This window comes from Notechis scutatus, chromosome Z (genome assembly GCF_049901735.1).
Source record: "Notechis scutatus isolate UNSWTSFEM ecotype Mainland chromosome Z, rNotScu1.2, whole genome shotgun sequence".
NCBI classification, from domain to species: Eukaryota; Metazoa; Chordata; class Lepidosauria; order Squamata; family Elapidae; genus Notechis; species Notechis scutatus.
In genome coordinates this window covers 135,117,098-135,235,289 of record NC_142025.1, presented here as the reverse complement: position 1 = coordinate 135,235,289, position 118,192 = coordinate 135,117,098, and the positions used below count along the sequence as shown (strand labels likewise).

Here is a 118,192-nt window from a genome sequence, read left to right as displayed (position 1 = left end):
TGTAACTTTGAATGGTCACTAAATAAATGGTTGTAAGTGGAGCACCACTTGTAAGGAGTCAGTATTGGTTAGATGTGGAGAGAAGAATGCTTAGCTAAATAGGCCATTAATTTGAACTAGCTGCGTTTCTTTCTTATGCGTAAACATACATTTTAAATATTTAAAGTTGACCTAAGTACTATAGTACATCACTTAAATAATATTTCAGTGTAAACTTTTAAAGTCCTGTTATTCTATAGCATGAGGCTGATTGGCTGAAATAAACCTATTTCAAGCTACAGTATTCCCTTTTGATATAGAGGCCATAAATCCCTAAATTCTGAGCTACAAAATTGCAGACTATGAGGCAACAGCAAACAGGATCTTTGCTCAATCTTGCAGCTGTCAGGACTGTATTTACTTTGTGTACAACAGCGATCAACATAGCCTTCTGCTCGTTAACACTGGAAAAATGGTAAAAACAGAACATAAAACCCATAAATTCAACAGAATGATACCCTTGATGATGCAGGCCCATCATTCTCCATATGGTCTCTGGGAGAGGTGTTTTCCTCAATTTCTGGGACGGTACTAACCTAGTCTCAAGAGGAATGCTATTCTATAAAATAAGGAGTAGAACATAAAAGTAAAATTTATAAGCTCCCAAAGGGGGACCACTCACATTTTTTTTTGTCCAGAAACACACTAGGTGGGTCAGTTCCACTAGGAGAAAGTGATAGTGAAACTGTAAACTGCCTCTGGAAATGTATTGGTGGTCAATTCAAGACCTGGGGCACAGGTGTTCCCTGGTTTATGATGTGGAAAGGGAATTTCACGAAGGCAGTCGTGTCACAAAAAACAGGAAAAGCCCAAGGGGAACATCAGGTCAGCCAGAAAACAAACTTACATAGGAAAAGGAATCAAATAAAAAGTATTAAAGAATCCCTATGGACAAAAGCCTAAGTAATTAAGAAAACTAGACAAATAGGAAAAAGAAACAAAAGATAATTTAGAAAACCCTTACAAACACAGGACATACCAAATAAGCAAAACAAACAGACAAAAGACACAAAATATAAATTACAAAAGGGACAGACAGGAGATTGCCACAGAACAAATATGAAAAACTATCTTAAAGCTAAAAGAGATTACAGAAAACCAATAATACAATCTGGCCACCCCGCGGAGTTTGCCCTCTGATGGAAATAAAGACAAACTCAAACAGGATTTGAAACATTAGGCATAAATACGAACACTCACACAAAATCAACTTACAAAGGGAGAAAAGGGTATAAAAAACTAGGGGCTTACCATAAGAAGCTAGCTAGCCCAGGAACGCAGACTTCTCGCTGTTCTCCGCCTTCCTGAAAAGTAAAAAGATCCAGCTTTCAAGCAGTTGTCCGTATCCTTGCGCCAGAGCTCTCCCAGCGGGAAAATCGAATCCTCGAAAGAAAGGCATTTTGACACCTTTCAACAGTGAGTTTTTGAAAGATTTTTTAAATTTCACCTTTATTTCTTTATAAGTAACTCAGGGCAATGAACATACTTAATCCTGTTTCTATTTTCCACACAACAACCCTCTGAGGTGAGTTGGGCTGAGATAGTGACTAGCTCAAAGTCACCCAGATGGTTTTTCATGACTAAGGCAGAACTAGAACTCACCATCTCTTGATTTCTAGGCCAGTACCTTAAGTGCTACAACAAACTGGCTTTTGATATTAAGACAATGTTTCCCAACTGTAGACATTTTAAGATATGTGGACTTCAATTCCCGAATACCCTAACTGTTAGAGATAACATTGTTTTACCCTAACTGTTTTGGGTAAAGATAATAAAATGATGAATCATGTTTTGTCAGATAAAGTGTATGTGACTTTAAGCTAAAGGAATGTAATTAAGGGTGCAGCTGTAAAAGTACTATATAAGCAGCAAGGCACTCTCTGGCTCTTACTGGCTGGCTTATTGAAGACTGCGTTCTTGCTGGATCGGGGAGGAGAAGAAGTGTTGGATTACTTTGAAGATATTTCTCAACGGAGAGAAGATAAGTTTTGGACAGATTTATTATATGTGTACTGACACTGGCTATTCAACACGGACTTTGCAATTACAGTATCCTCGACAAGACTTGACTGAATTTGGTATATGACTAATGGACCGTTACATTTGACTATGCTATAATTCTTAAATGGAATAAACAATATTTTTGATAGCACAAGCGTATCTGTATTTTTACTGCGTGTTAACTAGAAAACTTATCTCACACATTTACCTGTCTTCCTATCTGACTTCGCTGCACGTTCTGTTTAGTTTGTTTTCCTTAACACCTGTTGGGGAATCCAGGCTTAACACTAACCAGTAATGCTGGCTGGGGAATTCTGGGAATTGAAGTCCATCTTAAAATGGCTAGGGTATTCTGGGAGCTGAAGTTCACACATCTTAAACAACTCTGGGTGTTATGTGAATTTTGTTGTATGTGTGTACTATGTATATACATACAATGGTGATAAATAATAATAACAATAATAATAACAATAATAATAATAAAAACTACCCTACTTGGAACAGCTTAAATCCTCTGATGCTACCTGAACAGTTCCTAGGTCCTTGGTTAGGACTCGAGCTGTTGTTACCAACCAGCCCGAAGGCTGTGAATCTCACTAAAGATTGAATAATAATAATAATAATAATAATAATAATAATAATAATAATAATAATAATAATAATAATAATAATAATAAATCATCGTTGATCGGCTAATCGTAATTCAGTTCTCCTTGAGTCTGGATATTCTTGTTTCCATAACTTGTACATCCTTTTTTGGTAGCCTCGTTTTTCCGGTTCTGCTTTGTAGTAGCATTTCATTACAGTGCGGTTCTCTGACATGGTGTATTTCTGCCACTTCTGAGGTTGTTCAGCATCCAGTAGCCCTGCAGGCCCATGCCCTGGTTGCTCAGCTATGGGACCCGTGGCCTGTAGCCCACTTGTCGACGGATGCCCAGGTTCCCCAACACCCGATGCGGTCCTTGTTAACCCGGGCGATGACCGAGCCAGTATAGGCTTCGTTCGGTTGTGTTTTACTATGATTCATTGCACGGGTTGTTGGGTGCACTCAGTTCTGCTCCTCGGCCTAGACCTCTCTGACATGGTTGGACCTGCTGGTGGTTTGCACTACCGCCAGCACAGCTCTCAGCTTCATTGGAACAGTTAAGCCCTCAGTACGTCAAGGCGGCACCCCGTGGGGGGCATGGACAGTTCCTTGAAAAGATCCAAGGAAAAGTAGATAAGGAAAAGACCTGGTTATGGCTGACCAACGGAACACTGAAAAAAGAAACAGAAGGCCTGATTCTTGCAGCCCAAGAACAAGCCATCAGAACAAATGTAATCAAAGCCAGAATAGAAAAATCTGCTGATGACCCCCAAATGCAGACTCTGCAAAGAAGCGGATGAAACTATTGATCACATACTGAACTGTTGCAAGACAATAGCTCAGACTGACTACAAATAATGTGACAACACAGTCGCTCAGATGGTCCACTGGAACTTGTGTCACAACTACCATCTGCCTGTAGCAAAGAACTGGTGGGATCATAAGCCTGAAAAAGTGGTTGAAAATGAGCATGCAAAACTACTGTGGGACTTCTGAATACAGATTGACAAAGTTTTGGAACACAATACCCCAGATATCACAATTGTGGAGAAGAAAAAAGTGTGGATCGTCGACATTACCATACCTGGTGACAGAAGAATCGACAAGAAACAACTTGAAAAAGTCACCAGATATCAGGACTTGAGAATCGAACTGCAGAGACTCTGGCGTAAACCAGTGCAGGTGGTTCCATTGGTAATTGGCACACTGGGTGCTGTGCCTAAAGACCTAAGCAAGCACTTAAAAACAATTGGTGCTGATAAGATCACCACTGGTCAGCTACAGAAGGCCACTTTACTGGCATCTGCTTGCAAAATCTGCCGATACATCACGCAGTCCTAAACTCTTGGGAAGTGTTCGACTAGTGATTTGTGATACGAAACCCAGCATGGTTATCTTGTTTGCCGTGTATACTGTCATTTTTGTTAATAATAATAATGATAATAATAATAATAAATGGCTAAGGTTGGGAAACACTGCATTTAAAAAGACTGCTGCATGCTGGGTGATTTTCTAAGGTAGTTCCTGCAGAGTGCATTGCAGTAGTCCAACTGTGCAGTGAGAATGATTCCTGATGTCAAGTCTTCCCATTCCACTGCTGCAAGTAACATTAATCTAGCATGTAGGGAGAAATACTAAAGTGTGTTTTAAAAAGCAAACACCAGTCTTGGTGTCACAACCACAGAGATTTTTCAGCATTCAACAAGCATCATTCCCTATTTGAAGTGCGGTCAATCCATTCAATGATTTTCCAAACCTGGCCACTTTAACAAGTGTGGACTTCATTTCCCAGAATTCTCCAGTCAGTATGTGGCCGAGCTTGAAGAACACTGATCCACACCAATCAAATAGCAGGTGGGAATAAAGGCGAGCCAATGAGAACTCCGGATGAACAATCCCCGAGTTTGCGCAGGCAAACGTGAACGGAAGCGATGAAGCACGTACAGTACGGAGGCAACGGCCACGCCCCTAAATAGAACAAAGGGGCGGAGCTCGATAGTACTCGGGGAACAACGATTCAGGAAACGGAGTACATTTGTGGAGATTTTTAGCACGGTCATAAGCATCGGGGATGAACATTCTTCCCAAAAAGTCGTGGCACGTCCGCAACAAAGACAATGTGGCTCGCGTACGACGGGACGAAGCGGAGGCTGAAGTTCAGAGGCAAAAGAGGGAGGCCCGCGTCCTGTTAGCTGAACAGGAGGTAAATAGTCACGAAGGGGCATGCGCAAAGGGGGCCGTACTCTTAGGTTTGGAATTATTGCGCATGCGCTGTATCCCAAGTCGAGACAATCGTTTAAAAACATTCTACTGCGCATGCGGATTCGGTCCATCAGTTTTTCTGTGGAGGAAATGTCTCAGTTCTGGGGAGGGAATTGAACATCAAATTCATTGTGATAATACTTTGGTACATGCATCTAATCAAATCCATAAGAGTTAAGTGCTTCCGAATGGACAGATCTAACTCCCTAGTGTGGAAGTGAGGTCAAAACTGTTTCCAGAGACCTAGCTAACCTCCTGTTTGTCTACTCTTCAAAAAGAGTTGCAGTGCTAAAGCTGCATATGGGATCTAAACATTCTGCCTTGATTCTGTCTCCTTCTGCATTCTGCATACAGAATGACCCTTCATTCATCTTCCTGCATGGATTAATAAACAAAGCCAAACCCGGATTTTATCCAGACTTTTAGAAAAAATCTGAACAAGGTGGCAGACAGTTTGGTTTTGACAACAATTGTATTCCATTGTCAAAATCAAAGTGCCTGCCATCTTGTTCAGATTTTCTGTATTCTGTAACAACAAAAGCATCTTAAGTTTTAAAAAATGCATTTAAACAAATCAGAAAGATGGCTTGAGCCTCAAAGTTATCTTTGGGGTGTTCTTACATACTCCAAGAATGAGATTTCTTTACATTTCTGGGAGGAAGATATTCCAATGATGTGGGCCATGCATTGAAAAGGCTGATAAGAGTTTTATTGATCTAATGATTCGATTTATATACCTGCCCACCTCAACAATGATTCTGAATGGAGATCAATGATAAAAATGAAACAATACACATGCACACAAACCAAAATACACAGCAACTGAGAAAACCCAAGAGTTTTCACTGATGTAGGAGACTGATCACTTGGCGCATTCAGAGCTCCAGAATTGAACATAGTGCCAGATCTTTTAAGCGCTTTATGAAAGACAGCAATTGTATCCTAGGTTTTAATTGGCAGCTAATTTTAAATGTGAAACAGAATTCAATATCTGGGATTCTTCTGTACATCTGGTTTGAATAGATGAAACTTGAGAAAAGCCTGATTTAAGAATAGTCAATCTGAAAGGCCCTAGTTTGATTCTGCTTAATCTGGGATTTGATTGAAACCAGGATTTCTGCTGCTGTTATTAAATCAATGGAAAAATAGAAGAAAACTGGTAAGGTATCATAAGACTATTGTTATTCTTCTAAATGTTGAAATATTCTATTGTTATTTCCTTTAATCTGAAGCTTAATATGGAGGGAACCAATGAATGAGATGTAAAGCTCTGTATAATATATTAAAAGTGCTTTTTTCTAGACTTCTCCCACGCTTATATTCTAACATTCTTTTAATATTATTTTCTTTGCCTTTTCTGACACACTCTAAATATACTCTGAATTGAATAATTTATCTTTACAACGACAGGGTCAATTATCTTGCAAGAAATTAAATAGACCAATGTGAGAGATTAAAAAGTTGGAAAAGTGATTGGTGATACATAGAGAATGATACAAGATAAGGGAAATGTTCAAAATCAAGGATCTGCCATTATTTATGTTCTTGATTGTATTACTGTATTCCTATCATCTGAAGAAATCTGGTAAAGTCTAATTTAAAGGATAGCTGATTTATTTACATTCTATTTAAACACAATAATTAAATGTAGACTCTGGCCTGAAAGATTTTTTTATTATCTTCTTACTTGCTCTTGATTTGAAACACACAGAGGCTTCCATACTATTTAGGATGTTATCTAGAACAAATTGGGTTATTGACCTACATATGAGCCTTGGATAAATATCTGCCTTTGATTTTAGGCCCGGACTGAATTCTTACGGAAGAAAGCACGTCTGTCAGATGCAGGAGGTGATAAGAGTGATTTAGACCTTGTTTCTTTGGATTCAAAAAAGCCCTCAGGACACCTTAACCTCTTTCAGGGGTTGCAAGAGGGCGGCAACAAAGAATATGAGGAGGAGAAGAAGCAGGAAAAGGTAATGGTGGAAAACTAGGATTGGAGATTACCAAAATTCTAATTTCTCTAATTTACCTAAGTGGGCGCTGAAAGCCTTGGGATAGGCAGGTTTCTGTTTATGGGTTCTGAGAACAAAATATGGACAGTAGTATTAATATTTAGGTATAGATCTTTTAAATATATTAAATCTGCTTGTTGGTAAATAAAATCCTGATTTACCAGGATTTTTTTTTACACTAAATGCATTTTTCCTTCCTGGTACTCTAAATAACTTCAGGCTAATATGTCAATGAAAACTCTCAGTCATCCAGGCAAAAGTATCTGAAGGTTGAATCATGGCAACTGGATTCAACTTTCAGGTACTTTTGCCTGGATGATTTGAGTGTTTTCACTGACACATTGCAATGCATTTTGGAGAGGAAACGCATGAGGTTATGGCAAGAGTTGATACCCAAAGACACTCTCTTCCTAGCTTCTTTGCTCTGACTTTTAAAGCTGCCTGGAGGAGCAGCAAAACATCTCAAAATAAAAAAAAATGAAATCCTGTTGCCATGATTCAACCTTTAGATAGCTTCAGTTACTTTTTGCATTCTAAATACCATGTTCTTGTACTTTAAACCAGTGATCCCCAACCTTTTTTACGCCGCGGCCCGGTACCGGCATCAGCTGGGCGCCGCCATCTTTTTTTGATGAAAAAGTGCTTCCGGTGACCTCACCGGAAGCACGTTTTCATCAAAAAATGATAAGGCGGCGCCAACGCTTCGATGAGCTTTTCCGGGTAGAAATGGCTTTCTACCGGAAAAGCTCACGAGCGCTAGCGCTACCATCTTTTTGATGAAAGCGTGCTTCCGGTGAGCTTTCTACCCGAAAAAGCTCACCGGAAGCACTTTTTCATCAAAAAGATGGCGCGCCTAACAAGCCAGCGCCGGTAGGACTTGTTCCGCGGACGGTACGGTCTGCGGACCGATGGTTGGGGACCCCTGCTTTAAACCACAGTAACACAATGCCTGTTGGTTAATTAAATTAATTAAACCTGTCAGAAGGGTGGGGTTATAATCTGCTAGTGATATTCTGCATTGGGTCCCAGGGAGTTCACTGAATCCACAATAAGCAGTTTGCTTTAGGGAAGAAGAATAGGGAAATACTCCTTTGGATAGAATTATATACGCACTACAATGTGTGTGTGTGTGTGATGGATGGATGGATGGATAGCATGAGTAATTTCCTTGACTTTTTATTCCTTACAGGAGCGAAAGGAAAAAGCTCTAGGAATCCTAACTTACTTGGGCCAAAGTGCAGCGGAGTCTCAGACATCCGTTCCCTGGTACCAGGAGCTGCCAGATCGTAGCAAAGCCATTGCCAAGGATGAGAAACTTAAGGGAAGGCTGGACCCTCTGGCTGAGATGGGGAAACATTTATACAAGAAGAAGTGCTCTCATAAAAAGGAAGAAAAGAAAGAAAAAGGAAATCCGAAGCACAATGAAAGCGAAGGAAAACTCGCACTCAGGTGGGCATCCTTTTTGTTGTGCACCCAGGAAAATTGTCCAATATTGAGCAGCAAATGGCTCAACTACTCATTCTTTGCCAGGCAGCTTTGATTTTGGGAGACGAGACAGGGAGAAACTGACTTGTCGCTAAACTGAAGCTGTTACTTGATGTAGAGTATCAACCTGTAATTGAATGCTGCAAGAAACAAACTATGGTTAATATTTAGGGTATATGGAGTTGTTGTTTTTTTGCCAATATTGTTGGAAGAGATATCACTCTGGAAAGCAGAATGTAGGATGGTGGGCCTACTGGTATTTGAGGATTAGATCAGATTTTTTACATGGCTGCCAAGCTACCTTCGCCAGGCCAGTGTTTTAAGTGTTATTTTCGGATGCAAACTGGATTGCATCTTTTGCTTGTCTGGAATAAAGCCAGCTTATGTGTAGCTATTATAGAAACACAGGGCCAGTGGTGCTATTCAGCCCGTTCGCATTGGATCGGGAGAATCGAATTTGGCGTGGGTCGCTGAGCCGGTAGTAAGTTCTGGCTGGCCACGCCCCCCCCACCCCGGTTGCCCTCCCGCCCGATGCTCCCTTACCCGCCTGCCTGACATTGGCCTAAGGCATTTTTCCCCCCTCCCGACAATCAGCTGTAGATAAGATCACCTGTGCCGGGATTCCTCTTGCTGAGGCCCAGGAAGGCAAAAAATGGAGGGAGGAGCTCAGCCCCCGCCCCCCCCCGCTCCATTTTTTGCCTTCCTGAGCCCCAGAGGAGCCTTAGGGGAGCAAAAACACCCTCTCAGAGGCTCTTCTGAGGCTAGGAAGCTCCCAAAACAGAGCTTGGAGGAGTGCTGCGTGCCCCTCCCACGCTCTGTTCCTTTTCTTCCAGAGCCCCAGAGGAGCCTTAGGGGGCAACCCGCCCCCAGTGGCTCCTCTGTAGCTAAGAAGCTCCCAAAAACGGGTGGAGGCTGCAAAAAAAAAAAAAAAAGCCACGCCCACCCAGTCACATGGCCACGCCCACCAAGCCACGCCCACAGAACTGGTAGTAAAAGTTTTTGAATCTCATCACTGCACAGGGCATGTGCTGAAGGTACATGACAGTATCAGCCATGTTGGAGTTAAGCTAATTAAAAGAATAGCCCAGTGATGCCCAAAGCACACGTGCACGCACATCCCAAAATGGAATGTGCACAAGGCCCCCGCGCATGCACCCTGCCTCTGCATGCACCCCCTCCCCCCACATGCGTGACAGAGACCCAAAGACCAGTTGGCCAGCGGGAGGCATGCGTGGCAGAGCTGACCTGGGCGAGCCTTGGCTGCCCACAGAGAGGGTTGCGTGTGCCACCTCTGGAACACGTGCCATAGGTTCGCCATCACAGGAACAGCCCTTCTAATCCTACAGTAGTCAAGGTACATATGCTAGTTTTAACCGGGTCCTGAGAAGTAGAGCCAGATCTGTGCTGCTGTGCTGCTATACAGGTTAGTCCCTCCACTTACCACAACGGAGCCCAAAATTTCCATTGCTAAACAAGACAGCTGTTAAGTGAGTTGCGCTGCATTTTACAATCTTTTGGACCGCTGCTAAGCGAATCACTGCAGATGTTAAGTGAACTTGGCTTCCCGTTGACTTTGCTTGTCAGAAGCTAGCTGGAAAGGTTACAAATGGGGATCATGTAGCCTTGGGGCAGGGCAACTATCACAAATGCATGCCCCTTGTCAAGCGCCCAAATTTTGAACAAGTGGCCACTGGGGATACTGCAAGGATGGTAAGTGTAAATACCAGTCATGTCATTTTTTTCATTGGCATTGCAACTTCAAATGGTCACTAAATGAATGGTTGTATGTCAAGGACTAACACTTAGTGCTTTACAGCAATCTCTGAATGGTTTATAAATATTAGCATATTGCTGCCAACAATCTGGATCTTAATTTTACTGACCTTGGAAGAATGAAAGGCTGAGTCAAACTTGAGTGCTGTCAGGATCGAACTCCTGACTGTGGGCGGAATTAGCCTGCAATACTGCATTCTAACTACTGTACCACCACGGCTCCTACTACCTGTAATTCCCTAAAATTCAGTGCATGCTTGGAGAGCCCAAAACGCCTGATTAATGAGGAGACAGAATTCAGGAAACCGTATCTTTGCCTTCCCTCATGAATTGACGAACTTTCCTGGGTCCCATGCCTCTTCTCTTTCCTCCCTATTGCTTTCCTTTTTCCTCTACAGGCCTCCATCTTCTTCCCCATCATGCTCTCTGGAACAGCTCCGCCAGGAAAGGTTGCAGCGGGAAAGGGCAGAACGAGCTCGAACCGAATCTCTTCTTGCCCAGAGATCTGGAATGGGCCCACGCCAGGAGGAAGAACAGGAAATGGATGAAAGGAAACGTGGCTACAACTCACAGTTCAACCCTCAGTTGGCAAGACAGAGACCAGTGAAAGACAGTCGAATTGAGTGGGTATAAAGGAGGAAATCTGGTTGGTCAAACCCAATTTCTTCAGCTGAAAATGTTCAGTGCAAAATGCTTCATAGAATTCCTGGCCGTAAACCTGCAAAACCAGGCCATATGGCTTCAAAGATGACTTTTGCTCAATTATAATTATCACTCACTGAAACACAATATTGAGCAGGAAAATCAGCCAAGCAATTAATAAGTCTATTCTTGCTGTTTGTTCTGAATTGCCATAAAAGATAAAAAAAAGCTGGATTGATAAAGGATAGTTTCCCGATTCAGTAACTTATCTGCTTTATTCTTTATAGCCTTCCTGAATAAAAATTTAAAAATATTTTATGGGGCACCATATTGATGATTCTGAATTTAATTGTAAATGCAGCAACAGCAAACCTGGAGAACTGAGGCAGGGCCATATATATCTATCTCAAAATATTAGTTTACTGCCCTAAGAGATGGACCAAGGTACTAGTCAAAAGCACCAAATCTGGCATACACTGAGAAGACTTCAAGAATGAATAGTGGAAGATCCCGGAAGTGGTGAGGGGTCACTTTTTTGTATGTGGTCCAGTTGAGAAAATTAGTATTGCCAGTTTTCCTGCTTTTGTAATTCAGTGCTCATCTTTGTATGTGACTGTCTGCCATTAGAGGAATGAGCATGAGAAAGGTTTTGGCCCACTGTGAAGATTTAACCTTGTAATAAGAGCATTTCAGAGGCAGTAATTGTAATGTTCTATTTTTTAGATGTGAAAGACTGGAGCACTTCACGGTAATGCAGGCTAAGTGATGTAGAAAAGGTTATGATGTGTTAATTAGCCAAGTTATGTAAAAACAGGACTAGTTTTCCCAGAATTTGAGACTACAAAAACAATCTTAAAACAATTGTTATGTAGTTTTGCTTGGCTTGCTCTATTGCAAGAAACAGATTGGTTTGTAATGTGGGACTTAAAGCTTAGCATGCTATGTATTGTAGTTATGATTGTTTGTGACCAGACTATTGCAGGATTCTCTTGAGATTGGTTGTGAAATAAGTGGCCACAATTTGCTTCAAATGTTGCTTGATATGGCTTTTTCATTATTCAAATAAACATTTCCCTTTTTAATATATTCTTGTTCAGATGTTGTCCTGGTCAGCTCTAAGCTATGTTATTTTGGAATACTACAGTCACAAACTGTAGCAAATAGCCTTGTTCAAAGCCAAGGAAATTTACTTCTAGTCATACTTATAAAAATAAATGTTATTGCTTTAGGCTTCTAAGTAGGCTTTATAGTGTGACATTATTGCCACTACATGAATAGTTCATGTATAGTGAATGTGGCTTCCAGCCCTTAAATGGGTTCAAAAGGATAGCACTGGAGGCAATACAGGCAATCCTTGAATTACAACCGTTCATTTAGTGGCCATCTGAAGTTACAACAGCACTGAAAAAAGTGACTTACGACACTTTTTCACACATACAACCATTGCAGCATTACCATGGTCGATCAACATCCAAACATTTGACAACTGATTCATAGTTGCAGTGTCCCAGGATCATCTTTTGACAAGCAAAGTCAGTGGGAGACCCACTTAACAATCATGTTGTTAACTGAACAATTGCTGTGGCAAGGAAGGGTGTAAAATGGGGCAAAATTCACCTGTCTTGCTTAGCCACAGAAATTTTGGGCTCAATTCTGGTTGTTAGTCAAGGACTACCTGTATAATCCAGGGAGCCCTCAGACAGGACTTGAATATAATATGCGGACTCATTCTGACTCACAGCTCGTATCCCAAAAGATTACGGAGTCCTATCTCCCCCCCACCCCGCGCAAGGTTTGATAGTTTTTGTCTCCCTTCCCTGTACAACAGAAGAAGAACACTCATATAAAACTATTTATTCATAAATATTTTCCAAAATGAAAATAGGCTTACGAAAAAATATCTTAAGAGCGGCGTGGGCAGGATGCTCCAGTTCAGGGGGCTGGTTGAGAAAAGAGATCCGTTCCACCTCCCCCACCCCTCAAAAGTTTCCCCATATGTCTCCCTTCCCAATTAGGAATAAATTGCAAGTCTTACTGGGGGGGGTGGGGGGTGTCTTCCTGTGAGAGGAGCAGCGGATTAGATACAAGCTCTTATCAAATTTACGGTGGCAATATTTTGGAAGGTTGGAAAGGAGAAGCAGCAGTTGGGGGGGGGGGGAAGATGGGGGACAAGGTAGAATCCCTAAAATCATCGTTCCAGACACGACAGGGACTCTTTCAAATAAGGACGACTTAAAAGGCCATCTAAGGAGTTCTCCTTACAACTTGCAAAAAAAAAAAAAAAGTAAAAAATTATGGCAGCTAAAAACTGACGGGCCAATCCATCAGAATTTCTGTGGTCACCGGGAGCCTTTGTAACCTGAGGTTGATGCTTCCAAAATTTGCAAATCCTATTATTTTTTGCCAATTTGCCATTTCCAGCAGTGGCGGGTGGACGAGGGGGTCCGAGAGCAGTCACCACAAAAGGTTCGTGGGACCCAATATTGTCAAAATCATACTTGGGTATCTAACCAAACGTGGGATGGAGTTTGCACCCAAAAAAAGTTCGGGGAGGGCTGGCAAAAGGGCAATTGGGGTGTTCGTGTTTGCTGCAATAATTACGGGGCTGAAATGCTCTTAATTTAGAACACACACACACAAAATGGAGAACAGGGGAAGTCACTCTTTTGGTGGGATTCTCAAATTCTTTTTTTTCCCCCCTTTTAATCATTCTGACACCCAAACCTGGCATGCAGGAATGGCGTTTCCCGCCCCCCTCGTTTCTGACCTCTTCACAGGCAGAAGAGAGCAAAGAAAAGGCAGAGGAGAAACCTGCCGCTGCCGCTGCCCCTCCTCCGTCCTGCGGTCATTTTTAAAAATTGCATGCATTTTTTTTTTAAACGTGCGGCTTGCCCCCTCCCACCCCGGATGCGATCTGGGGAGGAAGATGAAGAGAGGTGAGGGGTAGGTGGGTCTTCCTTTGCTGCCGCCCTCAGCACGCTGCCACAGCTGTCTCTGGAAGGAAAACTTGGCACCCCCTGCTGGCTCCAGGGCATCACTGCAGGTCCCGGTCTTCCAGGTAGCGGTATTCAAAGGTGAAACCCTCCTTTTTGCGCTGGCCCCATTTCTCGTAATCAAAATAGATGTAAGTGCCCTGAGCAGAAACAGGAAAACACAACACAATTCGTGAGCTCTTGCCTGACTGAACACAATTACTGGTACTAAAGGAAATCCTGGGCTCTGTTGCCAAGATGATACCTGCTTTCCTATGTGAAAGCAGGAGTCCTGTGGCTTTAAGTAGGCTTGTAAGAGCATGACAGAATGTTACAAGTTTACACAAACTTGAAGTTTACAACTTTGGCAATTTGGGAAGAAGCAGTTCCTTCACACCTTCCCTTGTGTGAGGGTGAGGTACGGAAGAATCAAAAGCATCCTTTTTTCTGTTTTGGGCGATGGGAAAATGGCACGGTCAGTTTTTTGGGTGATGGACAACATCAGCCTCAAAAGGACCTCCATCTTGTCTTCTTTAAGGAATGAGATATGAGTAATTTAGCATATGGATAATTGACCACATTTACAAACATTCGTCCATGCAGCTGACTGCAGGAGAGAGAGAAGTGGGACCAACTCATTCGCCAACGTACACATGGCATCACCCTGGAACCTGCATAGCCTAGGTTCATTATATTATTACAAAGCAACTTCTAATTCTTATGGAAGAATAATTAATTTAAAAAAATCTGCAGAAGGCACCAGGTTTTTTCCAAACAGGAACCGGATTTAGTTAATTCTTCTGTTTTCCCTCTATTCTGCCCATGAAAGTTATAAGAAACATTACATTCTTAACCCTGATGAAGGCACAGCTACTATTTCAAGTGCAGAAAAGGTGACCATGATCTTAAACAGTGCCTCGTGCTCCGTAAGGGCATATTTGGAATAGTTATGACCTATCCCTGCTGTGCCAAGTAAGAATGGATAATGATTGTTTGGACTTCGATTTCAGATTAAAAGAAAAAGAATGACCCGTGTGGTAACTAAACTCTGCATTGCTGCAATAAATACAAGGTCATAGCTGTTGCTAATCTGAATAGAACTGGGTTTTTTTTCCCTTTTTAACTGTTTTTACAGATAGTTTTTGACTTACAACTGTTTGCTAGTGACCATTCAAATTTACAACGGGCCACCCCAGGCCTTCAACTCAGATTCAAAGTTCTGATGGCTCCTCCCCTGGCCACATGATTGCCTTTTAAGCACTCAGCAACCCCCCATATTTATGGCCGCTTGACATATCCTGCAATTAGGTGACTTACAATACTGGGGGAAAAAACACCCACTGTGAACAATGGATTCATCTAATGACTAGAGTGTTTGCTTAACGACCACTGCAAAAAAAAAAAAAGACTGTAAAGTCAAGTGTTGTCACAGGGTGACCTGCTTAATGACTGGCATGACTTTACAACTGTAATTCTGGGCTCAAGTCAAGGAATACCCGCATAAACAATTTACTGAGCGTTGAATAACAACAACAAAAAAATGACTAAGACTTGAGAATTGCTCAAAGTCCTTGGAACGAGCTTGTTCCCCTCACAAAATGCCATGTTGTGTGAAGCGCTCTGCTCAAAACGGACAAGCACATGCTCAGTTGTGTTCTTCCTATGAGGAACGGACCACCAGGTAAATACAGGTAGAATTGTATGGACGGGCCCGTCTTCCGCTACCTTCACCCTCACCTGCTCAAACTCATCAGTGATGGTCTTGGGTTCTTCGTGCCGCTGAAACCACATCATGTACTTTGTATGGAAGCGCCACGATTGCTTCTTCAGTGCCTTCGCTGCCAGGTATTGTGCCTTCGTACCCTGTGAAGTGAGAGAGGGAAAAGAAGATCAGAGCTGTGGGGTTTTAGGGGTTGAGGGAAGACGCACAAGGTAGTCCTTCACAGGCATGAGCCGGCGAGGAGAGGCAGCAGGATTCTTCTCCGACTACCCAAAGGGGATGTGGGGGGAGGAGGGGCTGCCAGTTACCTCCAGGTAGTAGAAGATGAAGAAAAGAGTCTCTGTGGAGAGGCGCTGGTAGAATTCCACCGTGTCGGAGTGTGGAGGAGGCATCTGGTGGTGGTAGGGAGGAGTCGGACAGGGATTCCGGGGCAGGTATTGCCTGTGGGATGGGGGGAGAACAAGAGCAGAAAAGACAGAAATAAGACTACGAGAGAAAATCAGGGAATTCACAAGATTTCTGTGAGTTCTCCCCTGCATAACAACACAGGCTCCTAAGTGTGGGGAATAATAATATCCAGCCTAAATCCTTCCTCAACTGATGGCCATCTGAAGTCTGGATCCTAAGGTGGTCAGGGTCCATTCCCTCCCTCTTCCCACTATAGCCTGAATTCTCATGCACAGCATTAGGAGCGAGTCCCAAAGGTTCTTTTTCAAGAGGCAACTGGACTTTTTTTGGAAGATATTTCACTCCTCATCCAAGAAGCTTCTTCAGCTCTTGAGAAGTAAAATATCTTCAAAGAAAAACCAGAAAGTCCAGTTGCCTCTTGAAAAAGCATCTTTGGGACAACCGTGACCTGGATGACGGAGAATCTCCATAGACATTAAGAGCAATTCTTCACAAACAGGCCAGCCCACCAGGGAGGGAGGGAGGGAGGGAGGGAGGAAGGAAGGAAAGAAGGAAGGAAGGAAGGAAGGAAGGAAGGAAAGGAAGGAAGAAAGAAAGAAAGAAAGAAAAAGAAAGAAAGAAAGAAAGAAAGAAAGAAAGAAAGAAAGAAAGAAAGAAAGAAAGAAAGAAAGAAAGAAAGAAAGAAAGAAAGAAAGAAAGAAAGAAAGAAAGAAAGAAAGAAAGAAAGAAAGAAAGAAAGAAAGAAAGAAAGAAAGGGACACTTTGTGGCCAGCTGAAGGAGTTCTCAAACTCTGGGTCATGACACTTAAGTGAGTGGGGAGGCAACACACATTTTTGTGGGATTGGAACAAGCAAAGCCAAGACTGCTACCAGAATTTGCTCCTTTTGGGGCCCTGACAAGCGTTTGTCAAGCATAGAGCATAAGTGTGGTCAGACAGAATCCAGCTACATTCAATCTATTTATTTACCCCAATGTCCAACGGACAGCACTTTTCTTTCACGACTGAAGGAAAACATATGCGTCCCAGGATAATGTTGCGGGATCCCATTTGGGCTGGTCACTAGGACCAGAGATTGTCTTCCAAACTTTTGGACTTGTGCTGGAGCCCATCTTCAGAGGACTTATCTGTGTGCTTGTGTGTGATATTTATATGATGCCTGTTGTGTGTAGCTTTTTAGATGTAGATTGGGGGTGTTGATGGCTGGCTATTATTGGCTGCTGTTTCCTTGTGCTGCCAAGTCCCTGTTTCCTAAGTGCTTGATAAGCTTGGAGTTAATCAGCACTCCTATTGATTGACTCTCTCCCAGGCTTCAATCACTTCCCAGCTGTTTTTGTTCTTGCTCACCCAACAACCTTTAGTAGCTGCAAAATTGTGTGTCCTTGTTTATTGCAATGTGAGGCTACTAAGGCGTTTGGGTCTCCTCGTCTTGACTGTTCCACTTGTGTTCTTGCAATCTGGCTGGTGGCCCTGCATGGATTGCCCCTGTGACCCATGTAGGACAGACGGGGAGGAAGCTAACCATCATATTCCAAATGATTTACCCCCAGCTTATCAAGTACTTATGAAGGGGAGGCTTTGCAGCATAAGGAGCCAACAGCCAACAGCAACCAATAATAGTCAACTTTCAACACCTCAATCTACATTGGAAAAGCTACACAATAGATGCTATATAAATACCACACATAGAACAGCCCAAAGCGCATAGAGAATTTTTCTGAGGATGGGCTCCAGCATGAGTCCAAAAGCTCGGAAGATAAAATCCCTGGTCCCTGTGACCAACTCAGATTGGATCCTGCAACAGTTTTCCTTGCCTCTCACATGTTATTTGCAACCTCTCCCTCTGCCAATCCCAGGGAAAAGTCTAGAAGGCAGCTTCTGCAGCTGTTGGCAGCCAGGAACGAATGGCAGCCAGGAACGACTAGCACGTATGTGCAGGGGAACCTTCACCTTTAATGGCAGCCGGGTTACAACAGGCATTGCTCTATGTCTGGTTTGTCTACCTGATGTGCTCATCAGCATTTCCTGACTGCATGAATGCACATGGCAACTGGATCAATTTTAGAAGCTGGCTGGGATGGTGAGAGGGTCACAGAAAATGAACAACTCAAGGACTGAATGCTCGAGCAAGGTCATAATTGGAAGGCCAGCCCTGATGCCTTACACACCACAACTACGATTGCTGTTAAGGGTTAGGGTTTCTTTCCCATTGGCTTGTCCAGGCAGTGCAATAACAAGTCCTGACAAGATTCCAATTCCATATTCACAATCCTCGTGGCCTGCAAATCTAAAGCTGAGTTGCTGCCAAAATTAGCTCCTGTGTTGCCCAGACAAGCCATTAGCAAAGTCAGGATCTTTTTTTAAATACAAATTTTGGGCTCAGTTGTGGTTGTATGTTGAGGACTAGAATAGAATAAAACTTTATTGTCGTTTTAAGGGTACACTAATCAGCATACATTAAAGGTTTTATTTAATAAAACTGTAAAGTTCTATCATGGTTTTACTTGATATTCAGACCCAATGTTAAGTTATTAAAATGGTGTATTTATTTCTTGCCTGACCCTACCCTCTATGAAAGCATTATTTTCTGTCAGGGGATGATACAGATGCATTTATTATTTTAGGGTGCTAGAAACCCTTGTCTTGGATGTATGCTTGCTGAATCCTCTCTTGCCATGAAAGTACCAACACTGGGTCTCCCATCATCCTCTGGGCTCTTTTGATCACATATGATCAAGACAACAGACACAATACAGCAGAGACATGCAACTATTCTTTGTCTAGCAGCTATATTAGACTTCTAAGCTGTGCTGGAGCCAGGTTCCAACAAATCATTAGATCAAAATGCTTAATATTTGAGTGTTACCCCGATTAAGGAATTGCCAAACAAGCTAACAGTAAGCAACAACCCAATAAAGGAACAACCAAGACCACTCTCACCACCACTGGCAGGGCAAGCCACTAGAATATAAAATGAAAGCAAACCCTACTCCCCCTTCTAGCACTGATGGTGTCATCTAGTTTGGTAATAAAATGTCTGCAAAAAAACAAAAAAACAAAAAACAACCAAGCTCAGGGAGTACCAGGGACCTCCCATTTCTACCCCCAGATACAAACATTCCCTCGATATTTCTCTTCGTGTAATCACCCCCAACATATTTGACTTCCCTTTGTCCATAAAAACAGCCTTTTTTAAAAGAAGGGCTCTGGTAGCCATTCCCAAGGTTTCTCTTGACCTCCTGGCTCTGCACTCTTGCGTCAATAGCCTTTAACCTATGTTATTATATTTGCTAAAAGAGATTTAGCTCCACAGGCAGTCTTTGACTTACAACCATTCATTTAATGACAGTTCAAAGTTATGACAACACTGGAAAAGTGATTTACCACCTGTTCTTGTGTTTACAACCATCCCAGCATCCCCCAAGGTCATGTGATCAAAACTGGGGCACTTGGCAACCTGCAAATACAATAGTTGTATTTGGCACTTGGCAACCCATTTACAATAGTTGTAGTGCCCTGGGTCACATGATCACCATTTGCAACCCTTCCAACTGGCTCCATTGACTGAAGTCAGATTTGCTTAGCGACCACGTTTCACTTAAGAATGGCAGCGTTTAGGAGACTTCTGGTTGCAAGGCTTCGGTGAGGGCAGGAATCCGCTTCTCTGCGGGTCCCTGCTGCGCTCGCCGCTGAGGTACCCCCGATCCAACTGGATTTGGGGGTTGTCGCTACCCCGGAGGGGCAGCGGAAGACAGAGGAGATCCGGGCAGGGGTCTGGGGATATCGCACCCCCTTTCCCCAGCCGGCTAGACTCCTTTTTCCTGAGGCGGTGGAGCGGCTGTCAGAAATGGCAGCCACAAAGGAAACTTCCGGTTTGTCGGCTTCGGCAGCGGCAGGGATTCGCGATCCTGCGCGATCCCTGTTGCGCTAGCCGTCTTGGTGCCTCCGATCCGGATGGGTTTGGAGGCTAAGGTTGCCCGTAGAGGCAGCCAAAGATAGGAGGAATCCGGACAGGGGTTGGGGTTTCGCAGACCCCTTCCCCACCCGGCTTAACCCTCTTTTCTCAAGGCGGTGGAGCGGCGGTCAGCAATGGCCGCCACAAAGAAGCTGACAGCTGGACAAGATTGTGCTGGAGGAAGAAGGAGAAAATGTTGAAGCGAAAGTTTTTTGGCTGAACTGGGACTATAAAATACAAGTATTATCCTGAAAATCCTGATTTTTGAAAGATACTTTGTTTCCAGAAGAGATTTACAAGCTGCGAGTGAAAGTGCTTAAAGAGAAAAGTTTACTCTCCTTCCACATGGATTTAACAAATGGATATTGAAAATCCTGCTATTTTACAGAAGGTAAAAATTTAAAGCTTTCTGTTATAAGTGGGAAGGGAGAGGACAAAAGGAAAATTTTTATTAAGATTTTGTTGGAGGAGATGCCTGGAAGATTTTGAGATTGGAAGTTAATTGCAATAAGACTTTAAAATACAGATTGGTTTTTTTTTTTCCCTTGCCAATTGATATTACCCCAGGAAGAAAAAGTGTGAAGAACTTTGTGCTCTGTTTGGATTGTTTGATGACTTTGGGATTTTGGGGAATTGTTTCAAGCTTTGAATTATCTTGGTTGTTTTAAGAAGAAGAAGAAGAGAAAAAAGAAGAAGAAAAGGTTTATAATGGCTTTATCTGTTGATGAACTGAGAGAGGAATATGGTAAAATAAAAAAAGAAGGTAAAGACGGTGTGAGAGAAATTTTTCGCTTTTTAGAAATGGCGCTTGCCACCTATCAACAAACACAGCAATTAATGGAGGAGGAGGAGGAGGAAGAAGAAGAAGAAGAAGAAGAAGAAGAAGAAGAAGAAGAAGAAGAAGAAGAAGAAGAAGAAGAAGAAGAAGAAGAAGAAGAAGAAGAAGAAGAAGAAGAAGAAGAAGAAGAAGAAGAAGAAGAAGAAGAAGAAGAAGAAGAAGAAGAAGAAGCCATTTTTAACGAGTTTACAAAGTTGATTAAAAAGGACATAAGACTTAAAAAAACATCCAAGAAAGAGAAAAATAAGATGCAAAATCAATACAATGTTAGAAAGCAAAAGAAAAGAGAAATACAACAGAGAGGGGAAGCTAAGGGGGGTAAAAAGACCAGAAGGGATAAGATAGGAAGGAAGAAGGGGAGAAAAGCCACAAAGGTATGAAACAAGATGTGGAAAAGAAATCTTTTTAGGGATAATGGGTAATGCATAACTTTGTTCCAAAATGTTTCTGCAAGGTACATGATAGTATTGTAGTATTTGTATTAGAAATAGAAAATTAGAATTTTATAAGATTTAAGTAAAGATTAAAACATTAAAGGTTTAATAATGATAGATTTTAAGATTTAATAAAATATTAAAAGGAATGTTTAAAATACTTAGTTTAAGTATAGAGTTTAATTGACTATTGTGTGGATGTGTGTATGAACTTATTATTATGGTATTTGTTTTTGAGATGGATAATTGGAATGCTATTAGATTTAATGTTTAATTATATATTTAATTACTTTATGGATTTACTATTTTAGTAAGTAGAATGTACTAAGCAGAATTAGATAGGGAACTAGGTGTTACCTTAAATGTTAATTTAGGGAGCGATGGAAAGGCATCATACTTCGATTAGTGATTTCAGGAGAATTTTTTTTTTCTAATATGAATGAGATAAATGGATAATTGGAAAAGAATGGACAAAAGATACAAATATAATGATTTAAATTAAGATGAAATAAATAAAATAGAATTAAGAAGAGTGGAAAGCGGGGAGAAGTTATAATGAAGATATAGAAGGGTAATAAGATAGGTAATGGCATATAAGTTGAACTTGAATTTAATTGAAGTCCATACAAAGAGAGGTAATCCGGGGCCAAGCTACTTTTTAAAAAGAAGTTTTATGTTTTTGTGTTTTGTGTGTGTATGTTTGATTGAGATTTAATAAAACCTTGGGAGAAAGCGAGAAGAATATTTGTAAACAAGGCAGAGGGAAATATGAATATGATGAGTATAAAATGGATAAATATAGAAGAAATGTAATTGAATAAGAGCAAAGAGAAATAATGAGAAATTTGCTAAAAAATATTTAAGTGGAAATGGGATATATTAGAATTATATTGTATAAAATAATGTTTTATCTGCCTTGTAAAAATTTATAATGGAAAGAGGTTTAATGTCTTTAATGTCTAATGATGCTTTGTTTGTCTTTAAAATTAATAAAATTTGTTTCAAAAAAAGAAAAAGAAATGGCAGCCACAAAGGAATCTTCAACCGGATAAGACTGTGCAGGAAGAAGAACCAGAAGGAGAAGTTTTCTTGGCTGAACCAGGCCATTAAGTTACTTTTAAAACACCCTGGAAACCTGACTTTTGGATTGATACATTTGTTTCCAAAAGAAGTTGCTACAGCGGCGAAAGTGCTGAAAGGAAAGTTCACTCCCCTTCCCTACGGAGAAAGCAAATGAGCACAGAAAAACCTGCTTCTTTAAGGTAAAAATAAGCTCTTTGTTATAAGTGGGAAGGAGAGGACTAAAAAAAATCTTTAAAAATTTATTGGAGGAGACGCCTTGAAGATTATAAGACCAGCAACTAACTGTAATACGGCTTTAAAATATATTTGGGATTTTGCCCCAGGAGGAAAAACTGCAAAGAGAAGAAGAGGAAATAATTTCTGTCTGTTTGGATTGTTTGATAACTTTGACATTTGGAAATTACTTTAAGATTAAAAACATCTGGGTTGTTCTTAAAAATTCACAATGGCACTACCTGTGGATGAATTAAAAATGGAATATGAAAAATTAAAAGAAAGAGAACAAAAAGGCAAGGATTCTTTGGGAGCTGTCTTCCACTTTTTAGAAATGGCAGTTTCTACATACCAGCAAATACTTGAGGAAGAAGGAGAAGAAGAAGAAAAGGAAGAAGCCATCTTTAATGGACAAAAAAGTTCAATTAAGAAAGAAAATAGGAAGAGAGGAAGGAAAAATGAGAATTTAAGACTCAATAAAACAACCAAGAAAAAGAAAAATAAGGTGAAAAAAAGGTACAATGTTAGAAAGCAACTGAAAAGAGAAATACAACAGAGAGGGGAAGTTAAAAAGGTGGAGGTTAGAAAGGGAGGGAAAAAGGGGAAAAAAGCCATGGTCTGAAACAAGATGCCAAAAAGCAGATTTTTTTTAGAGATAAAGGATAAAGGACAGAGTATAATTAAAGAAAGATTCTGCAAGAGTACATAAGATAGTATTTTAGTATTTGCATTTGAAATAGTCTATTGGAATATTAAAATATTAAAATGTTTAATAATGATAGATCTCAATATTTAATAAAATATTAAAGAGAATGTGTAAAATGATTAATGTTTAGTTATAGTTTAATTTGTTATTGTCTTAATCTTATTATAAATTCATTTTCTTATTTTAAAATAATGTATTAATTAGAATTAGAACTAGAATGGATATTATATACTTAACTATATTATAAATTTATTATTCTTTTATTTTAAAATGCAACATGTAGAATGTACTAAGCAGAATCAGGATGGAAATTGTGTATTATTTTAAGTGTTAATTTAGGGGAAAGATAGAAAGGCGTCACACTTTAAAAGTGATTACAGGGGAAATTTTTTGTTAAAGAGAAGAGATAAATAGACAATTGGAAAAGAACGGACAAAAGATACAAGCATAATGATTTTAAGGCGAGCATGAATTTGATTTACGTCTGTAAAAAAAGATGTAACCCGGGGCTAAGCCACTTTTCAAAAGAAGCTTTATGTTTTATGTTTTGTGTTTTGGTTAGCTATGTTTGATTGAGAATTAATAAAACCTTGGAGGAATAAAACTAAAGGGAGAGAAATTTGGAAAAGACATGTACAAATGATAATTAAGGAGGTTTTATCTTTTTATGTCTTGTTTTATGTTTTGTATTTTGTGTGTTTATGTTTGATTGAGAATTAATAAAACCTTGATAGAAATATAATTGAATAAAAGTGAAGGGAGAAACAATGAGAAATTTGGAAAAGATATATAGGTGTTTAAATAGAAATGAGATAATTTGGAACTATGCTGTATAAATGTTTATATTCGATTGAGAATTAATAAAACCTTGATAGAAAGAAATATAATTGAATAAAAGTGAAGGGAGAAATAATGAAAAATTTGGAAAAGATATATATGTGCTTAAATGGAAATGTGATAATGTGGAACTATGCCTTAAAAATAATGTTTTATTTGCCTTGTTAAAACTTATAAGTAATTTTTAGAAAGGAGGTTTTATGCTTTTATGTCCTATGTTTTGTTTGTCTTTAAAAAATCAAAAAAAAAATGTTAAAAAAAAAGAAAAGAAAAGAATGGCAGCATTTTGTTGAACAACCATGGCAAAAAAAAAAAGGATTATAAAATCAGGCATGCAACTCACTTAAGAACTGCCTCGCTTAGCAACAAAAATTCTGATCTGGGTTGTGGTTGTAAGTCAAGGACTACCTATATGTTCAGAAACCGTTACAAGGAGATGCTGAATGAATTTCAAAACTACATCAACAATATAAATTTCGGAGAACTCCGAAGTCTAGTCCTGCCGCCTCCCCCCATTTCTCAGAAGATATTGTTCCTCCAACGCCCTCATGTCCCCAGGCTTTTTCCCATGACCCCCCCTTACCGGATTCTTTCCGAATCAGAAGGATGAGGCATGTGGTGCCAGGCGGCCTCTTCCATGGCCTGTTGGTAGAGCTGCTCCTTAATGAGAGGCACGGGCCCCAGAGGGCACACCCCAAGGGAAAGGGGGATGTTCACCTCCGATAGCTGCATGGGAGGCTGGTTGGAGGCTGGCTGAGATGTTGTGCTAGTTATTAAGATGTCAGCTGTAGCAAACAAAGAAGGAAGAACCACTCAGAGATTGTACACTTAGGGTTGTAGTTATTTTGATAATCCCTACTCCTCTCTAAGATCCTAGCAATGTGAAGATTCATGGACTTCAAACTCCCAGAATTCTGGCTGGCTGGAAAATTCTAGGAGTTGGTCCACACATCTGAAAAGTTGCCAAGTTTGAAAAATGTTGTCCTGGATCCAACTAGAAAGATTTGCCCGGCAAAAAAACACTTAAGAGCAAAAATAGGGGAAAACATAAACCAGACTTCAGTGTCTATTCTGATTCTCGGTGTTTAACCTGGGAATGATTTCAGAAGCTTGCAAACCAACTCCTGCGGAGCCCGCCAGGGTGAAGGCTGCTGTGGAGGGAACAGCTTCTTCCCCCTTTTTCTGAAGATTTCCATTTTTTCCTTCCAGATCCCTTTCTCTTTAATTTCCCTGATCCGCGGTTTCACTGAGACTCTTTTTATTTTACTGTGCACAAAAAGTCAAATATTCTCTTTGGTTCTTACAATCCAATGGATAAAAATAAAATAGCAGTTGGCAAGTCACAGGCTAACTCCTGGCCCGAAGAGATTTGTTTTGATGGATATCCTGTTTTCCTTCCAAAGCAGAGGACTATTGATTCCAGAACTGCCAATATATTGGATGGCTGGAGCAAGAAGAATTGGGATTTCAGGAACAGGGAAGATGAGAAGAACTTGGGTCTGATGCTTTATTGGGGGCAGGTGTGTGTGTATGTGTGGGCATATGCACAGGGGTAAAATTTTGGTGGACAAGGCTATATTTAACTTTGCTGGGGATAGAAGGATCCAACTGCAAAGAATGGGACCAGATTATATATAGTAACTAAATTAGTAGACCACGAAATATATAGTGAATAAATTAGATCAACTAAATACTGCGGACATAATATACTTAGACTTCAGCACGGTATTTGACAAAGTAGACCACAACCTACTTCTTGGTAAACTAGAAAAAAGCAGGATAGATAGCATCACCACCAAATGAATTTGTAACTGGCTGACAAACCGTACTCAATGAGTAGTCTTTCATGGGTCTACATCTACATGGAGGGAAGTAAACAGTAGGGTTCCACAAGGTTCTGTCTTAGGCCCAATACTCTTGAATATCTTCATAAATGACTTATATGAGGGCATAAAGGGGGAACTTACCAAATTTACAGATGATATTAAGCTGGCAGGAATAGCTAATGCTCTAGAAGATAGGCTCAAGATCCTGACAGACTTGAACACTGCCCTCTATCTAACAAAATGGAATTCAATGTAGAGAAAAGTAAAGTCTTACACTGGTTTGGCCTTGTTCCTGACCCACAGCTTAAGGGAGGAGATGCCCTTTTTCTCACTTACCCCTTTCCGCCAAGTGAAGAGATGGCACCGGGTCTTCTATGCTAGAGCTGATCGCTGCCCTCTCAGCCATGGATTTCAATGTACTCAGAGGTTCAGGTGCCTACAGGGCAAAAGGTAATGAAGAAAGGAGGCGTGTTTAAGAACTCTGCTAAAAACAAAATGAATAAGCAAAGTTTCTGAGAGAGCTCAAGCCAATCGTGGTTTCTCTGGTTAGCAAACCTTACAGAGCTGTTGAAAGGCTAACATGGAACAAAACCAGCTCTGTGCACCAGCTCCAGTGGTTCTGTTCTAAAACAGTTAAAGCCATGCTGAATCACACCAAAGGCCTCTGCGGTGCCCGCCCAAGAACAAACCAAGACTTTTCTGAGAAATTCTCAGGCAGACAAATCGGAATGAAAGCATCCTCACGTTTCCCAGTAATTAACATCCTCAAATATTCTGCCCCTGGTTCTGAAGGAAATGTATTTGGTAACATGGCCAGCAGCCGCTGACATATTCACCTTTTCATTTAGCTTCTTTTAAAGCTACATTTTGTTACACTCAATTCCACTATGCACTGACTTAAAAAAATTATCCTGTGTCGCTTATCACTCAATTTCACCAGAAAGACATAGCCTTTAACATTATGGGAAATGGATAAAAACATTTTCCCTTTCTCTTTATTCCCATGTCTTGTGGAATTTTATACACCCCTACAGTGTCTTCCCTTCTCTTTTGTCTCTCTATGGTTTAAAACAACAATTTATTACATTTCTCCTTGGAAAACTGCTCCAACCCTTCTATTATTTTGATCATTTCCCTTTTCTACACTGCTCAAAAAAATAAAGGGAACACTTAAACAACACAATGTAACTCCAAGTAAATCACACTTCTGTGAAATCAAACTGTCCACTTAGGTAGCAACACTGATTGACAATCAATTTCACATGCTGTTGTGCAAATGGAATAGACAACAGGTGGAAAGCATAGGCAGTTGGCAAGACATCCCCAATAAAGGAGTGGTTCTGCAGGTGGTGACCACAGACCACTTCTCAGTTCCTATGCTTTCTGGCTGATGGTTTGGTCACTTTTGAATGCTGCTGGTGCTTTCACTCTAGTGGTAGCATGAGACGGAGTCTACAACCTACACAAGTGGCTCAGGTAGTGCAGCTCATCCAGGATGTCACATCAATGGGAGCTGTGGCAAGAAGGTTTACTGTGTCTGTCAGTGTAGTGTCCAGAGCATGGAGGCGCTACCAGAGACAGGCCAGTACATTGAGACATGGAGGAGGCCGTAGGAGGGCAACAACCCAGTATCAGGACCGCCACCTCCGCCTTTGTGCAAGGAGGGACAGGAGGAACACTGCCAGAGCCCTGCAAAATGACCTCCAGCAGGCCACAAATGTGCATGTAGCTGCTCAAACGGTCAGAAACAGACTCCATGAGGGTGGTATGAGGGCCCGACGTCCACAGGTGGGGGTTGTGCTTACAGCCCAACACTGTGAAGGACGTTTGGCATTTGCCAGAGAACACCAAGATTGGCAAATTCGCCACTGGTGCCCTGTGCTCTTCACAGATGAAAGCAGGTTCACACTGAGCACGTGACAGATGTGACAGGGTTTGGAGACGCCGTGGAGAACGTTCTGCTGCCTGCAACATCCTCCAGCATGACCGGTTTGGCAGTAATGGTGTGGGGTGGCATTTCTTTAGGGGGCCGCACAGTCCTCCATGTGCTCACCAGAGGTAGCCTGACTGCCATTAGGTACCGACATGAGATCCTCAGATCCTTTGTGAGACCATATGCTGGTGCGGTTGGCCCTGGGTTCCTCCTAATGCATGACAATGCTAGACCTCGTGTGCCTGGAGTGTGTCAGCAGTTCCTGCAAGACGAAGGCATTGATGCGATGGACTGGCCCGCCCGTTCTCCAGACCTGAATCCAATTGAGCACATCTGGGACATCATGTCTCGCTCCATCCACCAACGCCACGTTGTACCACAGACTGTCCAGGAATTGGGGGATGCTTTAATCCAGGTGTGGCAGGAGATCCCTCAGGAGACCATCCGCCACCTCATCAGGAGCATGCCCAGGCATTGTAGGGAGGTCATACAGGTACGTGGAGGCCACACACACTACTGAGCCTCATTTTGACTTGTTTTATGGGCATTACATCAAACTTGGATCAGCCTGAAGTGTTTTTTTCCAGTTTAATTTTGAGTGTAACTCCAAATCCAGACCTCCATGGGTTGCTAAATTTGATTTCCATTGATAATTTTTGAGTGATTTTGTTGTCAGCACATTCAACTATGTCATGAACAAAGTATTTAATAAGAATATTTCATTCATTCAGATCTAGGATGTCTTATTTTTGTGTTCCCTTTATTTATTTTTTGAGCAGTGTAGGATTGTGGTATCAATTTCAGCCCATAATGCTAAAAAAAAGAACATTATATTTCAAATCCAATCATACTAATCTCTAAGGTGCTTCATCAAGAGGCAATTGCACTTTCTAGTTTTTCTTCAAACCATTTTGTTCTTCAGCTGTGACTGGGGTGAGGAATTGGAAGATTTATACTCCTTGCAGAGAGTTGTTGGTCATTTGCATTCTTTTAGAGTAATTAAAGCCACCTGGAGGTTTATCAGGGTGACCTGAGTGGTGCAAATTAGTGTGGAGCCTTCTTGGAAGTGTTGAAAGGACTGTGTTGTAGACTGGAGATAGATGATGTTGTATCCCTTCCCCTCTGTTTATCTATCTCTGGTCTACAACACAGTCCTTTCAACATTTCCAAGAAGGTTCCACATCCATTTGGATCACTCAGTTGATCCTGAAGACACAGATAAACCTCCAGGTGGCTTTAATGACTTGCTAAAAGAATGCAAATGACCAGTTGTTTCCAGGGAGTATAAATCCTTCCATTTCCCACCATCCAATCAGAGGTGAAGTAGCTTCCTGAATGAGAAGTGAAAACGCCTTCAAAGAAAAACCAGAAAGTCCAGTTGCCTCTTGAAAAAGCACCTTTCAGACAACAATGATCTAGATGACTGAGAATCTCCATAGGTAATCATATCACAGATTTATTAAGGGGAATTAAGAAATTAACAGCTTAAGCACCTAATTTTATTCCTGCTGATGCTCAACAAGACATCTGGCCTTTTCACAATTTCACTCACAGCCAAAAAAAATCCTCACAGAATTGACAGTTTTATCTAGCCATGTATCGCAAATGCAATCTGCTTCCTAGCCAATCATCACCAGCTCATTTCCTGCCAATATGTACATGATTAGGATACTGTTTTCTTCAATTTAAAGTTTTAAATTCATTAAAATTTGTCATTTTATTGTCCCTGTCCTAAAGCTTGCTTTGGAAAGCTTGTGCTGTCCCAGTTTTGTTTCAGACACCTAAACAACTGAACACTTTTTTGTTCACCCTAACACCAACCCACTGATTAACAAGTTGGGAAACTCTGGTTCTAGCCCAGGTCAATTGGCGTGTCCCAGATTGCAATGTTCAGGTTCTGAAAATTCTCCCAGCTATCTCAGCCATCTTCCCCGCAAGTCACTGCAATGCTTTGAAACCATCTGCTGGAGGGAACCAGAGGGCTTCTAACCTTGATCTCAGGCGTGGAGCTGAACTGGGGCGGCCCATTGAGCAACGTCTGGGCAGATTTGCTGTCGGAGAAGCTGGGTGTGGGTGAGGCAGGCGGGTTGGCGGTCAGAGGCACCAGGAGGCTGGATCCAGTGCTGTTGCCGACACTCGATGGCTGAGGAACTGCACTGGGCTCTTTCCTATCGGAATGAAGCAAGACAAAGATGCCCCCATTTCTTTGGGAAAAGGAGTCAGAAGAGGCGTAAGGTTTTAAGGAAATAACGACAGCTGCCGATCAGAGGGGGTCCTCGACTTATGATTACAACGGGGAAAGAATGTTCCTTACTAAGCAAGACAGCCGCTAAGCACGCCCAATTTTGCGACTTTTTCCCCCGGCCACGGTTGTTAAAGTGAATCAGACAGCCGCTAAGTGAATCTGGCTTCCCTCTTAGCCTGTTGGAAGGTTGCAAACAGCAATCACACGACCCCAGGATGCTGCAGCTCTTGGAAATACGAGCCTGTCGCCAAGCGGCAGAATTTTGATCACGTGACGATATGGGGGGCTGCAGTGGTCTTAAGTATGAGGACTGATCATAAATCGTTTTCTCAGTGCTGTTGTAATTTTTGGATGGTGGCTAAACAACTGGTGGTAAGTCAGGATCTACCTACACTTCGCTAGCGTAGAGTTGGCAAAGGAACCGGACTGAACAACCTTCATTAAGCCAAGTCCCTCTCTTCTTAAAAAAACAAGCTATTATTTCTTTTCCCCAAGTTATTCATGTTCCAGGCTGTATGCATGCTACATCACCCCATGAAGGTGAAAATCCTGTATTTCTGAGGAATAGTTGGTATGTTGGCCTGATGCCTTTAGCAATCCAACACAGATAGAGGCTATTCAGTCAGTCTGCTATAGATTTTCTGCAGATGCTAACAGGAAGCAATTCCCAAATTTTAAGAGGACACTGTTAAAAAGCAAACTGCTTTTGAAAACCTATCTAGAATGGGAGTAGGAGGGTGTGGCACCCTGCAGATACAGGCATTCCTCGACTTACAACAGTTTATTTAGTGACCATCCAAAGTTATAACGGCACTGAAAAAAAGTGGCTTATGATCATTTTTCACGCTCATGTCCATTGCAGCATCCCCATGGGCACGTGATTTATATTTATGACGGTCGCAGTGTCCCGGGGGTCACGGGATCCTCTTTTGCGACCTCCTGACGAGCACAGTGAAAGGGGAAGCCAGATTCATTTAACAACCGTGTTACTGGTTTAACAGCTGCAAGGATCCACTTAACAAATGTGGCGAGAAAGGTCACAAAATGGAGCAAAACTCACTTTAACAAATTTCTCACCTAGCAACGGAAATTTTGGGCTTCATTGCGGTTGTTAAGTCGAAAATACCTGCAGTATTTTCAAACAGGAAAGAAGAAAGTAGCAAGATGTTCAAAGCTGTTTCTCAGTTCCTGAGGTTTTTTTTTAATTATTTAGGCCTCAGACTACTTAGAAAGCACGTTAAAACTTGATCTACACCTGGAAAGACATGAGGGTGCTGGTGAGACTGTGGTTACCCTGGGGCCCAGCTACCAGGCTTATAGGGGGAAAAAGTTATATTGAGAGGAAGGGAGGGAAGAGGAGCAAAAGGAGAAAAACCTGGGAAAGAAGATACTCACGTGGAAGCACTGGGTGGATTGTGTGACGTTATCTGGTTAGGCAACGATTGGCTGCCGCTGCTTAGTGTCGAATCTGAGCTGCTGTCGGCTACCACGGAGCTGTAACCTGGCAGGAGACATAAAGGCTAAAGGTCTCCCTGGCACAGACCCCTGGATCTCTCCTCTTGATTCCTTGCTTATCCCACGCCAGCTTTTGCCACAACTAGCTGCCCTCTGGATGAGTTGCACTTCAACTGACGGCCAAGCCTGACAGGATTTACGGGAACTGAATCCCACACATCAGGAGGACAGCAAGATGGCAGACGATTGTCCTTGGGTAAAACAATAGTCTACCTCAGGGGTGTCAAACTCAAGGCCAGGGTGCTTAGATCTGTCCCGTGGGGCCACTCTAGAAACAGCAAAGGATTGGCCTGCAGTGCCAAAATGGAGCTCAGGAGGGCCACATGCATCCCCCCCCCGAGCTCAGTTTTCACTGACAGAGGGTTGCAGAAAGTCGTCGCAGCTGAAAACGGAGCTCGGGAGCCCAATTTTGCTGGCAGAGTGCTTGGGCCCCGACAGGGACCCCCAACGCAAGTGATATCGAGCTGGCCACACCCACTCTGGCACCCACAAGTCAAACACAACCCTGATGCGGCCCTCAATGAAGTCAAATTTGACACCCCCGGTCTGCATGCAAGTAGTCCTCGGCTTTACGACTGGCCACTTAACAACAATTAGAAATTACAACAGACCTCCCCAGAGCAACTTATGAACATGTTTTCAGAGTTACAGTCACTATATACCCTGTGGTCACGTGATGTCATTTTGGGGGTTTGGCAGCCAGATCACCTTTATGTCTGTTTGCAGCATCCCACTGTCATATGACCCCAATTTATGTTTTCTGCTGGTTTCCAGCATTTATTTATTTTTTCCCATTAAAAAAAAAACCCCACTTGGGAAAAATGCTTAATGACAAGTGCTCACTTAGTGGCTGCAGTGATCATTTGGATGCCTCACATGGATGAATCGACCTAACACTGCAATGACCTACAACCGTTAATTCTGGGCTCAATTACAGTTGTAAGTTGAGGACCGCCTATACTGAGCTCACCGTGGGATTAACAGCAATGATATAAAGGTAGTCCTCGACTTACGACAGTTCATTCAGTGATCATTCAGAGTTACAATGGCAGCGAAAAAAGTGACTTATGACCATTTTTTTTACACTTACGACCATTATTGCATCCCTGTGGTCACATGATCAAAATTCAAATTCTTGGCAATTGACTCATATTATTTGACAGTTGCAGTGTCCCAGGGTCATGGGATCCCCTTTTGCGGCCATCAGAGTCAACGGGAAGGCCAGATTCACTTAACAACTGTGTGACCAACTTAACAAATGCGATGATTCCCTCAACAACTGTGGCAAAAGGGGCAAAAAACTCAGTTAACAAATGTTTTGCCTTGCCACACAAATTTTGGGCTCAATTGCGGCCATAACTTGAGGACTACCTGTATAAGCAAAAGCTCGCCTGTGTGTGCCAACGATGGCAAAAAGCTTCCTTTAAAGGCCGTGTTCTGCAGCAGGGCTGCGGGTTCCACACCCGAGAAAGCCCGAAAATCCGAAGAGCAGCCCCCCAGAAGCCCCCTCCTGCCCCACGGCAAACTCACTGGTTGCACCGTTCTGCTTGCTGGCGTTTTGCTGGGTGCTGGGAGGCCGGGGCTGGGAGGCGTTGGTGCTGGGAGGCGGGGGCGCCACAGCCTGTGCATAAGGGGTCGGGGTAGTTGGTGCGTGCCCTGCCGGAGGGTTAGCTTTGCTGCTTGCATTCCCGCTGCCAGCAATGGCCCCGTTGCTGTTGGAGCCAGGCCCATTGCCCAGAGAGGACGATGTGCTAGAGCTGCCGCCCATCGGGTAGCTGGGAGGGATGGTGGGAGGAGGCTGGTGGTGGTTGTTGTGGAGGCCTTTTGAACCGTTCTTTGCTGGGGACTAGGGCAGAACAGAGAACGGAAGGTTGGTTTTAGTTTGTCTTACCCCAAGAAATCCCACCTCTCTGGCCAAGAGGGAGACCCTCCAGGCCAACACAAATGGAAGAGATGAAAAACAAATCAATCGCAGGTAGTCCTCGTTTACTGACTGCTTGTTTGGCAACTGTTCAGTTACGGCGGTGATGAGCAAGGAGGTTGATGACTAATCCTAGAACCTGTGGCTATCACGGCATCCCTGTGGTCACTGAACAGAATGACAAGAGTTGAAAGGGACCCTTGGAGGTCTCCTAAATCTAGTCCAACCCCCTCCTCAAGCAGGAGGCCCTGTACCTGGGATGACCTATGAGCATGGTTAACTTATTTTCCAAACTTTTGACATTTTCTTATTTTCTACCTTTTTTCTTTGATTTTTTTTTTTTTAAAAATTTATGCTTTTTTAAAAGCAATGCTAATAAAGTATTGAAAAAGAAAATAGATTTAATGTATTGTATTTTGTATTTTTTGAGGGAGTGCTTGGTGACCAGCACACATTTACAAGTCGCAGTGTCCCAAGATCGTGATTGCCGCTTATGATTCTCAGCGTGGGCTTCTGACAAGCAAGGCCAACGGGTAAGACGCCAGGACGTTGCAAGTCACAGTTACATATCACACTTAATGACTGTGGGGATTCACTTAACAACCACAGTCAGAACTGCTGTCATAGGCTAGGCGGAGTTACATGATGTGTCACTTTATGACTCCAATGCTTAATGCCAGGGTCAGCTGTGGTTGGTGAGGATTACCAGAAAAAGACAAATAGGGTTGCAAAGTTTTTTTCCCCCATTACAAAGATAAAACTGTAGGGATTTCCTAATTCTGACTCCCTTGTCCTTTCTCATAAATAGCCAAATGAAGCATTTCAGACTTGTTGAAGTCAGTTCTCTTACAGAGCTACCTACATGGAATTGGTCAAGTGAAATGCATTCGTCCATTAATATGGCCTTGCTAGTAGGCCCAAGAGAGAAACGGTGCCTTAACACGCAGTATTTCTGCATGCAAAGAGATCTGAAATCGTTCGATTTCTCAAAGCGATTTATCTGGGGCAATTCGGGAATTGGCTCAAGCCATTAAAACTAGATTGTACCGTATCAGGAACAATGCATCTTAGTTAGTTCTAACCAACCAGTCCCAACACTTCTTCCTCCCCAAGAGAGTCCTAATGCCCTTCCTTCTCCTTAATCCAAACTTGATGGTTCCCAGCCTCTCCCACCCTGCCTTTACAAGGTGAAGGACCCCAGGCTTCAAACTCACTTGGCTGACTTCACTGTCTGTTGACCGGCCTCGTTTCTTATCATCTTCAGAGTTCTCCTAAAAAGGAAAAAGAAAGGTTGAGTATCTCAGCACAAAGCAGCCTCTAACCATCTGTCTAAGATGAGAAGCGAGTGTTCACCCCTGGTTCGCATTTGGAAGGGAGACCGTTTGGACATTTGAGAGGACTGGGCAGACTAGTTAAGCAGACTTACAGAAGGCGACAACGGAAAACTCATTTGTAACCTTTGCCATGTGAACTGGGTGGACGCACCTAGAGGGCCCCGAGTGCAAGGTGTTCCCCTGAGAGTAAGCCTGGGAGGTGACCTCCTGAAGCCCTCCTCAGAGCTCATGCATGGATGCTTCGTTTCCTCACCATCGTCACCAAGGATCCCCCCTTACCGTTGTGCAGTTTGCAGGGCTGGGGCGGGATTGGGGAGCTGGATGTGGTCGAGGTGGGTGTGCTGCTGGACTGGTTGAACATCTCATCTTCCATGTGGCTATGGCTGGGTGGGGAAGTGGCTACGAGTGCCTGTGCTGGAAGACCAAGAGCAAGAGAAGATGAAAGGAGACGTTTTTCTGCAACCAGGCAGAAACATTATGAGGCAAACACAGGAAACTTACTTGGTATATTTGAATTGTAGATCAGGAGTCCCCAATGCCAGAAACTGGGCCAGGCAAACAAGCAAAGCCCCATCCATGGGATGCAGGCATGTGAAACCAACCCCACCCGCCTCCAGTCCATGGAAAAACCTCTCTCCACAGAACCGTCCCTGGGGCCCAAGAGGTTGGGGGCCACTGTTCTAGATGCAAGAACCACGGTAGATTTTTGTAAATTAGAACAGTCTTTTTGCACCTTGCAGATTAACCAATGTCTCATGCAGAAGCTTTCAAGGATCACACTTACTCTTACGCAGGTGGTCCTCCGTTTACAACCATTTGTTTCGTGACCATTTAAAGTTACAACGGCATCGCAAAAAGGGACTTGTGACAGTTTTCACACTTACAACTCTTGCAGTATTCCCCAGGATCAAAATTTGGATGCTTGAAAACTGGTTCATATTTATGACGGTCACAGTGTTCCGGGGTCTCGTGGTCCCCTTTTGTTTGACTTCTGACAAGCAAAATTAATGGGGAAGCCAGATTCACTTAACAACCCTGTTACTAATTTAACAACTGCAGTGATTCACTTAACAACTGTGGCAAAAATAGGACAAGGCTCATTTAACAACTCTTGCTGAGTAAGAGAAATTTTGGGCTCAATTGTGGCCGTAAGTTGAGGACTACTTGTACATAAAAATGAAAGGAGAGCTAATAGCAAAAAACTATTTTTGTTTAAAGAAAATCCCATCATTATTTCTTGGAGGAAAAACAAATGAGTTCTGACAAATGAGTAAAAATTACAGCCGTGCCTTGTTTTGCAATTGCCTTAGTTGGTGACTATTTGCAAGTACAATGGTAGTAAACTGTATTAAAAATACATTTTCCTACTGGTGATGCCTGACAATAAAAGCCATCAGGATAAAACTGATTAAGAGTTGGTCAGTTTCAGGTTCTAATCAGCTAATTAAAGTCACAGAACTGAGACTGGTTAACTTGCAGTTAGCATGTTTTAGGGGAACTCTGGGAACCAAGGCAGTTCAGCAAGAAATCGCTTGTTTACACAATCTCTCCATTTTGTGAGGGGGCAAAGAAAGAGAATAAAACATCCAGACCCAGGACACTGTACAGAGAACTTTATCTGAAAGAGACGGCAGCTAAGAGTGATCTTTCCATCATCTTTCTCTCAAGTATTCATTTAGTGGCCATTTTGCTTAACAACCGTTGGAATGGAATGTGGTTGTTAAATGAGAACGTACAGTCATGACTGCAGTTCAAGAAGCAGAAGAAAATCTGCCAGGAACATTGAAAAAGAAAAATATAAGGGGCTCTGAAGGCAGATGCTGCCGTTACATTGAAAAGATCCTGGGTTTTATGGGGAGGAAAACTATGCTGATTTTATGGCAACCATTTCAACTGTAATCTCCTGCACGACAGTCTGCTGCCCAGAGGCGACACTTACGAATGTCTTCTAAGTCGAGGTCATCGTAGAGAAACTCATTCTCCTCAAAATCGGGGTCCTGCGAAGAATCTACGTAATACTCCACATCGTCCTTGATTTTGCGGATAGAGTCCACGTTGATGGAGTCATTGTCCAGCATGCGCAGGATTGTCTCCAGCATCCGGATGTGGTACCGATGTTTCTCAATGTGCCGCTTCAGGCCCTCGATCCGGTCTTGCTTCTGTTTCCCGTGGGAAGGACAGAAAGTTGGGTCACGCTAAGCCAGTGTTCCTCGACCTTGGCAACTTTTAAAATGCAGGCTGGGAATTATGGGAGTTGAAGTCCACACATCTTTAAAAGTTGCCAAAGTTGAGAAGAAGTGCCGCGGTGAGCTATAAGGTGGAGGGGGGGGGGGGTTGTTGGGTTCTGACTTAGTGAATTCCTAGTCTTTTGGGTTGGGATGGGCACGGGCACATTTTATAATGCACCATTTCCTGACCTGCAAATGCCCTCCAAATGTATTTGGTGTCGCAAAACTCCTGGAAAGGGGAATCCTGTCTCTCCAATCTTTGGAGACCACAACGATGGAAAAAGCTCTACAAATGTTACTGACTGCTCAAGCTTTTTGGAAAAAAGAAAGACAGATAAAACATGCCTCTGAAATAACTGCCAAGTTCAGATACGCTATGTTCTGAAAGGCCAAGTCCAACTCAGACATGAAACTTAGGCTATCCTCTTACGATGCAGTGACTGCCAATTTACCCTTCAGTTAACCTGTCTCTGATATTGGACTGATTCCAAGAAGACCCAGTTTCTAAACCATCCTCAGTCATGGAAGCTCCTTTGGGCCAGTTACTTTGTCTCTCTTCAGCCCAGCTCACCTCACAGGGATGTTGTGGTAAAAATAAGAAGTACCCAGTATACTGCCTTGAGCTCCTGAATGAAAAGAAGGATCGGATCTAATCAGTAAAAGACTTGACAAACTTTTAAATGCCTGGATTTTCAACCTTGGAACATCTTAATATATATGGAGCCACAGGACTACTCCATTCATTCATCCATCCCCAATGCGCTGTAGGCACAAGCTTCTAAAGAGATATTTCATCAACTCACATCCTTGTCTCCTTTCTTCTTGCGCGTCTGGACCGAGAGTGACTCTACTTCGCTCTCAAACTGATCCACCTGCATGTTCAAGGTGTCTATTGTATTCTGGGACGGAGGGAGGAGAGGAAGCAGGCAGACAGATCATTATCCAGTGAAATAGGCAAACATAGTTACAAGGTTATTTAGCTATGGAGGAAAAAGGAACTAACTAGGGTAATAATAAAAACTAACGGGAAATATAAAATAACGTTGTTAATGAAGCAGATTACTGCCGACCACCCAATGGGTAAAAAACCCCCACCAATCTACAGCCTGGAATTTCCAATGAAAAGTCCCAGAAATTCTGGGAAATGTGTGAAAGATTGAGACCATAAGGGGTCATACCTTGTACGCTGGCTGGATGTTTCACTTTCATTAGAATTGCAATTGTACTAACTTCCTGCCTATGGTCTATTTTCTAAAAAGTGTTTTGTCGATGTCATTTGCTGGGTAATTTAACATGCAATACACAGCATATAGCACATATTTGTACAATTGAAGTGTCTCTGGTGGCTCTCCTTAAAAAGACCATCCGATTTATTTTAAGAATAACATTTCCTGGGCCACAGTCCATAAATCTGATGAAATGCTATCTTGAATGGCAGAGGCTGTTTCCTGATGAGGCTTCTCCAGGGCACTGGGCTGCTCTGAATAGCAGTAACACGTTTGTTATTTCTGGTCTATTGTTTTTTACCACTTTTGCTTGTATGTACATACATGCATATGTGGGTATGAGGTGCTTTTTGTGTTTTCTTCATTTAATTTCCTCCTGATCTCAATGTTTCTCTTTCTTCTTTAAATATATGAAGAAAGTACAGATGGTGACAATTAGGTGTTACTAAAAGCAGCCAGCTCCCCATTTGTTTGTGACGGTATTCTTAACAAGCTATGTGCGTTAATTAGCTTGGCAATGCCAGGATCTCAAGAACTATAAACTACCATTTGGCCAACCTTGCAGCTCTTCCTTATCAGTGTCTTTCCCATTATCTATAGCCAGAAGGGTCTAACATCAACACTAACTGGAGATGCTGCTCTTGTTATCAGTCCTTGTTACCTATTCATTCCTCCTGAATCTAGTTTTATTTATTCTGCTCCATTAAATTCGGTAAGCTGTTTAGGGTCATGTGTGAGTTGTGTGATAAATGAGTAACTGTGCACATATGTGCACAAAGGCTGCATCCGTGCCACTCGAGATTGTTTTCCCTGCATTTGAGTAAAGATTTCCACAAGCTTGTGTTTAACTGACACTATTGTTTGTCTGGAACACACTAAAATGCTGAACACAAAGGTACATCCTGTAAAGACACCACTTTCACAGCCAAACATTTCAACTTTTCCCAATTTCCAAGCATGAACAGAAAACAGTCCTTGTAAATAGCTTCTTCGCTGTTAGAAAACCAGGCCAGGTTGTAATTCAAATCATTACCTTTCCTAAACTTTTTTTTTTAAATAAAAAATCAATGGGCCCCCACAATGGATGAACGGCTGCAGAAGTGGATGGGAGTTAGCAGAGATGGCCAAACTGATCGCTTTGATTAAGGACAAAAATAACAACTGCTTTTCTTTGTACTTGGAAACCGCTTCTGGACACTGTGCTCGAGGTGGGGAAAAAAATGAGACTTTGACTTTGGGTTTTATTGATTAGATAGGTTATAGAAATGGCTAGCTTATACTATTGTGTAAAAGTAAAAAATTGAGGTTTGATGTTATTTTATTCTACTGCAGTGAAGGAAGTTGGAAGTCAACACCTTTTTTTCTTCTTTTCTCCACACTTTTTCCTTCTCTATTTTTCCTACTATTTTCTTTTGTATTTCTGTATCTTATAGTATTGATACATAAATAAATAAAACTTCGGTTAGAAAAAAAAAATCAATGGGCCAAGAGATAGAAATGCACAACTTCTGTTAACAAACTGCCATTCTCCAACAGCATGGACACCCCGAACCTATTCCCCAAACTACATAAGGTCACGGATAACTGATATGAATTGAGTTGAAGAAACTCCCTGTGGGCTCAGAGGAGAAAAACAGATCCAGATGGACCTCCAAGGTCTTTTCCAGCCCTAGGATTAATCCTATGGCCAGCTTCAATCTCTGTTCTGCGTTCAACGAGTTCATTGAATACAGCTGCATTCTTCTCATCACGCAACTAACTGTCTGTTTAGCCGAGGGTCATCTTCATCACCAGAACTTTTCTCCCTTATTCAGGCAAGAGAATTTCTTTTCAGGTTGTCATGAGACTTTTTGCCACAGAACAACCAAAATATTCACAAGAGTCTCTTTCTTGGAAGACCAAAAATCCTGGCTTCATTCTCTTAGAGGAGGGGATGAGGAAAAGGGCTCTTTTAGATCTTAAGACCGTCAACTACAGCAAGATCACATAGTTTCAAGATGCTCTTTGTTCTATCTAGTAACTTCTGGTAAGTAACTTCTAATATGGACCCTTTTATATTTTCAGTCTAGTTCTGCTCCCTGCTTTCTCCAGAAGTTGCTTTGCTAATCCAAACCAGCCACATTTCCCCCAGTTCTCACCGTCAGCCACTGCCCAACTTCCTCTTTCTCCTTCTGGGCTGGGTCCACTTTCTGGGCCAGGCCCAGCCCCTCTTTGGAGTAGGCTTTTGTCTTGGTCTCACGTTCCACTACCTTGAACCGCTCCATTTGCTGGAAAGAGAGATTGCAATGTTTCCATGAGTTAAGGCAAACAGGAAACAGTTCCCAGGAGGGCTCAGAATCCAGCCCCTAGCAGGAGTTTTCTAACATTGGATCATTTGAAATGCACGTCTACGCTGCAATAAACTTTTTAAAAAATTAAGTGCCCTGATGAATATAATTTCAACCACCATTTTTGATCTGAAAGGAGGGTGGGAAAACCCCAAATGCTTATGATCAAATCACAGGGCTCCTGCCATATGTAAAATCTCTGCCGCTCTCAAATTTTCAGAAGTTGTGTGAACATATACAATGCCACTGTTTGTACTAGGCAGCAGAACCAATTAATTTATATTGGACTCCTGAGCTTGGATGTTTGCCTGCAGACATTTCATTGCCCATCTAGGCCATGAAGGCATCAACGGTGTTGTTATCTACAGTACTTGGGTGCTGAAACATCTGTAAATAAGCAAACAGCAAAGCTCAGAGAGCACCAAGGACCCCCCAATTCAATCCTGACTTACATATATTTTCTTCTATTGCAACTAACTTCTGGCTCTGCTTCAGGATAAGCAAAGTCACTACAAAGACAGGATGAATGAATCTGCAGAATAAATTCTGGAGTCTGAGGTGGTGATTGCGTCTCACTGCATGTCCCATAAATTCTACATCTTTGGGAAAGTTTAAGCCACAAAGATACTATTAAGCTGTCCTTTTCATTTTCTCTCCCTTCCCTCATGGTAACCAGTCTGGTGGCTTGAAAATCACTAAACAGGTGGGAAGAAATATTGGGATGTGGGGAGGGACACAGGATTAATTGGATGTGGATTTCTGCAGTCTCCCATCGGTTGGAGAGATTCTTAACCAGCTTAGGAGAACCTGAATGCTGCAAAAAGAAGCAGCAATTGGATTGCAGAGCAGATTAAAACCAATTGGAGATCTCAGACCATTTAAATACTCGTAGATTAGGTTTCAAAACCATCCTTAACCTGGTATTGATTGGAGGTGATGAATCTTGTCCAGAGATAAATTCTACTGCCTATCCTTGGACTCAGAATCTTAGTCCCCTAAATATTAGGGATTCACTATATTTCTTCCTATCCAGAAATCTTGGATAGGATCCTAAACTGTTGTGGTTACTTCCTTAATAAAATTCATAAGCTTGTTTTGTCTACAATGCTGAGTTATTCAAATAAGTAAGCCAACCCAAACTAGTGAATCTCATTAATATGGTGCTACTACCACAGGGGGATTGATTATTTTCCTAACTGAAAGTATCAAAAGAATGGTTTTGCCAGGCCCATCCAGATGCTACTAATACTCTCACTGTTGTGCCCTATTAGGTAAAACGATGTGTCATATGGCAACAATTTTTGAACCAAAGTATTTCAATGGGGCGAATTTACAGAATGTATCCAATATCTGGGATCCAGGACCCCCGAGGGAAGGAAATTTGGGGAAACTGAAGTTGCTTCAGTGCTACTGGCTGCTGCAGCACTCAAATGACCTACATTTTTAATGTTTCATGACAGTTTCCCAGCCAGCCTTGCAATCCCTCGCTCTTTCTCCCACCCAGGAGCAGTAGGGAAGGGAGAGGAGAAAGGAAGATTTCAGATGCTCCCCACCAAATTCCCACAAAGAAATTCAATCAGAAAAACAGCAGGAAGTCAGAAGTCACTCCTGCTTCTATAGCTTTTTTGGCTGCTCGCAGTCTTTCTGCTTCTCCATTTAGGAAAGGAAATATATCTGAAACAGTTCCCCAACAGGATGTGGGTTGTCTAATTCAAGTGTTTATTAATATGTTAATATTTAACTGCTTCTACAGAATACTGACACTATATATATATCACAAAAAGACATTTTCAGTCACAAAGTGAATAATGAGTATTGTCCACAAATACGCAGAGCAGTATCACATGGAGTCATGTAGCACAGAAAACCACCCCGAATCATGAACGATACAGCAAATATGCATTTTTGTTCCTGCAAACAGATACTAATGATCACCAACCATCAGTGTTTTAATCACAGTGCTTGGATTTGACACTAGAAAAATAAGACAAGGAGTTTTGTAAGAGTGCCTTCCCCCCTCCCCCCACAAAAAAAATTATAAAATGTCTACTGATTCAGGTTGCCTAGAAAATACAAGATACAGCTTGATCCTTGCAAAGTCCCTTATTTCAAAGCCTCCTCTCTCAAAGTTTAGGAGACATTCCACAAGCACTACCAGTTAAACCCTTAAACTAAGAAGGTCTTACCATCTATCCCATGTTGTCACTCTAAGGAAGGTTGTGTGGAAAAAGGTCCTGGGCTCCCCACAGAACCCCTTTTCTGTCACTTATTCAGCTTAAGTAATAAGTGAGATGGCCAGGTGGCTCACCTTTATGAGGTCACACTGCTAGCAGCCAATGACAACACTGTTAAGGAGGAGCTAAGCATAAAAATATCAGGAAGTCTTAAGTGCAAAAGCTGATTTGAGCTGGTAAGAACTAAGCCTAAAACTGGACAAAATTAAACCTGGTTCATTTAGTCTTCAAAAACCACAGAATTTCCTTGAAAAACATCAATTTCACCAGAACTTTTGCTCAGCACTGACACATAATAGCTAATAGAGTCTTTTCTCTTTGTTTGAATTTTTACCGTCTCAATGAGTTTCCGGTTGTCTATTAGCTGCCTTTTGTCTTTAATCTCATTGGATGCAACCCATGTCTTGATCTGGTCCCGCAATCTCTGCAGAAATAGAAAAGTAGTCCCACGATCAAATTCTGTTCCCTTTATTATTAGATCTTCCCAGCAGAGACTAGTCCTGATAAGTAACACTCACAACGGTGAAACATTTTAGAACAGTCTTTACCAACTTAGTGTCAACTAAACATATCAAATTCAAATCCCATAATCCACAGCCACCCAACAATCATGGTGATTATTAATTATACAAACTCAACACTTCTGGGTGTCTTCAGGTTAGGGAAAGCTTACGATGATAGAAATGCTTCCGGGTGCAATTCAAGGTGCTGGTTATCACCTTTAAAGCCCTTCGTGGCTTTCGGTCTGGGTTATCTAAGGAAACATCTCTTGCCAGTCACATCCACCCGACCCATTAGAGCGAGGAGGCAGGGAATGCTACGGGTCCCACCCCTGAGGAGATACACCTGGTGAGACCCAGAAGAAGGGCCTTCTCCATGGTGGCTCCCTCTCTCTGGAACATCATTCCCCCAGAGATTAGAATGCCACCCTCACTAATACTCTTCTGGAAGGCACTGAAGACCTGGTTCTGCCAGCGGGCCTGGAGAATCCACAGTGGGATGGAGCCCATCAAATGGCTAGCGTGATCTGCTGTCATCAGGAAGGGGTGGGAGTTGGTTTTTGTTTTTTTGTTTTGTTTTTTGTTTTCCCAAATTTTGTTCCATTGTACTTTACTAATTTATTTGATTCTTTTTGTTAGTTTTTATTGTTTTTATTTTTACTTTTATTTTTATTTTTAAATATGGCTTTACATTGTGTAAGCCGCCTCGAGTCGCCATGAGCGAATAGGCAGCAATATAAATTAAATAAATAAATGGTCAAACATATAGACTTCATTTCTATACCCCTATGCTATAGAGGTACAGACAGTCCTCGACTTATGACCACAATTGACCCCAAAATTTATGTTGTTAAGTGAGACATTTGTTAAGTGATTTTTGCCCCATTTTATGACTGCAATTGTTAAGTGAATCATTGCAATTGTTAAGCAAACTAGAACGGTTGTGAAGTGAACCTAGCTTCCTCATTGACTTTGCTTGTCAGAAGGTCGCAAAAGGGGGTCACACAACCCTGGGACTCTGCAACCATCATAAATATGAGCCAGTTGCCAAGTTTTTTGATCATGTCACCATGGGGATGCTGCAATGCTCATAAGTGTGAAAAACTGTCATAAATCACTCTTTTCGGTACCACTGTAACTTCGAACAGTCATTAAATAAACCGTTGTAAGTCGAGGACTACCTGTACTTGATCTATGGCCACAATTGGGACAGAATTTCTAATTAACAACTAAGTGAGGCAGTTGTTACACCTGTGTGAAAAAGTCTTGCACGCTTTACGGTTTATGACATTTTTTGGATAGGCCATTGATTTTATGATATTTTATGCTAACTGCTATGCAAATATTGATATATTTAAATAAATACTGGTGGTTTTTAAATGAAAAGCATAAGCTTTTTGCAATTTGGTGCTGTTTGGATGGGGATTGTGAATTTTCTTGCATGCTTACAATGCATGCTTACAATGACTATCAAAACAGATTAACTGATGCATACCCAGTGTTGCAATTACTAAGGCCGATGCTAGTGTTTTGTTAACATTTTTATTGTTTGTGGCCCTAAAAAGGAACCTTTAGGTAAGCAAACATGGTTACTAATATGAAATTGGCCAGCCCTTATTGCTTGTCACCAGCCAGCATCACTTTGGCATAGACTGTATAAGCCTTTGCACATGATCTTTGGTGACAATGTGGTCCCAGGCTGCAATAATGGATTCAATCAGCTCCTGCTTGGTCTTCGGATGCTTCTTGCTTATTTCGTAACCAATCTTGGCCCCAAGTCCTCGACTGGGTTCAAATCTGGGCTCTGAGCTGGCCAATCCAGGAATTGAACACCATGCTTCTTTATCCACTGCTGGACGGACTTGGCTCAATGACAAAGAGCGTTGTCATCCTGGAAGTAAAAGTCCTTCCTTACAAGTTGCTGAGCTGAAGGAAACATGGTCTTTTCCAGGACTTCAACATACTGCTTAGAATTTATGATTCCCTGCACAATTTGTATCCGACCAATACCAGAAGCAACAATACAGCCCCAGATCTTCATGTGCAATGGATGCTTCACAGATAGATTCAGGCAGTATGGCCTAAATTCTTCAGCTGGAAATCTTCTGACATACTTATTTGATTCCCAGTCAAACTGCTCTCGTCACTGAAGATGACCTTGGCCCACTGTTCATTGGCCCACTTGGCATACTTCTTGGCCCACACACGTTGACGAGAGCGGTGAGCATCTGTGAGCAAAGGTTTACTTCAAGCCCTGCAGCCTTTGAGCCCTCTGGCAAGCAGTCTGCGATGCACTATGCTTGTGCACACTTTTACATCACATTTCACCCCAAATTCTTATAATCTGAGGTGAGGTGAGCTTCCTGTCAGCCATCGAAATGCGTTGTCGAAATGATCTTGATGTTTTGTCGACTTTCTTGGAGAGCGGAGCCTGTCATCAACTGAACCAGTTATTTGGTATTTTTCAACCACTCTGCTCAATGTGGTGCGATGGCATTTCACTCTCTTGGCTATTTCTGTATAGGAGTAACCCTCTTCATGAAGCACAATGATGCGATGCTGCTGCTCAGTACTGGTGAAAGCAAAGGCCTTCATCCTTGCCCGCAGCCAGAGCTAAATTAAATTTCTCGATGCTTTTTATGGCTATTGATAGTCAGAGAGTATGACAACATTGATTGGCTCATAGATTTAGCCTCTGTGCATTTTGATTGGTCAGCCAAAGCTTGCTGCTGATTGGCTACTTCCGATCCTAACATTCTCAAAAATTCAAGTTGTGTTTGTTTTAGCACATAAACTCACTCAAAACCTTAAAAAGACTTTGGTTATATTAATAAATATTATGCATCTCAATCCGATTACAGAAATTTTCATCAAAGTATTAATTTTGTGTGGTTTCTATGAGTGAAAAGTTGATTAAACATGTAAATAGTTTAAAACTGAAAGCATGCAGAACTTTTTCACATAGTTGTAAATGAGTCATACTCAACTTTGCAATATTCTGTGCCACCGTTAAACAAATCATTGCAGTTGTTAAGTGAATCACATGGTTGTTAAGTGAATCCAGCTTCCCCCATTGATTTGGCCTATTGGAAGTTGATTCGGAAGATTGCAAATAGCAATCATGTGACCCTGGACACTGCAACCATTGTAAATAATGCTGGTTGCCAAGTGTCCACATTTTCATGCTCATGTGATAAATGCAAGAATCAGTCACAAGCCAGCTTTTTCAGTGCTTTGTAACTCCAAGTAGTCAGTAAATGAACGGTTGTAAGTCAGACTACCTTTAACTATTGGATTTCACTTTCTGCTGTTAGAAGCCAAGCAACCAGCAACTCAACATAGCTTGCTACCTCTTTCCTTTCTCGTCACTCAAATTCTGCTTTTTCCAACATAGTTGTGAAAAATGTAGGGCGTGATGATTTTAACATGTTTCCCTGAACTTCCAATTATTTATCTGAATTTTTATTATTAGCACTTCTGAGTTAAATAATCATAGCGGAGAATGGAGGGAGCTGTCAAAGGACATTTTGGAACACATAGTCTGAAAATATCTTAGACCTGTAGGAGATGACCGGGATGAGCCCAAGGGAAGGGTCAAACGTGTCATCAGTCATGAATCCCTTCCTGCCCACAAGAGATCTAAGTCCCGCCCACCTTGAATTCCTGTGACTCTTATCTATCTTAGCTTGGATTCTGGCAGAGACCTTAAGCTTGCAATAAATCTTTACACCCATTTGATCTGCCTGGATCCCCTGATTTCCTTGGAGCTTGACAAGACTCTTTGGCAAACGGAGGGATTCTGATTCGGTCTCCGGGAGAGGAATGCAAACACTGCACTGCAATTTGGCAAACTCCCCCATCCCCTCTTCTCATCCAACAAAAGCCTTTTGGGGGCAACATTTCCCATCTGCCTTTCCCTGGATTTCAGGCTATTCCCCATAACTAATCACTCGAGATTGGGTTGTCAAAGAATACTCAAGCTTGGCTCATTCTTACCTGGAGCTTCTTAATCTCCTTTTTCAGATCGGCTTCATATTTCTCCTTCTGATTGGCATTCGCTGCATTATGGAGCTGTAGCAGAGAGAGAGGGAGAGAGAGAGAGAGAGAGAGAGAAGAGAGAAGAGAGAAAAAATAACCCCAAGATGTGATCAAGGCTGGAGCTCACAACGTCATGGAAGAAGTGGAGGGCAAAATCAAACTGGATAAAGGAAAAGCAGGAGCCAAATGGACTTCTTCCCTCCTCTCCCTGATCCTCCATTCCCAAAAATAAAATCAGGACGAGGAACTACATCCGGTGATAATCACAGAGTTTGGACAGAACCCAGGCAGAGAGATGACAACAGCCCTCACCTTCTGCCAGATATCTTCGAACTGCTCCACACCCTCCGATACCTTTTTGAGACACCGATCGATCTCACCTGCACGAATGGGGTTGGGAGGGGGAGGAAAAAAGATAAATTAGTTGAAAGCAATCACAGGAACTAAAAGGTTCATACCTTTCATGAAGCCTAAAAGGGGAAGAAAGACAATCGGAATTTTGAAATGCTGCCTGTTTCTCCTTCTTCCCGAATTCTAGCACCATTGCCCCCATTTTATTGATTCCCTACACCAACAGAAAACCTAACTCTTTTCACACTTCCCTAATCACATACCATACTCCTTTGGAAAATACAGCATCCTGTGCCAGGTATTCAAAGTAAGAATCCTGCTTGCCTTTTGCTCAATTTATGCCCGCCTCTTTCTTCTCGCTAGTCTCGGTGAACAGACCTTCTGCTCTTCTGCTACACAACCAGGCTCCTAGCCCAGCCACGGAGCTTACCTTGTAGCTTCCTCTTATCTGCCATGTTTCCTTCACTATAGGGGGGCTCTCTTCATACTTTATAGAGCGTTGACACTTTTAAGGAGAACAAGCAGAAAAAAAATTACAAAAAAAATAAGGCAAAGAAAAAAGCAGGTGTACTAAGGCTATTTTCCTTCTACATCCCTCCACCCCCACCCCAAAGTCTACTCTGAAACAGAAGCCATAAAGTAGAAAATCAGAGAATGAGGTATAGGTGTAGTCCTCAACTTACAACAGTTCATTTAGTGACCGTTCAAAGTTACAATGGCACTGAAAAAAATGACTTAAGACCATTTTCACCCTTATGTCCATAAAGTCATAAGTTGCAGCATCTCAAAATTCACGATCAACATTCAGATGCTTGGCAACTGACTCATATTTATGATGCTTCCAATGTCCTCGTTCATGTGATCAACCTTTCGCCATCTTCGGATAAGCAAAGTCAATGGGGAAGCCAGAGTCATTTAATATCCATGTTACTAAATTAATTGCAATGGTTCCTTTAACAACTGTGGCAAATAAGGTCATCGACTGGGAAATACTCACCTAATACATGTCTCACTTAGCAATAGAAATTTTGGGCTCAATTCTGGTCATAAGTCAAGGACTACCTGTACTTTTCCATTCTATGTCCGGAAAACTTTTTTTCCGTGGGGTTTTGCCAAATAAAGATACAGAACTTCTATCCCTCCCTATCGCCCACAAAAAAAAATATCCATAAAAATCTACCTGAATAATAGAAAGGTTTGCAAAGAAAGGAGAGGAAAAAAATAATACCAGGAACAGCTTGGTAGCACCTTTTTTGAATAATGGATGTTGTTAAAAAGCCTGAATTAGGGCTCATAAAAGCTTATGCCTTTTAATGAAATGTGTTAGAAAAGATGCTACCAGGCTCCTCTTGAAATTGTAGGCCCTCCTCCTCCAATGTCTGCAAAGTAAAAAGAGAGAGAGAGAGAGAGAGATGGTAGGAAGAAAGGAAAACAGAGAGGGGCTTTTCAGAGATGCTAAAGGCATTTTCCCCTCCCTCAGAGGTAAGAGCCTGAACAGGAGAGGCCAGAGAATGGCATTTCTAGATGGGAGAGATTTGGAGAGGATTTCAACAACATTGCAAATTTTCATCTGCTCCCTTCACTTTTGTCAAACCATCTTTCTTCAAGAAGAAAGATGTTCAACTGTGGCAACTTTAAAACCCGTGGACTTCAATTCTCAGAATCCCCCATACCGGCTGGGGAATTCTGGGAGTTGAAGTCTATTGGTCATCAAGTTACCAAAGTTGGACATCCCTGTTTTAAAACAACGTATTGTTTTTTTTTTGGGCTGATCTCAGCTCATCGCCCATACTGACGTTTTGGAGTGGGAGACAATGTGCTTTCAGAAGCAAAAAACACAAGGAAGAAAAAGAGCCCACCCACCCCTTTCAATCATGGTAACCAATTTTGAGCCTTAAAGAGAAACTATCCCTTTCCTTTCTCATGTCTCTTTAAGCCAGGGGTCTTCAAACTTGACAGCTTTAAGACTGGTGGACCTCAACTCCCAGAATTCCTCCTCCAGTCACGTTAGCTGAGGAATTCTGGGAGTTGTTCTGGGAGTTTTAAACTTGCCAAGTTTCAAGACCCTTGGTTTAAGACATCGGATACAAACAAACCCTGAATGGAAAAGAGGGTCTGCCGTTGGCCCCCATAACATCCCCCAGGATGCATTCCTCAGTAATCTCACTTTTTAGAAACAGCCTCTCAACAGAACCCAGAATTTATGTTGCTAAGTGAGACATTTGTTAAGTGAGTTTCCCCCATTTTACGACTTTTCTTGCCACATTTGAATCACTTCAGCCATTAAATTAGTAACACGGTGGTTAAGTGAATCTGGCTTCCCCATTTGCTTGTCAGCAGGTCACAAAAGATGACTGTGAGGCTCTGCAACCATCATAAATATGAATCGGTCAAGCATCCGAATGTAAATCACATGCCATTGTAACTTTGAACCATCACCAAATGAGCTGTTGTAAGTTGAGGACCATCTGTTGGTTACACGGCTCTAACGTCTTATTTCCTCAATCGGAAAACTAAACCAAACTAAGGATGAAAATGAAAGGAATCTTAAACGAAAGCCATACCTTGAATACACATATACAACTGGAGCATGAAGGACATCTTAAGCACCAACAAGCCGCTGTTATTTCTAGTCTAAGTTATTCAGCAGAGCAGCTTTAGCTGGGAGGCCCTGGGGCCTTCTGAAGAAAGCAGATCAATCTTGCACTTACCTAGAGGCCCCTGGGCACTTGCTGTTGACCTATTCTCCAGCCACGTTCCTATAAAGGTGAGAAAATATATGGCTAGTAGGAGGAACCAACCTTGCTTTCTTCCATGCCAGGGAGCTTGAGAGAAAATCTATACAGATCCCCATGGCTTAATCAACATGCTATGCTAACTGGTTGCTATTTGGTTGAATGCCTTTTGCAAACTCAGCCAACTGGAGGAAGAGATTTTCAGTATATATTTCTTTTTATTATTATTATATTATTATTTTTCTTTCTCTCTTTTTTTAAAATTTTTATTGGTTTTTAAAAACAAACATTAACAAACAAAACATAAAAACATCAAATCATCTTCCATATATGTACATACAGTGTGCCGGTTGGTTTACAAATTGTTTTGTGCTTCCATTTCGTAGTCTTCGATTACAATTACATTGCATATGATCTCATATTGTCAATCAAAAATTAAATACCTTAGTATCATTATTAATCTATCATTTGACTATACTTTAATTCATTCATGTTTTACAAGATAATCATAATTTACTTAGTTGATTTTATAACAGTTCATATTATCATCCCAATTTTCAGTATATATTTCTGAGACATGTTTATCCATAGTTAACTGAGCCATGGTTCATGGATTTAACCCAATTTTTCTAGGGCTATCTAGCAGACTCGACTCTGAATTAACCATGTTTTAGCCCAATGTTCTGCATAAATCCAGCTGATACAGAATTGGATAGAGAACGGAGCACAACAAAAACAGTAGTTTGTCCACCCCCCCTTCCCCCAAGATAAGGCCTAGGTCACCATCCCTCACGTCTGCAGTATTTTTCTTCCTCCCTGCAGGCTTTCAGTGCTTTTAAAAGCCACTGGCCATGCCAAAGTAAGCAGGTTAAGCTTTCCCTGCTAGGCAGAGAATCAAGCTGGCAAGCCTTCCAATCACTACTGTGAACAGCTGCTTGCTATCTTATCAGTGATAAGAGAAAAGCCACGCGCATCTCTCTTTTTCTTCACTGAAGATGTGCTAATAAATGAGGTGCCTGTGGGAGAAAGACTGGTAAGTATTAGGGACTAACTCCCATGGCTTAACAAGTTTTTGTTTCCTCCTTCCCTCCCTCCAAATATCATGAAGCTGATGTTTTCCTTCTCTTTTTAGAAAAGCCCAAAGTCTAGCTCTCATAATTTTTTTCTAAAGCCTATTGCATAAATACAATAGCATCCCGACGTGATAAACTGGACAAGTTCATACTTGGAGAAATATTATATGAGGTGGATCCCCATACTTTTTTTTTTAAAAAAAAAATAGTCCCTAAACTTAAAACATGGTATATAAAATGATTAACCGGATGTGTGCCTTGCTTTGTTATTTTTCAAATCTGGTAGATTTAGGCACACACAGAAGATACCATTATCAGCTCATCCAATCATTATGTTCTAGATAAATCTGAACTGCTAGAGTCCATTTCTTTCCCCAAATTCTCTTCTTGGCTTGGCATAAATTTCCTGAAATTGTTCTTCCAGGCACCTTCCTTTTCTGCTAATAACCAAATTCCATCCCAAACTTGTCAAGGGAATTGTGGGTCCAAAATAGCTCTCCCATTTCTGTCTTCATCCTATGCAGGCAATCCTTCCTTCATGAACATGAGTTTGTACACAAAATATAATTGGGTCTAGATAGCTTAGTATGTGTGAGAACCCAGTTTACTGTGGCTTATTCCACAAATTATGGCTAAACATTGGCTTAATGCACAAATCTAAGAATAGTATAAAGCCATGGGTGATCAAGGGAAATTCTGGCTAAGACATGATTTGCTAATCAATCAAACCTTAGCTTGGGCAACATAGTGATCCATAAATAAACCACAGTGACTGGGCTCCTACATTTTAAGCCAAATTATCTAGCCATATTTTAGTCCAGTGAACCCAACCTCTGATAATCAAAGGCATTTTGTTTTCACTCATATGTACTCAGAACCATATTACAGAGTTAAGGAAAAGAATGGATAATAAAGCAAGCACAAGATACATTCACACATTATACATAAAGGCTTACTTAACCTTGGTTTACTAAATAAGTTACTATTATGCACAAATTTAAACTTTCCAGTAATGTTGAAAAATAAAACTCCTAGAAAACAATTCAGAAAACTTTTCCATTTTTTTGGGGAAGTGAGCAGAAGGGAATTTAAATATATGAAATACTTATGTTTAGCATTCTTTGTAGGTGTAGATAAATGGATGCTACTGCCAATGTTTATCCCATTCGCAGGGATTTGAGAACTAGTGAAGGACAGGCCACAATCCAGCAATCTCTACATCAATAAGAGGAAGGAAGCCTATTATCAAAGATAGGCTGAGCCCTTCCTTCTCATGTAAAAATAAATGTCAATGCCTCTTATACTTGGTATTTCAGAGTTATACTCTAGTATACTATATGATAATGTAATTAGTCTTACATAAAAGTCTTATGATATAGTTTTCATAAATCATTTGGAGGTAAAAATTAAGAAGCAACTTGGGGACATTTCTCTGAAAAACCATCAAGCTACGTTTAATAATCCATTAAGAAACAAAACAAAAATATGAAGGAAAAGAGTAGGAAAGCTTCCCCCCTCCAATTTTTCATCCCCCTCCACCCTAAACATGAATGTGCCTAACACATTAAATCAGGAATGGATAACCTTGAGACCCCAAGACTTACAAAGCCCCCCACAACTCTTCTTAGTAGCCCCATTAGTTAGTTACCTGTGACTGCGGTTGCCAGAAATACACATCACAGCTCTCTCCCATTCCAAGGTGGGGAGTAAATAATACATACACAGACTAAATAGGCATAACGCAATCCCGACTCCAGCTACTGTGCTTCTCACCTCACCCATTACAGCTCCAGCGACAAAAAGGCTACTCACCCCGCTCTAAAGTATAAAACTGTTTTGCAAACCACATTTCCTGGTTCACCCAACACACTAAATCACAAAGAATGAAACCTGGCTTTACTTCGGGGGCGTTTAGTTCTGGGAGCCCGGCTAGATAGCTGCCCCTTCCAAATGGCCAGGTTTCCACCTAATGGGGGAAAACTGTATTTATACCTCTAAGATCAGACTTTGCAAAAGAAGAACCTTCCAGTTACGGTTTCAACCAGGCTGGGCCCTCTTGCTCTGCAAACCCCTCTTCCTCTCTACTGAGAGGCAGCATGTAAATCCTGCTAATTACAGGAAGCTAGGGTGGAGAGTGGACCATGAAATCTGCCACTGGAGGAACAGAGCTACTCTTTCATTCCCCCCCACATCTCCCCCATCTCCCCAATAGTTGTTCCAGACCATTAAGAGCAGCTTAATTTGCTGTCATTTAGCAAGTGTGGATCTCCCTTTGCTCCCAGCTTTACCTGCCAATTTTGCAAGCTATTGCTGTTAAAGGTTTACTACAAAGGTCAGGTCAATTATTCTGAGTTAGCTGGCAAATTCAGGTTAACATCACAGCCATCTTAAGACTTCAGCTCCCAGGATTCATCATCAGCCCAGATGGGCTGTAGCAGAAAATCCCGAGAGCTTTTCCACACTTTGGAAAAGCTGGGGAAGAAAGCTGATCTATTTAAAAAAAAAAAAAAAACTGGCTGAAAGGAGGATTTTGTTCAGAAAACGGAGTGATTTGTCCATCAACAGGCAATTTGGTTAGTGCAGTGTTTGTCCTGCTGGCTGAGGAGCTATGGAAGCTGAAGTCCACACATCTTAAAATTGCCAAGGATGGAAAGCACAGTAAAAGCACATAGTGGATATTATAAAAGTGTATGCCAACACATCTGGAGGACACTGAACTGGAAAATGATACTCTGTGGGATAAGCCCTATGAACTTTAGGAATTGGGGATTTTGCTACAGATTTCCACTTTGCTTATCAAAACACTTAGTTAACAGATACCAGATAAATCAGAGTTGAAAGGGACCTTGTAGGTCATCTATCCCAGCCCCCCCAAGCAGGAGACCCTACATCATTTCTGACAAATGGGAGTCCAATCTCTTCTAGAGTCTCAAGTGATGGCGCTCCCACAACTTCCGAGGGCAAGCTGTTCCATTGGTTGATTGTTCTGTCAGAAAGTTTCTCCTTATTTCCAGGTTAAATCTCTCCTTGTTCAGTTTCCACCCATTATTCCTTGTCTGGCCTACATGTGCTTTAGAAAACAGCCTGACCCCTTCCACTCTGTGGTAGACTCTCAAATATTGGAAGACTGCTATCATGTCTCCCCTGGTCCTTCTCTTCACTAGACTAGCCAAGCCCAGTTCCTGCAACTGTTCATCGTATGTTTTAGCCTCCAGTCCCCTAATCATCCTGGTTGCTCTTCTCTGTACTTTTTCTAGAGTCTCAACATCTTTTTTATAATGTGGTGACCAAAACTGGATGCAGTACTCTAGGTGTGGTCTTACTAAGGCTTTATAGAGTGGTATTAGTACTTCCCTTGATCTTGATTGTATCCGTTAATACAATTTAGGATTGCATTGGCTTTTTTTGGCTGCTGCTATATTTTTATTTTAAATATACTTACACCTACTCTATTAAACAACTTAAGTGGTTTCCTAATATCCTAAATTTTAATGGGAAGCTTACTTGTTAAGGAAACAGTACACAGCCAAACAATTCTAGTATTTATCAAAGCTTATAGGTTCACCACTGAGAGTCAAGTGTGAAGCATCTGGCAGATGAAAATAAAAATTAAAATGCAGGGCCATCTGAGTACTTAGAACATGAATTTGTGATTGCCGAAGTATCAAACTCCATTCCCAGATCATTTTGCAGAAAGAGCTTTTCATCAACCAAAACAATAGAAAGAAAAAGCGCTTTAACATGGTTTTGCTTTGTTCACACAATATGCTAACCTGTGGCTAACTGTACTATGGTTAATTGAAATGCCCAAATTCACTTTTGCTAAACTAAAATATAGTCAATTCATTTATGGATCAGTGTGCTGTATAAATAACAACATGGGGTGTGTGAATATCCAGAGCGCCACAAATTTACCATCCACATTTTAGCTAACTGTGTTAGGTAAACTAGGAAACTATAAATCTTTCTTGATCTACAATAAATTATTCAGAGGACACTACTCCAACTGTCTCAAATCACTTCCTACATATCCTGTTTTAGGAGCCGTTTCAAGCTTTACTTAAACTTAACAGTGACTTAGAAAGCAGTTTTCTGTTATTTAGGAAACTTTTTTTTCCACTTCTTAAAAGAATTCCTGACTGGTTTCTGAAGAAAAACAACAGAAACCCTCCTAGCATACAAAGCTACATTTAAAGGGTAAATTATTTACTGTGCAGACCCAAATACTTGACCTGAGTCAAGTGGACCAAGTTTAAAACAAGGCAATTTAAATCAATGATTTAATTTGCCTAGTATCAAGGCTAATTTAAAAATTATTTCCAACTGTTTTAGGTTTAGTCCTAGCTACATCTCTGAATTCAGAGACTTGAACTGTTCTTTAATGTGCACATTAAGTAGTTGCTAGAGCTACTGAAACATATCTACCCATCCATACACAGACACACACAAAGGAGCATAAATCCACGCTTCCTGCTTGTGCCTTAGGCCTCTTTTGCAGATGGATTACTTTTTATTACTTCACAGAAAGTCAATGTCTGTTTGCCATGTACCAACATACCTCCTTGAAAATACAACCATGAAGAAGAAAATGCTATTAATTACTGGGCAGATTAGTGTTACTCCAAGGAAAGTATGTCTTAATTGGCTAAAAGCCAACAATGCAACCATATTTATTCAAGAGATGATTTGCATAATATTCAGTTAAGTGCACGATCTATTATACAGATGTGTATACCCAATCTCTACATTTTGCTCTAATTCATTTTTTTATGTGGAAAAATAGCTTAACTGTAGAGGGGGGAAGCCATTAATATAAAATTACATTTTTAAATCAATTATCCACCATCCAGTTAACTCCAACAGATTTTCCTATATTTTTTTGAAGGAAAATATAGATGGAGATCACCTTGAAAATGGTGCTTTATTTAAAATACTAAAAAAAAAAAAAAAACCCATACTGAGGGGCTGATTGATTATAACTGCTGAAGAAAACCAACCGAGGACAGTGGAAAATTTAGCTACCATTTTATAATATCTGACTGATTAAAGATAGATAAAACAGGAACATCCCCATTTTCTAAATTCCCAGTGATTTAGAAAAAGGAGCGGAGAGAAAAGGCAAATCCCCCCCCAAATCAGTGGAAGCAAAAATGAAGCATATATGTTGGATTAAAATCATAATATCAGACCAGGAAAGAACAACCTGATGACCTCTAAAATATTTGTAATTTAGCTCCCATTTGTTTCAGCCAACTGAAATTGAAGCCAACTGGATTGTAGAAATTGTAGCCTAAAACATCTAAAGAGCAGCAGCCCTCCATTCTTACTCCGAGACAATATTATAAGAATGAAGGTGCTGCTGATTTTAATTCCTGTAATATCTAGCTTGCTGGCTGGAGATGATGGGAAACACATCTGAAAGGCAACAGGCTGGAAAATGCTGTAGTAATACCAATAAATAGCAAAATAAACTGCAGAAATGAGCAATAACAGATGTACCTCATAACCCTACTTCCGTAGGTTGTTTTGTCTTTTCTTTTTATCCTATCTCCATTATACACCATTGTCAAAACTTGTGGCAGCAGAATCTGAAAGTTTACTAATCTGTTATATGTAGAAACACTTTCTTTTCTCTATCCTGCCACCACTCAGATTTCCCTGTCCAGCAATGATGTGTTTACAGCACTGTTTCTCAACTTTGGCAGCTTTAAGATAGGCGGACTTCAACTCCCAGGATCCCCTTAGCATGGCTAACTTGGGCATTCTGTGAGCTGAAGACCACACATATCATAAAATTGCCAAGATTGAGAAACATGGGCTTACAGTATGGGGTTTTAAGAGTCTTGCTTTATCTATTCTCTCTAGACTAACGTATTTAATTCAATCCAAGAAGCTGATGGCTTGCTGTAAAATACAGGTCAGAAGCACTGTCAGGATTGGAATTACCCTATACTGAGATATCTGGAAGAAAAAAGATGTACAGCTTGAAGAGCGGGAATTGACTCTATGGAAACAAGCTTAACTTCAGAAACGAAAACTATTCTAACTGTCCCAATATGACAGTTAGTCCAAAGGGGACTTAAATTTTTCATGTTCCTCATTCATCCATTATAAAATGAGACAGATATTTTTTTTTTTACAAATTTTGCCATCTGTGCATTAACCCACAAGGGCTTACAAAGTCCACTTCAGCTTGATTTTCATTTTGATACAGCTAACAGAGTAACTGAGTTGGAAGGGACCTTGGAGGTCTTCTAGTCCAACCCCGTTTAAGCAGGAGACCCTATACCATTTCAGACAAAGGGCTGTCCAGTCTCTTTTTGAAAGCCTCCAGTGCTTGAGCGTCCGCAACTTCTAAAGGCAAGTCATTCCACTGATTGTTCTAACTGTCAGGAAATTTCTCTTTAGTTCTAGATAGCTTATCTCCTCAGTTTGCACCCATTGTGTCTTATCCTGCCTTCAGGTGCTTGGGAGAACAGGTTGATCTCCTTTTTTTTTCTGTGGCAGTCCCTTAGATATTGGAACACCGTTATCATGTCACCACCAACCGGAAATACCTAATTCGTGCAACCGTTCCTATGTTTTAGCCCCCAGGCCCCTAATCCTCTTTGTAATTATACAGTTCCTCATATTCTCCTTTATTCAGATAGTCTAAGCAAACCAGTGTTAAGATATGGATATTAATGGGAACTTGCAGCACATACCTTGGATACAATTATTGCAATGACAAATAAGCCTGAAATGCCATTTGCAGAGAACAGGGTGTTGTGAAGGGGTAATAAAGAATTCTTCAACCAGAACCCAATCCCCAAAACATTTTTCCATATTTTCTTAATGTTGGCTCCCATATATATGGCAGCCTTCAGGGTGTAGTACCTTTTACTTTGCTGGCATATGACCTCTCAGAAAATATGTCTTTTCTTGATGTAAGCAGCCTTGCTTCTCTCAGTGCTAACACTGCAGCAGCTAAGGGACTGAGCTGTGGATTAAGAATCTAGCTTTGAATCTCCTCCCTGTTATGAACTCACTATAGGTGGTCTAATAGAAAATGATTTCTTTCAGGCTCCTCTAAGATGTGGGAATGAAGATATAAAAGGAAAAAGGGGGACATTGACAAGACTGTTCCCTTTTGAACAGAGAGCGCAGTAAGAAACAGAAGCACACAAAGGTTGAATAATATCTTCAACAGGACACGAGACAGCTTATAAAAATAAGAAAGCCTCGCTTCAAGCTTTTGCCAATGTCTAGTTGTTTTATCACTGATCTTTCAAAAAGCCAGAGGACGACCACTGCAGCTGAATGGGGCCAGTCAGAATATCTAGAGAGAACACAGAATCACAGGGCTGGAAGGGACCTTGGAGGTCTTCTAGTCCAATCCCTTGCTCAAGGCAGGAGACTATACCAGGGGTCCCCAAAGTTGGCAACTTTTAAGACTTGTGGACTTCAACTCCCAAATTTCTTCAGCCAAGCTATGCTGGCTGGATAATTCTGAGAGTTGAATCCCACAAGTCTTAAAGTTGCCAAGTTTGGAGACCTCTGCATTATACCATCCTGGTCAAATAGCTGTCTAGTCTATTTTTGAAAACCTCCAGTAATGAGGCACTCACAATTCTGGGAGGCAAGCTATTCCACTCATTAACTGTTCTGTCAGAAAGTTTCTTTTTCTTCTTCTAGGATGGATCTCTCTTTAACAAGCTTCCACCCATTTACTTCTTGTCCTGCCTTCTAGTGCTTTGGAGAATAAATCAATCCCCTCTTCTCTGTGACAGCCTCACAAATACTGAAAGACAGTTATCATGTCTTCCTTTCTCTTCAATAGGCTAGATATACCTAGTTCCCTCAACTATTCATCATGCGATAAAGGGCCTCCAGACCCTTTATCATCTTTGTTGCTTTTCTCTGCACACTTTCTAGGAGAAACTTTTTTTGCATTGTGGTGACCAGAAAGAACTGTACAGATGCGATCCTAACATATCTACAGGTTTTCCTGTTGTCCAAGCAGAGGCTGGATAGGTACTTGTTGCTGATGCTTAAATCTCAATTACTAAATCAGACTGCTCGCTGGATTCAATTATCTAAATAATCTCCTGCAGCCTTATTTTCTACGAAGGATTCTTGAAAGATTTCACAGCCAAAGAATAACTTTCATTGTAGCACAGGCTGGGGGAACACTTAGAGGATCATACAATGGGCATTTGTATATTACAGCATTTCAATCAGTTTTTATATCCAAGGTACAATTGCAAATAACATGCTATATGGAAGGGAAATATGGCATTTTCCTTAGCTCTATGCTTTGTTTTATAGAAAGTGCTATGGTGCTTTCCTGTATCAACACTGTAACTTCAAATAATCTCGTTGAGATCTTATGCTTTGATAGCTTAACCATTTGAAGTATGCTTTCCACCTCAAAGAAATCAAATCATGCAAGATTTTTATTGACTGTATTTTGTAGTGTAACCCAACTTTCTGGATAAAGATACTACAAGCTACCATTAAGTTATAGAAAATGGTCTATCAACCTGGAAATTCAAATCCCACCATAGTTGAGGCTCTATGTATCCTCCCAGGCACTCAATATATTGAACAGTTTGCTTCCTGTCTGCTACTATCAAGCTCAAATGTATCATAGTTAAACTACCTTATATGAAATGAGACCACTATATTGGTCTGCCTGTCTTTTCCAAATGGCACTGGTTTTCTCTGGTCTCAATGGATAGTCCTTCTAAATCTCACATGTAGAAACTCTTTAACTCAACCTTTCCCAATTCAAATCTTTCCAGACTTTTGTATTTTACCACAACTACCAAACACAGTTAGGATAAACAACAGTCAAAAATGATGAGAGTTGCAAGCTAAAGTATCAGATGTTTAGACTGAAGACTCCTGCTTTAAACTGATGGTGTGGAGACTGATGTTGGGGCATTATGAACTTATCTACCCATTCAGATCCCTGAAGTGGTCTTTAGTTATGAATTTTCATCAGAAATACGGCTGGTGATAGTATGAAAAAGTCTTTCTATAAAACAGCAGCATCCAAGTTATAGAAACCCAAGCACAGAACATGGTTCATTTTGAACAATTCTGTCACAAACCAGAACATGGTTTGCTTTGAACAATTTTGTGGGTGGATATGAGCCGGTAAACAGAATTTAAAGTAAGTAAAATAAGCAAATATAGATTTGTTTGCTGAAAGAATCTATAGTGCATTTGAAACTTCAGGATTCAGCAAATATGGCAGGGATTGAGTCTGTATAGCACCGCCCTGTTGATATGTTCAATATTAATGATCTATCAAAGAGGGAGAGATTTCTTAGATTAATATCACCAACAGCCCAGAGTTATAAATATTTTTGGCAATATAGCTTTAACTTTTTAATAACTACACTGTTAAGACTTTCCTTCATTTTTTTTCTTTTGAAATAAACTTTGTAAGGTAAATCCTATTTACTACGGTGGTCTCCACAAGTCTGGGATCCTCCAGATATGTTCAAACTTCATAAACCTTCAACCAGGTAAATCATTTTTGGCAAGGTGATATAAAAAAAACTGTACTACTGTTATTTACATGCAGAAATCAGGCAGAGTGCAGAATTCTGCATCTTAAAAATTCCGGAAAGGTTTCCTTAGCTCTTGACTTTGTAAATACAGCGTGGAGGCAAAGCCCACTAAAATGTTAACCAAGGAAGAATGCACTGGAAGGAATAAACAAATGAAGATCTATGTATTCGGCATTATCGAAGCGTTTAAGAGAAACTCCACTGACACATATACTTACCTCCCTAAGTTTCTTGTAGTTGGAGAGATCTTTGCCCTGACAGGCTAATGGGCCTACCCCCAATCAAGGAAGGCTACTCCTCCTCTCTGGGGAGAACATTTCTACAGCTTTCTTCTTTCCCTGAGTTACGTCTCTCCCCATGCAAGACTGAAACGGGTTAGGGGTTGTTCTGAAAGCATCCTCTTCCCAGGCAGAGTGTCTGGCCTGGTTGCAACTTTTAAGCGATCTCGCTGCTCCCCCTTGCACAGACTCCAAACCCTCCGTGGGCACCTTCAGCATCACCAGTAGAGAAGATCAGACCTCCCACGGAGAGCAACCCACAGCATCCCACCCCACTCTTCTCCACCCGAGGCTGCCCTACCAGCTGAGCCTCGCCCGCGGGGGCCTAAGGGGCCCCAATGCTTACAGGTGGGAGGCTCACCTTTAAAACCTCAACTCTGCCAGCCCCTCTCCAGGGTCCCACTGATCGTCGCCCTTCGAGGTCCCTGGAGGAGCTCCCTTTCAACGCCAGAGACGCCTCCCCTCCTCGCCAAACACTTACAGGAACAGCATTGCCCTAAACATCGTCCACCCCCTATGGAGCCTCCAACAAATACTTTGGCCCCGCCCCCTACGGAGCGCTGTGGGCACCTGCAAGCCCCGCCCTCGGCTAGGCCCCGCCCCCTCTCCGCTGTCTCACCGGCAGCTCCGGTGTCTCCGGATCTCTCTTACTCTCCTTCTTTTTCCCTCTCTCTTTCTCTCGCCCCCGTCTCTCGGGCTCCGCGGCATCCAAGATGGCGGCAACCTCCCCCCTTTACTTTCTCTCGATCCGCCCTCCTCTGAAGTGCATTGGCTTATCCTCCCGCTCCTCAAGCCTCTTACTGTTTCGATTGGATAATAAGGAACTGGACGGAAGGGGGAACGGGGAGGGTGGGACGACGCGGCGCAGCCGCAGCTGTCATTAACAGGAATGCATGGGGATCTATTTGTCAAGAGGTGGTGTCCTTCAAAGCACTTTCGTGCTACCATTGGCTGAAGAGGCGCAGATGGCTAGCAGGCGTGGTTACGCCTACTACTCCGCGAAAAACAAGCCGAGAAGGCGGAGTTTATGTCAAAACCTGCCTCCTAATGGGCAATAAAAATGTCCCTCAAATCTCACTTTTATATGATTGACTATCGCTTCCTGTACACGAATACTGGCATGAGTAAAAAAGGCTATTGGACGCCAGCCCTGTCATTCATTTCTTAGTCCTGCTGTTTGGCTGATACTGATAAAAGGGCGGTAGCGCGAAAAACTTTGAGGCTGTGCCACCCCATTGGCTGTAAACAAGCAAACCTGCACATGTTGTCTCCTCATTGGACGGCTGTGCCGCCCGTACAACCTTCCCCTTTCTGTATTGGCATGCACTTTTCGAAGCTGGTTGCATTAAGGTAAAGGGGTCGGGGCGGGACAATCTGCAGGAAACTCTTAAAAGGCGATCTGTCAATTAAACCCACCGTATCCAATCAGGGAAGGAAGAACGACCCCTCTCCAAGGTAGATATCCTTCTATCCGAGCTTTGGTTTAATGATTTATTTCAGCACTTCCAATCCAGCTATCACAAAGGCTTGCCACAGATTTAGGCGGGCGCAGCAGTGTTCACCAACTGATAAAAATGAAGGCACTTTGCTGCTATTGAAATATGCGCAGAATCTCAGCATCCAAATAAAACAGGTATATAGACACCAAACTTCTCTAGTGATATAACATTTGGTTTGCTGAATCATTGTTGCATAAGCTGCAGGGCTGCGTTTACAGCATATCAAGCAAACCTCACTGTTAGTTAACACACAGGAACTTATCCTCCTACACCTTCCTTCCTTTAGCCCCCTAGGTAAATCCATGTTTGGTTTCTGATTTTTTTTTCATACTTAAAAAGAATTCTCACACTGGTCAGTTTATTGACAATACTCTTTTCATAATTCTTTACAAATCTAACTCTTCCTACATCTTTGGATTCCTCATCTTTACCTATTGGAGGCAGCGTTTTGCATTTTCTGGAGGTTCCTAGTGTTTGCTTTCACAATTTATTTGGTCATAATGGTTTCGGGTCACAGGATCGCACAACAGATTATAAATTCTATTACTACAAAGAAAAACAAGACTAAAAGAGCTGCACCCCTGAATATTGCCAGCATGATTAAGCCTTTTGATTCATTGGGAAACAATGGAAAATGCCAGATTAAATCTCTGGTCCATCAATGTTGATTACTATTACAGCTATTCTCCGAAGGAAAATTTCACCCCAGAGCAGGGATTATGCACCCATCCCCACAAAAACATAACCAAATACATATGCCAGGAATGAATGGAATTGTTATGTCAATTTTGGGCAACAGCATCACTATGGAAGTAGGCATAGTTACAGTATTTTACAACCAAATGCATGGTGACATGTTTTGTCTATGCTAAATTTCATGGGGAAAAAATCTATGTGGTTTCTTATGAGTCGATAACTCTTGATGGCACATAATCTGTGCTCAATTTACTAAAAGATGAAAGTCCTATCCCAAAGGTACAGGAAGTAACGGCTAAGCTTAGGAGAATAACGTCCAAGGCACAAGACAGCAAACAAAGAGACAGCAAGAATTCTCGCCTATTCTTACTCCACAAAAAATGGTTTTTGGCACAGGGGTTAACAGTTTCTTCTTCCGAAATATACATTGAATGCTATTTTCAAACTACTGTAAATAAAATAAAACTTTACTATAAAACTTACCACCCTCTCTGGTTCTTCCTTAAAGTAATGAAATATCAACTCAGATTCACTTGTCTTATTGTTACATACACATACCCAGCATAATCCTTTGCCCTTGAGTGAGAAAGAGACTAATTTTTAACAACTGTTAAATAACTTATTTAGCTTTAATACAGTAAATAAAATCCTCATTGACAGCTGGAAATAAAAAAAAAGTCTTTTTAATTCACTTTTTTATTAGAAGTAGCATGCAATTTATCTTCACATTCCCACAGTTACACTCAAAAATATTTCTAAATACAGCATATTTATTCACTTTGGCACCGACACAAGTTTTGGGTAAGATTCATATGATTCGCACCTCTCCCCCTTTAAATAAAAGTAACTCCAACGTTAACTTTGTGCTGCCCCAAAGTCTTAGATTACAACTCCCATCAATTCTAGTTAGCGTGGCCATCTCGAGGGCATGAATTAAGGAAGGGGCACTCCTAATTGTAGCACTGTTTCCCAATTTTGAAAACTTGCACATTTATGGAGTTTAATCCCCAGTATTCAACAATAGCCGTGTGGCTGAAGAATCTTGCGCCCAAATCCACACAATAGGGAGACAAACAAGTGTGCAAACACTATTAGAGAAATGCTCCACCTCCTACATTAAGTTGTAGTCCTGTTACAATTAATTCCTGGGCAATATGTAGTCTACATGCACAGGAAGCAAAGTGGATTTTTTTTAAGTCTAAGTAATCTCTTTTTAACTCAGAATCTAAAAGAGAGGATTAGCTACTCAATGTTCCTAGATACCAATGGAGAATGAGTGGCAGCATCTCAGTCTGTTATTTACACAATTAATTCGCATTAAAGTAGATATACAAGACAATCTATGATGGGGGAGACAAGTTTGTTCAGCGCAGCTCGTATATGCCATTAAATAGCTTACCACTTAACCAAATTATTTTGAATACTGAAGGAGAACTATGGCATAGTTCTAATAGGTCATTCTACTGCATCAATAGCTAAAACAATAGCAGGCTCTCTGTTGAACAAAGAGCTGAGAACAGAAAGGGGTGGGGGGAACCTGACATTAGGATATTTGGAAAAAACCTCAGAGTTGAGTTGTAAAAATCAAATAATCTATTGAGCTTCAACTTCAATAAGGTCCATATCTGGTGTAGACTTTTCGATCAGCATGTGTGATGTGATTCCAACTACTGGTCGAAACAGCAGCAGCCATATTTGCTATGAAGTGGACATGATACCACTCTTCTCACTCTTTACTTTTAAGAATTCTGCCATGCTGGAGAAGTACTTCTGATTGGCTTCGGTGACTTTCTTCTCAGCTGCTTGTGGATTCACAATCTCCAGACCCTGCAAATGGATAGGGGAAGGATTGCATGGGCAAAATAACAATGAAGAATTTATCCAATCTGGCAGCCTTCAGCTGTGGAATTCTAGGAGTTGCAATTGCAAAACAGTTGAGAGCACCAGGTTAGAACAGGCTGCTCTGGAGTAAAGGAAGGGCTGTAATATATCCCAATTCTCCCAGCCTGCAGTCAGAAAATTACCCATAAAGGAGAATTTTTGCAGCTCAGGGTAGAAATGAGGAGTTGTCTCTGAGCTTTTTTTGTTACCCAAACTAGGATAACATTTTTAGTACTATGATGATGATGATGTTACTTAGTTTGGGTAATGAAATGAAACATCTGCAAGAAAATAACCAAGCTTAGAGAGTACCAAAGACAGAAAATTGCCTTCAGTTGTTTGATCTGTTTTGCAAAAAGAAGACAAGGTAGAAGGTTATTAGGCAATTCATATTCCTCCCAAGCATGACCTACACTTGCTAATACTAAAAATCTCTGGGGACAAGGGAAGAAATATCCATCTTTAGGACTACAAGGAAAATTATATATTTCTCAAATTTCTACAGTACAGTGTATCCACATTCCTAAAAGCTTATTAAGAGATACTTTCACTCCAGTGTGCTTGAGCTGATTCATTTCCATACTCTATACCTATGCTCCATTTTTCCAAATTTAAAAGAATTTGCCATTCCAAACTCTTCAGATGAACATACAGAAATTCCCCGCCTTAGTGCTTTCCAGTCATGGTTGAGTAACAGGAAAGTGGAATATAAGCCATGAGAGGTTTACCTGCAGTGGAGTGAATGCTACACTTGAAGCTGTGCCAGAGGAACGGTCCCGGATGGTTGACTTCCCCCCATACACCATGCTTTGCTTCTGAAGTGTGCGCTGATTGGGACAAAAAAGGTGACATTTGAGGTTTTCATATGTATTGGAAAATATATACAGGTAGGCTTAGACTTACAACCATTTGTTTAGTGATCAAAGTTACAATGACAGTGAAAAAGCGACATGTCTCTTTTTCACAGTTAAGACTGTGCAACATCCCCATAGTCACAACATTAAAATTTGGACGCTTGGCAACTGGCATGTATTTATGATGGCTGCAGTGTCCTGGTGTCACATGATCACCTTTTGTGACCTCTTGACAAGCAAACTCAATTGTTAGGATTCTCTTAAATATGTTACTTTCTTGACAACTGCAGTGATTCACTTAACAACCATGGCAGGAAAGATTGTAAAATGGGGCAAAACTCACTTAACAACTGCCTTGCTTATTGGAAGTCTATGCCTTTTTTCGTTTCTTTTTTCCCTTCTTTTCTACACTTCTCTTTCCCCCTTTCCCTCCCTTTTGTTTCCTACCATTTGCTTTTGTATTTTTGTATTTTATACTCTAAGTTAATAAGCTAATAAAAAACTATAAATGCTTATCAAAGGAGATTTGGGGCTCAATTGTGACTGTAAGTTGAGACCTGTATTTAATATATAAGGAAATCAGTAGCTAGAAATGGTAGGGGTCAAGTATTCCTGGTATCCTCTGGGAACATTTGTAGTCTTCCCCAAAGTAAAAACATAATGGTAAGCTATGCTGTTAGAACAGGCAGCTAACTGAATACTGAGTAAAGCTTTCAGGCGCCAAGAAGTACTTTATCCAGATGAAGGGCAAAAGGTTTTGGGTAGGGAAAGACTTCCAAAGAGCTCTAATAAGACTCAACACATGCATGCTTGAAAAAATTACATAGTGGTAAGATTACACAGCTGATCTTGTGACTACGACTGTACGCAATGATTGAACCACAGTTTACAAACTACAGTGGTAGCACTCACTTGCAATAAAGCAGGGGTGTCTGACTTTGGTAAGTTTAAGATTTGTGGACTTTTAACTCCCAGAACTCCTCAGCTAACCATCTTCTGGGAGTTAAAAATCCACAAATCTTAAAGTTGCCACGATTGGACACTCTTGCAATAAAACATTAAATTGCAGCATGTTGTATGAATTCAGTCAAAAGCACTAACCCCAATTCTGGAGGCCTATACAAGCCTGGGACATTTGTAATGAAATCATGCCAAACCTGCTCCTTAGGACGATAAAAACAGAAATTAGACATTGCAATTTGCTGAGTCTCCCATTTCCTCACCTGCAGTGTTTTTGAGATGCGGGCCTTTGTGGCCTCGTTGACTTGTGTCTGCCGGACACGGCCACTGCCTGATTTGCCTAAATGGCCAAGACTGAACCCAAGGTCTTCTTGGTAAGCATCTTCTTCAATCTAGAAAAGGCATGAGAAGAAGTGAAGTAAATAATGGAAGTAAATATGCCATTTCTTGTACCACCAAATTTCACAGACGCTGTACCCAAATGGACCACATGGACTGGTTCTAGCTTAAGTGGATAGTCCTTCAGATACTCAATCATCTGGACATATATAGTGTGTTAGTTAAAATCAGCACCTGGACTTGCACTCTACAAGCCTATTGGTAGTTAATGCCATGCTTACAGTACTGTTATATAGCCCCTATCAACACATGAACAGCTGCATTTCATGCCAATGGCATACTCTGGATAATCTTCAAAATATGTTGAAACATGTACAGGTAATATTCAACTTATGACCATTCATTTAACAATGATTTGAAGTTATGATGTTGCTGAAAAAAAATGACTAGCAGTCACAGTGTCCTGGTGTACTCACGATCAAAATTTAGGTGCTTGGCAACCAGCATATATTTAATATGGTTGCATTGTCCCAGGATCACATGGCTGACATTTGCAATTGTTCAGGAAGCTTCTGATAAAGTCAATGGGCAAAGCCAGATTTGCTTAATGACTGCATGGTCCGCTTACTTATGACTCATTTAATGATTGCACCACTTAACAATGGAAGTTCCAGTCCCTTATGTGGTCATAAGATGAGGATTACCTGTATTACAGTAGTTGATTTAAGAGGCAATAAGGGCACAGGGGGATCATGTCCCAGGATAAGCTACAAAAATGATGGATGTGATGCCTCAGTCTCCCCTGTCTATCTGGCAACACTTGTAAGATTAGGAATAGACCTGTGGCTGCAGGGGGGATGTTTTCCAATTCAGAGTAATCGGAAGCAAATCTGTATGTTGAGAAAGCAGCCCTGAATATTCTGAATGTGGCTTGGGCCTTGCATGGACAGAAGAAAGCAACCAAGTTCTGGTAGTTATATGCGACGATAACGAAGTTATATACACTGCTCAAAAAAAATAAAGGGAACACTTAAACAACACAGTGTAACTCCAAGCCAATCACACTTCTGTGAAATCAAACTGTCCACTTAGGTAGCAACACTGACTGACAATCAATTTCACATGCTGTTGTGCAAATGGAATAGACAACAGGTGGAAAGCATAGGCAGTTAGCAAGACATCCCCAATAAAGGAGTGGTTCTGCAGGTGGTAACCACAGACCACTTCTCAGTTCCTATGCTTTCTGGCTGATGGTTTGGTCACTTTTGAATGCTGGTGGTGCTTTCACTCTAGTGCTAGCATGAGACGGAGTCTACAACCCACACAAGTGGCTCAGGTAATGCAGCTCATCCAGGATGGCACATCAATGCGAGCTGTGGCAAGAAGATTTGCTGTGTCTGTCAGCATAGTGTCCAGAGCATGGAGGCGCTACCAGGAGACAGGCCAGTACATCAGGAGATGTGGAGGAGGCCGTAGGAGGGCAACAACCCAGCATCAGGACCGCTACCTCCGCCTTTGTGCAAGGAGGGACAGGAGGAGCACTGCCAGAGCCCTGCAAAATGACCTCCAGCGGGCCAAAAATGTGCACGTGGCTGCTCAAACGGTCAGAAACAGACTCCATGAGGCTGGTATGAGGGCCCGACGTCCACAGGTGGGGTTGTACTTACAGCCCAACACCGTGCAGTACGTTTGGCATTTGCCAGAGAACACCAGGATTGGCAAATTCGCCACTGGTGCCCTGTGCTCTTCACAGATGAAAGCAGGTTCACACTGAGCACGTGACAAGACGTGACAAGGTCTGGAGACGCTGTGGAGAACGTTCTGCTGCCTGCAACATCCTCCAGCATGACCTGTTTGGCAGTGGGTCAGTAATGGTGTGGGGTGGCATTTCTTTAGGGGGCCGCACAGCCCTCCATGTGCTCGCCAGAGGTAGCCTGACTGCCATTAGGTACCGAGATGAGATCCTCAGACCCCTTGTGAGACCATATGCTGGTGCAGTTGGCCCTGGGTTCCTCCTAATGCACGACAATGCTAGACCTCATGTGGCTGGAGGGTGTCAGCAGTTCCTGCAAGACGAAGGCATTGATGCTATGGACTGGCCCGCCCGTTCTCCAGACCTGAATCCAATTGAGCACATCTGGGACATCATGTCTCACTCCATCCACCAACGCCACGTTGCACCACAGACTGACCAGGAATTGGGGGATGCTTTAATCCAGGTGTGGCTGGAGATCCCTCAGGAGACCATCCGCCACCTCATCAGGAGCATGCCCAGGTGTTGTAGGGAGGTCATACAGGTATGTGGAGGCCACACACACTACTGAGCCTCATTTTGACTTGTTTGAAAGACATTACATCAAAGTTGGATCAGCCTGTGGTGTTTTTTTCCACTTTAATTTTGAGTGTAACTCCAAATCCAGACCTCCATGGGTTGCTAAATTTGATTTCCATTGATAATTTTTGTGTGATTTTGTTGTCAGCACATTCAACTATGTAATGAACGAAGTATTTCATAGGAATATTTCATTCATTCAGATCTAGGGTGTCTTATTTTTGTGTTCCCTTTATTTTTTTGAGCAGTGTATTTCTTATGAACAAAACATTAAATTTCCATGGATAGTTTGGCATTCCTCACATGTGAAGAATGGGAATTCAAGACATTTGAAAGCATCAGAGAGAGAAATGTGGCTGGGCATAATGTAATACCTCTCCAAAGCTCATCCGGTTTGCTTGCTTCCGGATTTCTGTTAAGCCAAGGCGTTCTTTCATCTTACGATATCTGAAGCAAGCAAAAAGATTTAAAAACAAACAAACAGAAAATTGCACAGGAGCAAGTTTATTGTAACATGACCTAATGTAGCCTATGGCTGTAATAAGGATCATTTGATTTACATTATAACCTAATAGCTTATATATAACATCCAAATGAGTTATGCACTGAGTATATAGAATCCCTGGGTATGGGTTCCTGACTTTGTGTACTTAATCCTTCCCTGCCTTTCCAAATACTCGGAAGCAGTTCTTAACTCTACAACAACAAAAATGCACAGCCTGGTTAATAAACAAAATAAAGTTTTTGTCTGTCTACAGGAGGAAAGGAGAAGGCAAATGGCATTGGGGAATTGGAGCCAGTATCTGGAGATTGGCAGCTAATACAAGCAGGCAAGACGATTATCAGCCAACTGCCTTGACCACAAGCTACAATGAGGAGCAACTCAAAGAGGAACAACCCATACTGAAGCAGTGCCTCATCCCAACTAGGTAAGAACTTTTGGAAGGAGGCGAACATTGTATGCCACTTTACGGATATACATTTTTGCTTGAAGTAAGTATTAAAGGACTGAATATTAAACGACGTATTTATTGGCAACATCACTTTGCAAGTCCTACAAAGGTAGAGAGTGACAGTCTATTGTTGGGGATGGTGTATTCTGCAATAAAGCACTGTGTGCAGATTTGCTATGCTGTGGCATGTCCAACCCTTGGAAAACAAAGAACCCTCACAGACAGGTATGAATTTCAGCTGATTCTCACTTCCTGGCATTTGACCTGACCTCCCCCCTTAGCTCTTCCGAAGCCTTTTGCCCGGATCCCCCTACCTGCGGCCTCCCCGTTTCTTCCTCTGTCCATCCAGAGGGGCTGGCAGTGGCTTCACTTGCTTCACTGGAGGTGGCTCCTGCCACTTATCAAACTTCCTCTCAATCTCTTCCTTCAAGTCATATCCAACCTGGATGGTTAACAAAAGGAAAACGTGAAGGTGCAGCAAGTGAAAGGAGCTCTTTTCAAGCTGGAGGACACAGTAGTGAAAATCTCTGGAGGCAACTTTGTATCAAAATGGGAAAAGTGAGAGTTCCGGCTTAGGTTGAAGAAAATTGGTTGCTATGCCTATTGTTCGTAGACTCCATACATGCACTTGAGTAACACCCTGTCACAAATCTCAAGTTCAAGTTTCATCTGTTTCCTCTCTTATCTGAAGAGCTTGTATTCTGGGCACCGTACTAAAAACCAAAATGACTATATCCGCATAGACTAAAGCTGATCTATTGGCCTTCTCATCTCCTCCTCTTGGCCTCGCTGTACCTTTGTAATCTTTCCCTAAAGAAAAATAAATACCTTCAGTTTTAATCTCCTTCTCGCAGTAGATCCATTCCCTAGGCCAAATCGAAAACTGTCTTCTTCTCCTCACAAAAGCAGGGAAATGTAATAAATTACATCCGAACTTGGAAACTCCAGTTCAAAAATTACCCAGACTCTGACAAAAACTAACTAGCACCTCTCAATCTAATATATCGCAAGAGTTTTGGTATAGATATAATCAGGATTGCAAAGTCAACTCTGCTCTTCCTGAGGTTCCTTAGAAGAGGGACAGGAAGGTGTGCAGCCAAAAAATCCCCTTCTTCCTTGTATTGACTAATCCTTTCTAAATCCTTTTTCATTTTAGGGGAATTACCCATTTCCTTATAACCTCCATAATGTTTATAAACACCAAAGCAATAGTTACTGCGGGTTCCCATCTTTCTCCAAAAGGGTTAAATAGCTTTCTGAGGAAGATTCATATCTTTGGTCCTTGCTGCATATCTTCGGCGAAACGAAGTCTTCCCTAGAGCAGGGGTCCCCAATCCCTGGCCCACAGCCTAGTGCCAGGATGCACCTGTTCGGAACTGGGCCATGGAAATGGTGGGTGAATGTGTGCCTGCATGTGCAAACTGGCACACACAAAACTATCTCCTCCCTCCCCATCCACCACCTCTTCTCCCTCCACCATAAAATTGGTGACCCCTGCCCTAGAGCCCTTAACCTGCATGCCTCACCTTCCCTTCAGAACTCTCATGGAAGCTGTCCACTCGAGCTGCTAGGGTGCATTTTGCTGCGACCAAACGTGCTGCTTTCCTCCGCAGATCCTACAAAAAAAGGAATAAAAAAAATCAATGCTGGAGCCTCATGTACGAACCCATCTATCAGAAAAGGAGCTTCGGGTTCTCACACCTACTGGAGGCAATGACTGTACAATGTCACTATGGTAGATGTAACCAGTGTGAGGCAACACAGAAGTGCTGGAAAAGCCTGAGAGGGTTTTCCTCTGGGCTCCCAGGAGCATAATGTTGCAAGCTGGCATCTTAGAAAGGTTGGTGAGGCCACCGGCAATTCCTTTAAACAAAGAAGAAACGGAGAGTGAACATCACACAGCAGGATCAAACAGCCAAGAAACTGCAAGGCTTTTGTTCAGCTGATTTTTGGCAAGCCATTTCCCCCGCTTGTTGAGATTTGAAGAGAAGGGCCTCTCCGTGGGAAGCTGAGCTTGCTGTCCACGAAGAAGGGTTCTTGCTAATCCTTCTTTGGAGATTTGCCAGAATTAATCATAGTGTCAGAAACAGAATCTTCACTGTTCAGTAGGGCATTTCTTGGTTCCGTAGTTTTAAACGAAGAAACAAAAACAGCTCATGTGCCAGCTATTCTGACAAAACTTTGAACATCTGAACTATAAAGGGTAAAATAGTTTCCCCGAATAATAAAACAAAGTCAGCCTTTCAAAGGGGAAAGATTTCACTTCCCTCTAAAAACCACGTATTTCCTACAATTCTACAGTTTTCTCAAAAACTCTATGTGCAAACGCATAGCTCTCCAGCAACAGATTTACCCATGATCTTGGCAGCAGTAGAGGCCCCAACAATGATGGACAAGTTTGGGGCAATGAAGGACATACGGGACTCCACATACTCATAGATGCGGTGTTTAGATTGGTTCAGTTCTAGGGCCATGTCACAGGCCTCCTCGATGCGTTCTAGCTCCTCCTCAGTCAACTGTTGCCTGCAACGACAGAAAGAGCCCTCCTGAAACCTTCATATGAGTTTTGCACCTCTGATATTAGCAATGTGCTAAAGCAAGATCCTTTTTATTAGTCTCTCTCGGTAGCCTCCCTATAGATATTAGTTTCGTCTTCCCTAACCTGGTGGTACTGGGTTTGTCTTTAGATGTGGTGGATTGGATGTTAACTCTTTTAATTCTTTTATCTATGCTGGAATCCGGAGGGCACAGTTAGGGAAGAGAAAGAAAAAACTCTAAAGTTTGGAGATAAATAGCACTTTTAGAGTTTGTGTGATTCAGGAACATGCATAAGGGCAGAGATAATAAATATGGTAGTATTTCCTCCTTTGATTTTGATCTTCAGCCATGCAGGAAAGCTGCATCAGGGATAATATTTGAATTATGCTAACAATTTTGTTTCTGCTCTCAAATGTGCTTAGAAAAAAACCTTTGTCCCCCTACCCTCTCTCAAATAAAGTCAGATAGTAATGATTGTCAGACATCAAAGTACAAGTAGCACTAAAAACCTCCCACCCCGCTTTCATTTGAACTCCAGCACGTTTTCACCATCATGTAGAATATAGAATCCTCTAAGGAAAAACTACCATAATGCTTAAAACTATACCTAATGGTTAAAAGTATATTGATTCTGCAGGAGTGCAACTCATTCTTGTAAGCTTTTTTAAATACTTAAGAGATCCTCCTCTTTTAGAGAAAGGTGAAAAAAAAAGCATGCCAAAGAGAAGGCTGGAAGATGTTTCCTCTTAGCATGCAAAGAATTAGGAAAAATTAAAGGAATGTCTCACCTTCAGTCAGGAGTGGAACAATCTGTGGGGTTGTTTTTTTGTTTTTGTTTTGACTGTGTGTGTAGATTTGGCCCCAGTCCCTACCCAGAGGTGATCTCCCACATCCCTTCTAAATCCTCCCCTCGGTTCTTACCCTTGAGTAGTGGATGCAGTGACACTGACCACCATGATTGTGGCATTGGTAAGGATCTGTTGAAGGTTCTCATTGTTCTTGCATTTGTCCAAACTGTTGCCAAGTTCCTGTAAAGGTCCGACATTTGAAGGAGAAGGTTGGCTTTTTGAGAATGACCAGGAATTTTTGTACAAATACATATTGGGCTGACAAGCACTGTAAGAAATACTAGATACTTCATCTAATTTCAGGCCGTCAAGAATAAAGGAGTTGAAAGTTATGCCTGTTCTGGAATTGTTGATTAATAGATGAACCATGGACCACCAAGAGGCTGAATCTTCTCTTCTCCATATTCCAGTTTTATTCTATTCCCTATAGAATATTATCTAATCCCTCAGCCTCATCCTTACCAAAGATGCAGCACTTCTCTAAAAGGTGCTTCCTTCAACTTTTATAACTAAAAATGATTTTTTCCTCGTCTTTTTTCCATTCCTTCTCTCATGTCTTGAGCACAGCTAGCCTGAGGGACAAACTTAGTCATCTTTTTAAGATTTGTTCTGAGAACAGTCTAAAAAATATTTCAAAGAAACCAGTGTCAGTGTTCTCATTATTTCTAGATATGTGGAAGAATTTCTGTAACTCAGTTAAGGATCAACACCAATATTTTCTGTACTTTTTATTTGATTTTTATCCTACTTTTATTATTTTTATAAATAATTTAAGGTGGGAACCATACATAATTCTTCCTCCTCCTGTTTCTCCCATAACAACCCTGTGAGGTAAGTTGGGCTAAGACAGAGGGATTGGCCCAAGGTGACTTTCATGCCAAAGGTTGGACTGGGACACACCTATATTTTCCATTTCTGTATTTTATTCCCACATGTACAGGATTACAACTTTTAAAATGGGGGAAAGGCTGGTTTGAGCTGATTTAACATATCTAGAAGATACCAGATAAGGGAAAGCTGAAGAAAAGTACTGAGTTTCAAGACAGCAAATCTAAATGCAAATTCATATATGGCCATAAAATCCAGTGAATCAATAACAAAAGTAACCAATGGAGTGTGAGTGTTAAAAATGCAGAAACAGAATTGACAATGATGGTAATAATACTAAATTAAACTTATTTGCACCTGAATCTCAATTTCTTTGGACAGCTCACAACAAATAAATGTCAATAAAAACAATAAAAAATAAAGATACACAATGGCAAGCGTGAGGAAAGGACGGGTTTTAATCTCCCTCACTGAACGCCCAGGTGAAGAGCTGGGTCTTCAGAGCTCTTCTAAACAACAGCCGAATGGCAGCCAATCCAAGCAGCTTAATCTTGGATGGGACTTCATTCCAGAGGGCAGGAAGTTATGGTAGTCATGAGAGTAAACAGAAGAATGACCTTTGCATATTTTAAGAAGAAACGTAATACCTTAACAGTCCGTATGTAGTCCAAAGCATTGGGAACGAGGGACTCTAATTCTGGGAATCGCTTAGAGTATTTGTCCCGGATAAACTTGTGTATAATATCTAGAGACAAAAGACATCAATCCGTAAAGCATTAAGGTGATTGGGAGGATGGAACAAGTTTCCTCAACCTAAAAATCTCTAGGTGGATTAGACTTCAAGGTTTCTAATTCCAAGGCAGGATGGGAATAATATTAAGTTCTGATCCAAAACATCTAGCGCTTGCCAGGTGGGGAGGTGTGATGGAATGTTTTCTGGACTTCCAGGAGGGAGGAAGGAGTGCATTCCAGAGGAGCAAAAGATTTTATACTTTAGAAAGTCTACGTGAAAGAAAGAGGGAAAAGATGGCTCCTTCCTAATAATTCTCAGAGTGTACATTTTATGGGGTGAGTAGTTGTCTTTAGTTTGGCAAGATTTCTGTCAATAGGTGAGAAACAACAGACATCACCCGCAAGTTACAACCATTCATTTAGTGATCAAAAAAAGTGACTTGAGACTGGTTTTCATGTTTACTACCACTGCAGCATCCCCATGATCACATGATCAAAATTCAAATGCTTAGCAATTGGCATGTATTTATGGTTGCATTGATTTGTGATCAACTTTTGCGATCCTCTGACAAGCAAAGTCAGTGGGGAAGCCAGATTCACTTAATCAACGTGTTAACTGACTTAACAGCTGCAGTGATTTACTTAACAAATGTGACAAGAAATGTCGTAAAATGGGGAAAAAATTAACAACTGTGTTGCTTCACAATGGAAATTTTGGGATCAATTAGGTGGTAAGTTGAGGACTACCTGTAAGGAAACTGCTAAGACAGTAGAGATGTATCACTATATAACACCTAATATAGTGTTTCCAGTGCATTCCTAGCCTGTCCCAAACCAGCAGCCAAGGTTTTTCACTCACTCAGTTCATTCTCAATCTCTACAGTGAGGTTGTTGGCATCCACAATGACTCTGTATTCAGGTGCAGCCTCTACTGGACCTAGAACTGGAGGGAGACATAGACTGGTCAAAATCTATACTAGGCAGCTGACTGTGAGGTGGATTCATAGACATGTCCAAGCTTTGACTGAAGGGAAACGATTTGTCTTAATGCAGGAACAGGATGTGACCTCAGTAGGCTCCAAAAAATTAAGGGAAATGTTATCAGTACTGCTGTTTCTTCATAGACAAATTTGAACTGAACAGTACCTTCAGATGCTTTTGGTTGCTTGCTGATGTATTCCTCAATCTTCAACATAATTTCAGCAAACTGCACAAAAGAAGTAAAACAATCTAAAGTTATGCTTCCCTTCCATCTTGAACTTCAGAGTGTAAAACAATAATGGCAGGTTACAAAACATATGGTGTTCAGGCCAAAATCAATTTTGAAATTTAGCCTTATTACTGTATTCAACCCAAAGCCATTTAAGGATCATTTAGTATCTTCCTAATTTCTAAGGTATACTTTATTTCTGACTGCCCCTTCATCTGATCAAATTTGCATGATCCTCAGATCCGTATTATACTGGTGAGTCCTACTGTATGTGAAAGATGTCTATTCCTCTTACCATTTTGCTATCCCACAGCTTGGCAATACTCTTGACTGAATCAGTTGCCAGATCCAGTTGCATCTCTTCATGGACATCTTCAATGGGAGACTCGTCCTCTTCATCTGCGAAACTGCCATCTTCTTCCTCTGCTGCCTCTTCAAGGTCAGCCAAAAGCTCATCTGCTAAAGACATGGTGGATCAAGGCTGAAAAGAGAATAAAAGTGGATTAGAGAAGTCAAAGCAAGGTTAATTTTAAAAAACCACCTAAAGTAATTAAATTAAGATTCAGTCTTATATTAATATTTTCTCTCAATACTATCTTGGTAAGAGTCCCAATCCTACATTTCTACAACCAACCACCCTTCAGAAGGTGGGATTTCAGTTTCTAGATGCCACTACAGGAATATAATCCTTGGTAAGCTACCATGTAATAATGGTAACCTGTAAAACTCTCTAGAAAGTAATACACAATCTTAGAACCCAAATAAGCACAACAATTCAGGGTACTAAGCACTTCAATTCCTTTCTGGTTCATTCTGTCTGAAGGAATCGCCTTATCACAGTTGTAACTGCTTTCCTATTGAATCCATTTCAGCCAAAATTTTCCAGATCTTACTAGCTCCTCCCAATATGTCCTTTCTTTCCCGTGCTTATATTTGACTGTGCTATACAGTTCAACATGGGCTATTTTCTAGGCAGATACATCTATGACTACACTTACCTTTTCCAGTGAAGGCAGTATTAGGACTTCTGTCACTTTTGAAGTCTGGTAAGGAAATATCCCTAGAAGGATGGCCCAACAGAGCACAGATTGTTTAATATACCACTAAAACTTTCCTGTTTGTGGGAAATTTGGGAAATGGTGCATTGGAAGGCAACCATTTTGGAACCAAGGTTATCTCAAATAAGCTAACTGGCATACTAAATGAATATTTCTAAAATCTGGAACCAATGACTCCTATGGAATTGAAATTTGACAAATTTTATAAAACATTTTATGATGTAAAAATGATAAAACATTTTATTGCACAATACCAAATGTCATGAAATATTTCCCATGGTCAACTTGTGAAGTTTGACTGCATTATACAGTTAACGTAGGCTTTTTTCAAGGCAGATACATCTCTGAATATCTCTCTTAATTTTAAAAAAACTTTTCCAGCTAAGTCAGCACTTTAGAAACTATCTTTTTTGAAGGCATTGAGAAATCTGGTAAGGAAATATTTCTGAAACAGGACCCAGCAGGTTATGCATTGTCTTGTTTATCATATATGTCAGTGCAAAGCCCCCAAATGACTATTTTAGTTGTCAAATGAAGTATGTTGTAAAAAATCCTAGTGTGATACTAAATGTATGACATTGTTATGCAGAACTGAATTTAAAAAGAAGAGTAAAATAGTAACAGCTCCAATGCAAGAAAATTGGGACAGGGAGGGAATGGTGTTGAGGTAAAAGAAGAGTGTATATAACAACTTATACCTATCTTAAATTTATGACATACACAATGTTGTACAAATGTCACAATTACATAAAAGGCATCTAACACAAGTTCCTAAGTTGTGGCACCTGCATGACAATATGAAGACTATCATATCTTCCCACCCATGAAAGCTCATGGAGTGCATCTGAAAAACTGGGGACGGGGGGGCTGCTGCATCATGATACTTATAATAATCACATTTTCCTGGAAAAAATGAATGATAAAAGTGGCAAATCTGAAAAAGGTTCATGATAAAGATAATAAAATAATGGCTTATGACTCTGCCTTACAAAGAAAAATTGAAGAGCAAACCCAAGAAAAACTAAATCTAAAGGCAAGCTTTCTGAAATAACAGTCTGTTCTTTACAATAAAATGAAAGGCATATAGTTATAGTAACTATACAGGTAGTCCTCAACATACAACCACAATTGAGCCCAAAATTTACATTGCTAAGTGAGAAGTGAGTTTTGCCTCATTTTACTTTTCTTGCCACCTTTGTTAAGTTTTTTAAGTTTGCAGTTGTTAAATTAGTAACACTGTTGTTAAGCAAATCTGGTTTCCCCATTGACTTTGCATATCACAAGGACACAAAAAACGATCAGGTGACCCCCACACACACACTGCAACCATCATAAATGTGAGTCAGTTATCAAGCATCCGAATGTAAATCATATGACCATGAGGATGCTGCAATGGTCATAAGTGTGAAAAATGGTCATGTCACTTTTTTCAGTGCCGTTGTAACTTCGGATGGTCACGAAGCAATCTGTTGTAAGTCGAAGACTGCCTGCACTGAAGATGACCGAGAGGTCAGGCAAAGCAGCTTCCCAAATCCTGGCCAGAGCCAGTTAGGATCCCTCAATGAGCGGCAGGGTTTGCCAAGCCTCAGCAGCTCCTCCAAGCCTACCTCAGAGGGTTGTTAGGAGGACTAGGGGGAGAGTTAGCGCTTTAATCAGTCTGTAGATTAAACAAGGCAATAATAACGCCTGTCCAGCCTCCTCCACTTTTTCAGGATTCCCTCCCCCCCTCACCAGCTTCTTCTTCGCTTCAACGCCGCTCCGACTTCTTTTCAGTCCCCCGTTAAAGTCGTCACGCAACAAACCACGTCGCTCCTACGTTCCTTATGGATGCCGCCTCCTATTCCGGTTCGGACGCGGAACGCCGATGAGCAAAGGGCTTGTCTTGCCCTCTTTACTCTATGGACGCCCGGAAATAACCAGTTAGTTCCGCTTTGAGGCCATGGAAAACCACAACCGACGGCTTTCTCCCATTTCTATTCAGACGATTGGTCGGCTCTGCAATGCGTACTCTATGACTACGGACTTCCGGAACCCATGCTGACATCATCATCATCCCTTTCTGCACGGCCTTCCCTCGAACCCAAGCATGAAACTAAGGGAGGAACAGGATTCGATTGCGTAAATGCAATGCGACAGACAGGATCCGGTCAACTGATGCTCAGAGATCATGCCTCCCTTCCTCCAATTAAACTGCGGGCACGAACGTTCTTTGTTGCTAAAGAGCTTTTGTTAGCTGCTTGAATACGTCATCAATCAGCGTCGGGTATTTTTTTTTTTATTATTATAAGCACCACTGCAATTGAAAAAGGTGGGAGAGGCGTAGAGACTGAGGTGGGTTTGATGTGGGAAAAAGTCCAATTTTACCTTGGTATTCCGAATGGGTTGAGATTGCGCTTTCCGTTTTCCTAGCAAGTAATGGTAATTGCCTGGGAATTCCCAAATACACTAAATCTGAAGGGCAACCGTTTTGGATGGGGTTTCCTTAAGTTATTTTCTCTGTTCTTTTTAACCTTTGTTTTCAGCTTACAGGTAGCTCTTGACTTGAGACTGGAATCTCTGTTGCTAAGTGAATGGCACCTGATTTTGCCTTTTTTTTTTTACCTTCGTTGTTTAAGAAAATTACTGCAGTTAAGTGAAACACAAGGTCATTAAGCAAATCCAGCTTTCCCATTGACTTTGCTTGTCAGAACCTGGCCGAGAAGGTTGCAGATGATAATCACATGACCTCAGGTTGTTGCAACTGTGGTAAATATATACCAGTTGCCAATCAACCATATTTTGATCATGTGATTGTGGGGATGCTGTAAATGCAAGGACTGGTTGTAATTCACTTTTTTCAAGGCTATTGTACCTTCCAATTGTCTCTAAACAAATGGTTGTAAGTCAACCATGGACAGGGAGGCAAGGCGACGGCCTGTGCCGTATCCTCCTCCGAGCTGAGCCCCGCCGAGTCAGCGCCTCTGCCCAATGCCCATGCCGCTGCAGCGTTTGGAGCTGCCGGCACATTTGGAGATGCACGGGGACAGGCTGGGCGAGGGGTGGAAAGGACGGGCAGCTTCGGGCTCTCTTTGTCGGACCCACCGGCCAGGGAAGCAGCGCTGCCGTCGCCTCGCCTCCCTGTCCGCAGACGGGTGGGTGCTATCACTGCCTCAGGCAGCCTCTCCCGGTGGCCCCTTCGGGTTCGCGTTGGAGGGACTTGGGAAGGGAGTCAAGCTCAGGTCAGCCCGTCTCTTTTGCTTGGCAGGTGGGCGCGCACCCGCGGCTCGCTTTCCCGGCTCTGCCCAGCCCGCACGGCTCTGGCGCGGCCCTGGCGGGATGAGCGGAGGGTCCAGCAGGGAGGCGCTGCCTTGGCAAGAGCTCAGCCACCAGGCAGGAGGGCCCGCCTGTCAGCTGCTCTGGGCGCCCCAGGTGAAGCTCTTCACGCTCTGCCTGGCGCCAGGCAGGGATGGCAGCTGGGCCCTTCTCCTGGGGTGGGCCGATCCTGTGCTGCGGCCCCGGGAGATTCGCCTCCCCATGTGGGGTTGGGCTGCCCTCTCGGGCAGGGGAGGCTTTGTCGTACCAGTAGTAGGGCGTCGTTTTTAAAAGAATTGGCTTTGCCTTTGAAGGCAAAGGGAAGGCGGCGACAGGAGCACCTGAAGCTGAGTGTCTCCACTGGGCTCCAGTTGCAGGGAGGAGCCCTGGCTGGCCGCACATGGCTGCGCCAAATGCCGTGGCGTTGCTCTAAACGCCACAGCAGCACGGGAGAAGGGAAAGGAATGGTGGCGGAAGGTCTCCCGGTACGAAGTGCCCCACCAACTCTGAGGTCAACATCCAAGCCGTAGCTGCCCACCCACCCGAGGATGCAAGGGGGGGGAATTAAGTCATCCCCGAAAAGACGGCCTTGCCATTTTTTCGGGGGTCAAAAAATAAGGCCCGGCCTTATTTTGTGAGAAACACCGTATTACACCTCCATCCACAAGAACTCTATATGGTAGGTTAAACTAGGCTAACAGAGAGTAACTAGTTCAGATATTTGGAAAGATGTGATGCTTTTCAAGCGAATCTGAATTATTTTGCCACGATCAAGTTGATATAAGTTAATTTATATGCATTGCTTTCTCTTTTTTTTAACAGTTATGGCTGCTGTGAGTTTTGAAGAATTTTCAGTGCCTCCTGGCTCGGAGCTGGCATTGCCTCCTCTTTTTGGTGGAAATATCCTAGAAAGTGAGTTAGAAACTGAGGTAGAATTTGCTGATGGAGGGATACCAGAAGACGAGGAAGAGGAGGATATGTTGCGGCAACAGGAGATGACTCGACACAAGTGTCAAGTGCTTGCCCGACGATGCAAGGAGTTAGAACAGGTACATGATTAGAGTGAATATGTTTTTCACTATTTATTAACAATGTTTCTAACAACAATCTTGTGAAATAAAATAGATTTTAGAGAGAGGGTTCAAGAGATCTCTTACTACATAAGGCTAGATGAAGATTTGAACCTAGGTCTTTCTGGCCTCAATCCAGCATGCTGTTTACAATACCATGTGTTCAGGAAAAAGGACTATGTGGACACTACATAGAGCAACAATGAAAAATTCAAGCGACACAACTGTTAAGTGTAGACTGCTGTGGAAGAGGAGGGAATTGTTGACTAAATGAAAAAAAAGATGTCCACCTAATATTGACCCTTATTATAGGTGAATGAGAGGATGTTAAACCGGCTTCATCAGGTCCAGAGAATAACACTGCGTCTCAAACAGGAAAGAAGGTGAGCAGAAGATACAGTAGGGGCAAAATGTATTAAATATATACCCCCTTATGCAGCGCTAAAAAATTTAAAACTAGGATATTTAATTGGGAAACCTATGATTTTTCAGACTTTGCTGAGCTGCCCTTCCCAGGATTACCAATGATAACCTAGACTGGCTGGGTCTTTTGGGAGTTGTACTTCATCAAGATTTAAGGATAACGCTACTTCTGAACCAAGAGGCTGCATGTTTATACCAAAGAGATGAATTTTAACTTCTTTCATCTAATGTTTTCTATCTGTTTTCACCCCATTTTTTATTTTGTGAGACAAGATTCTGGTTAGAAAAGAACAGTTATACAAAAGGGTTGGTTTAAAAGAATGTCTTTCTACTTTCTCTGAGGTTTCTCATGAGAGTTTTGGATTCCTATGGTGACGATTACAGACAAAGCCACCTTGATATTGTCTTGGAGGTAAGAAAGAGTTTCAAATTAGGCCAAGTTTACACATTGCTATCATCTCTAAGAATGTTTGTTTGTTTGGGTGTTGTATGACTTCATACCTACTATTTCTAAATGATGGTCGAAGCCGTGGCATAAACTTGATTGTGTCTTATGCAGTAGACATGGTTAATGTAATGCAAGAATCTCCAAACTTGGCAACTTTAAGATCTGTGGACTTCAACTCCCAGAATTCCTTAACCAGCATAGCTTCTGGGAGCCAGTATAGAATTCTGGGAGTTGAAATCCACAAATCTTAAAGTTGCCAAGTTTGGAAACCTCTGATGTAATGCATACAATACGTGAGTGCAGCTAAGATATAGAGCTATGTGGATGAGACTTAGCAGAGTATCTACGTGCCCCTGATACTTGCTGTTCTTTTCCAGTTTCTTGATTCTAAGAATATGAAAGAGTCAGCAAGGATCAGGAGCCATGTTAATGCTTGATTTGTCTCCAGGAAGGAATATTATCGTACATGCTAATAGTTTATTTCATTGAGGTCTGGAGGGACCATATCCTCTCAGCCTGTTGGAAGGCTGTAAAGTCCTAGCTCAAGGGTCTTCAAACTTGGCAAGTTTAAGATTTGTGGATTTCAACTCCCAGAATTCCTGAATTAATATGACTGGAGGAGGAATTCTGGGAGTTTACATACACAAATCTTAAAGCTGTCAAGTTTGAAAATCCCTGTCCTAGCTCTTTCCACAACCATTGGGCTGAGCGGAGTGAGCCCAACAAATGTGGAGTGATATGGTGATGATCAGGGGTGGGAATCAAAATTTTTAACAACCGGTTCTAGTGGTGGGTGTGGCTTGGTGGTCATGTGACTGGGTGGACATGGCTTGGTGGTCATGTTATTGGCTGAGTGTGGCCAACTCAATATCACTCACATCGAGGCACGCATCTCCTCGCCTGGCCTCATGACTGTGGGGATGCTGCAACAGTCGTAAGTGTGAAAAATGGTCAGAAGCCACTTTTTTCAGTGCCATTGTAACTTTGAATGGTCACTCCACAGAAGCAAAATACCAGCAAAGGAAGGAAAAAAACTCCAGAGAAGTTCCTGAGACAGGAAGTCTAGTCCTGCCAAGAATGTAATAAGGGTTAATGGAGAAGCAGTTTCTGTAAGCAACACCAGAATGTTTCCTTCCTGCCTTCCTTACAGGATTAGGCCAGTAATTTCTTCTAACAACCAGTTCTCCGAACTGCTTAGAATGTTAACAACCGGTTCTAGCGAATAGGTGGAATCCCACCCCTGGTGATGATGTAAACTCTGCTGGGAAGTGATGCTTTCCCTTGTATGGTGTGGAGATGTTTTATCTCTGGTTTTACTGGCTGTTGTGAGCAACCAATCGTTGTATATAAGGTGGATGGTCAGATTATATTTGTTAAATAAATATTAATAAACTTGATATAATTTAATCAGAGTAAAATATTGTTAATTTTGGCTATAGGAATAACTCGGTCGTTTAAAGACGCAGCACGTACATCCATGCAGTACGCTAAACCATAAACAAAACAGTGTTGTGGAGTCCACATGCTGTGTCCAAGCAAATAAACTATCTTATTGAGTGATTCACAAACAGATGCGTGTGGTTTGGGGAGCAGGCAGTGATAAAATGTGTTTATTCAACTGGTTTATAGGGCATACAAAATACAGTTAAAACTGAGTAATACAATTACCTAAAATAATAAAACCCATGATTTAATTTTCCAAGTGAAAATGGAAATAATACACTTAATCCTGACTTGTTTTATATGACAACATTGGTTATAATTAATTCCCAGAGCCCTTCTGGAGGAGCCATATTTTCACCTACTTCTGGAAGGCGTAAAGATGGAGACCATTCTTGCTTCAGAAGGAAGCTGTTCCAAAGGAGGGTTAATAGCTGCTGTGTCTCCTGCGATTCTTAAAGATGTTCCCTGTTATTTGGAGAGAACAGGCAAAACCTGTCCGGGAAGGGCAGGGAACAGAAACAGATTTAGATGTGGTTGTCTCCCCTCTATGCTTTCCATGGGAATCAGATTTGATTCCCTGTTATAGTTCACATTCCCTTTTCATTGTCATCCATCCACCCACCTTCCTATCTTTCCCCAAGAGCCTAAAGACCTGGCTCTGGTGGTTGGCTGGGGTAAATCGACACCGGAGGTGGCTGCTGAATCGATGGCAGACTTCCCTCCCTCTTTCTCTGCTTTCTACACATCCATCCATCTTTCTTTCTTTCTTTTTTGGTAAACATGTTGTATTCTCCTTGTGTTCTTTTTCATTGTTTGTTTTATTCTGTTATCATACTTCTGTTTACAGTCTTTCCATTTCTTCCTTTTTATTGTTGTAAGCTGCCTAGAGTAGCCCCACAGCAAAGTAGGCAGCAAATAAATTAAATGAAAATAAATGTACTATACCCCCCCACCCCCCGAATAAGTAGTGTTCCAGAACTGCTCCTTTTCTGCACGTGGTTTCTGCAAGGGTTTGATAGCCAAATGGCACGAAGCCGTAACTGCCTTTGTAGGGAGTTCTTTGGTTCTATCCCCCAAGTTGGATAGAAAAGCAAGACCAAGTCTCTTCCCCCCCCCCCCGAGCCCCTCTCCATATATTGTAAATACTATGTGGCTTCCCATTGGGGGCAAGTGGGAGAATTCTAATTGCATCACTTTCTCTATTTAGGATGAAGGAATCCGTAGTGCAGTTGTTGCAACTCCTGGCAACGCAGAGAATAAGCCCTGTGAGAAAGAAACCCCCAGGTGCCTGCCTGCCCAGGAACCAGAGAACCTTTCCCCTAGCGAAGGCCCTGTCAGCAAGAAGCGGCGACGTCATCTGCGTGAGGAGAAGGAAGGGAGGACGCGTCGAGCAGCCCCAACATTGCTGCCCATGGAGGAATTTCCTGTGCAGGTACTGGGAAGTTTCAATGGTTCTGCAATTTAAATCAGCCTCCTGCCTATCTCCCTACCCACCCACCATCTGCCCTTTGGGCCACCGTACTCCATTGCCTCCTGCCTGTGCTACCCCCACTGCTCTGCACTGTCCACTGCCCCCACCCGATCTTCGCCGTCTTCTTCCTCATGCTGCTGTTAAGATATGCCTGGTCTAGGCAGCTGCTGGTCCATTAGAAGCTTCTGCACAGCCTTCTCAGGGCTTTGCACAGCTACCAGCTGCCTCATGGCCAGGTTTGACACATCCTGGCAGTGGGAGGAAGAAGATGGCAAAGGTCACCTGGGGTGGCAGACTCTAGGACAGCCAAAAGGCTGGAGACGGGGGGAGATAGATGGGTGGGGGAGCTGAAGCAGAGTCAATCACAACAGAGCAGTAGAGGCATAAATTCTGGCCTATTGAGCACAACCAAGACTACTGGAACTGCCACTGGTATGCAGTGTGGCTGTGTGATGTGTTGCCTAAAACTCCTTTGTTTATTGATGGAAATTCCTGTCCCACTTAGGACAGTTAAGCTGGGACTACTTGTATTGATAGGCTACAATAACAGAATCTTGAAACCTGACAGCATTTCTTCCCCTTCCCTTTCTTTTACCAAGGAGAATCGAGATGGGACAATGTTTAGTTTCTTTCTAACACTTGTTTTTCTAGGCTAAGTTCACCTTTTAAACAATGGTTACCACATATTTTCTCCAAGATTGTATCTGTACTCCTGTCCATCAAAGGACTGCATCTATGCTTATCCAGAAGTTGCAGGACTGAACATTATCTAACCCAAGTTTAGATTAGAAGAATTTTTTTTTATTTCTACTATGTTATTTATGGATAGTGATGAAGATAGACAGACAGACATTCGTTCATACCCCAGAAGCTGGGAAACAGTTGCATTTCTGTTTTCCTTACATTACTAAACTTGGCCAAACTTAAAAAGCTATCCTAGTTGTTCTGAGTTTGCGGGGGGTGGGGGGGTGGGGGGGGAGAGGATCAGAAGTGGTTGAGATCTTTATTGGGAACAATTAAAATGACACAAAAATACAGTATGTCAATTTATGTGAATGTATGCAATTTGTCTGGCTTCTTTTCACTGCAGAGATTTAAGACTCCTGCACATTATCAATTAATAATAATAATTTTTGGGTTTTGTGGCTGCAGATAAAATCTGAAGAAGATTTCCAGTGTGAACAGGATGATGTTCTCGGCTCTGCCTGGCAGCAATCCAGTCCCCAGGACAAGTTACTCCATTACTCAAAGTTTCCCAGCCCTGGTGCCTGTTCTGATTTTGACTGAGGCTGGCCACTCATCTAAGGAAAGCATACATACCCATGTGGCAGCTAAGCTGGCCATCAGGGTGCCTGAGAAGATGAAAATTCCTTGCAGACATCTTAGATCTCAACCAGGATCTAAGGAACAACAGGATATCAACTCCACCTGACTCTTCAACTCTAATCCAGTGAAAGATGATCTGAACTGCTGGGGGTGGAGGAAGTGGTAGAAGTAGTGGTGATGGAGTTTAAGTAAGAAACAAAATTTTGGAGTCAGTGTGTAAGAATATTCAAAGGATTAGCTTGAGTCACTGAGCTGAGTCCATAATGAACTCAACTTATGTCCATAATCTTTGAATGGGGAAGCAAGAATTTGAGCAGAAACATTTGTATCCTTTCAAGATTGAGGAAGGGCCGTTTTGAGAGGTCAGTGTTCAGCCTTTCCACATTTGCCCTTCTGATATCTGATTTTGTAATTCTGGTGGGTATGGGAAAGGGGACAAGTGATTCTTGTGCATTAGAAAGTGCACAGAAACAGCTATTGCTGCGTTTTACCATGGTGGTTCCGGTGGATGTTCTTGGTTGGAAAACCTTGTACTGAAGGAAGGCTGAGTTATTTTAATATTTCTTCAAGGTTTTTCACAGTGTCTTGATTTATGGTATAAGATCCAGCATGATTAAAAGGCCAATTGAAGTCTGTATGAAAGGAAGTAATTTATGTGCTTTTGACCTGGGTATTTATGAGAATTGTTTTGTGTGTCAGTTTAAGAACTTAGCATGTCTTTGCCAGTCCAGAAGAGAGCATGAATTAGCACCCTTTCCTGTAGTTTCCTCCTCAAGGAAACATCCAAAGAGTTTCAAGATTTTCCTGCTAGCCAGGAACTCCTCCACCCCCAAATATACCCCCCCCCCAAATATACCCTCAAGTTAGGAATGATAATATTTAAACAAACCACACTTGTAATCTAATTGCATTTTTGGATTTAGAAGAGTTACAGAAATACAACTGAGCAACGTTCAAGCTTATAGCTTCTACTTTGTGGCAAGATTTGAATGATACATTAAACCAATCAAATGTGACCGTGTGCCTATTCTCATTAACAGTGCATCTTATGGTGTGCTTCCTTTAACAAAAGATCTAAGATGTAAGGGAGCTGGTTTGGTGTAGTGATTAAGGCAACAGGCTGGAAATCGGGAGGCCATGTGGTCTTATCCTAGGCACAAAGCCGGTGGGGTGACCTTGGCTAGTCAATCTCAGCCCTAGGAAAGAATCCAGGGCAAATCTCTTCTCAAAAATATTGCCAAGAAAACTTCACAGTCTTGTCCAGGCAATCACCCAGAGTCCAGACTGATGCAAAGGTGTGTACGTGCATACCTACATACAAGAGGGTGGAGGGGCTATGTAAACCTGGAATCCTTAGCTTGCAGAAGTTAGAGTTAAAGTAGCTAACTTTATTTTTAAATGCCATTCTTTCCTAACATTTTTCTAATTATTTAAGAGGGAAAATAGGGTGGTTGTAGCAATGCAGTAGGGCACCAACTGTATTTAAAGGGAAAACTCAAGTTTCTGTAACCAAAGCTGGCAGTCATTCTGGATTGACAGATGTGTTCAGCCTTAGACAAGCCTTAAAAGCTCAGCACACCAGTGGTGGTATTCAAATTTTTTTTACTACTGGTTCTGTGGGCATGGCTATGTGGTCATGTGACTGGGGGGGTCAAAAGACAGAAACTCACTTTCTGGAGCAGGGGGTTGAACTAGATGATCTCCAGGTACCTTCCAGCCCTGGATTGCTGTGCTGTTTCAAAGCATCCTCTGAAGCTGTGCCTAATGCAGGGGTCTTCAAATTTGACAGACTTGTGGACTTCAACTCCCAGAATTCCTCCTCCGGTCATGTTAGCTCAGGAATTCTGGGAGTTGAAGTCTACAAGTCTTTTTTTTTAATAAAAGTTTTATTTAAGTTTTCACAAAACATACAAATACAAATAAAATATCTTTTTTTGAGAAGAGCGTGGCCCCAGGTTATCACTTCTCCATACAGACATAAACTCAATACATATTTATCTTATACATTCTAATCCATATCTTATAACTATTTTCACAATTTTTTCAATAGCTTTTCCCTTTCTTTACTTCCTATAGCCTTATTTTAAATTATCTCATTCCTTTCTTAATTCAATTACATATCTTTTTCTAATTTTTAAAATCTTTCTAATCTATGTTTTTATACTTTCGTCTGTCCTGTTTACAATTTCATATTATCTTTTCTCATAAAACAAAATTTCCCCTGTAATTACTAGACTGGAGTGTAACACCTTTGTATCTTTTTTCAAATCTTATTTAAAAATTTAAGTTACAGCTTTACACTTATAACATTCATTTTCTAACCTCTATTTTATAACACATACCTATTTTCAATCAAATTCTGCTTGGTACATTCCCTTAAAATACACACTAAATTCTTAAAAGAAAAAAGTATATGTGTATATATATATATATATATATCTGTGTATATATGTATAACAATAGTAAATGGAATAATTATTCTATTCAAGTACAGCTCTGCCATTAATATTAATAATCTTTTACATTTCTATTTCATTTAACAAACATTACCTAGTAATATCAGTTGTCTTTCACTTTAATCTATATTTCATATTTTATTTATTACTGTCTTTAAATAAAAATCCAAACAATAGTTATTGACAGTAGTCAATAAAGTTATTATTCAAGTTCATCTTATCAACTGATAAAAATCTTCCATGTTTCTTTTCAATTTTTTTAAACATTCTTTGTAAAACATTGAGAGCCTTATTCTCTTTACAAATATTCCACTACACATCAATAGAAATATTTTCTATCACTTTAATCATCTAACATATTATATAACAATGCTATCCCATGCACCTTTGCAGAATCCTCTCCTTGAATTTTAACCATTGTCTCTCTGTCTTTTAAATAGGTTTATACTGTTAATTCTTATATGTTTTTCCTGTACCTCTATATCTTTTTTCTGTCTTTTGTAGCTTCTTTTCCTTTCCCTCTTCCCTCTCTTCTTCTCCCTCCCCTTTTTATTCCCTTTTCTATCTGATTCTCCCTTCCGTGATCCTCCCTTCTGCTTCTTCCTGATATTACTTTTCAAATTACTCTTTTTTTTTGGTTGTTGCTTCAGTACTTAAGTTTTTAATTCCCTTTCCCCCCTTTCCCTATTTTTTTTTTGTAAATTTTATTGGTTTTTAAAAACAAATATAAACAAACAAAACATAAAACATAAAAACATAAAACATCTTTTTTGAAAGCAGCATAATCCCGGGTTACATCTCTTTGTACAGACACAAATTCAAGTTCATGCTCATTTTTATATTTCACTCCATATCTTATTACTATTCTACATTTTCCACATAGCTTCTCCCCTCTTTTAACTTTCTTAATTTTATTTTATTTATTTCATCTCAATTCAAATCATTATACTTATATTCTTTGTCTGTCCTGTTTCAACTATCTTTTCTCATTAAACAAAATTTCTCCTGTAATCACTGATTGGAGTATGACGCCTTTATATCTTTCCCCTAAAATTATAACACTTAATATAATACATAACTTCCATTCGGATTCTGCTTGGTACATTCTAAAACTACACACTGTATTCTTGAAAAAAGAAAAAATTATAAATGTATAATATAATTAAAACAACAATCCATTCCAATTCAATTCTATCATTAATATTAATATTCATTTAAATCTTAACATTTTGCACATTACTTTTCAAATAAATATCATACTTCTATGGGAACAATTATAAACTTTCCATAGTTAATTCCCCCCCCCTTCACTTATGTTTTATAAGACATTGACTAATTAAAATGTTCCCATTCCTTCCTAATTCAATTTTCTCATTTATTTTATTTCATTTATTTTATTCACAAACACTTCAGTAAATTACACTATTTTATCCCTCTTTTTAATCACGTTGTTTCCAATTTTCTAACATTATTTCTATTACAAATATAACAATACAATCTTATGTACCTTCACAGAATCCCTTTTTCAATTAGATTTTCACCCATTATCTCTAAATAGGTCCTGTTTCTTTACATCTTGCTCCAAACCTTTGTAACTTCTCTTCCTTTCCTTCTTCCCTTTCTTCTTCTCTCTCCCCTTTTTACCCCCGTCTCTCCACTTCCATTTCCCTCTTCTGTATTCCCCTTTTCTGTTGCTTTCCAACATTACATCCACTTTTCAAATTATTTTTCTCTTTTTTGGCTGTTTTTTTAAGTCTTAAATTCTCCATTCTCTTTCCCCCCTTTCCCCTTTCTTCCCCACATAAAGTTACTTGTTCATTAAAGATGGCTTCTTTGTCCCAATCTTCTTGTTGCGCAGTCTTTTCTTGTTGTTTCTCGTAGTTACAGATCTCCATTTCTAAGAATTGAAAAACGAAGCCAAAAGAGCCCTTCCCTTCTTGTGCCTCTTCTTTATATTTTTTAAGTTCCATTTTCAATTCATCCAGAAGTGATGCCATTGTAGTAATTTTTTAAACAACCACCCAATTGTTTTTAGTCATTCAAATATAATAACCAAAAATCCAAAAGTCACCAAGCAATCCAAATACACACAAGCTGTTTCTTTTTACACTTTCTTCTTTTTTCACTTTCTCTTCCTGGGGTTACTATTTAGTTGCAAAGTTCCAGTTAAAATGTATCTTTTAGAAGTCTTATTGAGATTTTACTTTAGATTCTTTTGAAGTCCAGGCAGCCTCCTCCCTCCAGATCCTGCCCTTATTCATTTCTTCTCCCTTCCTGCTTATAGAAAAAAATTTTAGTGTCCAGAAATCTTTATTATCTATGGTGGACTGACATTCGAAAATGAGACACAGGGAAATGTCTTGAGAAAATGCCAGCCCTGAGTGAACTCAGGTAGCAGTATTTATTGAGAAAAAACACAAGCAAATATACAGTATGCATATTCAGAAAACAATGACCTCAACAGGAGATTACTTCACCAGCATGAGAACACACAATCTTGGAAAGTCTCAGATGTTACCTTGCTAGGATGAGATCATACAGCCACGGAAAGTCTCATGGGAAAGTTTGGAAAGTCCCATGAGAAAGCACAACTGTGTACCTTGAACTTTCACCCATTTTCCTATTCCTTCTAAACTTGCAGAATCAAACAGGATGAGACACTCATGAGCAAAGGTACTCCTACCCCCACCAAGAATGCCCACATCTCCCTAGACTTACTGCTAGTTATTCAAAGGCCTTACAGAAAATGATAAAATGATCAATAGATTATATTACCACATTCCCTCCTTTTTTATTTATTCAAAGATAGGGGGTGTTTTAGTGGCATAGTACACAGTTCCCTCATGACCTGATCCCACACGCCGGAAGACTGAGGTACATTGAATAAAACAACATAATAAGATACATATAGCAATAATAATAACAACCCCTTGCAATAAGGAGCGAAACCATGATCCATCAGGAAGCCAGGACCACAGACTGTCCCAGAATGATGCATTAAACCCATCAGCTCCAGATTGATGCTGAGCAATACGATCTTCCATGTCCTGAACAGTTTTTGTAATGTTTGGCTCATAATTATGTATAAAAACACAACAATGCGAATGAATTAAAGCACAAACTCCTCCTTGGGCAGCTAACATAATATCTAAAGCATATCGATTTTGCAAAGTAACTTTTACGAATTTCAGACATTTCTACATTAATCATCTTAATATTCTTTATAGTATCATTAAACATAGCAACAGTAAAATTATTTAAAATATGAATATCCCTATAGTTCATAGCAACTCCCAAAGGTGGGATAAGACCTCGGGAAATTTGTGTCCATAGTCTGAAACAGAAACATTAAACAGGATCAGAGTTGTTGCACAGGCTGAAGATATAATATCCTTATCAGGTCCCGAGTAAAGAATGTCTTGATCCTTATGCCAGGACCAATATGCTGGAAAAACCAAAGGATACCGCTGTTTGCAGATTAATTTAGTCCGGTTCCCCAAAGAAACCTGTTGCATACAAGTTGGTAATCTCAGGTAAGCAGTCATCTTTTCCCAGTCTTCACATCGCTGCGTCCGAGCCATCGGCATCAAGAGAATCAGGAACCACAGGTACACCATCTTGCTCCTCCGAAACTTCCTTCACGGGTGCCTGCGAATGATCAGGTCGAACACACCGACCAGGAACCCAACGAATTTGACCAAGATGTTCAACTGCTGCATAACCACGTCCCCACGTTATCAGCTCAGCAGGAACCCATGCCGGATCCGGAAGGAACCGCACCAACACCCGAGGTCTCACCGCATCTGTAGAAGGAGAAGAAAAATGCCTGCTGGCCGCGCTCGCAGGGGGTTACCAGACAAATTTAAAAAATTTAAAGTATATAAAGCTAGATTTAATTGATCTTGAATCGCCGGAAGCCCCAGGAGCTTCCCTCCTTTTTTATTTAATTTAGTCAACATGGTCTTGAGCGTGGCATTTGAGCAACAAAACACACATTCACACGCTGCTCCAAACATCCTTGTAACAGCAAAAGCAATCTTAAAATATCAGGTGATATTCCAGGAGACAAATAAGAACCTGCTACAAAGGGTAACAAATTATACACATACAATGAATCCACTATTAAATTAAAATCCTGATTGTGAAAATTTTGAAAAGCCAAAACTACAGCAGCAAGTTCTGCCTGCTGGGCAGACTTCTGCTCTGAAGTCACTTTTGTATGCCAAATTCCAGATTTATCTTTCCAAACACAAGCACCAAAACTTTCCCTCCATCAGTAAAAACTGTAGGAGCATCTGATATAGGCTGAGTTACAAAAAGACTTGCTAAATTAATTCTGACTGATTTATACAAAGATAGCCTAGGATCGGCTGGAGGATGACAAGAAAATTTCCTGGCCAGGAATGTACCAAAACCTGCAAAAAACTCACTATTGCAAATCATCTGTTCCCAGGTAGCTAAAGCAAAAGGAACATAACATGTTACTGGTTCCATACCAGCAATAGCCTTGCAGCGCTGACGAGCACGATTAAAAATATCAGCAAGCTGTTCTGTGATACAATTTATGGATTTCGATGGTGTATGAGACAAATGAATCCATTCCAAAATCCTTAAAGCAGTTTTTTCTTTTACCTGAACTATCAATGCAGTAGCCCTTCGTTCTGAGATTAAAATCACTGATAATGGACAATCTAACAAGCATCTATCTGTCCATCTATGGCTTAAAACTTGTTCAATCAATGACAAAATCCCTTTTTGTTCTTCATTTAAGGTTATTATGTCAGATGCTTGTTTAGCACTAGCCAAAGCTTGAAACAAAGGACTTAATTGAAGAGTAGTTAAACCCAAATACGGCCTGATCCAATTTATATGACCCAAAAATTGTTGTAAACCCACTAAGGTTAAAGGATTAGGAAGAACAAATTCCAATTTCAGGGGTGTAATGTGACTCAGGAATAATTTATGACCTAAATAAGCAAAAGGATATTCTTTTTGCAATTTTTCAGGACTAACTATTAGGCCTTTCTCCTTTAGTATAGCAGTTAAAAGAATGACAGCAGAATTCATGGCATCATCAGAAATATTAGCAGCTATCAAAATATCATCCATATAATGATAAACCTTCCAATCCGGGAATTTACTCCGAAAAGGTTGTAAAGCCCAATCCACAAACATTTGACACATGGTAGGACTATTTAACATTCCCTGCGGAAGGACAGTCCATGCGTATCGCTTAGCGGGCTGCCCTGATTTATACTCAAAATAGTAAAAGCAAACAAATCTACATCTTCAGGGTGCAAAGGAATGGAGAAGAAAGCATCTTGCAAATCTAACACTCTTATATTCCATCCATCAGGTATTAAATTAGGATTAGGCGTTCCACACTGAAGTGGACCCATTGGCTTTAATATAGAATTTATGCTCCTCAGATCATGTAAAAATCTGTATTTTCCAGATTTCTTTTTGATAACAAAAACTGGAGAATTATAAGGACTAGTGGTAGGCACTATATGTCCTTTTTCTAATTGTTGTTGAACCAATTCATGTAAATGAACTAATTTCTCACTAGTTAAAGGCCATTGGTCTATCCACACTGGCTCCTGTTGGAGTAGTTGTAATTTTAATAACTCCACAGGTGGGTGTTCAGTCATCATGAATGACAACCCTTGTATCAAACTGTTGCATCAAATCTCTGCCCCACAAGTTAACGTGAAGGCGCAGAACAATCGGTTGGACAAATGCAACAGCTCCTCCCTGCTGTGTTTTAACTCTAAGAATCTTCCTACTAACCCGTGCGTCTTGAAGTCCTCCGACTTCTCGAACAGACGGTGTAGGATCTGTCGGCCACTCCCTAGGCCACTCACTTTCGCTGATCACAGAGACATCTGCTCCAGTGTCCAGCACTCCAGTAAACTTTCTGCCTTCAACCAAAAGAGTTAATTTTGGTTTGTCATTTTGCCTAATACCTTGCATAATAGAAAACACACTAGACTCCTTAAACCTATCCATAGATCCAAATCCACCCTGACGAATTCCATCTGACTCTCCCAAAGACATAGATGGCAAAACTATAAGCTGTGCAAAACAATCCCCTTTTTTCAAAGATTGAGGGACAGGTGAGTGAACCTGAATTTTGATCTGACCCTCATAATCCGAATCAATAACCCCAGGAACCACAAACAATTGATGCCTATGAGCCGATGATCTAGGAAGAAGAAGACCCACAGAAGCCGGAGGCAACGATCCATAGAAATCCGTTGACCCCAAACAAACCACATGTGGAAACCCCAATTCCAAATCCTCGGCTAATGGAAGATCAATTCCTGCTGAACCTTTAGTAGCTGTACCTCTCTCTGGTGGCTCCAACCCTTCGGACATTACTTCACTCTTTAGAGTAGGGAGAATGCCCTGATCCCTGCTTCCTAGTTTTTTCCCTCAGAATGAAGTCTGCATTGATTTGCCCAATGGTATCCTTTCTTACATTTTGGGCACACTGATTTAGGACGAACACCCTGTCCCATTGATCTCTTATTCTGCTGACTTTGACCTCCTCCAGGAGCCCGACATTGCACTTTAAAATGTCCAGGCTTCCCACAATTGAAACAATTCCCCTTTTGAGCATGTCCTGTTTGTAAAGCCAGAGCTAAAGTCTCCATGTTAAAAGACTGACTCCCAACCTTCCTACATGCATTAATCAAATCCGCGATTTCTCGCTCTCCACTTGCTACAAGTGGATTTAAAATCTTTCTGCAATCTGTGTTAGCTTGTTCTACTGCTAACTTAAAAGCAACTCTTTCTGGGCGAATTGATTATCAATTTGTCTTTCAATAGCCAATTTCAGTCTGCTAATGAAATTTTCATAGGGTTCATTGTTCCCTTGTTTGATGTTAGTAAAGGTCTTCTCACCACCTTCGCCGTCAGGGAGAGCCCCTACGGCTTGAAAAATTAATTGTGGGAGAAGAACGAACCCTTCCTCAGGCATACCATCTCTCTGTTGTTCCACTGTTGTAAAATTACCAGCTCCGTAAAGCTGATCTGGGGTAACATTTGCTGTTCCCCTCTGGACTGCCAGCTGTCTCCATTTCTGATCTAACACCAAATATTGAGCTGGAGTTAAAATCATATTCAACAGAGCTTTCCAGTCAGCCGGAATCATTTTATTTCCATAACCAACTGCTTCTAACAATGCCTGAGTATATGGCGATCTAACACCATATTCTTTTGCTGCTTGCTTAACTTCCCTCAAAATCCTGAGAGGTAAGGCTTCCACTCCCGCTGCGGATTCAACGCAGCATCCATGACAATTTCTACTGGATTAAGTTGAACTTCTACTCCAAACTCCACCAAATCATCTCCTGATAGTTCCCCTCTATTCTTTGCTTCTTGAATAGCTGCAGTAACTGCATCCACCTGAACCCTTAAAGGTAAACTCTTATCCTCTGACAAAGTATTTCTAGCGGCGGACAGTCCCCCAGATTTATCTGGAGGTGCCGTCGGTGGCAACAAACGTACCGCATGGTAAAGCGGCAAACCTTCTTCGGGGGGTGCTAGGAGCGGTTGTTCATAAGTAGCTAACGCATCCATAATCACCCTCCAGGTTAACAAAATTGAAGAAGGGGCACGAGGTTCCTCGTGCAAAAATTTCCTATCTTTTTCCAGGACTCTACTTTAATACTACCTCCCTCCGGATATGACTTAATATTTTTCCAAACATACTGTAGTAAGTCCTCAATTTCTTTCTTTCCTACAGCACAACCCCTACTGCCAATTCCAAACCCAAAACTATTCCCAATGATCCCTCTCAATTCCCTGATGTGCTCTTTCTGAGCCTTGAGAGATCTCCCCCATACTCACGAAAAGAATCTATCTTCGTCCAGCGAAGAAGATGAGGGCCCAGTCGACGTCCGCGACGATGAGTATAGGATGCGGGAAACGTATAGCCTTCCAAGCTATCACGTCGGGTCACCATTTATGGTGGACTGACATTCGAAAATGAGACACAGGGAAATGTCTTGAGAAAATGCCAGCCCTGAGTGAACTCAGGTAGCAGTATTTATTGAGAAAAAAACAAGCAAATATACAGTATGCATATTCAGAAAACAATGACCTCTACAGGAGATTACTTCACCAGCATGAGAACACACAATCTTGGAAAGTCTCAGATGTTACCTTGCTAGGATGAGATCATACAGCCACGGAAAGTCTCATGGGAAAGTTTGGAAAGTCCCATGAGAAAGCACAACTGTGTACCTTGAACTTTCACCCATTTTCCTATTCCTTCTAAACTTGCAGAATCAAACAGGATGAGACACTCATGAGCAAAGGTACTCCTACCCCCACCAAGAATGCCCACATCTCCCTAGACTTACTGCTAGTTATTCAAAGGCCTTACAGAAAATGATAAAATGATCAATAGATTATATTACCACAATTATCCCTTTGGCATTTAATTATATTTTCAGCTTAATTGCCTATTGATGCCAAAGCGGGATTTTCTGATTTCTTATTCAGATCTCTTAGTTGTCAATGTAAGGAAGGAGAGAGAAGAAAAAAAACCTTTCCCCTTTCACTTTCTTTCGCTGCTTCCGACTCTTCTTTTGGGAGCGATGTTATCTTTTATAAAATTTAAATTCCAGGGTACCTTAGTTGCTGCTCTTTAACCCGGTCAGCCAAAACTTTCACTTCTTATCTTCCTCCTGCACTTTCTTTTCTGGTTGAGTGCTTCTTTGAGGTGGCCATTTCTGACCACCGCTCCTACCGCCTTCGGGAAAGGAAGTAATGGCCAGCTGAGGAGGAGAGATGCGGCTCTCCTCGACCCTGCTGGCAATCTCCCCCCTCTTCACCACTTTTACGGGGTGGCTTAGCCCCGAAGCCAGCTGGCTCGGGGCACTCCAGCGGCGAGCCCAGGCAGAAACCGTGCACGATCGCGGATTCCTGCCTGCCGCAAAGCCCTTCAAACGGAAGTCCCCCCTTTCCCTATTTTACCCCGCTTAAAATTGCTTGGTCATTGAAGATGGCTTCTTTGTTGTCCCGCCCTTCTTGTTCTGCCAGCGTTTCTTGTTTTTCATAGTTCAAGATCTCCATTTCTAAAAATTGAAATACGAAGCCAAAAGATCCTCTTCCGTCTTGTGCTTCATCTTTTTGTTCTTTAAGTCTCATTTTTAACTCTTCAAGGAGTGATGCCATTTTAAAAATTTAAACAACCCCCAGTTGATTTTATTTTATTTCAATAGGATCCTCCATCCAAAGTTCCAGGAATCATCCAATAATCCAAAACTGTTTCTTGCTTCTTTTCTCACTTTCTCTTTCCAGGGGATTCGTTCTCTTGTAACAAAGTTTCAGCTACAATGTATCTTTTGCAAGCCTTGTTAAAATTCCACTATCAATTTTTTTTAAGTTCCAGGTGGTCTCCTCCATTTTCCAGATTCCACCCTCTTTTCTCCTTTTTCCCTCCGCTGCTTTCTTTATTTCTTTTTTTAAAGAAAGTTTTTAAATTATCCAAGAATCTTTATCCCTTTGACACTTTATTTTCAGCTAGAAATAGCCTATTAATGTCAAAGTGGATTAGTATCGATTTCTTATTTGAATCTCTTCTGCTTAACGTTCCAAGTCAGTTAAAACTGTCAATGTTAGAGGAAAACAAGCCAATTCCGTTTCCTTTCCCTTTCTCTTTCGCAGCTTCAGATATTTTTTAGGAATAGTATTAGTCTTTAAAATTCAGGTTCCAGGTACCTTAAATAGATGTTCTCCATTCAACCCAGTCAGTCAAACTTTCTCCTTTAAACTTCCTCCTGCACAATCTTGTCCGGTCGGGTTCTTCTTTGAGGTGGCCATTTCTGACCACCGCTGCAACTGCCTTTGGGAAAGAGAGTAATGGCCAGCCGAGGAGGAGAGATGCGGCTCTCCTCAACCCTGCTGACGGCTCCCCCTTCTTCACCACTTCTACGGGGTGGCTTCAGCCCCGAATCCGGGCGTCTCGGGGTGCTCCAGTGGTGAGCACAGATCAAAACTGCGGACGATCGCGATTTTGGTCCGTCGCCGAAGAAGCCCAAACCGGAAGTAAGTCCACAAGTCTTAAACTTGCCAAGTTAGAAGACCCTTGGTCTACTGGCAAGGTTTGTGGGCCTTCCTTCCTCTCCTTTTTCCCTCCCTCCCTTTCTTTTTCTTCCTCTTTCTTCTCCCTCCATTTCTCCCATCCCTCCCTCTGTCTTTCTTTTGCAACCTCCCCCCCCCCCAACGCCCAGTTTTTGGCCTAGTGGGCCTCAGGGAAAGCTCCTGAGAGCTGGAAAAAAACCCAGCATTATGAAGTGAGGGGGAGAAATCAGCTGTGCCCACGATTTAGATTAGCTAGAAAGCAAGACATCAGACGATTTCCTGCTTTCTAGCTACCGTATTTGCCGGCGTATAAGATGATTTTTTTGCCCTGAAAAACATGCCTTCAAGTGGGGGGGGTCGTCTTATACGCCAGCAAATACGTTGTTGTCACTCGGTGCAAGATCAACGGGGGCGGAGCTCCGCAACTTGCGAAGCCCCTTCAAGCCCAACCGGAGTCTCTCTTCCTCCTCCTCCCCCACCCACTCCGCTCGTGCGAGCGGACCGGCAGGCTCCAGGCTTTGCCCCCATCCTCACCTCCTTCCACCCCCCAGTGGCAGAAACTTCGCCGCACGTGGGAACGAGTGGAGGGGATGGGAGAGCAGCGCCGCTCAAAGCTGAGAAAGCGCCATCCTTGCTTTTGCGCTTCGGGAAGAGTTCGTGTTTTTGTTTTTCTCCCAGGAATGGGATGCTGCTCGTGCGATTTTCTTTGGGAAGTTTTCTCTTCCCGGTTTCAGCCTTTGCTCCGATCCTCCCCCCGCCACCCCCAGATTCACTTCTGGAAAGGATGCTTGTGTAACTCTTTTCCTAAACGTTGCTGGGGTGGAGGGGGGGGGGCAGTGTGCAGCGTGAGCGAGAGGCTCCTTTTCTTTCTCCCTGAGCGCAAAACCATCTGCCTTCTTCTCTCTTGGACGGACCGAGCAAGGCTAATAAGATAATAAGATAAGATCCTAAGCGTGTTGTGGAAACAGATCTGGATCTCGTTGGAGAAAGGTAGCAAATGAATGAACTGGACTTTTGGCAAGTCTCGGGGTAGGAACTCAACGCTTTCTGGAAAGTTAGTGAGCAGGAAAATAGACATCCTTTCCGCTTTCTCCCAGCGTGGGTATCTCATTATCCCTCCCTGTAAGAAGTAACAACCACAAAGCCAAGGGAAAAAAGGACCAGTTTCTTGTGCCTGATCAGTGGCGGCCCTTTCGCACTCAGAACTCTCTCCTTTGCGCTCGTCCACGGTCCAGCGACCGAGCCTCCCCGCGTGGAAATAAGGAGGCCTTCTCTCCCCCCCCCCCGCACCCCCCAGCCCCCAACGGTGAGCTGCACATGCGCCAGACTGCTCCGGCCAGCTCGCCATCCGAGTGCAGCCAGAACGATGCACAGGAAAAAGCCACAGTAGGAAGTAAAGATTTCTCCCCCCCCCCTCTGAAATAATTAATGTCGCAATCAGTGTGGTGCACCCTTGGAGACAAATTGGTTGGGGAGGTGGAAAGATATTAAGAAACAACTCGACTGTTTTTCGTCCAGTTTTATTTTTATTTTTTTTATTTTCCCCTTAAAAAAGCAGATCGCTCAACGGTGTCACAAAGAAAGGGAGAGGAATTGAGTGCCAGCCTGAGAAAGGCGAAGCTGCCTCTCTAAAGCATTTTGGTGGCTTTGTAAGTTTGGGGGAAAGGGGCGGGGGTGTCAATCAAGAATTATATCCAGAATACCCCAAGTGTTACAACTTACTGTATTTGCCGGCGTATAAGACGACTTTTTTGCCCTGAAAAACATGCCTCCAAGTGGGGGGGGGGGTTGTCTTATACGACGAGTATATAACAAACTCTATATTTTGAGTGGAAATATTGGGGGCTCGTCTTATACGCCCAGTCGTCTTATACGCCGGCAAATATGGTAATCTAAATCGCATGGCACAGCTGATTGTCACCAAGCTGGTCATCGGAAATACCAGTTCAACCGAACCGGTAGATTTTTTACTACTGGTTCAGCTGAACCAGTAGGTTTTTTTACTACTGGTTCAGCCACTGCAGCACACTCTGTAGGGAGGGTAAGATGGAGGCAAGAAAACTCTTACGAATGAGTCTGCTTGGCTAAATACATTGCACAAATTGTGCCCGTAATTTTAACTAGCACCTTTTTGGCTCTACCAAGGAGAGTGAATCAGGCACATAAACCACAATTAGCTGGGCCTCTACAGCACATTAAATAATTGACTAACTGACCTAAATTTAGAAATTAACTATTGCATTGATATATCATGCTATGTTGAAACCAAACAAGCCATATTACGGCTTAGCATATACAGTATAAGTCCAGTCAAATTTTCCTCCAAGATTTGGTTCAGTGTCCTAATTTAGAACTGGAAGGTAGAAGGAAGGAAACCATGTCAATAAACAATTGTGCACCATGATTTTTTCCCAAACAATTTTCTGACAGTGCATAGTGTCATCTTCTCTGTACCTCCTTTTCTTGACAATATGAAACACAAGAGTGTTGCTCTCTTTCTTTTTTTTCCCTAACTGGTGTAGCAGGTTGCCACTATTTTTCCTAAAGCAGCCGTTTGTGACTATGTGCAGTGGTATCAGGCACTTAACTCCAGAAAAAAAATCCCAGTTCCATTAGTTAAAAAAAGCCCCACAACTTAAGCCTCCTAAGAGCTTTAACAACCTGATTTTATGAGGATATTCCAAAAATTCCAGGTATCCTCCCACCCGCTCCTGATCTAAATTTCCAGCCACAACAACAGAGAAACCTGCTTTTAGATAGAAGAGGAAATTTATTGCCCCTGGGAAGAAACACATGTACAACCAAGGCAGGGGAACCTTGTGGGGAGATCTGCACTCTGCAGGTTCTCATTTCTTCAGCCAATCAACTTCACCCTCCTTGTCACAGGGATGAGCAGGAATATCTGGCATATTACCATCATCTCGAACTGGCACTATGATGAAGAAAGGACAAACAAAAACATCAACTGTAAATGTCCAGCAGCAACACTTATAGAATTATAGATCGAGCCATGGTGGTGCAGTGGTTAGAGTGCAGTACTGCAGGCTACTTCGGCTGACAGCCAGCTGTCGGCTGCCTGCAATTTGGCAGTTCAAATCTCACCAGGCTCAAGTTTGACACGGTTTTCCATCCTTCCGAGGTGGTAAAATGAGGACCCAAATTGTCTGGGGCAATAGGCTGACTCTGTATACTGCTTGGGGGGGGGGGGCTGTAAAGCACTGTGAAGCAATATATAAGACTAAGTGCTATTGCTATATGCTGTAAAGAAGGACATGGAGCACTTGAATCGGTGCTTGGGTTCACATATTACACTAAACCATAATGTGCTTCGTTGGTTTTGGCCTAGCATGGGGAACAAATCCTGTCTTTGTGCTCTGTACATTGTGGTAAGTTAAGTATCTATATCTATTTGGGCCTGATTTCATATGCTAAGGCAAAATGTAGCTTCTTATTTCTAACCAAGCATTCAGGTGGTCCTTGATTTATCACCATTTGTTCAGAGACTGTTTGAAATTACAATGGCACGGAAAAAAAGTGATAACCAGTCCTTGCACTTATGACTATTGCAGCATCTCTGTAGTCGCATGATCAAAATTTGGGCCCTTGGCAACTAGCATGGATTTATGATGGCTGAAGCATCCCAGGATCACATGATCACCAACTGTGATCTTCCCAGCTGGCTCCCATCAAGCATAGTCAATGGGGGAGACTTGATTCACTTAATGACCTAGTGTTCACTTAACAACTGTGATGATTTGATTAATGACTCTGGTGGAAAAGGTCATAAAAATCAGGTGCAACTCACTTAACGGTTTCACTTAGCAATGGAAGTTTCAAGCTCAATTGTAAGTCAAGGACTGCCTGTGCAGGTAGTCCTTGCATTACGACCACAATTGAGCTCAAAAATTCTGCTGTTAAGTGAGACATTTGCTAAGTCAGTTTTGCCCCAATTTATGACCTTTCTTGCCACAGTTGTTAAATGAATCACTGAGGTTCCTAAGTTAGTAAGAAGGTTGTTAAGAGAATCTGGCTTCTCCTTTGACTTTGCTCATCAGAAGGTCACAAAAGGAGATCACATAACCTCCTTGGGACACAGCAACAGTCATAAGTATGAACCAGTTGCCAAGCATCTGATTTTTGATCACATAATCACGGGGATTCTGCAAAGATTGTAACTGAAAATGGTCATGACTATGTTTTTCAGTGCTGTTGTAGCTTTAAACGGTCACTAAATGAACTGTTGTAAGTTGAAGACTACCTGTATTATGTAAGCATATTCACCACCTTTTGAAAAACATCCCATTTCCAGCCAGCTAATTGTAAGTTTATTTAATCTCTGGTTAAGTAAATGTCTGAATTCAGCATCATTGCGTAAGATTTAATTCACTGACTTACCTATAACTGAATCGGTGGTTTATTTATACACCATAATGGTTGGGATGCCCAAATGTTATCAGAAAACTACCCATTGCCATCCCGCCGGTTTGTCGGCTTCGTGAGCGGCAGGGATTTGCGGAGCTGCGCGATCCCTGCCGCGCTAGCCGTTTTTGGGGCTCCGACCCAGACGGGTACGGAGCTAGGCTGCCCTGCAGGGGCAGCTGAAGGTAGGGGAATCCGGAGAAGGGTTTGGGGGTGTTGCAGACCCCCTTCCCGGCCGGCAGAACCCCCTTTTCCCAGGACGGTGCAGCGGCGGTCAGTAATGGCCGCCACAAAGAAGCTGGCAGCCGGGTAAGAATGCGCAGGAGGAAGTGGAGAAAGTGTTTGAGAGGAGAAAGTTTTTCTTGGTTCCTAGGACTCTAAGACATATTTAACAAAATTCCTGAAAAGTATGACTTTCTGAATGATACCTTCGAGAAGAGGAAAAAAGCGGCAGTTTAATGGTGCTGAAAGGATAGCTTACCCTCTTTTTTCACGGAATAAAAAGTGAACATTAAGAAACTTATTTTTGTTAGGTGAAAACTGGCTCTAAGCGGTGAGTGGGAAAAGAGAGGACTTAAAAAAAAAAATATTTGTATGCTAAGACCTTGTTGGAGGAGATGCCTTAAGGATTGAAAGACTAAAATATATTGCAATAAGACTTTAAGAAACAGATTTGGACTTTCTTTTTCTCTAATTGATACTACCCCAGGAGGAGAGAGTGGGAACTCTGTCTTGGTTTGGACTGACTGAGAACTTTGGGATTGTCTTATTTTTCCTTTGGAATATTCTGGCTGTTGTAAGAGAAAAGAAAAGAAAAGATTTATAATGGCTTCTTCTATCGAGGAACTGAGAAAAGATTATGAGCAAGCAAAACAAAATGGTAAAGCTGGTGTGAAAGAAGCCTTTCTTTTTTTAGAAATGGCGCTTATTAATTATCAACAAACATTGCAACAGATGAAGACAGCAGAAGAAGAACAAAGGGAGGAAGCCATCTTTAATAAATCTCAGAACTCGACCAAGAGGAAAGGAAGAGGAAAAAAAAGAAGAGAAATAAAGGACTTAAGATTTAAAAAAACATTTAAGAAAGGGAAAAACAAGGTGCAAAATCAATATAAGGATGGTAAACAAAAGGGAAGAGAAACGCGACAGAGAAGGGAAGCCAGTAAGGCAGAGGCTAGAAGAAGGGGGGCTAGAAAGGTTTGTTGGGGGAAGAAAGAAAGGGAAAAGGTGGAGAAAAGCTACAAAGTTTTGAAATTAAATGAGAAAAAAGAAATTTTTTTAGGGATAAAGGATAAGTATAATTTCTTCAAAGAGATTTTGCAAGGTACATAAGATGATATTGTAGTATTGTATCAGAAATAGAAAATTTAAATGGATTGAGAGTTGATAAAACATTAAAATGTTGGAATGTTAATAATGATTGGTTTGAAAATATAATATGAGGGGAGATTTAGAATATTAAACTTTAATTAAAGAGTTTATTAAGATTATGGTATTGATGTTATTATAAAACTTTCATTATAGTATTTTGTTTTTAATATTTAAATCTATTGCTTAACTATGTATTTAATTGTTTTAGATGTATTATTCAGTTAGAATGTACCAAGCAAAATCGGATTGGGTATTTTAAAGATTAATTTGATTAATTTAGTGGGGAGATAGAAAGGCATCATACTCTGATTAGTGATTTCAGGAGAAATTTCTTTCTTTTTAAAAGGAATGAGACAAAGGTATAATAGAGAATGGACAAAAGATATAAATATAATGACTCAAATTAAGATGATTAATTAAGATAGAATTAAGAAGAGTGAAATATGTGGAGAAGTTAATATAGAAGATTTAGAATGGTAAATAAAATAAGTACCGTATTTGCTGGCGTATAAGACGACTTTTTGCCCTGAAAAACATGCCTCCAAGTGGGGGTCGTCTTATACGGCGAGTATATAACAAAGGTCGTCTTATACGCCGGCAAATACATTGTTGTCACTCGGTGCAAGAGCGCGGGGCGGAGCTCCGCAACTTGAAGCCCCTTCAAGCCCAGCCGGAGTCTCTCTTCCTCCTCCTCCCCCCCCCACCCACCCACCCACTCCGCTCGTGCGAGCGGACAGGCAGGCTCCAGGCTTTGCCCCATCCCTCACCTCCTTCCATCCCCTCCACCCCCCAGTGGCAGAAACTTCGCCGCACGTGGGGACGAGTGGAGGGGTGGGAGAGCAGCTGACGCAGCTCAAAGCTGAGAAAGTGCCATCCTTGCTTTTGTGCTTCGGGAAGAGTTCGTGTTTTTGTTTTTTGTTTTTTCCCAGGAATGGGATGCTGCTCGTACGATTTTCTTTGGGAATTATTCTCTTCCCGGTTTCAGTCTTTGCTCGAATCCTCCCCCGATTCACTTCTGGAAAGGATGCTTGTGTAACTCTTTTCCTAAGCGTTGCTGGGGTGGAGGGGGGGGCAGTGTGCAGCGTGAGCGAGAGGCTCTTTTCCTTTCTCCCTGAGTGCAAAACCGTCTGCCTTCTTCTCTCTTGGACGGACCGAGCAAGGCTAATAAGATAATAATAAGATAATAAGATAAGATCCTAAGCGCGTTGTGGAAACAGATCTGGATCTCATTGGAGAAAGGTAGCAAATGAATGAACTGGACTTTTGGCAAGTCTCAGGGTAGGAACTCAACGCTTTCTGGAAAGTTAGTGAGCAGGAAAATAGACATCCTTTCCGCTTTCTCCCAGCGTGGGTATTTCATTATCCCTCCCTGTAAGAAGTAACAACCACAAAGCCAAGGGAAAAAACGATGCGCAGGAAAAAAGCCACAGTAGGAAGCAAAGATTTCTCCCCCCCCACCCTCTCTCTCTGAAATAATTAATGTCGCAATCAGTGTGGTGCACCCTTGGAGACAAATTGGTTGGGGAGGTGGAAAGATATTAAGAAACAACTCGACTGTTTTTCGTCCAGTTTTATTTTTATTTATTTATTTTCCCCTGAAAAAAGCAGATCGCTCAACGGTGTCACAAAGAAAGGGAGAGGAATTGAGTGCCAGCCTGAGAAAGGCGAAGCTGCCTCTCTAAAGCATTTTGGTGGCTTTGTAAGTTTGGGGGAAAGGGGCGGGGGTGTCAATCAAGAATTATATCCAGAATACCCCAAGTGTTACAACTTACCGTATTTGCCGGCGTATGACTTTTTGCCCTGAAAAACATGCCTCCAAGTGGGGGGTCGTCTTATACTGGCGAGTATATAACAAACTCTATATTTTGAGTGGAAATGTTGGGGGCTCGTCTTATACGCCCAGTCGTCTTATACGCCGGCAAATACGGTAATGATATGTAAGATGAGCTGAATATAATTGAAGTCCATGAAAAGAGAGATACCTGGATCCAAGTTACTTTCCAAAAAGATTTTTTTTATGTTTTGTGTGTTGTGTGATTATGTTGTTGTTTTTTTGGGGGAAAATTAATAAAACCTTGTAGAAATATAGAATGAGAACAATGGTAACTAAGTCAGAAAGAAGTAGATGAAATAATAATAATAAAATTGAATAAGAGTAAAGAGAAATAAAGGGAAATTGGATAAGAGGTTTTTGGTATGTTTATATGGAAATGGTTTAAAACAGAATTATAGTTTATCTGACTTGTTAAATTTATAATGGAAAAAGGTTTAAACATGTAATGGATAATGATGACTTGTGTGTTTTAAAAATCAATAAAACTTGTTTAAAAAAAAAAAAGAAAACTACCCATTGCCAACAGAGAAATGTGGAGTTTTCCCTCCACTTTTAAAATTTTTGTTGTCTCTGATGCCAATTTGCTGCCTGCCCAACCCAGTAATAACAAGCAGGAAAAAAATTGCTCTACAATGGGTGTCAAACTCATATCGTCACAGCGGCGTCACATGATGTATTGGGACTTTTCCCCCTTTGCTAAACTGGGCATGGGCACGGCCAGTGCATGATGCATCCAGCCCACTGGCCAGGAGTTTGACAGCCATGCTCTAGAACATTCCATCCTTCTGTCTCTCTTCATACAGGCAATCCCTGGGTTAAGCATGAGATCCACTCCTAAATCTGTCTTTAATTCAAATTTGTATATGAGTCGGAATTTGTGCTTACAGACAGGCTACCTATTACTAAAAATGTTAGACAGCATTCTCCTTCCTTGAGCTGAAGAAGTACTGAAGCCATGCAATACTTTCATGAACCCTGAAAATAGGCTGTATATTAAAAATGTGTGGCTTCAGCAATTCATGAAAACAATCACAGAATTAGAAGGGACCTTGGAGGTCTTCTAGTCCAACCCCTTACTTAGGCAAGAAGCTCTATACTATTTCAAACAAATTGTTGTCCAATCTCTTCTTAAAAACATCCAGTGTCTTCCGGTTTTGCCAGGCTTCGGTGGCGGCGGGGTTTCGCGATCTCCGCGATCCCTGTTGCGCTAGCCGTCTTGGTGCCTCCGATCCCGATGGGTCTGGAGGATAAGGCTGCCCCGTAGAGGCAGCCGAAGATAGGGGGGACCTGGACAGGGGTTTGGGGTTTTCCAGGCATGATATTCCCCTCTGAAAAAAAAATCGGGGCTGGCCAAAAGAGACCTCCCCACTGCGCGCCAAGAAATCGCTGCCCAGCTCCCTTTTCTGCCACTCAGCGGCCTCCGCTCGCACCGCCCGCCCGGGCTCCGCTCGCACCGCCCAGGCTCCGCTCGCACCGCCCGCCCGCCCGGGCTCTGCTCAGGTATCTGGCTGGGGCTGTCAGGAGTTGCTACCGCTGGCGCGGCTCCGCGCGGCTCCAGTCCCGCGTTGCCTCAGGAAGGGAAAGGCAAAACCAGGAGCCGCTGCTGTCATTGCAAAGCGCCACCGCGGCTCTTCCTTTTGCCTTTCCCTTCCTGAGGCAACGCGGGACTGGAGCCACGCAGAGCGCAGAGCCGCGCCAGCGGTAGCAACTCCTGACTCGGGGCCTCCGAGGGAGCGAGAAGGAGGAGAAGAAGGGGGGAAGGGGGTGATTCCCAAAAAATCAGAATTCGATTTTAATCGGAAGAATATCATGTCTGGTTTTCGCAGACCCCTTACCCACCCGGCATAACCCTCTTTTCTCAAGGCGGTGGAGCGGCGGTCAGTAATGGCCGCCACAAAGAAGCCGGCAGCTGGATAAGATTGTGCTGGAGGAAGAAGGAGAAAGTTTTGAAGCGAAAGTTTTTGGCTGAACTGGGACTATAAGATACATTTAATATCCTGAAAATCCTGATTTTTGAAAGATACTTTGTTTCAGAAGAGATTTATAAGCGGCGAGTGAAAGTGCTGAAAGAGAAAGTTTACTCTCCTTCCATACGGAATTAACAAATGGACATTGAAAACCCTGCTATTTTATAGAAGGTAAAAATTTAAAGCTTTTTGTTACAAGTGGGAAGGGAGAGGACAAAAGAATAATTTATATTAAGATTTTGTTGGAGGAGATGCCTGGAAGATTTTGAGATTGGAAGTTAATCGCAATAAGACTTTAAAATACAGATTGGGGTTTTTTTTCCCTTTCCAATTGATATTACCCCAGGAAGAAAAAGTGTGAAGGGAAGAACTTTGTGCTCTGTTTGGATTGTTTGATGACTTTGGGATTTTGGGGAATTGTTCCAAGCTTTGAATTATCTTGGTTGTTTTAAGAAGAAGAGAAAAAAGAAGAAGAAAAGGTTTATAATGGCTTTATCTGTTGATGAACTGAGAGGAATATGGTAAAATAAAGAAAGAAGGTAAAGACGATGTGAGAGAAATTTTTCGCTTTTTAGAAATGGCGCTTGCCACTTATCAGCAAACACAACAATTGATGGAGGAAGCAGAAGAAGAAGAAGAAGAAGAAGCCATCTTTAACGAGTCTACAAAGTTGATTAAGAAAGGAAGGAGAAAGAGAGGAAGGAAAAAGGACATAAGACTTAAAAAACATCCAAGAAAGAGAAAAATAAGATGCAAAATCAATACAATGTTAGAAAGCAAAAGAAAAGAGAAATACAACAGAGAGGGGAAGCTAAGGGGGGTAAAAAGACCAGATGGGATAAGATAGGAAGGAAGAAGGGGGGAAAAAGCCACAAAGGTATGAAACAAGATGTGAAAAAGAATTTTTTTTTTAGGGATAAAGGGTAATGTATAATTTTGTTTCAAAAGGATTCTGCAAGGTACATAAGATAGTATTGTAGTATTTGTATTAGAAATAGAAAATTAGAATTTTATAAGACTTAAGTAAAGATTAAAACATTAAAGGTTTAATAATGATAGATTTTAAGATTTAATAAAATATTAAAAGGAATGTTTAAAAGATTTAGTTTAAGTATAGAGTTTAATTGACTTGTGTGGATGTTAGTATGAACTTATTATTGTGGTATTTGTTTTTGAAATAGATAATTGGAATGTTATGAGATTTAATGTTTAATTATATATTTAATTACTTTATGGATTTACTTTTTTTAAAAAAAAAAAAAAACTTAGTAGGTAGAATGTACTAAGCAGAATCAGATAGAGAACTAGGTGTTACCTTAAATGTTAATTTAGGGGAGCGATGTAAAGGCATCATACTTCGATTAGTGATTTCAGGAGAAATCTTTTTTTTCTATTATAGGGAATGAGATAAATGGATAATTGGAAAAGAATGGACAAAAGATACAAATATAATGATTTAAATTAAGATGAAATAAATAAAATAGAATTAAGAAGAGTGGAAAGCGGGGAGAAGTTATAATGAAGATATAGAATGGTAAATAAGATAGGTAATGGCATATAAGTTGAACATGAATTTAATTGAAGTCCATACAAAGAGAGGTAATCCGGGGCCAAGCTACTTTTTAAAAGAAGTTTTATGTTTTTGTGTTTTGTGTGTGTATGTCCGTTTGAGATTTAATAAAACCTTGGAGGAAAGCGAGAGGAGAATAATTATAAACAAGACAGAGGGAAATATGAATATGATGATTATAAAATGGATAAATATAGAAGAAATGTAATTGAATAAGAGCAAAGAGAAATAATGAGAAATCTGCTAAAAGATATTTAAGTGGAAATGGGAAATATCAGAACTATATTGTATTAAACAATGTTTTATCTGCCTTGTAAAAATTTATAATGGAAAGAGGTTTAATGTCTTTAATGTCTAATGATGCTTTGTTTGTCTTTAAAAATTAATAAAATTTGTTTCAAAAAAAAAAAAACAACGTCCAGTGTTGGAACATTTACAACTTCTGGAGGCAAGTTGTTCCACTGACTAATTGTTCTAACTGTCAGGAAATTTCTCCTTAGTTCTAAGTTGCTTCTCTCCTTGATCAGTTTCCTCCCATTGCTTCTTGTCCTGCCTTCAGGTGCTTTGGAGAATAGCTTGACTCCCTCTTCTTTGTGGCAACCCCTGAGTTATTGGAACAATGCTATGTCACCCCTAGTTCTTCTTTTCATTGAACTAGACATACCCAATTCCAATAACTATTCTTCATGTTTTAGCCTCCAACACCCTAATCATCTTTGTTGCTTTTCTCTGCACTTTTTCTAGAGTCTGAACATTTGTTTTTACATTGTGGCAACCAAAGCTGGATGCAGTATTCCAAGTGTGGCCTTACTAAGGTATTATAAAGTGGCATTAACACTTCGTGTGATCTTGATCTATCCCTCTGTCAATGCAGCCTAAGACTGTGTTGGCTTTTTTGGCAGTTGTACCACACTGCTGGCTCATATTTAACTGATATGAAAACTTCATGTGGCTTTAGTGATTTATCAGCTCAAGGAAGGAGAAGGTCATTTGCCATTTTTAGAAGTAGGCAGCCTGTTTCTAACCATAAGTTGTCCACAAGTTGGTCAACTCATACTTAGAGGGACTTTTAAGGGAAGCCTACATCCAGGGACTCCCTCTATCTTGCTGCCAAGAAATTGGTCAGTCATATACATCAGTGCAACATGTTACATATTAAAAACTGATGAAAACTGCTTCTTTGTTATCCCTAACACACGAAAACTGCTTCTAAAAAATAGAAACGTGCACGTACCTGGGTAGTGATATGGCATGCGCTCGTTCATTAATGCGGTGTAACGGGTATAGGGGCTCACCAATGGCAGTGTTACAGCTGAAATAATGAAAACAAAGATGCATGCCAGAAATACATTTATATATAAATGTGTATAATCTCCCTCTCCCTCACATGCTAGCTATCCAGCAATGTACAAAGCTATCATAAATGAATGAATAAATTTACTCAGAATGATTTACCACGGGAGCTACAGACCCCTCTAGCAAGCTAAATTTGATCACTGGTCACAGAAACAATCCACAAACTAAGTCTCCCTAAGCATAATTCTTTGAAACAGTGGGCCAATCTTATAGTCCCAGATTCAGATATTTGCCAACATTCTCTAGAACAGGGCTCTCCAATCTTGGCAACTTTAAGACTTTAAGCAAAGCTGGCTGAGGAACTCTGGGAGTTGAAGTTCACAAGTCTTAAAAGTTGCCAAGGTTGGAGACCCCTGCTCTAGAATGACTCCTAGTGGGTTTCCAAGAATTTCCCAAACTGAAAATGTCTGGAATTGAATCTGATTTTCTTCACACTAAGAAGTGCTTGTAGCCGAGCCCTAGTCTGTTCCCCATTCAAAGTCAACCTTGAGCAAGAAATACCAGAGATTTGGAAAGGGGCCAAGATTGGAAATATGAGGAATGTAATCTAGAACAGAGTTCCCCAACTTTTCCAGGTTGGCAGCCCAGAGGGGGGGAACGGGATGGTTTTGTGGGAGGGGCAGGTGCATGCATGTGTGCGAACACCTACTACTCACATGAGTGGGGCTGTAAGCACCCATCAGTAGCAGATTAAGGCTCACTGGTGCCCTAAGCACTGACAAATCTTGGTGCCTCCCTGTCTTTGTGCACACTGTACCAACGAAGCCATATTCTCAACTTTGTGGTGCCCCCTTTGGGCCTGGTGCCCTAAGCACGTGCTTAGTCTGCTTAATGGTTAATACGCCACTGGTGCCCATGACAATGCTTGCGCGAGTGGGGCTGCAAGCATGTGTGAAGCCCATGGCAATGTTCATGCGAATGGGCTGTGAGTGCCTATGTGAGCAGGGCCATTAGCACCTGTGCAAGTGGGACCTAAGTGCCTGTGGCAATGATCGCACAAGTGGAGCTGTGTATGGCCAGCTACGTACACTGCCTGGTGGCCCATAGGCTATGGACCAGTAATGGCCTGTGGCCCACAGGTTGGAGAACTGTGATCTAGAAATCTTAAAGGCAACATAATTTTTAAAGCTAATCCTGATTCTGCTTAATGCCCTAATGTTAGGGCTGCCACAACTCTTCTCCTCTTAGTATTTCAAGGACACTAAAAGTTGAAAGAATAAAATATCTATGGAGATTCTCTTATTATCTAGGTCAGGGGTGTCAAACCAAATTGCATCGCGAGCTGTGTCATGACGTATCGGGATGCTTTTTGCCTTTTGGGCTGGGATGGGCGTGGCTTCTGCGGGCCGTATTCAGCCTGTGGGCTATCAGCTTGACAGGCCTGATATAGGTCATGGTTGTTCCAAAGGTGCTTTTCCAAAAGGCAACTGGACTTTCTTGGTTTTTTTCCTTAAAAATGTTTTACCTCATCCAAGAAGTTGAAGAAGCTAAGCTTGGATGAGAAGTGAAACATTTTCAAAGAAAAAAAAACCCAAGAAAGTCTAGTTGCCTTTTGGAAAAGCACCTTTGGGGTTTAAGAATAAAACATATTTGGATTTCAGGGAACATCCGTGTACACTCACCCACAATTGCAATGACTACGGAGCTTACGATCACTGGCTCCTTGCCCCATGCAGTTTTTATATATGTTACCATTCCTGCAGAAAGATGAAGAAGTGTTTTTTGATACACAGATCCGTTTTCCACAGTAGCACCTGGAACTGTTTACTCAGACTGATCTGGGGTAGCAATCCAAAGAGCCTTCCCAACTTTCAATTCATAATTAAGATAATCTGTTCACCTGCTAAGACACTTGAAAACTTGATCAGGAGGAATCTGAATAGCACCTTTTTCAATAATATATCATTAAAAAGGTATAATATGATGTCTTTTAAAAAAACGTTAATTAGAGTGCTACCAGACTGTTTTTTAATTTATTTTTTGCTAATTTGACTACATAACTCTTCTACGATGTTTATTAATTTGAATAAATTTAGTTCCTCATAGCCACTGTTCTGCCTGTAAAATCAGGTACACGTTAGAATGTATTAAAACTAAATCTTTGCAGCCTTCTGAAATCAAATGGACATTAATTAGGGACATGATGTTCTCCATCCTTTTAAAACAGCCAGCCTGTGGTTAACAAGTGTCTGGAAAACTTTGTTTTATTACACAGGCTTTTGTTAGATTTTGCTATTTTTCTAGTCTTTACTTTTTTTTTTACAGGCAGTTTGCTTTTGGTTTGGACCTGTTCTGATACTGTGAATATTGTTAATGGAAACTGACATCTAAGTATTCTAAACATATGAAAGTATAGGTAGTCCTCAACTTACAACCATAATTGAGGCCACAATTTCTGTTGCTAAATGAGACAGTTGTTAAGTGAGTTTTGCTCCATTTTATGACCTTTATTGCCATACTTGTTAAGTGAATCACTGTAATTGCTATGTTAATAACATGGTTGTTAAGTGAATCTGACTTCCCCATTTACTTTGCTTGTCAGAAGGTCAAGAGATGATCACATGATCCCAGGACACTACAATCGTCAAAAATATGAGTCATGCATCTGAATTGTTATCATGGGACCATAGGAATGCTACAATGGTTGTAAGTGTGAAAAATGGTCGTAACTCACTTTTTCAGTATCCTTGTAACTGAACTGCCACTAAATAAATTATTGTATATCAAGGACTATGTAAATGTACACCACTGTGTTGTCCTTAATTTTAAAAATAGCTTTCATAGGGAAGCATTTTTAAATTAGTGTATCTATAGCTGCAAATTTTGGGAAGGATTTGATAGAAATAACAGACTGGCATGAAATGTGTAAGGAATAGGAAAGAGAGAGACTTAATGAGTTCTGGTGGGTTGGATTTACAGCATATATAGGTCCAGTCCACATCTGCACTTAACTTGCCTATTAATGCCTATTAACATTCTTAAATCAGGGATGGAATTATTTACAGTATTTATTTATTTATACCCCATCTTTATTGTTTTCATAGGCTAAGGCTGGACTTGAACTCATGGTTTCTTGCTGGTGCCTCAACTGCTAGACCAAACCAGCTCTCTAGTTCCCAATAATTTGCAAGAGCTTCATCACATGACATTTCTGCCCCTCAGAAGAAAGCTTGAAATGGATTTATGGGGGGAAACAGTGATGAGGTCTACCCAGCAACTGCTTGGCCTACAAATTCTTCCAGCTTTTCTTTGGCAGCAGGCAACCTCAGTGTTGCATTTCTGGGCTTTGTCCACCTTGGAAGTCTAAAGGAGCTGGTAGAGATAGGCCGCCATTAGCATGGGGGGGGAGGTCTTTGAGGGATGAACTATGATCCTAGCATAGGAGTCCTGAAGGGCAATGGACCGAATACAGACAGTTCTTGACTAGACGACAACTGAGCCCGAAATTTCCATTGCTAAGTGAGGCAGTTGTTAAGTGAATTTTGCCCCATTTTGCAACCTTTCTTGCCACAGTTGTTAAAGCGAATCACCGCAGTTGTTAAATTAGCAAAAACGGTTGTTCAGTGAATCGGGCTTCCCCATTGACTTTGTTTGCCCGAAGGTCACAAAAAGGAGATCCCATGACCCCGGGACACCGCCAACAGTCATAAATATGAGTCAGTTGCCAAGCGTCTGGATTTTGGTCACGTGATCGTGGGAAATGCTGCAACGGTCGTAAGCATGAAAAAAGGTCGTAAGTCATCTTTTTTAGCGCCTTGTAACTTTGAACGGGCACTAAGTGAACTGTTGGAAGTAGTGGATTACCTGTACTCAGCTTTGGGGGGGGGGGGGAATGCGGGTTTTAAATGTAATGAATGAAGCCCCCTCCATGACGCCATCGCCCTCAAGTTCCATGACATTCCAACACCCTCTGCACAGTATCTACGGAACCTTCATCGCCCTTCCATCCTCCTCCTCCTCCTCCTCCTCCTAGGTCTTTCCACCCTCGTACCCTTAGACACCCTCGACAACAAAAGCCCGCCATGTACACCCTTCCATCTCCCAAGGACATGTTCCTCCCACCCGCGACAAACTCTTTTCTCGCACTTACTGCCGAAGGTAGACATCTTGTAATCAAGGAGGAATGGAGCCCGCAGGCTTTCTGGGAAGTGTAGTTTTGTCCCGTTCTTCCTCCCTCTCTCTGATTGGTTGGCAAGCCCTGCATGGAAAGCTGTGGTGGGCTCTGCTTTTCTTTTTAATATTTCATAGTTAAGTATTTATTTCTGTGTGTCAGGGATCATACACCATATTTTTCCCTGGCGATGTACAGTTGTTTTCTAATTCTGCGTATACATAATTAAACGTTCCAATATTTTACGTCCATACCAAGCCGATTGCGAAAAAATCGCTTGCTCTGATATCATTTGCAACTCGAATAGAGAAAAAAGGCTGGTTTGCGGGGCACGGGTGGTTTTTACATGCTTCGCCTCGTTTCCTGGATTGCAAAGTAAAACATTCACATCTATAACATGCAGAGCGTGCTTAAAGTGCTGTTTGCTTTCCCTTTCTCGGTGGAGAAAGAGTATCCGTGTGAACGTGATTTACAAACGGGGAGAATTAACTCGTATGGAATGACGCAGAGAATGCAAATATTTTCTTTTCTGACAATCACTCAGTCTTTGTTATTTTATAAAGTCCTGCAAGCTTGGATTAAAATGATCCCTCCCTTTGGATTTTGTTACGTCAAATCTTCTTCAAGGTAGTTTAACCTACAGTGAAGAAAGCTTTTGTCCAAAATACATATTCCACTTATATACAATTACACCAAAATCACATTCTTACAATATGCTACGTCACGATTTGTTTTAACTTATTATTGCATATTTATTTATTTAGCGTAAGGCAAATACATGTACTTACAGCGGTTCAAATGTTAATGTTCAGTCCACCCAGCCATTCAAGGACAGGGTGATCTATGTTGAAAAAAATCAGACATTGACCTGGTGTAAGCTCTTGATGGACATTCGGACACAATGTGATGGATATTTTGTCAAGGAGCACCACAGTCACACTGAGGGATAGAGTCAAGACCTCACTTAATCAATTAGTCCTGGCAGACACCATGTTGGGTACGGATCCTGTTCAGAGTTGACCTTCAGATCATATGCTGCAGTAAGGTTGATGAACACAGCTGTGTTTTTTAAGCCTCAAACCAGCCTCGCTATGTCCTGTTAGGCTCAGCACCTGATGCCATGTAATTAGAGAGCCAGGAGTTCTACAAAGGTTAGGCTGCCAACTGTCATTAACTGCCAATTCTTCAATGCAGTCTGGCTGCCAATTGTTGCTAGTTGTTTGTTTTACACTTATTATTGCATAACCTATACTTGATTAGATTCAACTAAGATAAGCCTGAACCAAACTTATAATATTTATACATATGTACATAAGGGAAAAATGTGTCTTTAATAATGCTAATATCCCTGGATAGCAAGGACAATTGATCATAATGGTTTGTGGATAAAAATGCAACGTTTATACAATCATTTTCAAACCCTAATACAATATGTATAATTAATATGAATGCATAATTAATTTTTATTTATTTGAGGTCATGTCACACTGTGGGATCTGTTAGACCCAAAACAACCCCACA

The 118,192-nt window shown here is 41.4% G+C and overlaps 5 protein-coding genes across 8 annotated transcripts; 2 read left to right on the top strand and 3 right to left on the bottom strand.

Moving 5' to 3' along the window:
* The first annotated feature begins 4,557 nt into the window (after window positions 1-4,557).
* LENG1 (leukocyte receptor cluster member 1) lies at window positions 4,558-11,887 on the top strand. The gene is made up of 4 exons (XM_087946592.1): window positions 4,558-4,829; window positions 6,691-6,864; window positions 8,093-8,352; window positions 10,560-11,887. Exons 1-4 carry the CDS (start codon window positions 4,698-4,700, stop codon window positions 10,792-10,794), a joined length of 801 nt encoding a protein of 266 aa, XP_087802718.1. The 5' UTR covers window positions 4,558-4,697; the 3' UTR covers window positions 10,795-11,887.
* Window positions 11,888-12,642: 755 nt separating this feature from the next.
* Window positions 12,643-62,002, bottom strand: CNOT3 (CCR4-NOT transcription complex subunit 3). The gene is given in 20 exon segments (XM_026682351.2): window positions 12,643-13,936; window positions 15,513-15,638; window positions 15,804-15,936; window positions 24,552-24,753; window positions 26,131-26,230; window positions 29,718-29,895; window positions 31,368-31,473; window positions 33,018-33,333; window positions 34,623-34,679; window positions 35,022-35,045; window positions 35,047-35,156; window positions 36,682-36,901; window positions 37,774-37,869; window positions 40,335-40,463; window positions 43,092-43,181; window positions 47,254-47,328; window positions 47,608-47,675; window positions 48,077-48,151; window positions 50,358-50,405; window positions 61,912-62,002. Coding segments are annotated over 18 exon segments (2,154 nt in total). The 5' UTR covers window positions 48,102-48,151; window positions 50,358-50,405; window positions 61,912-62,002; the 3' UTR covers window positions 12,643-13,837.
* A 2,165-nt stretch (window positions 62,003-64,167) lies between these two features.
* Window positions 64,168-79,808, bottom strand: PRPF31 (pre-mRNA processing factor 31). 4 transcript variants are annotated; one of them, XM_087948384.1, is made up of 15 exons: window positions 79,628-79,808; window positions 77,961-78,022; window positions 77,258-77,443; window positions 76,899-76,959; window positions 76,612-76,695; window positions 75,668-75,765; window positions 74,266-74,372; window positions 73,160-73,329; window positions 72,512-72,669; window positions 72,333-72,422; window positions 71,121-71,248; window positions 70,228-70,300; window positions 67,446-67,574; window positions 66,097-66,195; window positions 64,168-65,314 (listed from the first exon to the last, which is right to left on the bottom strand). In XM_087948384.1, exons 3-15 carry the CDS (start codon window positions 77,429-77,431, stop codon window positions 65,186-65,188), a joined length of 1,500 nt encoding a protein of 499 aa, XP_087804510.1. In that variant the 5' UTR covers window positions 77,432-77,443; window positions 77,961-78,022; window positions 79,628-79,808; the 3' UTR covers window positions 64,168-65,185. The 4 variants fall into 4 exon arrangements, with proteins under 4 accessions (XP_087804510.1, XP_026538139.1, XP_026538140.1 ...); XM_026682354.2 differs by having other exon boundaries at window positions 79,752-79,808; XM_026682355.2 differs by lacking the exon at window positions 77,961-78,022.
* Window positions 79,809-79,873: 65 nt separating this feature from the next.
* On the top strand, window positions 79,874-88,508 carry TFPT (TCF3 fusion partner). The gene is made up of 6 exons (XM_026682358.2): window positions 79,874-80,351; window positions 82,134-82,360; window positions 82,694-82,764; window positions 83,147-83,216; window positions 85,903-86,127; window positions 87,319-88,508. The coding sequence occupies exons 2-6, from the start codon at window positions 82,136-82,138 to the stop codon at window positions 87,451-87,453; spliced, it is 726 nt and encodes a 241-aa protein (XP_026538143.1). The 5' UTR covers window positions 79,874-80,351; window positions 82,134-82,135; the 3' UTR covers window positions 87,454-88,508.
* Window positions 88,509-102,793: 14,285 nt separating this feature from the next.
* Window positions 102,794-116,803, bottom strand: NDUFA3 (NADH:ubiquinone oxidoreductase subunit A3). The gene is made up of 4 exons (XM_026682403.2): window positions 116,651-116,803; window positions 114,183-114,257; window positions 112,439-112,516; window positions 102,794-102,975 (listed from the first exon to the last, which is right to left on the bottom strand). The coding sequence occupies exons 1-4, from the start codon at window positions 116,664-116,666 to the stop codon at window positions 102,890-102,892; spliced, it is 255 nt and encodes an 84-aa protein (XP_026538188.1). The 5' UTR covers window positions 116,667-116,803; the 3' UTR covers window positions 102,794-102,889.
* Window positions 116,804-118,192: the final 1,389 nt, after the last annotated feature.

Coding starts and splice junctions, on each gene's coding strand:
- TFPT (XM_026682358.2), top strand. CDS start 82,136: ATGGCTGCTGTGAGTTTTGAAGAATTTTCAGTGCCTCCTGGCTCGGAG. Junction 82,361..82,693: donor GATGCAAGGAGTTAGAACAG/GTACATGATTAG, acceptor CCCTTATTATAG/GTGAATGAGAGGATGTTAAA. Junction 86,128..87,318: donor TGGAGGAATTTCCTGTGCAG/GTACTGGGAAGT, acceptor TTGTGGCTGCAG/ATAAAATCTGAAGAAGATTT.
- LENG1 (XM_087946592.1), top strand. CDS start 4,698: ATGAACATTCTTCCCAAAAAGTCGTGGCACGTCCGCAACAAAGACAAT. Junction 4,830..6,690: donor TCCTGTTAGCTGAACAGGAG/GTAAATAGTCAC, acceptor CTTTGATTTTAG/GCCCGGACTGAATTCTTACG. Junction 6,865..8,092: donor AGGAGAAGAAGCAGGAAAAG/GTAATGGTGGAA, acceptor TATTCCTTACAG/GAGCGAAAGGAAAAAGCTCT.
- NDUFA3 (XM_026682403.2), bottom strand. Junction 112,517..114,182: donor CGTAGTCATTGCAATTGTGG/GTGAGTGTACAC, acceptor TCATTATTTCAG/CTGTAACACTGCCATTGGTG. Junction 102,976..112,438: donor CATGCCATATCACTACCCAG/GTACGTGCACGT, acceptor TCTTCATCATAG/TGCCAGTTCGAGATGATGGT.
- PRPF31 (XM_087948384.1), bottom strand. CDS start 77,431: ATGTCTTTAGCAGATGAGCTTTTGGCTGACCTTGAAGAGGCAGCAGAG. Junction 73,330..74,265: donor ACTGCATCCACTACTCAAGG/GTAAGAACCGAG, acceptor CTGTCGTTGCAG/GCAACAGTTGACTGAGGAGG. Junction 65,315..66,096: donor TAGCATTCACTCCACTGCAG/GTAAACCTCTCA, acceptor ATCCATTTGCAG/GGTCTGGAGATTGTGAATCC.